A 115,202-nucleotide genomic window follows, 5' to 3' on the forward strand; every position below is an offset into this window, starting at 1 on the left:
AGCAAGCAACACCTCCATGATCACCTCCATGCTCACCTCCATATTCACCCTCACCAATGATTATGGCCCCATTAAGTGGCGCTGACAATTTAACATGACAGGATTATATCACCCGACACGCGGTAAGCCCTTAATAAGTGCTGGCTATAATCCTAACATGACCTTAGCAGGCCTCCAGCATGTTCCCAGGCTCAGAATTCCCCTGGTCCCTCATTACCAACGTCCCTTCCTCTGCTGACCAGGTGAATCAGGTGAGCATCCAGTTATTAATTTTTTTCTTTTATTGGGAGATAGCAGAGAGGGGTCACTCTGGATTGGAGCCCCTGACCTAAAAGATAAAGCCCCTGAAGGCACCTGGAGCTTCAATGGAGCAAGATATTCCTTTGGATTATGCCTTACCCTATCCATGCTTCTCTTTTTAATTAAAAAATGCCTGGAATCCAAATAACTCAGGAGGCCATCACAAGTTTGAGGCTAGGCTGGGCGACGTAGCCAAACCCTGTCTCAAAAAAAAAAAAAAAAAAAAAATTGAAAGTTCCCTACAAAGATGCCTCTATTAGTCACAAAGACCAAGAAAGGTGAATTCATCATCTATTTCCCCCCTGGATAGGAGGGCCTGGGGTCACTGGGGATGGGGGACATTCTTGTCATTACCTCCAGTTGGCTCCTGGGCTGGGCACTATAGACCAATCATCTTACCTATTCATCTGGCCATCCCTGTGTAATAGGTAAAATGATTTTCTGAATTTCACAGGTGAGAACACTGAGGCTCCCCAGGGTGCGTGACTTGCTTGGGGCCACAGAGCTAGATAGTTGGGGGGCCTGGGTGGAAACCAGGCAGTCCAAGGCTAACTCTTCTCTGTGGTTGGTATTTGTCCAACAAGCACCCCTTCCACTCCCAAATCCAGGCAGCTGCAGCTATTTCTCTGATTGACTAAGATCTATCCCAGTAGCCCCCTCATAAATGAACAAAAATTAATCATTCCACCGACACCGGCCCTCCTAATAAACACAGCCAGTCGTGTGTGTGACTGGTCATGACTAGCTGGTGGACAAGCCTTTGCTTTGGAATAGCTGGGGCCTGACCAAATAACTCTTGCTTTTAAAATGATCTATTTTTTTTTTATTTAAAAAAATTAAACCTTTTTAAAACAAAACAACTGAGGTTTAATTATATATATTCAAACATTCCCAGTTCTGAGAAGCACAGATGGATTTGTTTTGACAAATGCACTGTCACCACCATCCCAGGCACAATACATAGCCCAACGCCCCAGAAATTCCCTCCCACCTCTTCTCGCTGATCCCCAGGCCCACGGCCCCAGGGAAACCACTGTTCTGGTTTCCTAACACTTTCAGCTTGATTTTGCTTCTCCTAGAATTTCATATAAATGGATGCATTAGTAGATCCCGTGTAGACATATGCCTTTTTTTCACCTAATATAATGGCTTTTAAATTCACCCATTTCCCATATCTGTAACTTGTTCCCTGCTATTCCTGAATAGGATGCCATTGTCATGGGAAGAGAATGGTTTGTTTTCCATTTTCCTGTTGATGGTCATGTGGGTGTCATTAGTTTGGGGCAATGACGTCTAAAGCTTCTGTGAATATTCCTGTTCATCTTCTTGGACATACATTTTCAGTTATTTTGATGTGGGATTGAAAAGCCTGAATCGCCACGTAGGTATACACTTTACCTGCCAAACCGTCTCCCAAAGCAGAAGATGCAATCTGGCCAATTCATTTTAACTACACATGTGAGAAGCCAGGACTACCAACTGACCTCCTTACCAGACAGATGACCGTGTGACTAACTAGCTGGTTCTGGGGGCTGCAAAGGCTTCCAGAGACAGGCTGGGCAGTGACCAGAAGCAAGAAACGAGATCAGGGAAGGCTGCTCAGGCTCCCCTGGTGAGCTTCCGAAGCCAGAAGCCTTCTGAAGGGCCGGGGTCCCCAGACCCATGATGTAAAGGAAAATCCTGAGTTGTCTTGAATTTAATTACAAAGGCTAGAGAGTGGGGAGGGGAAGTTAATCAGCTAGCAGCTGCTGGGAAACCCACAGACCCTGCTGCAGGGTCCTGAATGTACGTGAAACCATGACCTAAGTCCACGGAGAACCAGGCGGCTGCGCCCTGTTTGCTCTGATGCAACCGCTGAGCCCGTAGCACGAAGCCACTCCTCATGGCCTGTCCCCAGCCCAGAGCTTGCCCTGCTTCACATGACCTGCCCCTCTTATCTGTCGTCAATGAAGTTTTGATGTAGACACCTTTTCCTCCCCATGTGTTATAGAAGTGCTCTCGGCTCCAGGTCTGGAGTCTTTTCCATCTGCTGCCTGGCCCTGCTCCTGGTCGATGTGGGAACTTGTCCTGGGACCTGGTCTTTTCCTTTTCTGATTGGCATTGCAATGGCTCAGTTGCAGAGACTCAGGTCCCTGGGTCTCCAGAGATGTGATTGACTAACCCTTAGGGGAGACCGCCAGCTAGGTGCTCCTTCAGCCCCTGGAGAAAGAACATGAGGATGTCCTGAGGCTTCGAGTGGCCAGGGGAGGTAGGAGGAGGATGCAGGTCCTCTCTGGTGCTAAGTCCTCTCTGGTGCGAGGGAGTCAGAGGTGGCTGTTTGATGTGTTGGTGGCATGTTTAGCAGACCTCCAGCCACCGTTGACAGTGTTCCCCATCCCACCCCCAAGGTGTGCCATCCATAGAGATTGTCCAGTGCCACCAGAGGACAAAGATCACCCCTGTGTTGAGAACCACTGGGTTAAAGGAAGTCTTAAGACGAACCCAGGTCCACAGGGAGGAGACCACAGAAGCACAGGGATACCTGGAAATTCTCTGTGGGCCACCAAGGGACCTTGCATCCATTCCAGATCATCTCCAGCTCACTTGGGATCCGCAGGACCCTTCTTTTGAGGTCAACTTCCCCACCCGATGAACTGAGCCCCACGTAGGTCAGAAGCTGCAACTCGAATCAAGTGCAGAGCGATCCTGTGACTCGGGGTACTTGGTCACATTTGCTGAGGATCTGAGCTGAAGGATTCAAACCCCCACGCAGCTCCTCCCCATACCAGGTAACAAGTGTGGGGACATGGTCTGAAACCAGACCATCTGCCTGGTGGTTTTGGGAGTCAAAATTTCTAAAGCAAAAACATGAGCACATAAGAGGCAGTCAGGGGCCCCCAAGAAACGAGAGTCCTTAAGGCAAAGGGAAATGACACAGGCAAGTTAGATCCCAGGCTCATGAGGTTCACAGACACCAGAAAACGAGGAATTAAAGAGCAGCCCGGTCTTCAAGGCTTTAGAATCAAGACAACGCGCCCGGAGACCAGAAGTGGGGAGTCAGCTCAGCCCTCTCGGACTCTGAGGTCAGCAGAGGTACCACCAAAAACAGGATCATTAAAATCAAACCCCCTGAAGCAGGGCAGCAGTCTGCCCAGCTCCAAACCCAATTGAGAACTTTCCCAGACCATGAGGAGCAAATTCCAGGTGATAGAAAACAAGAGCCAGGCGTAGGAGAGTCACTGGAGTAACCCACAGTTCCATTTATGTTATTCGCATAGTGAAATTCGCGCCCAAGGGTGGGGGACTTGAGATGGCAGTGAGACATCGGTGGCATGAAACAGCGTGATGAGAAAGAGTTCAGGCACAACTGGAACCCGACGCCAGAGACTGGGCACCCCCTCCCCTAGAGACGCAGGAACAGTTGCACACCTTTGTCCTTCATTTGAGTCAGCCTGGATTTCTGTCCGTCGGGTGATGCTTCCCTTGTACTTGAGCGTAAGAACAGAGAGCCCCGATTCAGTGGCAGTTGTGCTCCTATCCGATTCTTCGGATAGACAGCAGAAGAACTCATCACGCAGATGGCACAGGTGTCCAGGCTGAGCATGGCAAAAAGGACACTACCTCTAAAGGTGACATCGCAGAGGTACATTAACTCCTGTGAGTGATGGAGACTGAGTCCTGGAGAACGGGAGAGCCCTGGCCTCACCCAAACCCATGCTGGTGGCCCAGCCATGCCACACGCTTGGGGGAGCATGTTCACTCCACTTCCAAGAGAACCTGATGCGGTGACCTCAGAATAGCATGCTGCTGCCAGGGTCACGGGCACCTGTCTGCGTGGGGCTGAGCATGCCTGGGGAGGGCAGCTTGGCACTTGTCTGATTTCTTTCAAGCGACAGATCTCTGGATGCTGATTTTAAAGAGCAGCTTTTGGCTTGCTTGACTTTTTTTTTAACTGATGGACTCTCACACCCACACCTCTGTAGCCACTACTCAACAGAGGGCATTTTCATCACCCCTGAAGGTTCCTGGAGCCCCTTCTTCATCAGAACTCCACCCTCCTCCCCGCCCCAACCCCTGCTAACCGCCATTCTGACTTATCGCCATACACTGAGGCAACTTTGTATAAATGGACTTGTATACTGTATTCTTTCATGTCCGGCTTCCCTTTTATACATCTCATTTTAAAAGACTCACTCCTCAAGTTGTGCACATCAGTCATTTTTACTTTTTATGGGTGTGAACTATGATAAAAGTAAGTTTGATTTATGAAATGGTCCTAGGTTGGATACTGCTGTTTATGCCCTAGTGCCAGAACTTCCCCTCCCACCCACAGCGTCCCCTGCCCTTCTCCTTCCCCCAGAGCCCTGACCACCATCACCAACACCTGGAGGGAATGTCCTGCCATGGTCCAGCAGTCCCCCAGGGCTGACCTTGACTGTTCAGGCTCTGTGATGACATATTGACTTAAAAATTACTGGAGGAAGCCAGGCATGGTGACACACAATGGCAATCTAGCACCTTAGGAGGCAGAAGCAGGAGGATGGCAACTTTGAGGCCAGCCTCGGCAATTTAGTGAGGCCCTATGCAACTTACTGAGACACTGTCTCAAAATAAAAAGTGCTGGGGATGTGACTCAGTTGTAAAGTGTCCCTGGGTTCAATTCCTAGTACCAAAAATAATTTTTTAAATTAAAAGTTAAATTATCGGAAGAAGAGTTGCCTTTTCTAATTTGCACCCTGGCCCTGCCTGGCTAGCTGTGGCCATCAGAGCCCTGTCCACAACCTACAGCCCTTTAAGGGGTGCCTGGGTTTTGATGCCATCACTCCAGCTGAAATGGCACAGCTGGCTCAGCCAGGATGGGATGTATGCTCCCAGCTGTGTGGAGAGACCCCTCCTCAGCACAGAGGTTCTGCCGCTGGACTCTGGGTTCCTGGTCCTGCCCTCGGAGACCCCTGAACTCTGCCCCAACAGGCCCCTACACTGTTTCACTGCTGTCCCTTCCTCTCCCCCAGGGCTGCCTCCAGATTTTGGATGTCATTTGTGTTTTTGAAAAGGAGCCTGTCAGCTGGGGATGTGGCTCAAGCAGTAGCGCGCTCGCCTGGCATGCGTGCGGCCCGGGTTCGATCTTCAGCACCACATACAAACAAAGATGTTGTGTCCGCGGAAAACTGAAAAATAAATATTAAAATTAAAAAAAAAAAAAGAAAGAGAGAAAAGGAGCCTGTCTCTCTGGGGTTGTGGCTTGCGCACGGATAGCGTTTTCTGGTCAAGTAACGAGGAACAAAGTCAATCTGTAAATATCGGTCAGTGATTGGTGGAGCTATCAAAGTATAGGTGTGTCAGTCAGCTGTGCAGCGTGACAAGCTGTGCCCAAACTTTGTGAATTAATACAACTATTTATATTGCTCACACTTCTTAAGGGACTCTGTATTCATACATTTTTCATTAAGAAAATGCTTAAAGCAAGCTAACTTTATAAAGAGTTTATGTAGCTTGAAGTTTGGGAGGCTAAAGATCAGGCAGCCTTATTGACTTGGCCTCTGGTCAGGTGGCTCTTTGGCAAGAGCACATGGAGGAGTGAGTGTGAGGGGAGAGGTCGCATCCTTACACAGGAAGCCAGAGAGCTCTTCTGGGGTTGGGTGTACTCACAACATCTTATTTTATAAGAGGTCAGGGTCCCACGAGGGCAACCTTGTTGCCTTCCAAGGGCCGCTCCCACAGTGACCTATGGGCCTCCCTGGGCCTCCCTCCTAAAGGTCCCAAAACTTGACCATTGCCACCGGGGACCAGGCCTCCAACACATGAACCCCTGGAGGACAGAACACGTCAAAACCTCCTTCCTTCCAAAGCTTCTTTGGAAAACTCAGAATCATCTTGTGCACTGGTGTCCAGTACATGAGTCCCCTGCAGTGCCCCTAGTGGCCGTCTTCCCTCGGCTGGTTTATTACCAGTGATAGGGTGCGCTCACCTCCTGGCTGAGGGAGGTCAGTGGAGAGTACAGGCTCCGGGTTCTGATCCCAGCTCTGCCTTCCCCCACCAGAGTACCTGAACCAATCACTCCAGCTCTCCCAGCCTCAGTTTCCTCATCTGTAAAATGGAGGGGCTAATGTCCACACTATGGAGCTACTGCAAAGTGAAAAGAATAGCGCATTGATTGTGCGCTCACATGGTGCTGGGCTGTGTTCTAAGCACTTTACTCACATGGTAATAATCACCCTGGGAAAGAACACTAAGAAGGTTGCAGTTGGGAAGAGGCAGAGGCAGGATTCAAACCAGCAACCTGGCTTCAGAGCCCACGTGCTGAGCCACGCTGCTGCTGTTCTGCCCCTAGATGAAGGAAGCAAAGGGCCCAGCCCAGAGCTGACCATGGAATCATCCAGCAGGGGAAGCGGAGAGGGGCAGGAAAGGGGAGTGGGACCTCTGACAACAGAGAAATCGGCACAAAGAGAACAGTTTTGAGCTCTTTTAATTTCGGCAAACTTCCATTTTGCATTTTAGATTCTAGGGGTTTTTTTTTGAGTTACATAAGGGAGAGGCAGGTTTCCATGTGGCTTTGTCAGGCTTGTGGCCTCTAAAGGTCCTCTATGGCCTGCATCACCCAGCACAGCCAGATCCTCTGTGGGCCCATCAAAGATTAGGAAACTTCCCTTCTTGCTGCAAACCCTGCATCTGGCTCCCATAGTTCCCAGCCCCTTCGCTTTCTCTGCCCTGGAAGAGTCTGGCAAATCCTCCCCGATGGTAGTGGTCAGTGATCACAGGTCCCAGCAATGCCCACGGTTTCCCTGTGGTTCCAGCATGGTGTAGAACACCTCAAATGTAACATGGCAGGGGACTGGTTAAACCTCCTAGGGCACCAGGGACGAAGGCTGGAAGGGGAGGTACCAGCCAGGCTGGGTCCTGAGCCGCTGGAGGAGCCCGACTCCATCCAACCTTACCTGATGGTATCTCCAATCCCAGGCTCGGAAGCCACCTTCTTTGCCAGCCGTTCCAGGTTATTCTAAGATAGCCCTCCTGCGCTCCCTAAGCTCTAAGCAGTCTTCACCACCCCAAATCTACTTCATTTGATCCTCACACCTGCACCTCCTGGGAAGAAGGCCATGGACAGTCTCCTTGGCATAAGGGGAAACCAAGGCACAGAGAGGGAGGGAGGCCGGGGACACACACCAAGCCAGAGGGGGTGTTTGGGAGAGAACCAAGGCTCCTAAGGACCCGATCATTGAGCCTGAGTCTGCCGGTGGGTGAGGGACCCCATCCTGCTACCCACTTGCTGAGGCCACCCACTGAGAAAGAAGCTTAGTGGCAGGACTTGTTCCCAAGCAAGCTAGAGAACCATGTCCCTCCACACGCTGGTGAGACTTGGGGCAGGTCTCCTCTCCTCTGAGCCTCTGTGGAGATGGCATGGAGGTCCCCTGTGACTGAGACATGCTGAGACTATGTAGCTGGGGCCTAAGGTGATTCCACCTTTTTGGGGTTTGGGGATCCTCCATCAAAATGCAAGAGGGTGTGTGACAGGTATGGTGACAGTGCTGTGACCTGCTGACAATAAGGACGCCTGTCTCCCAGCTGCTCTCGACAGCTGGGTTATACGTAAGTGTCAATGTTGAATGTAACCCTCACTGTAACCCAGGGAGGTGGGCGGTGTTGTTACCCCCATTCTATTGATAAAATAGAGTACTGAGACTCTGAGAAGTGGAGAAAGTGAGCCAGGACTGGGATCCAAGGGTCTTCCTCCTCTAAGGGCAGGCTCTTGCTCTTGGATGTCTGCTTTAGAAACAGACTCCACTGTGCAAGGTCTATAGCCCCTGAGCTGCTCCTCCAGTACTGAAGCCCCTCATCGCCCCTCAAGAAGCATTACGGGAACTTTCCGAGCACATAAGCACCTAGACCAGCAGGACCAGCTTCCCCCACCTCTCCTTCACCAGTCCCTCATCCTGGCCCACATGCAGACACTGCAGCCGGGCCACGGAGCCTGTGAGCAGACACAAGTTTATTATTGCACAGCCTGTAGCACCTGAGCCCCCACCCCCACACCAGTTCCAACCAGGCCCCACAGCTCTGGCAGCACAGGCTCCTCCCCAGCACAGGGCCAGACCTAAAAACCCAGAGCAATGATCTTAGAGTTGAGGCCCGGAGCCTGTCAGCCCTGAGGAGCCTTACCCCACCCCCTCATTCCCTAGGAGTCCAGAAAAGCCCAGACACAGATGCAGAGTGGTGCCCACAGCTGGCTGGGACGGGAGCGTCTGCAGGCTCCTCTCTGCAGAAGGCACAGTTCAGGATTCCAGCCACGCTAGAGGCTCTGGTATTGGAAACGGGCAAGTGCAAAGCTAGAGGGGAAGGTTCCCAAGGATGAAGAAGGGGGAAGGGAAATTTGTTCCAAATGACCAAGTCCTGACCTGCCCTGGGGGGGAGCCTGGCACCACACGGAGGCTCCAAGGTCCAGAGAAACAGAATAGCAGCAGCACCTCCAGCTCAGCTCGGATGCTGTGGCCACATCCTTCCCCAGGAAGGGCTTGGGTGGGCCTGGGAGCTCTTTCCCTTCTTCCTGGAGCCAGGGAACCACAGCCCTTAGCCCCCAGGCCACCCCCCAGCAAGCCTGAGGGCCCAGACACAGGGTGGTGAGGACATCTTTAAGTGAGGTGCATGTGAGTGTCATTTGCCAAGCACATGGAAGGGGCTTTCTTGTGCAGACTGCACCAGGCTGATCTCCCAGCACCCGCCTGAGAGTCTGCCCAGGGAAATCTGCCTCCCTTTCATGTCATGCCTCCCTGAGCCCACAGTGGCCCTGGAGGGGGGAAGGGGACAAGCCAATTCATAGGGCACCATACGAGCTGTAGCTCACGGGCCCGAGAACTTCTGTACAGTGACCCCAAGGAAATCAGCAGCTCTAAATGCAACTCCAGCCTCAGACACACCCACAAACAGGGGCCACCACAACTGCACCTTACCCTTCCTCCCACCCCGCCCTGCTCCTGGGGTCAGTGGCTTCCTAGGCCAAGGCTCCCATTCCCCAGGTCTCCCCCTGTTCTACGGGGCCAGGAGGGAGGCCAAGTGTATTGGTGGGAGAAGGCGGAGCACTGCATGCTGGGATAGTCAGCTGAACTTGTCCATTTCCTCCACCATCATCCAGAACATCTGTAAGTCAGGGCCAGCTGTGTGCTGGGTACAACAACATGGTCCAAGGGATTTCAGCACCCCCTCAGCTTCCCAGGCAACCTTGGGCCACCAGCCAGGGGACTAAGTTAAAATGGGAGTGGGGTAGGAGCAAGAGGGAGAACATCATTGAACATCAACATCCTGCTTAAGTGACTTCTTCCAAAACACACAAAAGCTCAGGGATTGGGTGACAAGGGGCAAGGAGAAGGATTGGGTGAGGACAGGGGACAGGAGCAGATCAGGAAGCTCAGGAGACCAGGGGTCTCCCCTCAGGGCTTCCCTTGCCCCCGAGCAGAGCGCCCTTGGAGGGGTCCCAGACATTTTACTCCTCTGGCACCCAACCCACAGCATGGGCCCCGGGCAGGCCTCCTTAAGCGTCTGTGGTGTGGATGTGAGCTGGGCGCGGGGCTCCAGGAGCAGAGTCTTGTCCTCTTTGGCCACCTGTCTGGCATTGCAAAAAGATGGATCATGGTGTCCGCGGAACTCCTGGCTCTGCAAAGGGACAGCAACGAGGTGAGGTGAGGGAGGGAAGAAGAGTGCTCCAAGGCTGACCACCCAGTGGGATGCTGGGCGCAGGCCCCTTCCCCACTCCCCAGGGCAGCCCCGGCCCCTGGCTTTGGCACTCTGCAAGGCCTCCCCAGACCCTGACGCCTGCCTCTGCCTATTTGAACAGGCTGTTCCCTCTGCTATTCCACTCTTCTCTTCCTTCCCTCCCTCTCCCCCTCTGTCACTTGGCTCTCTCCCTTCCATCCTCTAAGCCATTGGTGCCTACAGGAAAGGCTCCAGAATCCCCATGAAACAGGCAGCCCACGAGCTCAGCATTTGCCCCCAGGTGGACCTGCCAGGCTAGTCTTGTCCCTGGCTAGCTACACAGTGATGGCACAGGGATTCCTTCCTTCCCCTGAGACTGACTACAAAACTCCAACACACTCTAAGCTAGATCAAAGAAGGGCTGTCTGGGTTGTTGTCTGTCTTGCAGGGGGAGGGAGCAGAGGACAGGGGCAATAGGCAGGAACTCTGAGAGCACTGCCAAGCACAGGATTCGCTGTAAAGGCCAGCCCTGGCAGGGGGAAGACTGTCACTCTGAGACCAGCTCAGCCCATCCTTTTTTACAGGATTGTGTCCAGTCCCCAGTTCCATCATGGAGAGAAAACTGGGATGGAGCCAATGGCAGAGGAAGGGCATGGGGTGGGAGGGACTGAGGTGGGGCAAGAGGGTGTGGTGCTCAGCCCTGCCCACCATCTCCGGTGGACTGTCAAGATGCAGGGATCTGGGGACAGCATCAAGAGCTGCTCAGCTTGATGTCTGAACTAGGAGATCTCCTCTCAGTGGGCTGTGAGGATTGGCTGTCACTCCTCAGGGCAGGAGTGAGTCTCTGCTGCCTCTACAGCTCCCCCTGGAGGCGCTGCTGAGCAAATGTTGGTCCAATGAACGAATGGATGGGTGAATAAAGCTTCGCAAGTGTGCAGCTAGGGACACCTAGGCGTGAGCAAATGGGGTGGGGAGCCCAAGATCCACCAAACCCAGGGCAGATGTGACTCCGCAGCAGAATGCTTGCTTAGCATGCACAAGGTCCTGGGTTCAAGCCCCAGCACGGTAGAAAAAAATAACAACAATAATTAGCCTCAGGATGGACGCCCAGTCCCGAGTGGGTTCCTTCTCCTGTCATCTTAACCCAGAATTCCTATGGGCTCCTCCCTTTTCCTGCTTCCCCTGCCGCACCTGGTAGACGAAGGTCAGGTCAGGAGATGGACAAAGAGGATGGCCAGGCCGATGTTGAGCAGGATCACCATGCAGATGAGGACAGTATTGGGTACCTGGAACAGTGGACAGAGGCTTCCTGAGTCCCAACAGCCTCTCCACAACCCCAGTCAGATTACAAGCCTGGCCAGAGGCGCAGGAACTTCTAGAAAGATCCTCCTAAGAGCACCCCCTGTGTGGTCACTGTGGACCCTGGGTGGCAGACTTTGGGAGCTAAAAAGATTCTTGGAAATAATTAACATAAGCCCTCAGGGTCCAGAAAGGGACATGAATATATCCCAAACCACAGAGCAGGAGAGACTCAGGCCTGGAACCCGGGTGGCAGGCCTGATGGACTGCTGATCCCTCCTGTGTGGCCTTCCTCAGCCCCTGAGAGCCCAGCTACACTCTGTTTCTGCAGTAGTGGCATCCAGCCTCCCATGGATAGAAAGGTCCAGAGTCCAGGACCTGCTGGGGTCTTCCTCCACCCACAGGAAGCCATCCCTGCTACACCCTGAGCAGATGAGCAAGCTGGGTCCCAGCACAAGTCTTCCCCACCAGCAGGTGGCCCATCCTCCCTTGGCTCGGGCTCCCTGCTGACCTTGTTCCTGAGACCTGCCTCTGTGGATAGGACACCAGGGGCAAAGATACTTACCCAGAGGTGAGGTGGGGATCTCTGCCTTGTCATTTGGGCTCTGAAGTCTTCTAGGCACCCGGACAAAGCTACACTCTAGTATTCCATCTTCCCCGCCCCCAAATGCCCTGCACCCCAATCCTGCCTCCTGTCCTGTGGACCTCAGATGTCTCTTCTGCCCATAGACTCACCTCTTCTACCTCCACCTCCGCCTCTGCCACCAGCGCCGCCTCCTTCCGAGCCTTCTTCTTGGCCCCAGCCTTGGTCAGCCCTCGGGCCTCCGTCTTGCGGGCCTTGGCCTTGGACTCGGCTTTGGGGACAATGGGCTTGGGCTCCATCTTGGAGGGGGCCTCGGACGCAGGCTCGCAGACTTGGACCGCAGGGGCCTGCACAGGGGCGGTGGCCGGGGACGGTGGCGCGGAGTCGGACCCAGAGGCTTCGGGCTCGGGCTCATCCTCGAAGGGCGGAGGCGCGGGCGGCCCGGTGCGCACGGCGTAGCTGTGGTAGCCGCGGTACAGCGCCACCTCGGGATCCCGCGACAGCGCGGGCGGCGCCTGCAGCGCCTCGATGGCCATGTGTTCGGTGGCGGGGCGCGCGGGGCTGCGGCGGCCCGCGCCCTCGGACGGCGTGACGGGCCGGCTGCCCTCGCCACCAGACTCGCCGTTCCAGGCCCCCGGGCCCAGCAGGCCGTCCTTGGACGTCCCCGGCCGGGGACGCTTGGGCTGCGGGGGAGTCCCGGCCGGAGACGGCGGGCCCCCTTCGGGCCGCGGGGTCTCGCGCTCGTGCAGCTGCGGGCTCTCGCGGGGCGGCTGCGGGACGCCTGTGGCGCCTGCGCCCCGCTCGGGGGGCTCCAGCAGGCTCTCCGAGTTCTCCAGGATCTCCTGCAGCAGCCGGCGCTTCTGATATTCCGGACCTGCGGGGCAACACAAGGAGGCTGCGTTCGAACCCCACCGCTGGATCATCCTGAGCCAGGCACGTCACCTCCTGAGCCTCGCTCATTTACTCAGCCAGCACTCAAGACATGAGCTGATACCAGGCCCTGCCTGGCCTGAGCAATTTCCTAATATGAACTCGTTCGTTTTGATAACCATATGAGATTGGTGCTATTGAAAACCTCCGATTTCCAGATGAAGAAAGAAAAGACCCAGAAAGGTTAAATCACTAACCCAATGTCACACAGCAAAGGGCAGATGTGATGCTTTTAATTAGGACACTGGTCTCTTTACATCCCCTTGCCTGAAAAATGGGCCTAGTAATACCTATTTCATAAATAGCAATGGAAGGATAAATTTAGAAAATGTGTGCAAAATGACAAGCTCAGACCCTGGCACAGTAACAGCCATGGCTACCACCACCCAAGGCAAGCTAGTGTCACTCTTCCTGGGCCAGCAGGGGGAGCACTGTGACCAGAAGGGACGTCTCTGGGGCACAGACTGCACTCCTGGGTCTTCTATCTAGTGTCACTTGGGCTCCCTTACTGCAGTGCAGTCTGTCAGAGCCATTGGTCCTCCTTACTCTGCAGTCTCGCTCCCCACCTCCCGCTGTGTGCCTCCCCATCTAACTGTTCCAAGCTCCTGTGCTTTTGGGCCTGCAGTTCTTTCCATTCAACTGTCCCACCCAGTACCACCTGGTGCAGTAGTTCTCAAAAGTGTGGCCCCAGACCAGCAACATTGGCCCTGCCTGGTCCTCTAGGCATGGGCTCCACCCCAGACCTACAATCAGGACCTGGGGGAGGGGTAGGCCCAGCAGTCTGTGTCAAGATCAATCTTGAAGGACCTGATCTGTCACACAGCACTCGTCATACTGCATGAAATTGAGGTTTACCAGTTGCCTTGCACGAAGTAGCACAGCTGGTGAGTAGCGGAGTCAGCATTTGAACACCTGCAGCCTGTGTGCCTCACCCCATGCTGTCTTTGAGTGGCCCTGGAGCCCAGCACAGACCTGACATTCAGGCAGTGCTCAATTAGTGCTTGACAAAGTATTGAGCAGGAGCAGGAAGCCCCGTTTGCCCCGGCATCCATCAGAGACTCACCACTTCTCTAAGATTCACCAGCCCCAACCAACAGGGACAGGCATGCAGGCAGAGATGTGTCTCCTCTGTGTCCTTTTTCATTGTCCCATACCTTGTCTGCATCATGCCTCACAGTTTCCAAAACTTACAAGCATTCGTGAGCCTACTGAAGTATCTCAGCTTCCCAGCAAGCAAAAAAAAGTGCCCATCGCCCAGTGGCCCTACCTGGCTGGTAGAAGTCCGGAGCCAGCTCCCTGGCCAGAGTGCGGGCAATGTTCGACTCCTGGTTGGCAGCCAGAGCAGCCTGTTCCGCTGCCTCAGCTTTGGCCCTGGCGTGGCTTGTCCTAAGGAGACAATAGGGCAGAACACTTAGGGTCCCACCAGAAAAACAGTTTTTGTTTCTTCTCCCCAACCCATGCAGAGACACCTGGACCTAGCATTCGCTCGCTCAGGCTGTCCATGGATATTGATCAAAGCCTGTGCCCAGAACATTTCCTCTACTTTGTGGGCACACGAGAGACCTCATGTCCCAGCCTCCCCTGCGGTTAGGTATGATGGGGTGACTCTCTGGCCCCTGCATTATGGGAAGCTCTGGTGTGTGCGCTGTCCAGGCCTGGCCATAAAACCTTTTCCCTGTTGCTGGCTGCATGCAGAAGAGGCCAACGTCCCACGACAGGGCGTTTAACACTTGTGTGTCACAGAGTCCTTTGGCAGTCTGGTGAAGCCTGTAGATCCATCTCGGAACAATGCTTTTAAAATGCACAAAATTCATGGGATTACAAAGGAAATCTGCAGTTATATCAACACACTGTCACCAAAATATTTAAAATAACAAATTTGCAATATAATAATGTATGTCCTTCTTTATTAACGCATTAAACAAAATGTCTATCAGGCCTACTAACTACCATAATTTTAAAGTATAAATTAGCATAAAGGATATTTCAAAGATATCTGCAACAGTAATGTGATATGAAAATATGTATGATTTCCATTAACAACAAAGTCACAAATACTGAGAATGGTACCATGGTTTATTGCCTACTTTTACAAATGAAGAAAATGCTGAATTTTAGTTAGAGGTTGGTAAAAAAAAAAAAATAACACTTTTCCCCACCTCTAGTAGATACTTTTGATGTCCAGCCCAGATCCCTTTACTGGGAAAATTGCACCTGCCCCCTAGCTGTCTGAGTGTGGGCTGCTAATGGCTCATTGCTACCAACAGAATTGCAACCAACAGAAACCACTGTGTTCCACAAGTTTAAAATGACACTCCCTCTACCCCTGCCCAGGCAGCCCACACCAGTGACTGGTTGACACCGATCAGCCCCCTCTTACCCCAAGAGCAACCCACTGCAACCCTGGGGCACAAATCCTTGCTCTAGAGGCCTCAGCTTCAGGCAGGGCTCCAAAAGAGACCACAGGCTTGCTCAGCTCCTTCCCCTCCCTCCTGATGCTCCCACCCCTCTTTCCTGGAAGCATGTCCTCAAAAAAAAAATCTCTGGATTAGGAGTCCCCATCTCATGCCATGTTTCTAGGGACTGGAACCTAAAACATCATTCAAGTTCATGGACCCTCCACATTCTACCCAGAGAATCCCTGGTGGACTCCAAATTAAGAAATGGAGTGGAAGGAGCCCAAGTGCATAATTGACAGCCCCTCCCACAGTCCTACACTGGAATGTTACAAGAGCAAATTCTAAACATGTATGAAGCACCTGAGATTTGAGAGATGTCTGTTTCAGCTGCCAGTCTAGCTACAGTAACAGCGGCCCGTTTACCAACAGGCCAGGCACGGCCCTCGGGCCCTCCGGCACTAAGGGAACCAGTAAGATCATCTGCCATGATATCATAACATCTGAGGAAGCTGGTGCTGTTGTTCACCCTCTTTACAAATGGAAACTGAGATACGGGCAGGTTAAGTAACTTGCCCAGGGTCACAGAGTCAGGAGTGCAGGAGTTGGGATGTTGAACCGTAACCTGGGTGCTCATGCTGCTCTTGAGCATGTGACAACTGTGGCCAAAAACTGAGGCTTGAGACTCCTGTGGACAAGAATATCCAGACCCCCTCACCACCATTAGGTCAAATATAATCAAATAAAAAGTATTTATTTATAACCATGAGATGTGCCAATTAGGAAGAGCATAGAAGACACTGGAGACACTGAACAGTGAGCCTTCCTAGAGACTGGCAGAGGGTGGGTTGGCCCAGGAGGTTTCCCTGAGGATGGGACATTCAAGCTGGGACCTGGAGACACACATCCATTAGGCCTAGCAGAGGTGGGGAAGGCTGTGAGCTGGGCAGAGAGGCGAGCAAGCTCTAAGGCCCTGGTTAACTCGATTACTGAATTTTTCGGCATCTGAGTGCCCCTCACACCGCACCCTAACCTCAGAAGAGGCAGAGCCAAAATCAGAATCCAGGGCTGCTGATCCCCGTTGTGCCCTCACCTGTTCCCAAGCCCCCCCACCCCGCCCCCGCGTGTGCGTGTGCGTGTGCGTGTGCGTGTGCGTGTGCGTGTGCCTGCGTGCGCGCTCCTGCGGCTGCGCTTTGGGTTCAGTGAACCCTAGCCTGGCAGGGTGGCATGGGGGAGAGGACAGCAGCCTGGACGTCTTCTGGCCTGGGTGTGAGATTCTACCCCCCTGCTCATTGCTGAGTGGAGCGGAGCCCGTGTCTAGGGCCCCTGCTGGACTTCCCTGGAGAACTCAAGGTGGAGTGAGAGCCAGCAGAGGGGTTAACTCCTGGGGGGCGGAGTGTCTCCAGCACTCACTGGGCCCACAGTAAAGGAGATGGATTCCCTGAAGCTCCTACTATATGCCAGGCCCTTTACCTTTGTCATCCCTTTCAGTCCTCACAACTGTCCATAGGAGGTTTTTGTCCATCCCTCCCCACCTCATGGGCAGGGAGACTGAAGCTCAGAGAGCCATCTCGCTCAAGGATGCAAAACAGTATCTCACATCGCGTGCCCAGGGCTCTACAGTAACCACCGTATTTCACCCCCAGTCCCGCAGCTCTAGGTGGTAGACGGATGCCTTCCTCCCTCCTCCCAGAGGACAAACCAGAGGGACAGTAGATGCTGGTAGATCACCAGTGCTCCCACAGCCAGGAAGCAGAAGCATGAGAATTCAAGCTGAGGCACCCAGGAAGCAGGGCCCCTGGACACAGGCTCCGCTCCACTCAGCAATGAGCAGTGGGCTAGAATCTCACACCCAGGCCAGCAGACATCCAAGCTGCTGTCCTCTTCCCCCATGCCACCCTGCCAGGCTAGGGTTCACTGAACCCAGAGCACAGCGGCAGGAGCGCGCACGCAGGCACACGCACAGGCACACGCACATGCACACGCGGGGGCGGGGGGGGGGGGGCTTGGGAACAGGTGAGGGCACATCAGGGATCAGCAGCCCTGGATTCTGAATTTGGCTCTGCCTCGTCTGGGGTTAGGGTGCAGATGCCGAAAACTTCAGTAATCGAGTTAAATCATATTTTCATATAATATTCAAAGTTAAAATTGAAATCCTGGGTAAGTAAATTATTTAGAAAATGTTTCACAGAGACTGATGGGATGCTGTGCCGGCGTCCCTCCCTTCCCCACCGCTCCCCAGCCCTGACCCCACTGGACCTTAGTTGCGTGGATTTCCTCTCCGTGCCTCAGTTTCCCAGTCTGTAAAGTGGAGGTGACAGCTCTCCCCTGGTGGAGCTGCTGTGAATGTGAAGGGGGTGGTGATGCTGGTGAGACAATAAGTGGTGGCGGTGGTACAGGAGGACAGGGTGACAATTGCAATATCGAAATTCAAGGTGGTACGTGCGGAGCGGCAGGCTCACGTTGGCCTGCGCGTGGGTTTGTGTGAGACAAAGTCCTAAACTCTTCAGAGCCACTTCCAGGGGAACCTGAAACCCCAGGTCAGTGGGGGAGGGAAAGCACAAGGCAGGCGAAACTTCCAGCTGAGAAGATGCCCTTTTTTGGTCATGTGAGCTGAATGACGCTCATTTCCTGATCTTTAGCGAAGCTGGGTTGCAGGACTCCAGGCTGGAACCAGGGCAGCCAGCACAGGAGTGGAGATGGGGGTGGCCACATAGCCCGAGACATGAGGGTTGCCGCATTGGAAGCAGGCATGCACGGGACCTCTGCCCACCTCCATCAGCCTGGCACTGGCCACAGAACCCCTTACTAGCCCTCTCCCCAACCCCCATCCTCTCTAACCTCAGGGTGGCTTCTCGGCTCCCAGCCTACAAGCCAGGAATCCCAGTATTCTCCCACACCCTCCTCCCCATCTCCTTCAACCCCAAAGCCAATCAGTCACCCACTCCTGCCTGTCCTGGCAAAGCCCCCCCCCCAGCCCCAGCCCACGCAGTACACAGGGGTTGTGCCTGCCCGTGCACATTCCCAGGCCTCACCTCTTGCTTCAGGTCTTTGCAAGCCCTCTTGCCGTGCTCAAAGCAAAGCCCAAACACTCTACGCGGCCTGCAGGGCTTCCCACCTCCTCTGCGTGAGGCAATCCTGATGGGGCATGCAAGGCAGCCCCCAGATGAAGGGCAGGCAGAGCTGCCGTCTCCCAGAGGCCACTGCTTCCAGTCGGGTGCCACTCACAGGGTGGCCCTACAAACCCTCCAACATCCTCACCAGCTTGTCAGTAATACAGGTTCTCAGGATCCACCCCAGACCTTCTGAATCTCAATCAGAGGGGGAGGAGCCCAGGAACCTGTGTTCCACAAGCCCTCCAGACACCCGCAGCTCACCAAAGACAGAGAAGCGTGACAGAGAGGGAGTCAGCCCGCCCGAGTCTGGGAGCCTCAAGTGCTTTCTTTAAGCACCATGAACTCTCCCTGGTCTAGGCCCTGCCAGGATGACACAGGGACCACCTCTTCTCTGACTACTGCCCACATCGAGGTTGATGCCTCTGGGCGAGGGTCTTCTAGGATGGCTCTGAGCCTGCTGGGAAGTGAGGGGAACAGTAACTGGGTCAGGGGGTGGGGCAGGGAGAAGCCACTCTTCTTGATGGCATTCAGATGGATTATCTTTCGTCAGCAGGGTTAAAAATAAGGCTGATGGTTCTGGGATGGGGCAGGGCTATCACTCAACAGAACCACTTTGGGGCGCATACACCACTACCTCCCCCATCCCATAGCTTCCTTTCCCATCCCCAGGCCCCTTGCTGCTTGGTTATAGCTGGTCTTGTTTCCCAGTTGTCTTCACCATGCATTGGTGGCTTCATGGGGCCAGAAGGGGACACTCACTGGACTCATCTTGACTCCAGGCCTTTGCTCAGGCTGTTCCCCCAACTTGGAATGTCCTTCTCCTCCCTCCATACTTACAACGTTAAAGGGCCAGCTAAAGACCCCTGACCGCTCATTGGTCCATTTATTCATACAATTTATAGAATGTCTACCATGAGCCACGCATGGTTCTGGGCGCTGTGTACTCGACAGGCATCTTTGTGAGCTCCCTCATGGAAATCACATTCTAATGCAGGACTCAGACAATGCCAGCAGCAGGCTGAATCCAGCTCCTGGTCTGTGTCTGACTGCCCTTGAACTAAGAACTCTTATTATATTTTTAAGGGGTTGGAAAAAAAAAAAAAAAGGAGTAATATATCGTGAAACATGAAAAGTATATGAAGTTCCAATTTCAGTATCCATATAAAGTTTTATTGGAACGCAGCCACACTCATCCGTTTATGTACTGTCTGGAGTTAGGTGGTTGCCATAGAGACTGCACGACAAGCAAAGCCAAAAATATTTCCCATCTGGGTCCTTTACAGAAAAAGCTTGCCACCCTCTGTTCTAACGCATTCCCTCCACAAATGTTTCTTCTACTATTAAAACTAATAGCATTGATTGGGGTTATTTGTTGAGCACGTTGTGCCCAGCTCTGTGCTATGGCCTTCTTCATAGCTGTGACCTAGAGACGTGTAATTATTTTACAGTATCCAGCTTAACAAGACTGTGGCCATCTTGGTTATAGCTGCCATCTTGCCCTCCAGGTGACCCTGGCACTCATCCCAAACCCTATAGGACAAACAAGTCATTAAGAGAGTCAACCAAGCATGTTGTGCCAGGCACTGATGCCTGAACTGTTTCTTAACTGACATTTGGCACGTTAATAGCTTTTGAGAAAGGTCAGGTAAATAGCGCTTGGCCGAAGCCCACCTTTGTTTTGCTTCACATATAAATTCCTTCCTCCTGCCTTGGAGTGAGGGGATTCTTTTGCCTTGCCACTGTCCTAGGCATACTTCTGTCTGCGGATCCTAAGAAATTGTGCTTTCTGTGATCCTTTGGACCCGTCTGTGTCTTTCTTTGGTCGCATGGCACCTTCCACCTTTGGTGACTGATGCTTCTACGGGAACTGAGTTTTTCCAAAACATACCTTTCTCATTGTCACACAGTTAGAAATTGAATGTGCCCAAGCTCTTACCCATTACTCCGATGAGCCACATCCCTCCAGGCTCCACACCAAAGTAGGTTGAGCCCTATTCTCCGTGCGCAGGGACCAAGCTTGGGGAAGAACAGGTCCCAGCAGCCACTTGGGGATCCTGCACCCTAACAACACAGCCCTGCCGGGCCCACTGGGCCTCATTGCTGGAAATCAGTAGTTAAACAGGAGCTCAGAGCAAAGCGTCTAAGTGACACCATGGCATGGCTAACAGGGACAGCTGGTCGGGCCAGATCCAGACTCTGCTCTCACAACCCTGAGAGGTTTGAGCCTTCCTGAGACCCAGTCTCCTCTCCCGCAAAGTGGGGATAGTAACAGCACCTAGCTCAGGGGAAAAGACAGAGGAGAAAGCACGTCAGCAAGCACTCACAGGGCTCTGGGACAGTGGTGGGCACACACGAAGTGCTGTGTAGATGCTTGTAAATAAAAATCAGTAAGAAGCACAGTTTGTTTGGAGAGGATTAAACCAAAAATCCTGAGTATACTAGATGTCACCCTTTTTTTCACTTTAGAATGAAAAAAAAAAAAATCCTCAGAACAAAGAGGTTTGGCAGACTGGGCAGATAATTGTTCCCAGCTCAGGCCTCTGCCAACGTTTCTGGCTGCGACAGAGGTGGTGATGGGGACAGTGCAGCCAAGTGTCTTCCTGAGGGAGAATGCTTCAGATGCCACAACCCGGCCTTCTCCCAAAATAGCTCCTCGCCCCCAGCTCTCACTGGACAGGCCTGTTTCCCTAGAATGACCAAGGCCAGCCTAATAGAATGGAGGACCCTGGCTCGGTGTCCAGTGGCTGGCCCAGAGAGCTCCCCAGGAGGAAGCCCCCTCCCTCAGGGATACAGCCAAGACGGAGTCCTGGACCCACAGACCCCTCCCTGCCACAGGGGGGCCACAGCAGGTGCTAGAGAGACAGTGGCCAATGAGCAGGCGGCACCACACCAGGAAGCCCCTCACCAGAGAGGCTAAGGGTGCCAACTCAAGCCCCGATCATAGCACCATGTCCCATTCTAAGATCTGACCTTGGCTCTTTGGCCTCAGTCCCTTCAGTGGTGAAATGGAGATGATAGTATTTATCTCATGGCTGGGCGTGGTGGCACACGCCTGTAATCCCAGAGGCTCTGGAGGCTGAGGCAGGAGGAGCGGGAGTTCAAAGCCAGCCTCAGCAAAAGCAAGGTTAGGAACTCAGTGAGACCCTGTCTCTGAATAAAATACAAAATGAGGCTGGGGATGTGGCTCGGTGGCTCAGTGGCCCTGAGTTCAATCCCTGGTACCCCCCCCGAAAAATTCACCTCATAAATCTGAAATGAGATAGCAAAAAAGTATTGAGCGTAAACTGAGCACTTACTAGTAGTTACCACTATTACTGTTTTTATTAGTATTGTCAAAATGCTTACCAGAATTCCCTTCCAAAATTCTATCTGCTGCCAACAAATGGAGACAGGCTGTCTCAAGGCTGTTCTGAGGTCCACCCACACTAGAGCACCCACCAGGACTTCATTCCTCTCTATTGCCAAATGATAGATCATTGTGTAGATAAGCTGAGTTTGTTCACATCAGTTGATGGAAATTGGGGTCGTTTCCACTTTGGGGTTATTGTGAATTCTGCTGCTTGGACATTTCTGTACAAATTTTTGAATGGAGGCATGTTGTCATTTCAAACTGCTGTGTTACATGGTACCTCTGTTTAACCTTCCACGCACCACCAGGTTATCTTGCTAAGTGGCTGCTCTATTTCAGTCTCCCAGCAACATCTGAGGGCTCCAATTCTTCCACATCTGTGCCAACACTTGTGATGTCCACCTTTTTAATTATGAGCATCCTGGGGTCTTGTGAAATGGTACCTCGTTGTGATTCTGAGTTATATTTCTCTAAGGACTAATGATTTTGAACATTTTATATAAGGCCATTTGTTTATCTTCTTAAAAGAAATGTCTGTTTAGATCCTTTGCCCACATTTTTTTATTATTATAATTGAGTTGTGAAAGTTCTTTATTTATTCTAGACACACGCCCCTTAGCAGATACATCATTTGCAGGTCTTTTTCCCATCCTTCTGGTTGACGTTTCACTTTTTTTGATAGTGCCCTTTGAAGTAAAAAAGTCTCAATTTGTTGTTGTTCATTTGTTTCAGAAGTACTATTGATTGAACAAAGGACCTCCTCACACATGCTAAGCAAGTGCTCTATCCCTGAGCCACCAGCCCCCCTTTATTTTATTTGGAGTCGGGGTCTCATGCAGTTGTCCAGGCTGGCCTGGAACTTGCAATCCGCTGCCTCAGCCTTCCAAACAACTGGGATCACAGGCGTGCACCATCACGCCCAGCAAAAGTTTCACATTTTAATGAAGTTCAAGTCATCTATTTTTTGTCTTTTGTCCTCTGGACATTTGGTGTCATACCTAAGATGGTTTTGCCTAACCCAGGGTCACAAAGAATTCCTCCTATCTTTTCTTCTATGAGTTTTACGGTTTTAATTCTCTCATTTATGTCTCTGAGCATCGATTCTCATAAGAAAAAATGACAGATATACTAAGGGTTCATACCACCTTACAAGGTAGATACCACCACCATTTTACAGATGGAGAAACGGAGGAACAGAGAAGTTGTGTCACTTACTCATGATTATTAAAGTGCAAGTTGAGCCATGGATGGCCCCTGCTATGGAAAGATAGAGTCTAGGAGGAGAGATACGACAGGTGAGAAGTCCTGAGAGTAGAACGAAAGAAGGTTAGTGGGCTCTGGAAGCTCATCTGGGGGTGCTGTTTTACTATTTGTATTTTATTTTTATAATACATATACAAAAAATGCATACACATATGTATTTTATTATTCCTATGTTGCATATTATAGAATGAATGTATCATATAAACATATGTACATGTATCAAAAATAATATGGCTTCCTTGTAGAAAATTTTGGAAAACAAGCAGAATTTTTTTTTTAATTGCTGTTTATTTTGGTGTTGTGAGGTGGTTAGGATGGTGGGTGACTTCCTGAAATCCTCCGGGCTTTTCCATCCGTTAAATGGGGGTATGAACAGCCTTGCCTCACAGAGTGGCTGGGATTGTAGAACAAATTCATACAGAAAACCCTAGAACAGGCCCTGGCACAGTGAGCCCCAGGCCAGTGTGCCCAGCAGCGGAAAGTGGTTTGCTCTAGTTGGAGGGGAGAAAGGGGTGGTGTTGGGGATTCGGGTTCTGAGTTGGGGTGGAGGCAGGAGCTGTGCTACCCTCCACTGCTCTATGCAGAAGTGACCCAGCCAAAACCCCCTGGCCACAAAGGTAGCCCTTGCAGATCATGTTTTATGGCAAATCTTGCTCCTTATGGAAGAACCTCCAGCCCCGTGAGAGAGGAGGCATGGCCCTCCCAGCCTAGATGGGGAGGCCAAGCCACAAGAGTGTATTTACCCCATGTTAAGTGTGTGCTCGTCACTTGATCTGAGTGGCTGGCTGAAAAATGGCCCCAAAGATATCCAACTCCTAATCCCGGACTCTGTGAATGTCACCTTATATGGTGATACAGCCTTGGCAGATGTGATTAAAATAAAGATCTTGAGATAGAGAGACACTCCTGCATCACAGGGCAGGCCCTGAATGGAATCGCAGCGTCCTGAGCGGGAAGCGAGGGAGATTAGGTAGAAAAGAGGAAGGAGCCCGGTGCCAGGGAAGCAAGATTGGGGTGAGGGGCTTAGAGTCTGAGGAAATGTCCTAACAAGGATCCCGGGACAGTGAGGGCCTGTAAAGCAAAGAACAGGCTCTCCTCTCAGAGGTCCTGCAGGAGCAACCCCGCTGACAGGCAACCCTACCTCCAGAGGGGAAGACGGGAACCTGATTTGTGGACACTTGTTACAGCAGCAGTAGGAGACTAGAACTACCTAGTGATCGCATGTCATCCTCGGAATGACCCACTTCCCTGGAGAAGGAACCCAGGCTGAGGAGATCATTTGCCTAGAACAGCAACTTGCACACTTTCACAGATAGAAAGTGCAGAGTTGGCCAAATGGGAACCCAAGTCCACCTGGGCTTTGCTGACCCCCCCGACTGCTCCAGGGTTTCAGTTCAGGGCACCTTCCACAATGGCTGAGTGCTGAGCAGCGGTGGAAGGTGGCCTGAACTGAAAGCCTCTCCCAGGGTGCTGTCCCAGGGCCTGTCAGAGAGGGCGCAGAGCTGGCGGTTATCAGTAGCGCTCCCCTCTCCTGCCCCAAGAGGGCTGTCTGGAGGAGGCTGGCAGCTCCAGGCTGACTGTGGGACTGAGGAGGACTGGGCTGCACTTCAGCAACTGGTGAAATGACAGGGAGGGGGCCTGGGGCCTGGCTCCTCCTTTCCACTGGGGACTGGGCCTGCCATCCAACCTGAGCCAGCTGCCCACAGCGGCCTTCATTGCATGAACTGGCAAAGGCTTCAAAGCAGATCAGCAGAATTTCCTTTCCAAAAAGTCACTCTTGATTTTAAAACGACATTTTACAAATTGTCAGAAGAGCACTATTAAAGCAACGCCACTCAGAAGTCACTCCACTAACATGACAGCTATTCTTCAACTTCCGAGGTGTCTTCTCTAGACTATGGGTACACTTACTTTTTTAACAGGGTGGTGGATGTGATAAAGACTGAATTTGGAGTCACTGTGGCTAAGAGCATGGAATCTGAAGTCATGCTCCCTGGGTTTGAATTCCTGACTCCAACACTTCCTAGCTGTGTGACCTGCACAAGTCACCTAACCTCTCTGTACACTCATTTTCTCTTCTGCAAAACAAAGTGGCAGGCAGATCTCTCAGATGGCTCCTGGGAGTCATACCCTTGTGTAATTCCCTCCCTTCAAGTGTGTACTAGACCTAGTGACACAGTTCTAATGTAGAGAGTATGGCATAAATGATGCCACGTCTTTCTATACTAGTTTATTAAAGAGTGTGACCTCTCTTACTAGCAGACTCTCTCTGGCTTTAAATAAAGCAAGCTGCTGTGCTGGGGAGCCCATGTGGCCCAGAACTGAGAGTGGCCTCCAGCTAACAGCCAGGGAGGAAATGAGGCTCGGAGGCCTACAAGACACAGAATCCTGATAACAGCCCTGTGTGTGAGCTGCCAATAGGGCCCTCCCCAGCTCAGCCTTCAGATGAGACCACGGCCCCAGCCAACACCTCGGCTGCAGCCTCATGAGACCCTGAGCCAGAGGACCCAGCTAGCCACGCCTGCCCCAGAAGCTGTAAGATAAAAAATGTGTGTTCTATTTTGTTTGTGGTGCTAGGGATTGAACTCAGAGCCTCACAAATACTAGACAAGAAGCCTATTCCCAGGCCCTTTTTATTCATTTACTTTTATTTTGAGACAGGGTCAAGCTAAGTCACTCAGGCGGGCCCTGAACATGTGATCCTCCTGCCTCAGTCTCTCAAATAGCTGGGATCACTGTGTATGCCACCATGCCCTGCAAGTGTGTTGTTTTAAGATGCTCTGTTGGGACAGGTGCAGGAGCGCACACCTACAATCCTAGCAGTTTGGGATGCTGAAGCTGGAGGGTTAGAAGTTTAAGGCCAGCCTTAGCCACTTAGTGAGAATTTGTCCCAAAATTAATAAAACATAAAATGGCCTGGGGATGTGGCTCAGTGGTTAAACACCCTGGATTCAATCCCTGGTACAAAAAAAAAAAAAAGTTTGGGAGCAATAAATAATAGCAGATACCTAATAGATAACTAATACTTGACAGATAACTAATACAACCAGAATAATAACGATGTCTACCTCGGAAGGTCATTATGACAATTTAAATGAGTTAACATTTAGAGAACAGTGTCCTATTACACGTTTTCAGTTTGAATAATTTTGCAAGTTTCCTTCCATACATTCAGAATTATCATTTCAAATTCGTCAATCTGTTTTCTTCTTTAGAAATTGAGCATCCACCTATTTTCATGCTGGTGATTCGCCTCCGGGAGGCTGGCCAGTAAATATGCTCTCATGGTGCAAAACGACACAGGTACAGGAGTGTTTGCTGCGACACTGTTTGTGACAGCAAATGACCGGAAGCAAAGCCCAAGCCCAAGCCAGGAACTGGTCAACGCATCACAGCACGGCCATCTGAAGGACTGTTAGGTAGCCAGGTCCAGGAAGAGAATCCATCTTTATACAGACATAGATAGGTTAAGCTCAAGACAGGTTAGGTTCAAAAGCAACTTGTAACGCTTCGGTAAACCAACCCGTTTGCTGTTCTCTATGAGGGGATATTTATGGAAGAATGGGTAAGAAACAGTAATGCCCAATGAGAAGGAGGCTCGGTGTCAGGGAATGAGGTGGAAGAAGGAAAGGAAGAAGAAAGCGAGGGAGCCCTACCCCACTCTCCACCCAGGGGCGACTGTCCACAGCCAGCGTCACCCAGCGCCCTTGCCCTCCCGTTCCCAGCTGGGTCCAGCCAGTCAGGGGCAGCGGCATAGCAAGCAGCTAGAGTGTAGAGGAGAGAGGATCTGGGTGCTGGCTGCCCTGTCCCTCCTCCACAGCTGAGCTCTCACCCACCAGCCCTAGTAACAATACCATGTCCACCCTTTGCCCCTTCAGAACTGGGGTACTAATGGCTTCCCATTGCACTAGTCCCAGACACCCTAACACTCCTGGTTAATGTTCTGGCTCATCTCTGCGAACACTGCCTTCATTAGATTCTTCATTAAACCCTTGGAATATGCCCTTTCCTGCCAGGATCCTGGCTGGCACGACCCTTTTAGGCCTGGATGTAAGTGTGATACACCCATTCCAAACACGCTGATAAATATATATCAAAATCTATCATCTTGGTGCCAGGACCTTTAGCAGTATGGTTTAATTTATTCCTTAAAACAACCCTTAGTGGTGGGGATTATCATATCCACTCAATAGACAGGAAAACCAGGCTCCGAGAGGCAGCCGTGACCTACGGGCGTAGCCTCACAGTCAGGAAGCCCTGGCACGGCTAGATCTGCAGGTCCCCGGGACCCTACGCCTGCGCTAAGCCTCGCTGCAGGGATCTCGGGCATCAGTGCAGGACGGCACTGGGGCTTCCTCTGGCTAACCTCCTTCCTGCCAGTGAGAAACCCGAGTTTCCTGGGCTGGTCCTGCTCCATCTGAGGTTCTCTAATTCCTTCTTGGAGCTAGAAGACTCCAATAGGGAGAGAAGCGATGTAAAACATACCTAGCAACTGGTATGGAAAGGGCGGGGATCGGTATGGAGGGCCCTGGCCATCCAGGTGGCTAGTCATTGAGCTGCCGGGTGCTGGACAAGACAATGTCCTGGGCAAGAGGCCAAGTAGACAGGATAGCAACAGGAGACAGGTGATCCTCGGGAGCTCAGAGCAGCTGCTAGTTACAAACCAAGACAGAATCCGCTGAACTTCAACAACTGGCATGATCCTGCTGGAGCACCAGCTGGACCCTGACCTGGAGGTGTGTGTTTTCCTTCCAGTTTCTCATCTGACCTCCAGAGACCACCTCCCCGCAAATCTGATCTTGGCCCTCCGCATATGACCCCACATTGCCCAAGGACAATGTGGAAGTCCTTTAATATAAATTTGTGACTTAGATGCGCCAACCTCTCCAGTCTGACTCCAAAGCTCAGCCCTCCAGACAGACAGAAGCTTCCAGTTCCTCGAAGGTGCTCTACCTGCTGTTTTCTCTCTGGGGTTGGACCAGGCTGTTCCCTCTCCTGGGCCTACTGCCCCCCACCCGCTATTCTCCACCTCATGATCTGCTCATCCTTCAGGACCCTTGCCCAGGAAAGCTTACCCTGACCAGATCTGTTTTTATGGTCCCCGTACTTGGCTGCCCAGCTACTTCATCTTCTTTCCGTTGGTCTGTGAGCCCCCAAGGGGCACAGAGAGCCTACCACCTGGCAGGCCTATCTATCTACCTCTTAATTAGGCTTAACACGTATCTTCCTGATGTGCCTCGCTCTACAGAGCACAGATATTTAACTGCAAGACTCACAGAACCGAAGGACCCTCAGGAAGCATCCCACCTCATCAAACACCCAAACAGTAGCAAGATGGGGACACCAAGGCCCAGAGGAGTCTGCATGATCGTTTTCAATTTTTCAAAACTGAAAGTGAGTCATTGTGTTTGCTACTCTGTTACAGACCTGTCGGAAGGGTCACTTACTATGTGACAAAGACTATTCTGAGCGCCTGCACATACTGCATCACTTAACCTGAACAATGACCTTAGGAGAGACGTACTGTTATAATTTGCAGTGTCCAGATGAGGGGGCTGGACTATGAGCACTTCAAGAACTTGCCCTGGGGCACACAGGCAGCAAGGGTTGGGGATGCACAAGGTCTGGGCCCAGCACCTGCATAGTGACCACAGGAACCCGGAGGAGGCAGCAGGCTCTTCTTCTTCCTCCTCTATGGAGACCAGCCTAGGCCTGGGCACACAGTAAGTGCTCACAGTAGCCTTGGGCTGACAGGAGCACGTGATCACATAGCAGGTGTTAAAAGGGTAAAACCTGAGACCTCTTCCAGCCTCTTGCCCTAGGAAGCAAGGCTTTCACCTAGGAGTTGAGATGGTCTCTTGGTAGAAAACTGGAGATAGGACCTAGCCCCTGCCAAGACCATGATTGTCTACATGTTCTGGGAGGCAACAGAGCCTGCTGGCCACAGGTCTTACCATTTGCCTGCTCTGATCCTTGGGTGCAACCCCCCAGGAGGGTGCTGAATCCCTGGGGCCTGTGACCACCACCACCACCATCATTAACAGGTGATACTTGCTGAGTACCTTCCATGCGCCAGGTGCTACGCCAAGACACCGTGCTTGTCTCACTTTATCCTTGCATATCCTCTAATGCAGGCATCACCGACAGTCCTCCTTTTACAGGGAGATGGCTTCATAACCAGTAAAGAGGGAAGCCAGGAATTCTACTGGGCTTATACCAAAATAAGAACATGGAAGCGGTGGTTAGCTCTGGGGTCAGACAAGCTTGGTTTCAAACTCCAGCTGCCCACTCCTAATTTGTGTTACCTTTGCCAAGTCATGAAACCTCTCTGAGTCTCAGTTTCCTCATCTATAAAATAGGTCAATACCAGCACTCACTACTACTAAAGTGACCTTGAGGTTTAAGTGAACTGTGGCATGTGAGGTGATGCTCCTTCAATTGTGACAAGCATTTACTAGGCACCTTCTGTGTACTGGATCCCAGCCAGATCTGGGTACAACAATAACGGAAGAGACATTTCTCAGAACCTCCAAGCCTGCTTAGCATGGTACCTGGTCCACAGGCTCCCCATGAGTGGCAGCTGTTCTTTGTTACTATTGCTTAGAGGCTAATTTTTCTCCCCACAATTTGACTTCCCACCCTGGTCTGTGGGCACTGCCTGCCCAAGAGTCTGCTGACCTAGCTCTGGGTGTGCCCTGCCCCTGCCCCTGTCCCATCCTGCCCCATGTGCCAGCCTATAGTGGCATCCCACAAGGCCCAAGTCAGCAGACATCTCCTGCCTAAATAAGGACAAGGCGTCCAGGAGAGCATTCTGTGAGCGAGGAATGTGACAGCTGAGTCCTCCTTGGGCGGTGCCACCCCCGCCTCCGGCCCCTCCCCAGGTGGGGCTCAGCTATAGCATTCCAGCTCTTCCCAGAACAGTCCCCAGGTCCCCCACAGGCCCTCACACCCCACCCCAGGATGACTGGAAACTGATAAGGAGCTGGGGAAGGAATTCCAGGCAGCTCCATCTGCTCCCTGGGGGCTGGTGTGTCCCTTCTGCCACAGAGACATGGCAGGAAGAAGCCCCACAGGACCAGGCCCAGCCCAGCCCTGGGAAATCACACCTCTTAGTTCCAAAGGCATTTCCAGGGATCATAACTGGCCCCAGGTCATACCAGCCCCCAGGGCTCCACAGGAGAGTCCCAGCACTACTGATTTCCTGTCATAAAAGCACCACGTAACAGTCACCAATGGGGTAGCCACACCTTCCAGGGCACTCAGAGCTGTGTGACCATCCTGGCCCTGACCACACCAAGGAGACCACTGAGGCCAGAGGTCAGTGATCATGTCTCTCTCATTTTTGTTACCTCTGCAGCAATGGACACAATAGTAGTTGCCCCTAGGGTGTGGAGGTTTTGCTTGGTTTAACAGATCTGCATGAATCTGAAGGCATTAAAACCAAGGCATTAGGGCTGGGGATGTGGCTCAAGCAGTAGCGCGCTGCCTGGCATGCGTGCGGCCCGGGATTCGATCCTCAGCACCACATACAAACAAAGATGTTGTGTCCGCCGAAAACTAAAAAATAAATATTAAAATTCTCTCTCTTAAAAAAAAAAAAATCCAAGGCATTAAAACCAAGACATGAGTTTTATGGAATTTGACATGTTGATTCAGAGACATTTATGGAGCTGGTGAGCCTATGCCTGGGCCTGGGGTGGTGGGGAAGGGAACAGCACAAGGAAGCAAAGGATTTCCTTCTTGGTGATCAAACATGATTGATCAAATAACAAGGAAGGATTTGATGACAAGGTGAGAGGCCAGCAGGAAGGGATTGGTTCTCAGGTGGCCTGTGGGATGTTTTCACAGAAGTAGATCAAAGGAGTAGAAGTAGATCAAGGGAGAGGGTACTTATGGGAGGATGAGGGAGCGATTTATGGGAGGTTGGGGGAGGGGATCACCTGGGCAAAGGGAAGGCGCAGGGCGGGGTATGGGTGATGCTAAAAACATAGGTCCTGGGGCCAGATGTCAAGGTAAGTCCCCTATTCACTCCATACACACTGGCGGACCCTGGGCAACTCACATGACACCACTTCCCACAGCAGTAAAACAGGTTGACCAGGGGTCCCCAAGATGACATTTGCAAAACTCCACTTGGTTCAAGCAGGTTGTGAAGGTAGATTGCAAAGGCCACAAGGAAGGGATATTTATCTGTTTTGTTCATTGATAAATACCCAGCAACGAGAGCAAGGTCTGGCTCAGAAAAGGTACTTAATAAAAAAAAAAAAATATATATATATATATATATATATATATATATATATATATATGCTGAACAAATAAACGGTAGCTATTACTATCATCACCATCATCATCATCAGTGATAGACTGGTCTGGCTACAGCAGAGGAAAATTTAAAAAAGAACTTTTACAGATAGGAAACAGGCCTAGACAGGTGAAGGGATTTGCCTGAGATCACACTGACAAAACATCACAGGAACTGGCCCCTGGCGGGTGCTCTTCAATCCCACCTCCTTTGTCCTTCATCCTGCTGCCTTCTGTAGTAGTTACCCGGTGTCCACCCATGTAGGCATCAGGCAAGGCAGCAGGGGTAGAGAGAAACTGAAAGCCCAAGTTCTGCCTGCAAGAGCTTGTAGACTAGTAGGGATGGTCATTAGAAAAAGAACCCAATTGAGAAATTTCAGCCTTCTAGAGAGCCCCTGCCCCCCCAAAAAAATGGGACCTGCAAAAGATTCTCTGAAGATGAGACCTTTGAGCTAAACATGCAACAGAGCAGACAAGAGGGGACCAGCCCTGTGCCAAGTGGCCAGCGGGAGGGGTGCTTGCAAGCTCCTGCCTATTCCCAGGACCAACTGCTCCCACCTCATCCAAGCCCTGAATCCAGAGACTGCTCACTGATAGCCTGAAATTGGTCATATTTACACCATGGAAATTAGTCCATTGTAGGAAGCAGGGCTTTTCCCATCCTGGGGAGCTAGTTGATCAGCATGCTACTTCTTAGAACAGACATTAATTAAGGAGGTGGGGGGAACTGTCTCAGCAAATTCAGACCCTTGTGATGCCCCTTTGAAAATCAGGTCACTAGCTCTCTTGATAAAAGCTCCTGAAGTGTGTCCTCTGTAATTGAAAGACGGCCCCTACCCTACTGGTCACCGGACAATTCCCAGAGTGGGCCTCAGGCCGTAGCCATGTGTAAGAAGCCTGTCATTTGCTCTGTGGGGGAGCTCAGGGATTGAAGAGGCCCCCCTGGGCTGTGCACAGGGCACTTCTCCCTGCATGCAATCCTTAGAAACTTTCAGAGTCTTATTTTAAATTCTGAGGTGTTGGTTTTGTTTTCCACAAGCCTACAAGCTGGTCAGTCAGAGAAGAGAGGAAAGGGTGTTTTAAATAGAAGGAACCAAGGTACAGGAAGGTGTTTTGCAGACACTTTCTCAAGTTTAAGAGACTTGAGAAAAGTTCACCGTGACTTGTCATGAGCCAAAGAAGAGCTAGCATGGGGCAGATGACAAAGGACCTTGATGCCATTTCACTGAGCGTGGCTGAGACCCTCAGCAGTTCACCAGCCAGTGTCCTCCAGAACCCGCCTCCCTTGCAGGAATGTGGCCACCAGCTCCGACCAATGGAATGTAAGAGGACAGGATGTGTAAGAGCCTCCCACGTGTCTTCTTCCTGTGTCTCCCTTTTCCCCAGCTTGACGCAGAAGAGCAGGACGGCCTTGGGCACTAAGGTGTGGAAGGCAGAGAGCCACAGGGTGGACGGAGCCTGGGCCTCCCAGTGTTCCCATGGAGGAGAGCTGCCCTCTGAGGAAGGGGCCCATTCTGGACCTCAGGTGAGCAGGAAACACACCTGTGCTGATCTCCTCTAGGTGTGTGCTGGTTCCCTACTTAGTACGACAAATAAAAGGATGAAGAAGATGAGGGAAAGATGGCAGGAGTGCTCCCGCCTGCCTCCCCTCCACTATGGGCTCTCATTCCAGGGCTCCAGCAGCAGGCTCAGCTGTGATCAAACCGCTGGCTCCGGGGGACACAGCGAGGAGGACAGATGCTCTTAGTGGATGAGACTCCAGAAGACACCTGTTTGTCTGACTATCCATTCTTCTTCCATAAGAGCCTCTTAGACTCATTAAGAATCAACCACTGATAAGCATTTAGTGAGTGCCTACTGTGTGCAAGGCCTGTGGGGGAGGGGCGCTCTTTTTACCCAAACCTCCCACAAGTCTACTTCCTGGAGAAAAGAAAAAGGAAGCATCATTAAATCATCTTTCAACTGCTCCATCCAAGCCCAGGCTCAGCATTGCTTGCTGCTGTGCTCGGTGCTCCAGAAGGAGCCCTGGGCCTGCGGGTGGAACTCAGGGGTAGAATGTATGTTGAGCACGCGTCAGGGTTTGGATTTGACTGCCAGCATTGAAAACGAATAAAGAAGTATAAGAGAGGAATTAAAGACATATGAGCATCAAATGAGGTGCTCGTTGATGCTGTCAGAATGGCTGACGTGGAACTATGATGGAACAGCGTTACTTAATGAACAGCCTGGTACCATTTATCATTTTTGGTACGACCAGTGGTAAATAATAGAGACACCAGCCTGTAAGACAGATTTCTCCTGTCTGTCTTCTTAGGGCCAGAGAGGGGGAGAGCCAGCCTTTGCAAGTGCTCTGCCCTGAGCCCCAGCCCCCTCTTTTTTTGATAACTTCTTTTAACCTATTATTAGATTTCTATTTTCTATTAGTGGTAATGACCTAAAGTTCTTTTATAAAAATAAATTTAGGCTTAAGAAAGTCAAATTATGGGCTGGGGATGTGGCTCTAGTGGTAGCGCGCTCGCCAGGCATGCGCGGGGTGCTGGGTTTGATCCTCAGCACCACATAAAAATAAAATAAAGATGTTGTGTCCACCGAAAACTAAAAAATAAGTATTAAAAAATTTTCTCTCTCTCTCTCTCTCTCTCTCTTAAAAAAAAAAAAGAAAGTCAAAATATTTTTTAAATAGGGAGTAAAAATCCGAATGGCATGTGGGTACGGTATGACTCTGGAAGGCTCATTGGTGGCTGGCACTGGGGACACCCTGCCTTTGCCCATACTGTCACACCTGTGGGCCTTCACCCAGGCTGGACCCTCTGTCTGCTTTTCCCTGATGACCTCACAGGGCTGCCCTGGGCTCCATCTGGGCTGAGTCACCTCCCAGTGAAGCCATAGTAACAATGGCTGCTCATGGCAGGGACTCAGAAAAGGCCAAGTCAGAGAACAAATCAGGGTGGCTTTTTCCCCCCAAGGACAAGCCAGGGATGGCTCAGTACTCCAGGAAATGGCTCCCCGCAGAGGGCAGGGACTTGCCCAAGGTCCTCGGCCTGTCGGTGGCAGAGACCTTCCCACCCTAAAACCAGGTGGACAGAAGATGAAATGGGTCGGTTCTGCGGAGAGGCCCAGATCCGGCAACTGCCCTGGGAGGATCTAGTCGGAGAGATACTGGCCTCGGATGAGATGATGAGCGCCGATGGCCTTCCCCAACCCAGCAAAGGTCTGGAAATCTCCCAAAAGGTCCACGCTCAACAACAGCCACCAATGGAATCAATCCTGGCACAGCTACTTCATGGACACCTGGGTAGGAGTTTAAAAAATCAGATAAAATTCTTCATCTGAAAAGATATGGGAATATCTCCAACTTACACACAGCAAAGAGAAGAAAGCACCGTGTGAAGTTGAAAACACCGTGTGCAATCTGCAGCTCCCAACAGGCATCTGTGATAGCAGGTGTTTCTGTGTGAAGCTGCCATTTTGTGGGTGGAACCTGGTCAGATACCAGCGATCTCACACACTCAGTTGATCTAGGCTAGTTGATCTGGGAGGAAAGAAACCCAGGTAATGCTGCCTGGGGGCGTGGACATGGCAATGAGACGGGGACAGGGAGAGGACATGAGACTCTACACTTTTATAAGGGGTGAGGGGCTGGGTCCAAATGAATGTTCATAATTTCTCAAAATTAAGGGGAAAAGATCCTGGGGGCCCCTTCGCACAGGTCTTCTTTGGCACGATGCTGTCTGCACACCCCCGAGCTAGGGAACTGGGGTGAGCAGGGGAGAACTCTCCTGGGCAGAGCTGGGGGGGCCACCCAGTTAGCTCCCACAAATCCCACTCTAGAGGACCCACTTGGTGCTATTTACCCCTCTACCCATGGGTCAGAGCCCCTGGGGCCCCACGCCCTTGGCCAGCTTCAGCATGGCCACAGTAAGCCCTGTGGGTTCCCACTTGACACTGGTTTGCTGACCTTGGAGCCTCCTCCCAGATGGAGATGCGGGAAGCCGAATCTGGTGGGAAGGAAGTTTCCACCGTCCTGCGACAGGACCATCCCCGCGGCAACACTCCCACCCCCTCCTGTCTGTGGTCCCACCCTACCCCCCACGGACACTTTAGGAGGCAGGGTCTCCCTGGGTGGCCCCTGGGATAACAGACACAGGGAGTGAGCCCTGCCCAGACCTCATTCTCCACCTCCTCAGTCAGTGACACCAGGAAGAATCACTGGAGTAAAGTGACAGGAGTTGACAAAAATGGCAACTGCCCCCAGGAGTGGTGGCGCATGCCTATAATCCCAGGGACTTGGGAGGCTGAGACAGGAGGATCACAAGTTCAAGGCCAGCCTCAGCAAGTTAGGGAGTTCCTGTTTTGAAATTTTAAAAAAAGTGGGGGTAGTGGCTGAGAATGTGGCTCAGTGGTAAAACGGCCCTGGGATAAATCTCAGTTAAAAAAAAAAGACAACTGGTAACCGCTGTACCAGGTATGGTGGTCAGTGGCTTGTCCAAGGAAAAAGTGCCATCCAACCCCAAACCTGTGCTTCCAAGCACAGCTGAGGTCTGGGCTTCTGCTTCTCCATCTGGAAGTTGGGGGACAGGAGGGGACTTGAAAACACACATGCTGTGAAGCCACTAAAGATTCTCTGATGAGAGCAGGCTGGGGTGTGAGAGCACAGCTTTACATCTCGGTAGGGACATGGGGACAGGCATCGCTCATCCCTTCTTCCACACGAACAGAAAGCTGCTGAAAGACCCATGTGTCTGGCTAGAAATACCCACCTTCCCAGACTCCTCTGCACCAGGGACGGTTAAGTCTCGGGGACGGGCCTCCGGTCCCCATGAAGAGAAGCTGGGCATTGTGACCTCTGCCCTTCCTCTTCTTCCTCCTGGCATGCAGGGGTGAATGAAGCAGGGTAGAGGGGGTACAGAGGCCACCTCTTCCATAGTTGGAGGAAGACAGCCACTCTCTAAGCACCCAGGAAGGCGGGTCCCTGAGGGCATCCGGAGCTCCACAGCAGCCCAGAAGGGTCTGGTCTTGCCCAGTGGGTTAGGCCCCCAGGCAGCTTCTGTGGCCTGCCAGCCAGGCACAGCCCTCAAGGGCACCACTGAGGTCCACGGGCAGAAGTGACAGAGAAGCCCAAAGCCCTCCTGCTTTAGCAAATCCTACCTCAGGGCTGTCCAAGGTTGCCTGGACCATCAAGAGTTGGTGTGCGCCCTATGCCTGAGTCTGTAGACGGTGACGGAATGACCGCCTGGCAAAGGCATCTTGACTTTGGCTGGGGTTGGACAGGCCTTCCTGCTTCAGTCATGCCCACTTGGGGAGGTGAGGAAAGACCCCATGACACGGGCCCAGTTGTATATGGGCGAAGGCGCGTGGCCTGCGATGATTGCAGGGCCTCACAAAGCGCCACCCAACTGGACTTCGAGCAATGGGGAGAACATGCCCTAGAGTGGTGTGCCAGTACCACCTACAGCATTTGCAAGGTGGCTGCCAAAATAGAGGAATGGAACTTTTAATCTACTTAATTTAAACTAATTTCAATTTAAACTGCCATAGGCTGCCAGGGCTCCTCCACTGGACAACAGAGTGACCTGCTTCCGTCCCCCCACCCTGTCTCTGGTCCCCTCTCCTACTCTCATTCCCCCGCTCCCTCCACATCGGCCACAATGGTGTCCCGGCTGTCCCTATAGCACCTGGACTTTCCCTGGCTCTTCTCTCTCCTGTGGCTCTTCTCAGATCGCCCCCAGCTAACTCTGCCAACTCCTCCTCCGTGTCCCCGCTGGACGTCAATGAGGCCCACGCTGGCGTGTCTCCCCAGTTAGGATGGAGCGTCAGGAGGGCCAGGATCCTTCTGCTTCCTTCCCTGAGCCTAGAGCACTACCTGGCCCACAGTTAACTCTCCGTAAACATCCGTGGAATGTGTTTGAAGAATTAAATGAGTAGAACCGAGGATGTCTCCCTCTGAGCTACAGGTTTTCTCCCTTAGAAGATGGTTGACAGTTAACACTGTCCATCAACCTCCTTCCCGAGCCTCACATAGGCTGGATACTATGCCAGGAGCTGGCACCTGGATTAAGGTGCCAGGAACACATAAAACAGGGCACCCAGACTAGACCTGAGCTCAGTGCTTCCCTGAGGAGGAAACATCTGAGCTAAGTGAGGCAGGATGAGTGAGCTGGTGTTATCAGTGAGGTCACAGTGAGGGACAAGCATTAGGGCACACGGAACAGCCTATGCAAAGGTCCATCGGCAGGGAAGAGAGTGACCCTTGAAGGAACAGTGGCTGAAGGTGAGTGACAGGGAGACTGGTATGAGGTGGGGCTGGTGGGGTGAGCTGAAGCCAGACAGGAAGGGTCCTGTGGGCTAAAGGAAGAATCTGGAATTTGTCCTACAGCAGACACCCGGTGCCTCTGTCACATCTCCTCTGTCCATTCCTAATTTCACCCTCACTGTGGAGGACAGGGCAGCCTCTCCAGCATTTTCAGGATCATACAAGCACAGCTGTCTGTGACCTGCCCAAAGCCTGCTCAGATGCTGCAGGAGACCCTCACCCCGACCCAGACCCAGGCACAACCCACAGTGGGGGAATGTATACCCCAGGGGAGATTCTCAGTAAATAAGGGACTGGAGCCAGGGCGGGGAATCCTGGGGGTATTGGGGTGGTCTGAAGCTTGTCCTCCTCCCTGTCCCCCTTACCCGACTCCCTGCCTCTCACCTCCTTCCGGGCATCTCCTCTCAAATAAAGCACTTGTTCCAAGCCTTGTCTGGCTCCGATTTCAAGGGAATTCAAACTCAGGGTCCCGGGAAAGTCCGCCCAGCAGAGTGGCAAGGCTGACAGTCTTCAGGCTGCTGTGTGGGGAGCCCAGGGCAGGAAGAGGAGGGAGGAGCTGGGAGGGACCCTTGCAGTGGGCCAGGACAGGGGTTGGTGGTGGTGACAAGAGAGAGAAGGGGCTGGAGACATACAGGGGCGCCTGGTTCCCCTCAGGCCCAGAGACTCTGGGGGCAGGTGGGGTGACACGGAGGCCCGCCCGGGCCACGCCCCGCTGGGGGAGGCAGCCTTGCCCAGCTCCATCCCTCGCACCCGCCTGGCGCAGGAGACCTGTTGCAAGGGGCTATTTTTAGGGAGCTGGGTGTTTACTTGACAGATTTGAGGCCTGGCTTTATTTTTATCTCCCCTCCTGATGGCAGGGCCTCGCTGGTGTGGTCTTGGGAAGGCAAGCGGAAGCTGGAAACCCAACCGAGCCAGGCAGTGCTGGGGAAGGAGGGTCACGCTGGCTCCACCGTGCCCACTCACCCTGTGCCAGGGGGGCAGAATGATGGTGACATTGGCCCCGGCCCCCACGGATCTGCCGAGCACCCCCAGAGCACCATGGCCAGGCAGATCCTTCTACACACCCACTTCAGGGATCTTGGGGTAACCCCAGGAGGCAGGGCTGTTACTGTCCCTATTCTACAGACAGGAAGGTGAGGCTCAGAGAGGACACAGGATGGGCAAGGACGGTGCAGGATTCGAGTCTCGGTTCCTCGGTCTGCCCAGCCTGTGCGCTCGGCCGCTCTGACAGAGAAAAGCACGGCCAGGCACCAAGTACCAGGCGGGTAGGACAGGAGCCTGGGCCCTGGGGGCTGAAGGCTTTCTCCTCCCAGGGCTCAGAAGGCTGAGTCTGGGCCAGAGAATGGGAGGCCTGGCCACGCCCGTTGTTTTGTGGAGTTCAGACTCACTTCCTCATCTGTGAAATGGGGGAATCTAAGGGGCAGCTCTTGGCTCATGAGGATTAGTGAGATGGAGCCATAAACCCCTCAGCCTGGGGCCTGGCAGGCGGTGGTGAGAAGGCACGGTGGGGTGCCTGTCCCCGTCCTGCACCAGGCTCTCTCCCAACACTGCACGTTTAAGGGCATCCTGGATCTTCTCTCAAGGTCTGCATCTCAGAGACGACACACGGGGGGATGAGAGGCTTGGGGGGAGGCACCTGCCCAAGGCCGCATGACCAGTGAGTGGTTAGGCCTGAAGCCCAGGCCGCCCGACCTTGACCCTGCCCCTGACCTTGAGCTCTCAGACACTCTCTTATCCTAGGGCTCCTGTGTCAGCACCCTTCCAGGCTTGACCCCTGAGTCCCCGGCACTCAGCTCAGGGAAGTGAGGAAAGTCTCACCTTTGGGGCTGAGGGGCCCTCTTCTCTCCAGGGTGCAAGCTGTCCCCCGTCTGTTCTCTGACTCTGCTACCTGGGCTAAAAAATAAGGTGGGAAGACCCTGCGGCTGGGTCATAGGGGTGAGGATGACAAAAACCTCCTCTCCACCTCACCGAGCCCCGGCCTCTTCCTGCTGGATCTGGGATCAAGGACCAGAAGCCGACTGAGGCCTCAGCCCCCCACTCCCCTCCGCCCTCACTGGGGTTCTGCCCCTTCCTGCCTCAGTTTCTTCATCGTGACATGAGCCCATGAGGCCACTTCCTGCCTGAGGTGACTTCCAGCCGCCTCCTTTTTCTGAGGACTGTCTGGGAGCGCACGGCTTCTCCGCTCTCCACGCTCAGGGGCGTCCCCCTCCCCCAAACACACTGCCCCCCACCCCACCCCTGTCTAACGCCTCCCCCTGCCAAGGACACAGGCGAGCGCTTCTCCCCCTTCTGGCCTCTCTGCCTTGGCGTCACAGCTGCCTCGTGTATGTCACCAGAATCCCGCCCGATAACTCAGGAAATTCCACTGACCTCAGTCTTGGGTCTCTGGGCGCTGGGGATTTTGTCCATCTGGCGACTTGGGAAAGAAGGACGTGAGGGAGGGCAGGAGTTCCAGGCTGGGGGTCCTTTCTGTCCTTCTGAATACACTTAACGGAACCTCAGGAGGCAAGCCAGAGAGGACAAGGACACACGGGCAGTGGTCCAGAGGGTGCTGACAGTCGTCACTGGATTCATGGCTCACCTGAGTACCCTCAAACAACTTGTCACAGCGTGGCAGCCGGGGCTGAGGGAAACCAAACCACACTCGTCCGTTGTGGAGGAGGGGATCTATCTGGAGCAACCCTTTGGGAGGCCAGTGGGGATCCTCGTCATAATTACATAGCTCTGGGGATGTGGCACTCACCTGTAATCCCAGCAACTGGGAGGCTAAGGCAGGAGGATCACAAATTCAAGGCCAACCTCAGCAACTTAGCAAGGCCCTTTGCAATTTAGCAAGATCTTGACTCAAAAAAATTAAGAAGGGCTGGGATGTGGCTCAGTGCTAAATTACCCCTGGGTTCAAGTCTCAGTACCAAAATAAATAAATACATAAAATCCTTTTTCCACCCAGAAAATCCACCTCTCGGAATTTAACCCGTACATGTACCCCTGTCTTCCTTGCAACGATTATTTAAATCTTTGTTAACTGTATATGGGAGGATGGCGTGGGAAGCTGGACGGGGTGGTTTGGAATTTTGCTTTTCGTTTGTGTTAATCCACTCAAAGATAACCGTGGACCCTGTGGGGAGAGTCCACTGAGGGCATATGATGGTGAACATCAGGCGACAGTCCCCTGCGGAGTCACCCAGGTGAGCTGACATCACCCCGAAGGCCTTGCTTATCTGCAGTTTCGCTTTCCAGCTTCAGTTACCCAAGGTCAACCCTGGTCCAAAAATATTAAATGGAAAATTCCAAAAAGAACAATTCATAAGTTTAAAATAACTTCTAGGCTCGTAGAGTGTTATAGTTGTTTTATTTTGGTATTGTTGCTAACTCTTACTGTGCCTAACTTACAAATCAAACTTTATCAGAGGAATGCGTGCATAGCAAAACACAGTCTAAGGAAAGTACTGTCCTCGGTTCCACGTACCCACTGAGGGTCTTGGGAAGTCACCCTGTGGAGAAGGGGACTTCTGTATTTCCCATGTATGCCAATGGTGCCTGAATGTCCCTGACAGGATAAGTCGCCTGGTTGTCCCTTTAATCTGTTCTGTGAGCAGGATATGGGTCCTTGGATGCTCACTGCAGCCTCATTTGGGATCAAGAAAAGATAAAATGGCTTCGTTTTTCCACCCAGAGAGATTGGCTGAATAAATCATGGTGCCCCAAACTTTGAGATATTCTATGACCACCAAAAAGAGTAAGGCAGACCCATGTGCATAAGATAAAAAGGCCTCAAGACACTGAGTCCAAAAGGCAAGCTGCAGTTCTATTTATGAAAAACACAAACAAAAGAAGAAAAGGTCAATGGGGGGATTCTTTAGGTGAGCTGTTAATAAAAGTCACTTGGAAAGTACAACCAGGGCAGAAGTAGGACAGGGATTTTATCACTTTTTTTTTTTTTTTTTTTTTTTTTTATGATTTGGATCTTCCTTGAATCTTAACAAGGATGTTGTTCAGAACAGTGATAAAAGAGCAAAAGAAGAAGAGAGAGAGAGAAATTCACCACTTTAAGTAACAGACCAGTGTTGTGGCTAAACAACTGCATTTAGAACAGCAGCAAATAAAGCAAACTCTGGGGTCAGAATCAGCCCTGTCCCTTACCAGCTCTCGACTCTGGGCATGTTTCAAAAAATCCCTACGTGCATCAGTTAAAGGAGTTGACTCAACCTGACATATACCAAGTCCTCAATTAAAGCCACACAATGCTAGCCATTATCCCCAGGCCTTCGTGTGGGGCTGAGGTTAACTGCAAGTGTTGCTGAGGCCCGGGGTCTCCTGACTCATGTCCCAGGGCTCCTGCTCCACTGACCTGTTTCTGCCTCAGTGACCTCCCCCTAGCAGAAGAGTAGGAAAGGTGGAAAGGGACTGGGGTGAGAAAGCAAGGACGTGAAGGATTCTTGGTCTCTATCTCAACTCTGACAATGTCCCGGGGCAACCTGGGGTTCACCACTGCAGGCCTCTGTGTGACTCCTCCCATGCCCTTCCCTGCCCCCGCCCACCCCACCCCCAATCTAAGGTGCATGTGCCAGGCAGAGTGCCACCTCATCCCTCTCCTTCCTTCAATAAAAAAATAAAACAATGAGAACAGAAGGAGGAGAATAATTTGATGCTTCTGGAACCCCAAGCCCTGGTTAGCCTCCTGCTGATGTCACCAGCCCCCTCCTCCCTCTCCAATGCCCTGCCACATGTACAAGAGCAGCAAAAAGAACAAAAACACTGAGGAATAAATTTAACAGGAGAATAAAAATTGTACCATGAAAACTACAAGACCTCACTGAAAGAAATTGAACTGAATCGTTCATAGATTGGAAGACTTAAAATTGTTCAAATCACAACACTTCCCAAACTCATCTACAGATTCAACTAAATCCCTACTAAAATCTCAATTGCCTCTCCCCCCGGACCCTTTGGCAGAAATTGACAATCTGATGCTAAAATATACGTAGAAATGCAAAAGACTGAAGATCTCCTAGATAATCCTGGAAAAGAACAAAGTCGGAGGATTCACACTTCCCAGCTTCAAAACTCAGTTCAAAGATGTAGTAACTGGCAGAAGGACAGATACAGAGATCAATGGAATGGAACCGAGATCCCGGAAATAAATCCTCACAGTTATGATGGATTGATTTTTGATGAGGTAGCCAAGAAAAAAAATGAGTGAAAGAATAGTCTTGTCAACAAACAGTACAACTGCATATCCACAAGCAAAAGAATGAAATCAGACTCCACCCCACACCATATACAGATATCACCTCGAATCACAGGGTTCAACATAGAAGCCAAAACTATAAAATACTTAGAAAAAAACTTACAGAAGAAGATTTTGGATTAAACAATATTTTCCTCAGACATGACAACAAAAGCATAGGTATCACAAGAAATATAGGTTAAACTGTACTTCATCAAATAAAAACGTTAGTACTTCAAAAGACACCATCAAGAAAGTACAAAGATAATCCACAGAATGAGAAAACATAATTGCAAATCACATAGCTGATAAAGAGCCTTTGTATTCGTAATTGATAAAGAAGTCTTACAACTCGGTAACAAAAAAGACAGCCCGATTTTAAGATGGGCAGAAGGTTTGAGTAGACACTTCTCCAAGAAGATAGATGAATGGCCAGTAAGCTCAAGGTAAGAAAGTCAACATGAGTCACTAGGGAATGCAAATCAAAACCACAAGGAGACGATTTCCCATTTGAACAAACCAGATATGAAATATATTAGATAAAAATTGAGAAAGCCAGACTCAGTGGCGCACGCCTGTAATCCCAACAGCTCAGGAGGCTGAGGCAGGAGGTTTGCTAGTTCAAAGACAGCCTCAGCAGCTTAGTGAGGCCTTAAGCAACTTATCAAGACCTTGTCTCAAAATAATTTTTAAAGGGCTGGGGATGTGGCTCAGTGGTAAAGAACCTCTGTGTTCCAAAAAAAAAAAAAAAAAAAATTGGTACCAAAAAAAATTTTTTTGAGAAAGAAATAATTTATATGGAATTATTGTTGATCTATTCGGTGGAATTATGTTTTAGAGGTGCATCTTAAAGTGCTTTGAGGTGAATTCTTTCATGATATCTAGAGTTTACTTTATAATTATAATGTTATAATTTGGAAATGAAATATTCCCTAAAAGCTCCTGTGTTAATGTTCAGAAGTGAAATGACTAGATTATGAGACTGTAACCTGATCAGTGGGTTAATCCATTTAATGGATTAATAATTTGAAAGGACTACTGTACTAGGTAATTGTAGGCAGGTGGGGTGTAGCTGGAAAAGGTGGTCACGGGGGGTGTGCCCTTGGGGATTATATCCTGTCCCTGGTTCTGCCCCCTCTCTCTCTCTCTGCTTCCTGGGTGCCACAGGGGACAGTGATCCCCATCATGACTTCTGCCATGATGTACCACCTCACCACCAGCCCAGAGCGGCAGAGTCAGCAAACCATGGACGGAACCTCTGAAACCGGGAGCCCAAAATACATCTTCCTCCCTTTAAATTGTTCTGTTTCCTCTTCCAGCTCCTGTGTGAGGAGGAAACTAAGCCCCAGAGAGGTGCAGACTTGCCTGGGGTCACACAGCTTCCAAAAGGCTGAACCCAGAGTCAACACTGGGCCGTCCAATGCCTTAGCCCAGGTATTTGGGTCACAGCAACAAAAACACAAGACTAACAAACACAAGACTATTTCAGAAAATATGTGAATAATTGTGATCCTGCAGGTGGTCATTTGCCACAACTAGGAAATAGCAGGCCCTCCCCAGGGACTGGAGGAGGCCAGGTCCCTTGTCCTACCATCTCTAGCAAGTGTCTGCACCCTCCTTATAAAACACAGCCCCCCTCCTTCACTATGTATTTTAGTTGGTACTATCAGGCCCCTGCTCCTTCTCCTGCCCTGGAAACTGACCAGCCTTGCCACCAGGCCGGCCTCGTATCAACTGTCCCCTCCCCTCCAGCACTCTCAGTGACTCAGGCTCCCAAAATACACTGCACACTTTCCGCCTCCCTGCCGCGCACATCCTGGTGCCTCTACCTGGAAGGACCCTTCCCTCCTCCCTACTGATGAACCCCAACCAGAGGTGGCTGCTGCAGGGACTCTCCCCCACCACCCGGGGCGACAGGCTGCTCTTGGCTTTGGGATCCCACTTTCAGCTCCTTCCTCCCTTTATTCCGCCACCGACTATTTCCAATCCCTGTCTGTCGACACCTCGAGGCTGTGAGTCCCTGGAGGCCGGTGGCCCTGATGATCCACTCTGTGTGCCCAGGGCCTCAGCACAGGCCCTGCACTGAGCAAGGGCTAATCAGAGCTTGTGTCAGGAGACCCAGCTGAGGTCAGGAGGCAGAGAAGAACATTCCTTCCCCGCCCACCTGACTTCGACTCCCAGCTTGGCCATGGCGTGGCCATGTGTGACTATTTTGAGACACTTAACCTGTCTGTGCCTCAGCTTCCATCTGTAAAATGGGAATAATGAGACCTTCTTCATAGGACTGTTGAAGGATTACATAATATAACAATGTATTACTTAGACCTTAGACTGGCTCTCAGAAATAAGAACTGTATTGCACTTCATAAATAAAAATTTTAAAAGCAGGCTCAAACACGGGCAATCACCAAGACCCTCCCTCGGACCTCATCCAGGGCCAAGCCCTCTTCCTGGGGTAGCCTGTGTTCCTGGTGTAGAAAGAAATGGGTGTGGACAGTGTGAAGTCACAGCTTGAATGGCATCAAATCCATTTGGGGGGGCATGGGGGTTGTGGGGATTGAACCCAGAGGTGCTTTACCACTGAGCCACATCCCCAGCCATTTTTAGTTTTTATTTTCAGACAAGGTCTCATTAAATTGCTTAGGGCCTCACTAAGTTGCTAAGGCTGGCTTTGAACTTGCGATCCTCCTGGCTCAGCCCTCAGAGCTGCTATTACAGGCCGGTGCTACCATGCCCTGCGGTTCCATTCTTCTTACTAGTTGAGGAGAAAGTCCTGCTCCTGTGGCTACAGATCTTTCAAACCTCCAATCTCTTGCCAATGTCTCTTTTCAGCAAAAAAAAAAAAAAAAAAAAAAAAAGTCCAGTCTTCAGACTCAGCGCAATCAGCCATCCACAGCATGGCCTTGGATTTGAATGACGTTGTTCTGTTTTCAGAACTCCCCAGGATATTGGTTTTCCATTTACAAGGGTGATTAGAAAGCCCTCCTGTTCAATAAGCATACTTAGGTAATCTTAAGTAAATTGACTGCAAGATGAAGATCCCGGAGGTAAGTAAATGGGCAGGGTGGTGGTGGATGTAACCAAAATTGGGAGTGTGGCTTGCAGGAGGTAAAAGTTTGGAAAACACATTGTATGGACTGAGAGAAGAGGAGGAGGCTGTCCCCCAGGTGGCTTCAATCTCGGGGGAGACTCCAAGGTCCTTGCAGAATGAGGCCTCATTCATAGTCACAGCCTCTACCTCCGTTTTGAAGAGGAAAATAAGCCCCAGAGAGGTGCAAACTTGCCTGAGGTCACACAGCTTCCAAAAGGCTGAACCCAGATTCAATGCCAGGCCGGCCAATGCCTTAGCCCAAACTCTTGGCCACTCTGCCACCCGGCCTCCCACACACAAGAAAAATTCTGTCCCCAGCAAATTGCAAAGCCAACTCTAGCTCTGCACTCAACTTGGGAGTTCTCAGGGCCGGCCAAGGGAGGAGTTACAGGAGAGGAAGGGATGGTGGGGACAGAAGACAGAGCAGTTCAGTGACGTCACCCAGTACAAACCCTGAGACATTCCTAACGTTAGACCCTGGAGTAGCTGAGAACTCTCCAAGGATATCTCTCGCCAGCACCACAAGGGACACAACAAGAATACCAGCCAATGACAATAGCCCTTGACATTGATTGAGGGCCTCCTGCTTGCTGCCCTGCACAGAGAGCTTCCCATGCAGCCTCTGCTTTGGCCCTGAAGACACTTCAAGGTCATTACCATTTTTCTCCTTTTAAAAATGAGGAAACTGAGGGCCTTGGGCTTAGCCATCTACTCTGCTCTTTCCAGAAAGAAGTCATTTAGCAGGGTGTTAGTGTGACAACCAGAACAGTTCAGGCACCTCTCCAAATGTCCCAGCTTTACTCCACAGCCCAACACCCAGGACCTTAAAAGGCATTACCAAAAGAGTCCTTCCTCGCAAAATCAGAAGGCAAGGATCCCGTTTCCCTCCACCACCTAGTAGCCGTGGCTATGTCTCCATCCTTTTCTGGGCCTCAGTTTCCCCACCTGGTTAGTGGAGGGGCTGGACTATCTCCAAGGACCTGAATGGATCTAGAGCAACACTGATCAATAAAAATGCAATGTAAGTCTCGGGGGTAATGAAAATGTTTTTCTAGTAACCACATTCAAAAAAGTAATAAGAAACAGATGAAATTAATTTCAATAATATATCTTCTCTAATTCAATATGTCTAGAGTGTAATCATTTCAGCATATTCATAGAATTACATTCTTTTCATACTAAATCTTGGAAATCCAGTGTGTGTCTCAAACTCAGAGTGTCTCAACTCCAACCAGCCACATTTCGAGTACTCCACAGACACAGGTGGCCCGTGGCTGGGACCCTGGAAGATGCAGGTCTAGAATCTTTTTCCATCTCTGGTCCATTTCAAGGATGAGATGTGACTGTTTGCTCCCTTCTCCTGGGAAAAGTGTCCTGATTGTAGACTGAGCTGGACACACAAGCCCAGGGCCAAGCCTGGAGGCCAGGATGGAGAGAATCCCAGGCCCAGCCGGCTCCAGGAGGCTGCTGGGGAGTTTCCTGTCCCTCTGTGGCCAAGTCACTCACCCAAGCCCCAGGGAGGGGGAAGAGGCGCAATCCTGCATTTCCTCTTCACCAAAGACTCCCTTAACTGGGCCACCAACACACACACAGGACTCCAGCCCCAGGGCATAGGGACTGGTTCCCCACACACAGGAGGACAGCAGACCTTCCCTGCCCACCGCTCACAGCAGCTCCCAAGGCAAGAGCCTGTTCACTCACTCAAAAGGCTCTTCTCAGCAGGGAGAGCTCAACACCTCCACATTCAAGGGTGCAGGCATGGGCAGGAAGGAGAAGGAAGGCAGGGGAAGTAAGGGGGCAGAGAGGGCAAGATGTTGCCCCAGTAGAAATAGGAAGGGGAATGCTTCCCTCTTTCCAGCCTTCTATTTCCTGGCCTTTAAAATCAAACACAGGAGATCTTAACAATGGTTGCTTTACGGCTGGCTGCTCAGTGCTGGGCACCACAGGCATCAGCTCATTTCCTCCTCCTAATTATCTATCATATGGGGAAAGAGGACCCCAGCAACAGAGTGGTGAATCAGCTTGGGCAGGATCACACAGCTGGTCAGTAGAAGAGTCAGCATGCTCTTCTGAATCCAGAGACAAAACTCTTTCCTGTTCCTCTCTCCCGTGTCTCAGGGTCCAGGACAATCCTGGCTTCTACTTGTCATAAGCATATCTGTCAACAAATTCACTGAATGATGACGATGACTAGAAATCCTAACTGAACGGTGCTTGGTCCAGCACCATAGTGGATACTCTGAAGTGCCATCCAGATTCCCCTTGAAGACTGAAGGGTGAAGACGGGCATGGTAGCCACACCTGTAATCCCGGCAGCTCGGGAGGCTGAGTCAGGAGGATCACGAGTTCAAAGCCAGCCTTAGCAATGGCAAGGCACTTAGCAACTCAGTGAGACACTGTCTCTAAATAAAATACAAAATAGGGCTGGAGATATGGCTCATTGGTTGGGTGCCCCTGAGTTCAATCCTCAGGACAAAAAAAAAAAAAAAAAAAAAAAAAAATTGAAGAGTGATTTCTCCCACCCCAGCTTCTCAGAGAACTGCCAGCTGTCTGACCTCTCTAGTATGCTCCTGGCTCAAGAGAGCTGTCCAGACCTAGTCTTGCTCTTTTTTATTTGAGGATCACCTGCATCAGTGCTAAGGGTGTGACCTCCCAGCTCTGTCGCCCCAACTTGGGACATCTTTGAAGGTCATCTCCACTGCAGAGCGCCCCCTGTGGTTGGACAGGCCTTTGTGGAGCTCTCATGACTGCCCAGGGTCTCCCTCTACCCTATTCTGCTTCCTTCCCTCCCCCTCAGGTGTTGATCCCGAGAATGTTCCCCATGAACATGGTGCCCACTAATCTTCATCTCAGAATCTACTTCCAGAGGAACTCGCCCACGACAGGACTGAGAACTACTGGACTTCACTAGCTGCAGCTCACTCCAAAGTACCTAAGTGGGCAGCAGGAGGAAAGGAGCAATCCAGGCAGAGAAACCAAGCCCTTCAGCAGGAGGGACTGGAAAAAATTAACAAAAGACCCGAGTGACCAGCACAAGGGGAAAAAGCCCAGCCCCAGGAGGAGAATGCTAGAAAATGACGCTGGACAGGAGGGTGGAGCCAGGTGACAGAAGGCCACTCTCTAACTGGGTGATTTTGGAGAAGTCACCTTCTAAATGAGCTCTCTGACCTCACTGAGCTCACCTGTAAAATAGCAATAAAATGGCATCTCTCTTATAAGGTTGTTAAGAGGGCTGAAGGAGTCAATATTTGTAAATCACTTAAAATAGCCATCACATAGTAGGTGCCATCAATGTCTGGAGACAGTATTAAAAGATAATCTGAAGTAGAAGGAGAAGATGTAGAGGAATTTGAATGTGAATAGGGTGGGTGCTCAGGGATGGCAGACAGGGTGGGTGGGTGCGTGGTTGGGTGGACAGCCGGGTGAACCTGGGTGAGTGGGTGGAAGTATAATGGATTGTTGTATGGAAACATGGTGAAGGAGGTGGGTGACTGGCTGATGGCAAGGTGGCTGGGTGAGGGGGTAGGAGGGGTACTATTTCAGTGGATGGAAGTGCAATGGGGATGAATGGGAGTAGCTGGGTGACTGCAGGTGGTTGGGCAAATCAATCCGTGGTTGGATGTTAGGCTGCGTGGCTGGGAGCAACTGAGTGAATGTGGGTGACAGGTGGATGAGGGACAGATACAGGGCTGCACGGAGGTCTGGGCAGTTGCATGGGTGGTTGGGTAGATAAATGGGTGGAGACTTGAATTGTTGGATGAATAAAAGGATAAACAGTTGGGTGTGTGGGGGAGGGTGGATGAGTAAAGGGTTGCCTGGTGGTAGCTCAGGTGCAGGTTAGAGAGGTCAGTGGCTGGAGGTAGTTGGGTGGATAGAAGGGTTAGGTAGACAGAGGGGTTGCTCAGGTGGGTGTTAAAGAAGGTACAATGAATGAAGGGCTTGGATGAATGCCTGGATGGTTGACTGTCAGTGTGGGTGCATGGATGGTTGAGTGGGGAGATGGTTGGGTGAATGTAAGAGTTAAATCAGCCAGGGTATGGGTGATTGCAGAAGCTTGGGGGATGTATGAGAGTATGGATGAGGTGGACAGGATGGATAGATGGTTGATGGGACAGAACACCGAGGCAGGTGACACCAGCTACTAGAACCCCTCCAATTAACCTCATAAAGGTTATGAGGGAACCCCTTATGGTAAAGAAGCAGAAACAGGCTTGGAGACCATCTGCTAGGCTGGCCTGCTCCAGGACCCATCCCAACAGGCCCGTCCCATGTGGCTCCAGCTAGGCCTACCTGGAGGCGGCGATCTCGGCCTTCTGGCGCGCGATGGCGGCGGCGCGCTGGGCACCCTCCACACTGTGCTCCACCTTCTGACGGACCTTGTTGCTCTTGAGCGGCAGCACCCGGCGCTTGGTGCCCTTGACCAGCACGTTGTGGCGGTACTTGCCCTCCTCGCGGTGGCCGTCGGGCAGCGTGGTGCAGCCGTAGCCGTGGCGCAGGTTGTCCAGCCACTCGCCCTCGTAGCGCAGGCCACTGGAGCGCTCGCTCACGCCGAAGCCCGAGCGCTTGTCATTCTTCCACTCGCCCATGTACGTCTCGGTGGTGGTGGCGTCGATGTCCGCCTCAAAAGGCGCGGCGTCGTCGGCGCCCTCGGCGCCCTCGCCCAGGCTGGCGGTGGAGGCTGCGTCGCTGGCCCCGGAGCTCAGGTCGCTCTTCAGGAAGCTGACGCGACTGCGCTGGCTGCCCAGGGACGTGCGTGACTCCGTGCGCCGCAGCTTGCCCAGCAGCGCGCCCCGCTGGAAGAGGCCACCCCGGGGCGCGCGCGCCGCCTCGCCGCTGGCCAGCAGGCTGAGAGCGAAGCCACCGCGGGGGATGGCCGGCGAGGGCAGCGTCGGGCCGTCGGAGGCTGGTGAGGTGGGCGAGTCCGGGGCCACTGTGCCATTGCTGTGCTCGCTGCGCAGAGATGACAGCGACGTGCGCAGCGGCGAGCGCACCACCACGGCCATCCCGTAGGGCACGCTCTGGCGCACCCCATAGCCATGGCGCATGCCGTTGGTAAACTGGCCTTGGTAAGTCCCTGTGGGCGAGGAGAGCTCACATCAGTAAGTGACACAATGCGCCCTGCGCGTGCACAGTGTCTGGGTGTGCAAGGACCAGGACTGGGCAAGGCAGGTGACTCTGAGTGAGGAGCTCGGCCATCTGAGGGGCAATCAGTGCAAGTTACTGAATGTGAGGTTGTACGTGGGCCAGCAACAGGGTCTGCCCAATGGTGTGTTTCTGATGGCGGGAGCATGGCAAGTTCACAGACGTGCAAGATGGGCAAGTTGTGTGGGTCAGGGTGTCATTGTGTTAAGTTGTGTGTGCAACTGAGGCCCTGAGAGTGGGTGAGATTCTAGGAGTGTGCATTCACGCAGAGGGAACAAGCCAGAAGGAATTTGCAGGGTGGTGTGAATATTTCCATTGGTGGGAACATGCTAAGGTCACAAGTATGCAAGACAGGGGGAGGTGTGTGGGCCCGTTTAAGCAGGCAAGTGGGGCTCTGATGATGTGAATTTGAATGAGTGTGCACGAATTTTTGATCACACACTGGAGAATGTGCAAGAGCACTGATGTGCAGAACAGTGGGTTTGTGAGGTAGCATGACTGCATTTGTGGGAGTGTGCTAGGCAGTGTGCACACAGAGTGAGATCATGTGAGTGAGACATGATGGGACATGACATAAGGTTAGGAGAGCATGGGAGGTCTTCACGCAAGGAAAGGCAGAGTCAAATGAGAGGGCAAGACCATTGGAGGTCAAAAAGCACCCAGCTGAGGCCGGGCACCGTGGCTCATGCCTGTAATCCCAGCGGCTCAGGAGGCTGAGGCAGGAGGAACATGAGTTCAAAGCCAGCCCCAGCACGAGCAAGGCGCTAAACAACTCAGTGAGACCCTGTCTCTAATAAAAATACAAAATTGGGCTGGGGTTGTGGCTCAGTGGTTGAGTGCCCCTGAGTTCAATCCCTGGTACAAAAAAAAAAAAAATTAATAAAAGTGCCAAGTTGGGTGACTAGTCAAGTCCTCTTGGTAACAAGGTAAATGCACATGCACAGCCAACCTAGCATCTAAGGTCACGTGCATATTCAAGGTCATGAAAAATAGGACAGTTTAGTAGTATGAATGTTAGAAAGCATAATATTTTGAATATGCATTTGTGCAAGATTAAGTGTCCAAGAGACTCTTGTGGAGTTGGGTGCCCTGGCATACACCAGTAATCCCAGTGACTTGGAAGGCTGAGGCAGGAGGTTTGTAAATTCAAGACCAGCTTCAGCAACTTAGCAAGACCCTAAGTCATTTAGACCCTGTCTCAGAAACCAAAAATAGAAAGCAGCAGGGGAGGGTGCTGGGGACATGGCTCAGTGGTAAATGCCCCTAGGTTGGAGGCTGAGAGTGTGCAGCTTTGGCACCAGTGAAACTGAGACCATGGAGGACCATCTGAGCAGGATAGTGACACGTCCACGGAGACGTCAGCAGATACGGCCCTGCGTGGACAGAGTGCATGAGCTTCCAGGAACAGGACAGTGAGGTTAGTTAGGGGGCTGCTCAAGTCTTCCATGAGCAGAGGCAACAGAGAGAGGAGCACAGGCTCCAAGCACGGCCTCTGCCCTCTCTAGCTGTGTGACCCTGGGCAACTGAGTGCAACTCTCTGTGCCTCAGCTTCCTTGTCTGTCAGAGATAAGAATTACCTCTTACTGAAGCGTTGCTTAAGGTTTAAATGAGTTAATACCTCTGAAAAACTGAAAGAAGACTGATTCTGCAAAGCTGGACTAGAGTGGGCGGTCACCTGAGCTGTAGAGACCAGCTGACCCAAAGTGGCCAAAGTGACTTCACACTGCACCCGCATCCTATTGTGAGGTTCTCCCCAAAGGTCCATCCCCAACCGTGTCCCTCCTCCCTGGATGCCATATATGTCCTGCTGAGCCCCCCATACACATTCCTGACTTCTTCCCCACCCCTCTGCCTCTCAGATGTCAGCCCGCAGGGGCATGTCCCCTAGATGTTGCACAGCTGCCTCCAGCTCATCACCATCGACACACAGGGCCTGTGCCACGCGCTGTCTTCGTCTCCCACAGTGGCACTGGTACCCGGACGGTCTCCATTTAAAACCACAGTCTGGCTGCCTGCCCCCCACCCCCGTCACTTGCCCCGCTCCCTGGTCCACATTTATCTTTCCCCACAGTATTTACTGATGTACCATAGGATTTGTTTATTACCTTCTCTGTTTTCCTTCCCCAGCTAGACTGGAAGCTCGGTGAGGGCAGGGTCTTTTCTGCTCTGTGCTCTGGGTACCACCAGAACCTGGAACAGTGCCTGAAACCCAGAGGCGCCCCCTTGACCAGCTGACCTGTCTGCAAACTCCATCAGGCCGCGTGACCTCGGGCAGCGCCTTCCTTTCCCTTGGTCTCATTGCCCCACCAGTTGAGTGGGCTTCGACCTGAGACACTGGGCTGCTGGGCACGGGGGCCCCGTGACTTTGGAGGTGTCCAGGGCCCTCTCACTGCCTGCTTCCTCCTAGAGCAGGCTGCTGCTGTTGAGGGCCCCTCTGCTTCCTGCTTGGCCCTTTCTTCATTAAGAGCCCCATAAGGACGGAGGACCAGGGAGGGCTCACAGACCCCAGCAGCCCTGTGAGGCTGGTCCCTGGTTTGGCTCATTTCCAGGACAAGCTGGAGGTCTGAGACGTTACGCAACTTAACCAAGGAGGCAGGATCCAAACTCAAGTCTACCTTCCGCAGAGGCTCACGGTTGGAGCCCTGGCTGTTAATCCTGGTGCCCATTTGAAGCACCAGGAAACTTTTAGAAAACCAACTGATCCCTGGGCTTTACCACCGGAAATCCAGCTTTAATCTGATGGGAAGATCCTTAGTGTTCCCAGCTCCTCTGCCCAGCAGGCAGGAGCAGCTAGGGCTGAGACACCTCAGTCCTCCCCTCCCCTCCCCTCCCGCCACAGAAAACCACGGCCATAGTCATGGACTCTCAGCTCTACCCAGGCCAAAGAGAAACTGAGAGAGACAGAGAGGAGAGCATGGATGGGATCTCAAGACGAAGGTGTAAATATGACCTCTGTTTCTTAGATGGATGTGCAGAGAGGTTGTGTGACCTACCCCAAGTCACACAGCAAGAAAGCAAAAGTGGGATTTGAACTCAGGTCTAACTCTGGCTGAGGAAGTGGGAGAAAGTGGTTGTGTGGCAGGTGCAATGAGCAGAGAGATGAGAGATTGGAGCGACGGACAGATGGAGAATAGGCTGCACTTCCCAAGCTCATTCACACATGAGCCACTAGACAGGAGGCAGAGGGACACCAGTACGTGAACCTCCAAGCTGTGGAAGTTCTGCTCATTCCTTCTTCAGATTCTCAACTTCCTCATCTGAAAAATGGGAAATGAATACCCACCTTCCCGGGTTTTCTTGAAGACTGACAGTGGAACACCCAACATCCTGGGATACGGTGAGCTATCATGCCACCTCACGACAGAGTGCCACTCGTCCAGCAAGGGAGGTGACCCGTGGCTCAGCAGGAGCGGGCCTCGAGGCCAGGCCACGCAAGGGAGCCAGAGACCGAACAGCACAAGTGTTTGGTTCCAGTTACATGAACGTCTAGAAGAACTGACCAGAGTGGCAAAGCGGGTCTGTGGTCGCCCGAGCTGGGGGAGGGGGAGGGGTCAGCCGCAAGGGGCACAGGAAACCGCAGAGGACGGTGTCTCTTGACGGAGCCGGTGTCTGCACAGGTGTGCATGTTTGCCAAGACTGACCACTTAAAACGCATTTTGTGGAAATGGAAATCATGCCTCTGTACAGCTGATTCTTGAAAATGTAGATAGGTAGATGAAAGAGAAGGAGAAAGTAGGAAGGAGAGAAAGGAAGGAAAATGAACTTTTATGAAGGCAAAGTACACAGATAGATAGTATTCTGGAACTATCTATCAGGACATCTTGCAGCCCTACTTTCCAAGTGGATCTAGAATCTGGGTACTTGTCAGTCCTCTTGGACTAAGTAGTGAGCGGAGCCCCTGTTCTCTCACCTGGACTTCAGCAGGAGGCCACACTGGTCTCCGGCTCCTGCCCTTGCCCCCTCTACCTAACCAACACAGCAGTTAGAGGGATCTGTTCATATATGCAGCAAATCAGATCACACTGCTCTGCCCCTTCTCCCTCAGAAGAAAAGCTGAAGTCCCTAGCGACCCACAAGACTCTACCTAATCTCATCCCCACAACCCGTCTGTTCTCAACTCCTCCCATTCTTCCCTTTCCCTAACTCTAGTCACAGAGCCTCTTGCCCCCGCCCCCATGTAGGTCCTGCCTCAGGACCTTTGCAGCTGCCAGTCCCTCTGCCTGGAATGCTCTTCTATATATATACATATATGTATCTGCCTGGCTCACCACTTGCCATAGTCAAAGCTTTATTTATCTCGTCAATGAACTTCCCCCATCACACTATTTAAAATCATGACCCCCAATGTCTTTTGTCTCCCTTCTTTGCTGTGCTCTCATAGCATATCTGAAATGACATTTTGCTTTTCCTCTTTCTCCTGCCATCTCCGTCACTGGCGTGAGTACCCTCAGCGCCCGGAACATGCCCACAGGGGCCTGATACATGAACAGCAGGCTCCCGCCATCCATTCTCTCCCTGCCTCTTCCATCTGAAAGCGGCCCCGTGAAGGCGCCTGGTGGGGGGTTCCAGGGGTCCATGTTACAGAAGAGGGAAGCCTAAGTCCCAGCGAGGATGAAGGGCCGGCCCAAGATGACCAGTCAAGGTGCCAGAGCCCGTGCTCACCTGCCTGCCGGGCTCTGCCCATCCCGCTGCAGCTCAGAAGGAAGCAGAAGAAGAGGAAAGGGCATGAAGACGGCAGCAGAGGAGGGGACCTGGGGAGGACAGAGGCAGCGCTCACTGGGTTGGATGGAGGCTTGTGCAGTCAGATCAACCAACCTCCTGGGAGGGTGTGGGGTGGGCTGACGTGGCCCCTTTAAGCCCAGGAAAACCTGAGGTCGCAGCAGAGCGGCTTTGGGCACCAGGGGAGGAGGAACAGCAGGCTCTATTAGGAAACCTGGGAGCAAGTGGCAGGAGGCACCGACAGGGGAGGCTGAGAGCTGGGCCTTGGGAAGGGAAAGAAGCCAAGTGAGGTCTGTCTCCCAAAGCCTCTAAGACAGTTCTCCCTGGGGACAGGAGAGCACTTGGGAAGGCGGAGAGAAGAGAGAGCCTGTCACAGTATCTGACTGGGAAGGGCCTCTGTGCAAGGAGTGTCTCCTCCCACAGCTGCTGAGTGGCCCCTCACTTGGTCTTGTTGTCCCTTCAGGGCATCCCGGTGTCCTCAAAAGAAGGGCCAAGATCCCTAGCAGCTCACACAGCCTAGTACACCTCTCCTTTCTCGTCCTGAGCTATTCTCTGGTCTTAATGACTTCCAAACCTCAGGACCTTTGCACACCCTTTCTGCTTTTCTTGGTGCACTCTCCTTCTCCGTCTTCCCCTTGCTGACTTTGATTGACAGTTCAAGCTTCAATTTAAATGTGACTCCATCCAGGAAGATTTCTCAAACCCCTCCCCCAAGTTCTGCCAGAAATGGCTACATGCTGTCATGTCACCTTACTAGCACTTTCCAGGTGCTGCTGAATCATGATTATGATTCTGAATTCATTGTAAGGCTTTCCTTCCTGTCTTTGGCTTCCAAGAGGGAGGCTTCTTTCTGTTATGGCCCCAGCATCTAGCACGGTTCCCAAGGCCAAGGAAGCCCTCAGAAAGCGTCTGATGATGGTTGCAACTGTCTTTTCCGGGGGACACCTTTGTCATCTCTTCTCCCTCATGACTCAGCTCAGCAGTGGAGGGCAGTGGCTGCCAGGGGGGTCAGCAGTAGATCCAGCATGGTAGGTTCAGTCCTGTGCCCGAGACGGGGCTCTTGAACACGGCCTCCCTGCAGGGACTTTTCCGGGATATTACAGAACACTGTGCATTTGAACCTTAACCCTGACCTCAAATGCTCCTGGGTGACAATATGTGCATCCTTGCATCTGACAGGCATTTGCTATGGACCATGCATTCCTCAGGCCAGGTACTGGGGAGACCACGGTGAATGGAATGGACGTGGTCTCTGCTCCCAAGGCGTCTGGAATCTGGCGCCAATGAGACTGAAGTTACCCATCGCACACGCACACACACACCTGACCGCCACACAGTGGTCCAGATGACAGGTGGCGTGGGGTACGGAGAGGTGGCCGACTGCAGATGAAACGAACTAAACTACAGGGGAGGCAGCTGGAGCCCAGGAAGTGCTCCCTGAAGGCTAGGTTTTGTTTCTTTTTCTTTTTCATTTTCATTTTGGAGCTGGGGAGGAGCCCAGGGCCCTGTGCCTGCCAGGTGAGTCTGCTCCGCGGAGCCGCACCCCCAGCCCCCAAAGGCTGACTTTTTGGCAGGTCAGAGTCTTTGCTCAGAAAAGCTGACCCAGAAAGGATTAACCATAAAGATGAAAAGAAGCCAGGAGGACAGGGGACTCGCAGGGAGAGGAGGTGACCTGTCCAACTTGCCACCTCGGCGTGGGGCTTGTGGGAAATCCCTCGGTGCCCAGGAGGCCTGAGTTATTCTGCGGCCTCGACTCAGGGAGAGCTTCAGAGCTTCTGCCCTTGGGGGGAAGGAAATGTTTAACTCTGCCCATCTGTCTCCATGTCCCCAGTGAGTGGTTTCTGGGAGCCACTTTTATCGGACGAGATCCCTTCCTGGCCTGAAATGGTGATCTAGCTGATCTGGAGATGGGAGGCTTAAAGCACACCCTTGCTTCCAGTTTGGTTGGTGTCCTCCAGGAGTCCATTGTGACTAAAGGCGTGGTCCCCACCCCCCACCCCCGCCGTGGGACCCTGTTGGGACAGAGTGGAAACTTTGAGGGGTGGAGGTCCTTAGGTCATCGGGGACATGCCCCTAGGAAGGGACTCTGGGACCCCAGTCTGACTTCTACTTGGCAATGTAAGCTCTTACACACACACACACACACACACACACACACACACACCTCTGTCCTGCCTTGATGTGGTACCCTCTGCTGTCCTCCCTAAAGGCCAAATCAATGCCCTCCGTCTGCCCGATCTTGGACTTTGAGCCTCTAAAACTGCAAGCGAAATAAACCTTTGTTTTCCTTGTAAGTAGCCTGTCGAGGATTTTGTTATAGTGTTGAAAAGCTGACTAATAGGACCAAGATGTAGCTCAGTGGTAGAGAACCTGCCCAGAAAGCAGAAGGTCTGGGTTCCATCCCTAGCACTCCAAAAAGTACCAATTAACACAAGCACCTCGATGATTCTCGTGTGCAACCTGGGTTGAGAGCAGTAAAACCTCTCCTCTGGCCTCCAGTTAACCAGCCTGCTCCATTCCTGTTCTATACTGTGCCAGGGATTCCCTTCACACACGGATGCTCCCGTGGGTAGACCAGGTGAAATATTGACTTCATATCTCTCAAGGAAAATCTCAATAATTATATATTGATTCTACATAGAAATGGTAGTATTTTGGATAACGGGCTCAATAACATGTATCATTAAAACTAATGTCACCATTTTAAATGTGTCTACTAGAAAAATGTAAATTACACACAGAGCTCACGTTAGGTTTCTGTTGAAAACTTTTGGTTTCAATCATTTGGAGTTGGAGTCCCCAGTTACCTGCAGAGGTCAATGCCATCATTTTAATTTTAGAAATGGAAAAACAGATGTCAGAATTTAAAGGACCTTCTCCTGATGACATGGTGTGGCTGTCATAGGCCACCACAGGCAAGCGTCCCTGACCAGCGCTTGCCCCACTGAAAATCGGAGAATCTCCCTTCCAAATTAAAGATCGGTACATTCTCAGCCAAACCTCGTCTCCAAGCAGGTGTGGTCAGGTCAGAGACTGGGGAAGGCCGGAAGACCTAGAACCCACCAGGGACAGGGAGGAGACCCAGGGACAGACCTGGGACTCTGCTTCCTGCTGCAGAATGGCCACAGAACACCCCCTCCTGGCCAGGGACACCTTCCTATCTCTAGGACACTGTCTGAGGTGGGATGGTCACTGTCCCTGGGAGCTGGCCAGAGCTGGAGAGAAGGGCACTAGGACAAGCTCCTTCCAGGGTCCCCACGGCTCTGGAGTCCTCGCCTGGCTGTCTGGCGCCTCCGTGAGCAGTTCCAGGTCACCTTCAGCCTCATGCCCACACCCCGACTGCCCCCCTGGGCGCTACCTCCTGGGAGGCCGTGTCCCTTCTTGGCTTCCCCTCGTCTCCCCTTTGTGTCTCCTCTGTGCTTTTTGACAGCCAGCCCTGATCCTTCTCCAGGGTCCTCCACGCAGCACCCAAAGTTAGCACAAGACCTTAGACCACCCACGGAAGGGTCTTCAACAGATACAGGCGGGGTTCAAGATGGAGCCTGGCAGGGTGAGCACCAGAGAGCCCAGGGGACACCAAGGTCAGCTCAGGCACGGACGTTGTCATGAGTATGCGTGCCCATGCCAGAGGCCCCATCTAGATGTTTCCCTACGTAGGGGCCCCTGTAGTCTCGGCTCTGACCCATCTTTATAAAGATCATGGACCCAGCCTCCCAGAGAAGCCACTCAGGGCTCACCTATCCTTGGGGACAGCAAGAGTGATGGAATCGGTGCAGCTTTGGAAACAGAGAGACCTGCTCAGCAGCCTGTTGATTGGTCCATGATCCTTGATCTCTTCCCCACCTCCACCCCTTCTAGACCCAGCCACATCCGGTCCCTCTGGTTGACTATAGCAGCGCCCCCTGGTCCCCACCTCAGTTGACCTACTGCTGCTGTTGGCTGCCAGCGTCGTCTTTTTAAGACGCAGATCTCAACAGGTACCTTCTCTTAAGCTCCTGAGATGGCCTTGGGCCAGGATCCCTAGAGAATCCTCAGATTCTGAGCCCGAGATGGCACATGGGGGGCGGGGAGGGGGGATGTCCTGGGAAGAACACGCATCAGGAAGGAGACAGGGGTCCCGGGTCTGCAGCAGAAGGTGGTGGACATGACCACAGAGCCCGCCACTGATCCTATGGGGTCTTGGGAGCTGGTGTGGCCCTCAGCATCGTCCAATCAGAGCAAGGGGGCCAGGCAGCTGCCCTGGACGGGAAGCACCGCCCAGCTGGGCGCCACCACAGGCTCCTGGCAGTTGGGGAAATGAGGGCCCCTCCTGAGGGGTGCTCAAGGGCGCCCCCAGAGTCATAAGGATGAAGTCCAAAAGGCTCAGGGCGGCCCACACAGCCTCAGGAGCTGGGCTCTGCCCACATTCCCAGCCTCCTCGTCCCTCCCCCAGCAGTCTCTGACCGATCTTTTCTGGAACACAATGTGCTCTGATCCACCCCGAAGCCCTTGCACTGGCCGGTCCCCTCTGCCTGCCACAGCAGGGTGTCCCTGGCACCCCGTTAACCCCTGCGCATCCTGCAGCTCTCAGCTCAAACATGGGTGCCCGGAGGAAGCCTTCTCTGATGTCCCAGGCCAGCCCAGCCCTCCCATCGCCACTTCCTGGCTCTTCTACCTTCCCTTTCAGTGACACGTCACATTTGTGATAAAGTCACTCCTAGCTGCACGGCCCCGCTGCTCGAATCCATGCTCCTGCACACCAGGGCCAAACTGAGAAGGTTGCTCACCCTAAATTTGGGTGAGAAGGGCATTTCATATTAGCACGCTATTCGGTGCATGCTGGCAACCAGCTCTTCAGGAAAAACAAACAAACCTTGGTTTGTAGGGTGAGCCAATTTCCACCGAGAGAATGCTCCACCCCGGCTGGTCCAGATGCTGAGGGCGGAACGGCCAGTATGAAAAACTCATGAAAATTCAACAGTGGGTTTTCATGGGCCAACAGGAGACGGCCCCGGTACCCTGTATTTAGTCTGGACTCTTATGTTCCTGGTGTTTGTGAATGTGCTACACAGTCATGACACCCCGACTCTGGGAGATGGGATACTCTCTCAGTCCTAAGGACACAGCTGGAGTGGAGCTTGGAGACCAAATAGTCCACAGTAACAAGTAATCGGTCACATGGGCCACCTCTTCCCTACCCTGTGTCCACAACAGACATTGCTAATCAATCATGATGCTGAATCCTAACGTGGCCTGGCAGTCTCCCCTCACCACTTCTCCAGGTAGCCACAGCCAACAGGTCAGTGCTGCATATGAGAGAAAATTCACTTACCTTTAAGGGTAAGTATGGTCCAGCCCCCTCCTAATGCAGAGGAGAACTTTAGGCTCAGAGAGGTAGAGGGACCTGCCCAAGGTCACACAGCAAGGCGGTAGCTCAGCTGGGACTAGGGAACAGATTTCTCGCCTCACTTCCTCTTTCCATCCAGCTCTACCTTAAAAAACTGAGTGTCCCAGAGTAGAGTGGAACAAGGAGGGAGGACTATTTGGGATTCTGGGCCTAGAGTCTGGGAAACTCCCCCAAAGTCTTTTTTTGTGCTTTGAGGGCTTCTTATCATGTCTGTGTACAGGCACTGTTTCTGTGTTGGGGAGGGGCACTTTTTAAAAATCACAAAAGTCACATATACTCATTGCAAAAAACTTCAGACAGATGAGAATATAAAACAAAAGCCCACCACGGTGTCTCCCCAGGGGTTAGCCACTGTTCAGAACTTGGGTCCCTCCAGGCCTTCCACTCATCAGGGTAGAGATATAACAAGGAAGCTGAAAGGACAGCCGGCCACAGCTCTGCCACTCACCACCCCCGTCCCTGAGAACTAGCACATAGTAGGTACTCAATTAACAGTCCTCCAACAGCTTCTGTTCACTTAAAGTGCCTCGGATTCCTCCTGCCTCTGCCCTACTCATCACAGTGCTCAGAGCTGATTTAGGGCGCCCTGCGGTGAGTGTTTGATTCGGTTTCCTTGTAACAATCCCAGCCCTCGCTCTCTGGCTCGCCTTCAAGGCTGGCACCAAAGTCCCTTCCCATGGCTTCCAAATGCTGCCGTCCATCAAAGCTCCGCAGTGTCTGGTTTCCCGGGATCACTGACTGACAACCCAAAGCAGAGGGGCTGGCAGGGTTTGTGACAGCAGACTTGGGTTGCAGCGGGTGGATGACAAGTCCCCTTAGCCTGCAGGCTCCGCCACCCCCACACCATGAGGCTGCTGCCCCGATGACACCCCACAGCTCACACAAGAAACAGAGGATTAACTGGGCGGCCTCGCTGACAGCCGGGGGCCGGGGCCTGTGGGAGCCCCTTTGCCAGGTCCTGGGTCAGCGAGGCCGGCCAAGGGCCCTGGAAACCAGAACTGACTGGATGTGGGGGAGGCAAAGGGGTCAAGGGGAGAGCGTGGAGGTTCAGAAGGAGGCCCCCCGCACCCACGGTGTTCAATGCCAACCCCAGGACTGCCCTCCTCGAACCCGCACCCCATCTCAGCTCAGAGCGTCGCCGTTCTTCTGTGTTTAGGCAAAAACCTGAAACCATCCTGACTCCTCCCTCCCTTCTCCTCCTGTCCAACCAGTCGGCAAAATCTATCAGCTCCTCCTGCTCACCACGGTGGCTGCCACAAGGTGGGGGTCCCAGCCGCCATGGTCTCTCGTCTGGATTATTCGCATTTAGTGCAGTAGGGTCTCAACACTGACGCAGACCGTGTCTTCTCCACCCGGAGCTAAAGGAATCCCATGAGACCAGTCAGGCCCTGTCACCTGTGCAGTCCCCATTTTCCTCAGAGTAAAAGCCAAATTCCTACAATGGCCCACACAGCCTTGCGCCAAACACCCATCCCTTCCTGGCAGGGCATCATCTAGATAATGGTGCTTCCCCTGTGAGTCCCATCCAGGGCACACACTGCCCATTTGTCCTGTTACTAAGATGTCACATTTGGTCCCATGGTTAAGAAGGTATTCGCTAAGGATTCCAGCTTAATTAAAAATAAAAGTAGGAAGAACATGGCGCCGGCCAAATGGGGTTTTCAGCAGGCCGCGCTCACCCCTGGCCCGGGCGTGGCGCCTTCCACATGCCCTGCAGCCGAGGTTGGCCCTTAAAGACCTGAACACCTGCAGCACAAGGTGCTCCCGACAAGCCAGCGGGGAAAGTGCCGGAGGCCCTGCTGCCCTGGGTTGCTCTGGGGACTCTGCAGGGCTCACCTCTGGGCGGTCATCTCTCACCGCCACCCTGAAGTGGGAGCACAAGTTGCACAGGAGCCAGGAGGGCCACACCTCATTGCCCACCTGCTCTGTGGCTGGGCTTGGGGAGGGACAGGAGGGAACAGGGACAGCCCTCTGGTCCAGGGCAGGAAGCAAACCTGCCCCCCTCACCCTTCACTCTCAGCCAAGGCCCCAGAAAATGAGACTCCACATTCCTCCCAAGGGTGTGGCGGGCAAGGGCCAGTCCTGGGAACAGCTGCTGGAGGCACGGGATTAGTGGGCCCTGGAAACAAGAGGCTGCGTGAATCCCAAAGGCCTGCCTTGGACAGGGCCTCCGCAGAGCTGTGGTCAGCTGGACACATGAACCACAGGAACAAGGCCACAGAGAGGAAGAGCTGTGTCCGCTCCTGTCTTGCTGAGGGGCCCCTCTGCTCCCCTGGGGCCTGTAGATACAGCCAAGAAGCTAGCAAGACAGCAACTCAGCCGGCTGTCACCCTGACCCCTGGCTGTGAGCTGGGACATGAGATTTTCAAGATGAGGTTAAATTATGCTGATTCTACATTCGAAATGGAATCACGCCTGGCGTGGGCTCCATGGGCCCTGGCCAGACACGACGCAGAACCATGCAGAGCCTTGTCTTGGCCTGTTAGCTGCTCCAAAGGCAAAGCTAGTTTTTGTGCTCAAATTTTGTTCCAAAGACAAGACAAGGTGTGGCTCAGGACATTCTGAGTTAATTTGTCCTTAGGGATGTTGAAGGACATAGAGGAAGGAAACATATATTTTGGCATTTTCTCTGTATCAAGCATTATGCTAAGTGTTTTGCATGTATTATCTCAAGTCAATGTCTCAATCATATTTGATGGAAAGTTCAATACTATTGTGAGAAAAAGGATGTGGAAGTGCAGAGACGAGGCCCCAAGTGCTTAAGTACCATGTTTCTCCCTTTAATAACAATGGATTCTCTTAGGACCTTTGTACTTCATTTTTAATAATAATCAAGAAATTTTTGTAACCGATGTGATTCTGCAACTTGTATTTGGGGTAAAAATGGGAGTTCATAACCCACTTGAATCAAATGTATGGAAGATGATATGTCATGAGCTTTGTAATGTTTTAAACAACCAATAAAAAATAAAATAAAATAATAAAAAAGAAAAAAAAGAAATTTTAAATTAAAAATACTCCTTAGAAATCTGAAAAAAAAAATCAATCCCCCACACACATTAGAACTAAGTAATTAATTGGGCAAGATAAAAGGCTTCAAAGTCAATATACAAAAATAATTGTATTTCTATAAACTAGCAAAGAATGATTGGAAAAAAATCAAATTTAAGAAAAAAAAATCATAAAAAATAAAATACCTAGGCATAAAATTAGCAAAGATATGCAAGTCATTGCTGAGTGAAATTTAAGAAGGCCTAAATAAATAATGATACATACCATGTTCATGGATTGGAAGACTCACTGCTTCTAAAATGTCCATTCTCTCAAGCTGACCTATAGATCCAAAGCTACTGTAATCAAAACCCCAGGCTGGATTTCTTTCTTAAAAAAGAAACTGACAAATCTGGTTTTATAATGTCTATGGAGATGGAAGTAACCTAGAATATGAGAATGTTGACCAAGAAGAACAGAGTCAGAGGATTCATTTATTTGACCTCAAGACTCACTATAAAACTAGGGTAATGAGGGCACAGTGATATGGGCACAAAGGTAGACAAATAGATCAACAGAAAAGATATTCCTGTGGGGAGAAAATAAGTAACTGTGGAGGTTAAGTTTGTTCAAGTTCAACTCTGCAAGGAACACCTATCAAAGGCTCAGAAAATGTGACACCAGGTACTACTCAGTCCCCTTTCCTGGCACATTCACTAAGTTCCTGTGTTCAGAGTCCACAGGGTTAAAATTAGCTTAAGTCATTAACTCTGACCAGGAGAAAGTAAACTGGATCCAGAGTGGGCTTTGGGCCCAGTTGTAAGAAATAAACATAAAAATCTCATGTTTTCTGTGCATAATAATAACAACAAAGCTCTAACACAGGGGCTGGGGATGTGGCTCAAGTGGTAACGCGCTCGCCTGGCATGCGTGCGGCCCGGGTTCGATCCTCAACACCACATACAAACAAAGATGTTGTGTCCGCCGAAAACTAAAAATAAATAAATAAATAAAAGCTCTAACACAGGCCACGCTCTGTTCAAAGAGCTTTATGTATATCAGAGCATTATTATTATTATTATTATTATTATTATTATTATTAATTCTGTTTTCCGATGTTGCTGATGTGTGCAGACACAGAATTACAATGTGCAATACATTACAGCAGTATTGCAACTACCAAAGTTTGAAAGCCATTAGTAGTAGATGAGATGATTTTAAGAAGCCTAAATAATATAAAGCTTATAAGAGTCTTAGCACAGAGTCTGGTGCATAATAAAGACTCAATAAATAGTAGTTGCAGTTGTTAACTAAGGTCAAGGTGAGCTTGGATGCCTAGGACCTGGCACTTGGTTTAATGCTCTGAAATTCTTGAAATTCTTTAACAATTTGAAGAAGAGTCCATATTTTCACTTGTGCTGGGTCCCACGCATTATGTATCCTATCCTGACATTTTGTATTATTGTGTATCATTTATTAAAACATTTATAATATGAATTATTTAATTATTACTAGTTATTATCAAGTTCCTCTCTGCCTCTTACTAATCAGAAGACCTTGAATGAGCATAACATACATGATCTGTCTCTGTTTCCTCATATGTAAAATAGGGATAGAAACAATATTTCTCCATAAAATTACTGTGAAGATTTAAATCATATGACCAGTTAGGTGCCAAGAACAGTACCTAGTGCACAGTAAGCACTTCAAAAATATTAACTACTGCCAGGTATGATGGCTACGCCTGTAATCCACAAGTTCAAAGCTAGCCTCAACAACATAGTGACCCTTAAGCAACTTAGTGAGACCCTGTCTCGAAAAGAAAATTAAGAAAAAACAGGATGGGCATGTGGCACAGTGGTAAAGTGCCCCTGGGTTCAATCCCTGGTACCCAAAGAAAAAAAGTTAACTATTATTATTATTATTATTATTATTAGCTTTATTTTAAAAAGTCAGTCTTGGGCTTGGTTTTTCCACAGCACATTTTTTAAAAGTTTATTTAGTTGTAGATGAACACACAGTATATTTATATTTATGTGGCGCTGAGGACTGAACCCAGTGCCTCACACATACGAGGCAAGCATTTTACCACCGAGCTACATCCCCAGCCCCATCCACAGCACATTTTGGTTATTGGACTAAGCAATGGTTGTGGAATTTATCTGAGCATGGGGTTACTTTAAGAAACCAACAACTATCTGCAAAAATATCTCCCAGAAAAACACAGATAACACAGATGATTGATGCACATATGGACACATCTTGACTGCAGCTTTGGGACATCTCTGGACATCCTGAGGCCACTGCAGAGGCCCCAGGTCAAGACCACTGGGAAGCCAGGATCAGAGCAGCCTTCAGGGCTGGAGTGTGTGACCCTGGGGGTGGGAACAGTCAGGCAGCGACTGCACACTGAGACTCCAGGGGTATGTGTGTGCCGCTTTAAGTCAGCAGCTATTTTTAGCTTTGCTTTATATGGCCAGGGGAGGAATGAGGGCCATGGGGGGGGGGGAGGGGTGCCAAGTGGCCTGCAGCAGGGTTTGGGAGGCTGGAGCCCATGTTCCTTCCCCACCTGCGGCTTCCCATGCCAGAGTTGAAGAGCTTAACCTGCAACCAAAGCAATGGCTGGAGGAGAGGGAGGATTCACCGAGGTAGGATGACAGGGGCTTCATAGAGGCCAATCAAGACTTTAGGACAAACTTTTTGACCATGATCTGCAGAAAGAACTGAATTTATAACACACACACACACACACACACACACACACACCAAATATTTCAGGAAATAATACTTTATCTTATTTTCTATGACATACAGAAATTTCATAATCTCTATTCTATTCTTTCATTTTGAAAAGCTTAGTTCCTGACCCCTAAATCAATTTCACCTCCTGCCTCTTCAGTCTGGCAAGCTGCTGTTTCCCCAGGTTTTGAGCAGGCACTGACCTGTAGTAGTGCTGACTGCAAGGGAAGGTGGGGAGCAAGGAACCTTTCACAGTGCTGGGGATGAGATGCCCAGTCAAAGCTCAGCACGGTGGTGCCTTCCTGTAATCCCAGCAACTTGGAGGCCAAGGCAGGAGGCCAGCCTCAGCAACTTAGTGAGACCCTGTCTCAAAATTTTAAAAAATAAAAAGGGCTGGAATGTGGCTCTGTGGTGAAGTCCCTCTGGTCCAATACCTGGTACCAAAAATAAATAATAAATAAATAAGGTCATTTGGCTTTATCTCCTGGCTGAGCAGCAGCCTCTTGGCTTTGGCGGACCCCTCCTTCCACCTGGGGTTGTCAGACTTGCTCCCACACATACTTCAGGGCTCGGCTTGCCGCCTACTCCAGGAAGCCTCCCTGGATGGCTAAGTCGGGGAGTTCCCCACTAGGGCCCTCTTAGTCCCCTGTCTGCCCCTGCATCTCGTGCCCAGCATTGCACTTCAGCACCATGTCCCGTTAGGTCCTGGGTGAAGGCAGAGCCTGTCCACGTAGGTCACTTGTGCACCTCCCAATGTAGACTAGAGCTGGCTTCCTAGTAATTATGCCATCTATATTAATTGAATAAATGAACAACTAGTAGTAATAAGCAAAACTAGCATTTACTGAGTGTTCTCCATCATTTCATCTCTTGAGAAATTTCATGAGCAGTTAGGACAGGTCCCTTACGCCTGAGGAAATTAGGGCTCAAAGACGGAGTAACCCAGAGGCAGCCAATGACCCCGGGCTGCCTGACTCCCAACTGATCCTGACCACGGGATCTCATTTGTCCACATTCCCCTCAGCGCTCCCCAGGATAGGGCAGAGGGCAGGTCCTTAACAAACCCTCAGGGGACTGATGACAGGTTGATTAAAGAGATTTTCCGAAGCAGTGGCCACGTCTAATTTTGGGCAGTTACACCTCGTGTGCAGCTTGGGAGAGAGAATCTGTGAGGTTTCCAGGGACCCTGCCTGTGCAGCCATCTCATTCCAGAGAAGTCTGGGCCCCTGACAAACCAGAGCGGCAGGTCTCCAGTTACAGCCTCAAGAGCTCCTGGGCACACCTGGGACATACCAGGTCTGCAAAGCCTGGGAGAGCTGGCCCACACCCACAGTCCCAACTAGCACTCCTCCCTGGACCCCCACGCTCAGGGCTCCTTCCCCGCCACCCCGGAGTTCTTGCTGTGCCTCAAACAGGCCATGCCCAGAGTTGCCCCAGGTGACCTTTGCATGGCAGTAGCCTCTGATGGAGGCTGCCTCCTCTCTAGCCTCCCCATCCTGCTTCTGAGGCCACCTTGTCCCAAAACACTCACTGTCTTCCCTCTGCTGCATTTTGTGTGTGTGTGTGTGCCCCTAGTAACTTCTGGAAATCACACAGGTGGTTGTTTTCTGGCTTATTTCCGTCTGCTCCACTAGACTCGGCTCCTGGAGGACCCTAGAACTTGCTGTGGGGCAGAGCCTGGCACAGAGCAGAGCCCAGCGACACGGAGAGCACAAGGGAACGAATGGAGGGGTTTCTTTCTGCCATTTAAACATTTTGGAAGATCAGCCTATTGTTTCTCACGCTCATCTCGACCCAGCAACGTGTGTCCCTGGGACTCACACCCAGATCCACACTCTTACTCTCTCCTTGGTTTGGAGAGAGCAAAGAGGGAAGGGAGGGGACACTGGGCGCATGCCTACAATGCACCTTTGCATGGGTGACAGACACCTAGCGAGCGCTCAAGAATTTTCTCCATTTTGCAGCTAGAGACACTGAGGCTGGCTCTCTGCTGTGTCTTCGAAGCCAAGACAGCTCCTGGCGGGCACCTCAGGTGAGCTGAGTTGCCCTTAGTTGGAGAGAGTCAGCAAATGGTTCAAGGTCACCAACTAGCAAGTGGTGGAGCCAGAATCTGTCCTTAGTCTTGTCCAGTTCCAGTCAGGGTTTTAAAGCTGCCAGATGTGCACATCCACAAAGACCCCCAATGTCGTCTCCCATTAACATGCAGAATCCTACCGGGGTGTTCCTCATGGGTCCTCGCTCAGACAAACCCACCCTCAGCCCAGGCTGCGCTCAGAGTGCCCACTGGCCTCGGCTTCAGCCTTGCAGCCACCCCTCCAGCACCCCCCACGCTCCCAGAATGCCCACTTCCTGTCTTCTGTCATCAAGCGGGTGCACTGGTGACAAATATAATTTCCTGCAAATGCCTTCTGGTGCCGATGTGATTGTTTTCTAATTAGCCGCAGTTTTGAGCTGCGCAGCAGCTGGGAAGATGGCACAGAGGACACAGGGCGTATGTACGGGACCAGAAGGACCATCACCAGCAGGCGCCAAGGAACTTTTGCTATGAGGAGTCATAACAAGAGGCAAAACCGAGGACGCTGTGCAGCACTTCCATGTAACTTTAATATGTCCCAAAATATTGTTCTTTGATTTTTTTTCCCCAAATAACTAATATGTAAAACTGCTCTCAGCCCACATGCTACACCAAACAGGCAGTGGGCCAGCTTGGCCTGGGATCTATAGTCTGTGAGGCCCTGGTTTAAACCAATACTTTTTCTTTTCCTTTTTTTTTTTTTTTTTTTTTAAATTGAGACGTGGTCTTGCTATGTTGCCAGGAATGGACTCAAACTCCTTGACTCAAGCACTCTGCCTGCCTCAGTCTCCATAGGAGCTGGGACATAGGCAGGTGCCTTGCACCCATAAAGCAATACTTTAAAAACCTTAACATGCTTAAAATTTGCCTGGTGAGCTTGTTAAACCAGCTTTCTCCACCCTTGCTCAGATTCTGGTTCAGAAGATCTGCAAGGAGCCCTGAGCGGGCATCTGCACCTGGGGGACAGGTGATGCCCATGCTGCCTGTCCCCTGACCACCATTTTAGCAGTACTGATGTTCTAAAGAACCCCTTGTTATGAACGAGGACACTGAGGCTCAGATAAGCGATAGGTTTCAGGTCACACCCAGCAGATGAGGTAATGATATCTGCCCTGCCACTTCCGGGGGCTGTTGTGCCACAGAGGACTCTATTTTCTGAACCCACTATTCCTCTCATGCTCCTGGTCCTTGATTCAGACTCCTCTTTCTGCTGGGATGGTCCCCAACTGCCACTCCACAGTCACTCCTTTCCCATTACACTGCAGTCAGGAGCCACATACTCTAAAGTGTCCCCTGCCCTCCTCAACCCTAACTGTTCTGTTCTGCCACAGCTCTCTGTGGGTGTTGGTGTATAATTGTTTCTGAAGCCAGACACTGTATCTTGTTCTCATATCCAATCCTTTGCACTAATACCTGGCAAATAGGAAGTACCCCAGGAACATGCATTAAATGAAAAAAAACACATGGAGGCTGAGGCAGGAGGATTGCACATTCAAGACCAGCCTCAGCAACTGAGAGAGACCTTTAGCAACTTAGCAAGACCCTGTCTCAAAATAAAAAGGACTAGGGATGTAGTTCATTGGTATAGCACTCCTGGGTTCAATTCCCAGCACTAAAAAGGAAGGAAGGAAGGAAGGAAGGAAGAAGGAAAGAATGGGTGAGTGTGTGGGTGGATGATAGATAGATGGGTGGGTGGCTAAGTGACTGAGTGGATGTGCAGGGGGCTGGGTGAGTGAATGAATAAATACACACATCTCATAATCTATTACTTGAAAATAATTTTCATGGCAAAGTTGAGACCAGACCCCAATTCTGCTAGAACCAAAGCTACAGTCTATTCCACAATTGCTTATAAACCTAGCATGCCAAGAGCAGTACTTGCATTTTAGTGATTGTGCGTTACGTATATATTTATATGATAGGCCTTGTATCTGCCAATCTTTACAATAATCCCTTTATTGGCCCCACCTTTACTAATAAGGAAATGGATGCTCAGAGAGGTAGAGCAGCTTGCCCAAGGTCACACAGCAAATCCCATCCTACCCACCTGATTCTGTGCCAACTGCCCTCACCCTTCTCACCCTCCTCCAGTGTTCCTTACCCTCTGTCCCAACCCCAGCTCTGCAGGCCCCAGGGTGGGCTCACCTCCATCTGCATAGGTCTCAGTGCCGTAGCCATCCTGCAGGCCATTGTTCCAGGTGCCCTCGTACTTGGCACCGCTGCTGGTGCTCTGCCGGGTTCCGTAGCGCCCCTTGAAGCCATGTGTCCACTCACCCTTGTAGAGCCAGCGCCCCTTGGTCTCTATGCCCAGCCCATGCCGCTTGCCCTGGCTCCAGTATCCCTCGAAGGTATTTCCACTGGGCCAGGTGTAGACGCCCGCCACTTCGAAGCCAAAGTTCCAGGAGCCTGAGTATTCGCCCTGGCCCTTGGGGCCAGTGCACAGTCCATGCCCGTGGGCCTTCCCCCCCTCCCAGCCCCCACAGTACGCCCCGCCATCATCAAAGTCGAAGCGGCCCCCACTCATCTCATCCTCGCCCCCAACGCCCTCCCCGTCCTCCAGCTTGGGTGCAGGGGGTGACACTCTCCAGGCACCCTCAGGGCTGGGCCCCCAGACTCACCACCATGCCCCAGGAGGGGGGGAAGCAAGACGCCAGCAGAGGCTGAAAGAGCCCAAGAGCCAGGTCAGCACTGGGGACACTGGGCAGTGCCATGCCTGGGAGCCTCCTCAGTCAGCCCCAGGAAGGAAGGCTGCCTCTTGCAGAGGAAACAGGAAGGAAAGACTCCAAGTCCCCACAAAACGTCCCAAGTCTGGCTTCCATGAAATCCAAGGAAAAACGGTGAGATCCCTTTAAGAAGCACAGGGAAAGGGGTGGGGGTAGAGGGGACCCACTGATTCAAAGAGGGGCAATCCCCTGGGTGGCAGCCCCAGCCGAGGCCGCTGGCCCCCTTCTCCTCCACCCGGTGGGTGTGCGGGCTGCGATCGTCCCGCCGCGCGCCCCGCCCCTTCCCCAGCCCTGCCCTCCCCCGGGACAGAAAGGTCAGTGTTGCCCTAACAAGGCCATTGGATCTCAGAAGCTGCTCCCAAAATAACCCCCTGGCCAACCCGGCCTCCTTCTAGGCTGGAGGGAGGGGTGTTTCAAACCGAGCTGGTGGCTGCAGACCCAGGTGGTGGCCGGAGGGCTGAGGAAGGCAGCTGAGGACTAAGAGTAGAAGCCCAGGCCCCTTGGTGTCCTGTGTCCCCAGGGGTAAGAGCTCCCTCCACCCTGTCCCAGCAGGGAGCGGAGACGGGGACCTGCCAATGCCGAGCCCTGGGACACTTCAACTTCTCCAGAGCTCAGAGGTTCGCCAGCCTCGCCACCACCCAACTCGTTTGCCCTAACAGGACCTGGGGCTGCGGCGCCACTGCCAACCCCATCCAGGAATCCGGTGACCTAAAGCCAAAGGAACGGGGACGGGATCACTTATGCTTTTGACAGCACAGAGGAGCTCAGAAGGAGAGGTGGGGTTCTGGTGACAGACGGCGGATTCAGCAACTCTGAGTCCAGGGCTGCAGCCCACACCCAACCCCCTGCCGCCTGGGAGCGGGGAGAGCCGGGGCAACCCCCTGCCCAGCCGCCTCTCCGCTAGAAGGGCAAGCCCCGCCCTGCGGGACGCCCCGCCCCTCTCCGCTCAGTCGCTGGGGTGGGGTTTGTGATGGGACGAGGTCCCCTCCGAAACACCAAAGGACGGTGACTTTTACAAAGTTTCCCTTTCCAAGCTCTCTTTTGCTCTAGGGTCCTCGGAGCCTGTGGGGCCACACTTCGGAAAGCTCTTGGGGCAGGGTCAAGAGCCCAGGGCCTGGGTGGCTTCCCAGCGCTCAGGCTCCCACCAAACTCCAGAAAAAAGAACGAATGCATTTCCGTGTCTAGAAGCTAAGGCTGGGGTTAGTGGTGGTGAACTCCACTGGAGTCCAGGGTTAATGGGAGGGGACAGTCGTCCTGGGAAGGATAAGAGCGGGGGCGGGGGGAGGTAGAAATCATCAAAAACAGCGAAGGGACTGGAAAGCATTAAATTATTACCTGACTTCAAACATATCTGACAGATTTCCAAATCCCATGATGACTCACGCCACATAAAGTCACTGCAGAGTCGTCCGTGTTTCAGAAATGGGTAGGAAATGTTCTCTCCTTCCCACCCAGCTGATGGGCCACCCTCATGACTGGACTCCTCCATGTACCAGTGCAGAGCTTTGGTGTTCACATTTCACCACCAGGTAGAGACACCAGCTTCCCTCATAGCAAATGGCAGTGGATAAAAACTGTCACCTGGGCAGGTGGACAGACAGCCTGCTCCTAGGACATGCACTGCCTCCTAGTAGCTCTGCTTCCTCCACTTCTCTCCGAGGGTTTGAGAACCACAGGTTTCTTTTCAGCTCTGCTATCAAGGGAAGAGGAATGAATGGGCGCGTCAAATTGAAAGGAGTGTACTGCAAGTTCCATGCCCCCTGTCATTAAGTGCAGGTCAACAACACACTGTGATGCTGTTGTAAGGTGAGGTGCGCCTGGCAAGCTGTTCCATCACATACAAGAAGCCACTTTTCATGCCCAGTAGCCCCCTGTGATGGATCTCCCCAGGGGGAGCACACAAGAGAATCACCTGAAGAACTTCAAACCAGATTCCAGAGTTCACCCTAGACCTAAGGAATTAGTAGATCCTGGGAGAGGACTTGGGTAATTGTATTCTTTTTAAAGCTCCCTAGATAAATCTGACCCTCATCTGTGGTTAAAAACAAATGGCAAAACGATACATTCATGACTCCTACAGGCTGCATAGGGTAGGTAGTTTTGGAGTTAGATGTTAGATGTATATTCCAATCCATACTCCTGAGCTGTATGGCTGGAACAATTGTTCACTTTCTTTTTTTTTTTTTTTTCAATTTTTTTTTTCAATTTTTTTTTTTTTTTTTTTTTTTTTTTAGTGAGAGAGGAGAGAGAGGGAGAGAGAGAGAGAGAGAGAGAGAATTTTTTTGATATTTATTTTTTAGTTATTGGCGGACACAACATCTTTGTTTGTACGTGGTGCTGAGAATCGAACCCGGGCCGCACGCATGCCAGGCAAGCGCGCTACCACTTGAGCCACATCCCCAGCCCAAATTGTTCACTTTCTGTAAGCCATAATTCCTTTATGTGTAGAAGCATCTACCTCAAAAGATCATTGGTAACAAGGTTAATTGTATCTATCTTATGTGGCTAAGTGAAGATCATATGAGTTGTCACTATAAAAAGACAGGATAGCCCGGTGTGGTGCACACACCTACAATCCCAGCGGTTCTGGAGGCTGAAGCAGGAGGATCACAAATTGAAAGCCAGCCTCATCAATGGCGAGGTGCTAAGTAATTCAGTGAGACCCTGAGTTAGCAAGGTCCTAAGCAACTTAGCAAGACCCTGACTCAAAATACAAAATAAAAAGGGCTAGGGAGTCGTGCACGGTGGCACACGCCTGTAATCCCAGAAGCTCGGGAGGCTGAGACCGAGGATGGCGAATTCAAAGCCAGCCTCAGCAAAGGCGAGGCACTAAGTAACTCAGTGAGACCATGTCTCTAAATAAAATACAAAAAGGGCTACGGGGGCTGGGGCTGTAACTCAGTGGTAGAGCACCTGCCTTGCACATTGAGGCACTGGGTTGGATCCTCAGCACCACATAAAAATAAATAAAGATATTGTGTTCATCTACAATTAAAAAACATATATTTTTAAAAAGGGTTGAGGATGTGACTCAGTGGTTAAGCAACCCTGGGTTCAATGCCTGGTGTCAAAAAAAAAAAAAGTCTTAGGATGCACTAGATACCTAAGAAATGTGCACCTAATAATAATAGCTAGCAAACAATAGTCATTACTCTGTTATTCTCATAACAAATTCCTTTTCAGACCATCATGTTTAATAAAATAGTTGCCAAAGAGGGACGATTTAATTTTTTTTTTTTTTTTTTTTTGTACTGGGGATGGAACCCCAGCGTGCTTTGCCGCTGAGCTACATCCTCAGCCCTTTTTATCTTTTATTTTAAGACAAGGTCTCACTAAGGTGCTGATCAAAGAGGAACTAAACATTAAACTCCTAGATTTTAAAGCATTCTCCTCCCACTACATGTTCACTCCACATTACCCTATGGTTTCTTGTTTTTTTAAACTGCGAAACCAAGTCACTAGTAAAGGGACACTTTGACTTTGCAAAAGTTTAGGTAAAATTCAGATTGCCAAATTTGGCACTGGCTGTTACCTGCCAGAGGTTTCCAGCCAGGTCATCAAGTTTTGGTCCTTCCCTTCAATCCTGTGCATTTCAGGGAAGAGGGACCCCTTGTGGCCATACGTGTGTTACACAGATTTTCCTTAGGAAAGCACTTCACACTAAACAGAATTTACTAAACTTAAATGAATTGTTAACTGTTTTTAAAGACAGCTTTCACACTCTTTCTTCCTCCCCATCCTTTGTTCTTTCCCAGCTCTGTTTGCTCAGAGGCAGTCATCTCCTTCCGGTTTCCTTCTCTACTTCTCAAGCTGGGCTGTTTCCCAAGGGGCCTGTGAAGAGGGGAGGGCAAATCCAGAGTAGGAAGGGGGATTAAGTTTGGAGGCACTGAGGGCCCAGCCAAGGGAGCCTCCCTTCCCATGAACCTTTCCTGGCTGGGTCAGCAGCGCTTCCTACAAGTGAAGCCAGAATTAGACAGGCAGTCAGTGTAGATAGGTAAATTGAGTCAGGTCGGGTCAAGGAGACCAATTTTGAGTGAGTCTGGGAAGTTGGAGGCTGTCCCCTGAGGGATCTTATCAAGAACCTGCCCCTGCACCACCCTGTTGCCAAGGTAACACGTCCCAGGAATTTCCCCTCCCCACGGGAGCTATAAGGTTGTTAAAGTGTCCTGGCCTACTCCACCCTGCCCTTCCCCCTTCAGCCCACCTATTTCCCACCTTTGGGCCACACCACTGAGCATTCCTGGGCCTAGTCACGTACACAGGAAGGAGAAAGATAAGGGGGGAAAGGCAGGAGAACAAAGAAATCCTAGGACATATAAAAAGGGCAGCAAACCCCTGCATATCCTGCACTGCCTAATGTCCAACCATCAAAAAGCCATTGTCTAATTCATGGTAGCCTCCTGATTGCCCTCTAGGACCTTCCCACACTCAACAGCTGATGGTTTTAAAAGGTGAGTATCCATAACAGCTCTCTTCTCCACTCACCCTCCATCTCATTTATACTAGGAGCTAAAGCCTTTAAAGTGGCTACCAGGCCCTCCATGACCTGGCCCCACCTGCTCAAGCTACATTAATATTCTCATGGTTCCTTCTGCCAAAAATGTTCCTCTCCCAAATGTGTCCCTGTACTAAAATGTCACATTATCATTAGAAGTTTCTCTGATGACCACAAATAAAGTTGGAATCCCAACCTCCCACCTCAGACTTTCCTATGTCCTAATCCTTCTTTCCTCCATAGCAGTTACATGTGCATCAGCTTTCCTCTGCTGGGCAGAGGAAAAGTTCTCCCTGCACCTAGTAAAATGGGCCTGATGTGTTGCAGACACTTAAACTTATTTGGGTGAATGAATGACTGAAGAATGGTGAAATAAAAGCATGTGGAAATCAGGGTGCCATTCTGCAGAGTAATTTAAACAATCCCTCAATTCACAAACCAAATCCATTTTCCAGGCTGCATCAGAGAAAGTAAATAAGGTTGGTAAACAGTATCCACAAAACAAAGCCAGTACTGACATTGGCCCAATTGGGTCTGAGCAGAGTAATGCTCAACTTCAAGATTTGTGTTTTGAGAGTTCGACTGAGATAAAATGTATTCCCACAAACCTGGAATATCTAAATTTTCATTCAAATTGGACTTCAGCAGTTTTCCAAGGTCAATATTGTCCTTTTCTGTCCCTTTCACACTACCCAATATTCTTAATTCTCTGGTGATTGCTGTATTTATAGCATGAAGAAAATACAAAAACAAAACAAAACAAAAAAAACAGACCCCTGGTTTGAAAAGCAAACCAAAAGGACTTAATTCCTTTTACTTCAAGTAGTGAGCTACTTAATTACATTTTAATGGTCATATTATCCACATAGATGTAAGCTTGCAACTGAGACCCTGTCTGTAAATAAAATACAAAAAAGGCTGGGGACACTGTCAGGAGCTGCCACATAGGAGTGAGCTCGGACCCTTAGGGTATGAGACTGTGTTTCTGCTGTAGGTGGAAACAAGTGGACCTCACCTCCAATCTGTAGGGGAAGGAAGCTCTGGGAGTGGGCGTCACCCAATGAAACTGGGCTACACCCCATGAAACCCAATCCCTTGTCTCATTTGGGTGCCTTCCCCTCAATAAATAGGGTCTCAGGATTGCTCTCGCACATCCCTGATTCCTGCAAGCAAAAGGTATTTCTGTGTTGCATGCTACTTTAGCTGTTTTCTTAAGCTATTGGTGCAGCCAGCTCTTGTGAACTCAGCTGAGGTCGCCAGCCTGGCTATTGGCAATAGGAGATGGCTCAGTGGTTGAGTGCTTCTGAGTCCAATCCCCTACTCTCCAGTAAAAAAAAATAAGGTGAGAAAAAATTACTTATGGGTGGGGTAGTACTTTTACAACCAGCTTACATGGTCTCTTTGAATGGTTCTCAAATCATGATCTGGGAACCCCTGGACATCTTGAGACCATTTTAAGGAACCTGACAGGCCAAATAGTTTTTGTGGCACTAAGACATTCTCTCACGAGTATACAGTGGAGTTTACTGGAGATAAAATAATGTGATATCCCAAGAAACTGAATGCAGGAGCAGACATGAGAATTTTTCTTCTATGAAGCCAAACAAAAGATTTGCAAAAATGTAAGGTGGTGTACGCCTGTAATCCCCACAGCTGTGGAGGCTGACAGGAGGATCAAAGCCAGCCTCAGCAATAGGGAGGCACCAAGCAACTCCTAAAATAAAAAAAGGTTGGGGATGTAGTTCAGTGGTTGAGTGCCTCTGAGTTCAAATCCCGATATACCCTCCACCAAAAAAAATTGTTTTGTTAAAGCTATTTTGAATTCTAAAATGATATTTATGTTAGTTTGTAATGTCTTCATTATTTTTAAGCAATATTTAAAATTTTTATTAGTTTTAATTTCTGATAAATATTAAGCTGTAATCCACAATCTCTATAGGGTCCCAAATCTTTAAGTGTAAAGGAGAACGAAAAGTTGGAGAATTGCTGCCTTATATGTACAAAGTAGTGCATGCCTTCTGTCACCATTAAGAAATGTCAAAGCATTTAGTGCTGTCATGGCGTTTTGCTTCTTTGCTCTAATCGCAGCTTCCACACTGAAATAGAAACTAGCAGGGGTCTTCCACAAGTTCAGAGCTTTTCTAGTACTACCCCCAAGTACAAATCACCCATTTGTGAAGCCCTGACCCCACTGTCAAGAATCAACTGTACAACCAGTGGGATGTTTTAGTAAGCGGTGAAAGATTATTTTGAAATCTAAAAGTAAAAGAAATTTCTTAATGTTAACATGGCTAGAATTTTCACTAAAATTTGGCAACTATGCTTAAGATGCTGTGAATTAAAATATAAACTATGAGTATATACAAAACCCATCGTGGAAACATCTGAAAAAGATAAGGATTTGTCCTTCTGTTGAAACTGAGATTTTAAAATTATTTTTATTTTATACCAAAGTTTGGAGAGGAATGTAGGGTGGTTGACCAGAAATGTATTAAATACAGCATGTACAAAATTCTCTTTTGGGTTGCTGGCTGAGAGGACAGTTCAGAGATAATAAACATCTAGACCATTTGAAACTGAGGAATGAGACTCTACACTAAAACTGATGGCAAGAAACATGCCACATAAAAACATTAGACAGAGAAGATGCACACAAGTGTCAAATACTACATCCCCTCCCTCCAAATGAAGCAGCCCACTCCAAGCAGCTTCTTACTTGAAAAACTTCACATAGCATATTTCAGGATGAGTAAACACTAGAGGTTTATTTAGTGATGGTTACTGACTCTAAACAATATAAGGCAGACTGGCTAGTTTATTCATATTGAACCTAAACCTTAGACCTCTGGCTCAACAAAAACATAAGAAACCTGTAATGGCACATATCCTACATTAAATCAGATATGGTTTAAATCAGTCTTGTAACTTCTAATACTGCAGGCTGGCACGACAACATGACAAGTGTTTAGTTCAGTTACAAAACTGACTTTCCTTGGCTATCCAATAAAAAATAAAAAATGCTGTTTTACAAAAGGTTTTCTCATACACCCATTACTACCAGTCTCAAGAAATTACGGTTTTTTCATTCCCCATGAACACTCTAGAGGAGGGGGACTTTCTTTGATCTGTTTACCTTGATGGGTACGAAAAAACTAGAGTAAGTTTAAAGAATGAAGATTAACTGAGATGCCAAGAAAAGTTTTTATTGCAAGCACAGTGAGCAGAAAGATGTCTTCTCACACAAAGTGGCCACAAGGTCTGCCATTAACTAAATCTCTTTGACAACCCTTCATTGGTTTAAAGCATGTGAATTAGCTTCTTACTATCAGGTGTACATCATTTCTGCCATGTGGGACATTTTCTTGGGAATATACAAGTAATATTCCATGTAGCCTGATAGGTCCTCAATGGTCACATCATCCACATAGACTCGAGCTTGCTCAGAACAGGAACGGGGAGAGCCAGACAGAGTTCTGGTGTGCAGCGACTGAGAGTAGTCCTCAAGTGTGGATCTTCGTTCTGGGGCCAAGGGAGGAACATTCTGCAGGCCTGAAAAGGAATACACTTCCATATCATGCCATCTCTTACACTGGCACTCCTTGCCTATGCATGCACATGGCTTGCCCTGGTTTAGCTTGGAAACAGATTGAAAGTCAGAGAGATCGCTGGCCTTGAGACTTGTGTGGGAGACTTGGGTAGCATCACAGGAGTCTTCTGTCTTACTCTCTGATGAGAGCCTTGGAACTGAAGTTCCCAAAGGCTCAACAACTCCCCCTGTGTGATTGGCATCGAGTGAAGCAGAGCTTTCTCCTGCACTGAACTCTTTAGGAGTTGATATTCCCAGCCCACTGCTGCCATCAGGGGGGTCAGTCTGGCTTCTGTGCTTGAGCTGGCTGCTGGAAGGAGATGTTATTGTACTGCAATGTATGAACTTTGGAGGATGAAGGACAGGAGACTTAGAACGTCGACGACGCTGGGTTCTCACTGCTCCTCGTGAAGACTTCCTTGTAGACCTAAGAGAAAAATATAGAAAATGTTGGGGATACAGAACCCCCCCCACTGATTCTTTGTGACAGCTGGAAATTTACCGCCTCCCAGGTTGAATAAGTATAAAGTTATAAATTTCCCCCGAAGAAGTGTGCCTCCCTCCATTTTCAAGCTGCCTAAGTATTTGTATCTCAAAAGCCACATCATCCCCTTGTTAGTAAGCTATAGAAACAGGAGAGAAAACTGAATTATTTAGAACAAACATGTGGTGTGGAATACCTACCTTGTCTCCACCTATGTTTGTGAATCTCTGACCAAGGGGAATGGGGAAGCACCCTGCACAAATTGATGCCGAAAAGCCTAAATGTTGTGCCCTAAGCCTGAATTCAGTGCCATTTCAAGGCTAATGCTACAAATGGCCAAATAGCCATTATGCCAGTATAGTAAACAAAGCCTCAGATTTATGACTCATATCTATAATTGGTAACAACCAACAAAAAAAATAAACAAAAGGATTTAGATTCTGATGTTCTCAGATACTGGGAGAATTCTCAGACACCCTATATAAGTTAATTACTTGTACAATATTTAAAGAAAAGAACTGAGTAAAGAAAAGATGATGTGATACTGGGAAGCAAATTAGAAAAAAGAACCAAATGGGGCTTTAAAGAAATAAAAATTATATTTGGAATTAAGCTAAATGAACAGGCTAAATAATATACATAGCTAAGGAAAGAATTATTGAACTGGAAGAAAAACAGTTGTTTTTAACAGGGACCAGCAAGTTATAGCCTGTGAGTCAATTCCAGCCCCCATCTTGGTTTGTTTGGTGCTGGAAACTGAATTGAGGCCACATGCATTAAGCATGTGTTTTATCACTGAGTGACACCTCCATACCTGTTTCTGTACAGCCCATGAACACTTCTCCAGTAGGCTAACACTATGAAACATGGAGACTAGAGTACAGCGGCCCCTTAACCCCTCTATTCCCTATTGCCTGCTAGTGGGCATGTTGCAGCACTGTCCAGGGCCCACATGGGTTATCATCTACATACTGGCACTGGCTAGGCATCACAGCTCAATAATGTGACCAATGCCAGGATCTCTGTAGGAGAGATGGGCATGCTGGGATCTGGGTATCACTGAGAAAGAAAGTAAAACCAAATCTGGTGCTTCTCCCTATCCATCTGTTCCACCAGGCCCTCCTTGTCAGGCTATTCATTTCATCCTGAGACTGTCTCAACAAATGAGCACAAAGTATGTCCATGAGGCAGAATGGCCCACCCTAGGCAATAGCATGGGGCAGGAATTTTCTCTCTTAAATAAGTACCTATAGAATATCCTTGAATTTTTGTCTATTGGTCTCCAAAGCCTAATATATTTACTATAAAACCTTTAACAAAAAAAGTGTATCAGCTCCTAATCTAAAAGGTATACAGACAGATGGATATGGAAAAAATGAAAAAGTCACAAGAAATGGAAAACAAAATAAGCCTGTAGTCTCTGAAGTAAAGAAATCAGAGGATAAGTGATTTGTAAAGAGGTAATGGCTGAGATATGTTTTTAAACTGATAAAAGAAAAAAATCTATAGATATAGGAAGATTAGAAAAATAATCCATATCTAGACTCTGTAGCAAAACTGTAGAACAACAAAAACAACAGAAAGATCTTAAAAGGAGGCAGAAACAAGTCAGATTGTTTCAAAGAGAACAACAATTAGATTGAAAGAAGACTTAATGTCAACACAATGAAGCCAGAAAACTGTGAATAGTATCTTCAGGTGCCAAGAGAAAGTAAATACTTTGTGCTCATTTGCTGAGACAGTCTCAGGATGAAATGAATAGCCTGAAAGGGAGAGCCTGGTGGAACAGGTGGGTAGGGAGAAGCACCAGATTAGGTTTTACTCTCTGTCTCAATGACACTCAGATCCCAGCATGCCCATCTCTCCTATCAGGTATATCACATCTACTTTACAAAAACAAGGATGAAAAGGATATTTTCAGGAAAACCAAAGTACATTTACCAACAGCATATCATGTTATATAACCCAGGAGGCTCCGATCATAAATATCTGTCTGCATATTTATGTAGTGCTGGAAATGGAACCCAAGACTTTGTACATGGTAGGCAAGTGCTCTACCACTGAGCTATATCCTCAGCTCAGGGGGCTCTAATCAAATGCATTTTCTGTGGGGTTATGCAATCCAAGGGGCCTTTTGCTGAAGAACGGATTTTCACTAAAGGAACTACCTTACGAAGAAAGGGATCCTGTATGGAAGGTCTCAGATACAAAAAAGCAAGCAAAAAAACTATAAACATGTAGATAAACATAAACACATGTTGTCATTTTAAATAACAGTAACAAAACATAAGATTAAAATATTGAGCAGCTAAACCATGAAAGTGAGGCAATAAGAGAAAAAGAGTTCTAAAGAAGAGATTTATAGCATTAACTTTTTCGTCTTTGTTAAAAACATGCAAGATGATTAAAATTTCAAGGCTAATTACTAAAATAATAAAAACAATATATAATTTTCAAACCAGTAGATGGGTAAGTGACAGAGCGAAAAAAACAAATAAAACCCTTTATTTTTTGGAAGGTGGGAAGAGGCAAACAACATAAAGTAAAATGTCAGAAACACGTTCAAATCCACCAATAATCAAAATAAGTGTAAATGCATTAAATTCAGAAGCCAAAAAAAAAAAAAAAACCCTGTTGACAGGACTGAATACTTATGTGAAACACACCCCAAATCTGAAAGTACGAAATGATTAAAAGAATGGGAAAAGGTGGTATGCAAACACTAAAAGAAAATGGGAGCGGGGCACAGTGGCACATGCCTGTAATCCCAGCCACTCAGGAGGCTGAAGCAGGAAGATTGCAAGTTCAAAGACAGCCTGAGCAACTTGGCAAGACTCTGTCTCAATATTTTAAAAAAGTGCTGGAGATGTGGCTTAGTGGTTAAATGCTCCTGAGTTCAATCCCTGATAGGGAATAAAACAAAAACAAAACACAGGGCTAGTTAAATTAATTCCGGGCAATACGGACTTTAAGACAAAAGTCATTATTAAAACTACATAAAAGTTTCAATTCACCAGTGAAGAAAAAACTCTAAAACTTGAATGGACCTAGGTTCCATGTACCTAATAATTCCAAAACAAAGAAAGCAAAAACATAGAACTTAAGGGAAAAACAGATAAATTTACTCCAATGAGGGAGATTTCAACATACCTCTTGATAGGTCAAACTGAACAAAAAAATTGAAAAAGACTACAGTAATACATTTAAAGCCTAATTTAATGGACATAGAATTAAAAAAAAAAAAATGGAGAAAACTCATTCTTCTCAAACATACATAAAACATTTATAAAAATTGACCCTGATCAGGCCAAACAGAAAATCTTGACAAATTTACAACTAAGGTGTTTCTCTAGTCTAATTGCTGGGTGGTGGATTCTATATTGTGGCATTTCTTTTTCTGGACACTCAGGAAGGAAAGTCCCATAGTACTTTAAGGGACTGGGATAAAAATCACCTCAATAAGAAGCTCTTACCCATGCCAACTGTCTTTAGATGCACATGAGGTTTTAGGTTTGGTATCATCTGCTGCTGTTCTGACTGATGCTCTGACACTCGTGCCTTCTCCAACAGACAGCGATACTATGGACCTGAAGACAAGAACAAAGTTTACTGCTGTAGAAAACCTACAATGAGAACTTACTGCCGTCACCAACCCAAACACAACTTTTATCAATATCATTATTTTTTCTAAGTTTATGTTTCTCAAAAGTTGAGGTTGCGGCTCAGTGATAGAGTACTTGCCTAACATGTGTGAGGCACTGTGTTCGATTCTCAGCATTGCATATAAATAATGAATAAAATAAAGGTCCACTGACATAAAAAATTGGATTTGTTCTTCATTAAAAAAAAATTGCTTGGCTTTTAATATAAAGCTTTCTTCAAAACCACATTTAGAGGATCTTCAAAAGCCCATAGTTGCAAAATCATAAGCCAAGGAATGATCCTTAAGTGTAACCAACAGCAGGATATAAATAGACTTTTAGGCTGTTTATCTGGGGCAGATCAGGCCTTACATTCAGAGAGAATACTAATGACAATGGCCACTCATTTTTTGCAGGCAAACCAGAGCCCATAACTAGGTTTAGCAGCAAAATTTTTAAAAGACTCAATTTAACTTGAAAATGAACACATTTAAATGCCATAAAATTTTTAGAAAAATATTATAATTTTCATAATAAAATATTTCTCTGCGTTAAATCTTTATTTTAAAAGTATACAGGTTGGGGCTGGGACTAGGGCTCAGTGGTAGATCTCTTGCCTAGAATGTGTGAGGCGCTGGGTTCAATTTTCAGCACCGCATATAAAGAAATAAAGGTCCATCATAACTAAAATATATTTTTAAAATAAATAAAATTAAAAAAATAAAAGTGTACAGGTAACATAATAGGTTCCTAGTAAAGAAATGTAAAAGAGAAAAAAGGAGAACCATCCATAACTTCATGATCTAGAGACTACCAATACTAACATTTTTGGTATAGGTCCTTCCAGATTTAATATACACACTCAAAACATAAAACACACAAACACGCATAGCTTTTACTAAATATGCTATGGATAATAAAAATTCTTTAGAAAGAGACATTAATGTACTAAACTAAAAGGTATTCACTAAAGCATAATTTTATTTTATTTGTTTTTTACTTTTATTTTTAATTTTATTTTTCCTTGTTTTTATGCGGTGCCAGAAATTGAACCCAGTGCTTCATGCATGCTGGGCAAGCGCTCTACCAATGAGCCACAACCCTGGCCCCTAAAGCATAATTTTAAAAAAGTAACTTGGGAATAACCTAAACATTCAACAAGAGAAAAATACTGTACTATATAAATTATGGCAAAACTATACAATGAAACATTAGGAATTCATTAAAAATATACAAAGAACTGTTAATGAAATGAAAGCATATTTATATTAGAAGAAAACACGGCTAACACTTCTATACACATTATGATCTCAACTATGCAAAACACGTATATGGTATTAAGCACAGATGGTCTAGATGGTAAAATTATGATAAATTGTGACTGTTCCTTCCTTCCTTTATTAATTTTTTGTAAATTTTTCTTTAACAAACATGTTACTATTTTATACTTAGATAGAAAGGATTATGTTGTTTTGTAAAAAACATATAGACATGTGTCCTGATAAGACAAACACCATTAGGAATTGAAACCTGTTGAACAGGATCATGCTAAATTCCTGGCAAGGCCAGGTTACCTTATGAGTCAGTCTCTAAGAAGTTCCCCTTGTAAATCAGCAACAATATGAAATAACTAAAAATGTATGCTGAACTATACAAGTCTTATTCTGCTTAGTCATGCTAATGAATCACTGTTTGTTTTCTCAAGTGTTCATTGCTCCTCTTCCGATAATTTTTCTCAAGGCAGATCACATGCTACAAATACCATAATTTTCAAGCATATATTATACAGATTCTTTGCAAGATATTTTATAATGAACCAAGTAATTTTTAGCAACACTAAAATGACTCAATTTCACATTCCAATTTCTTAAAACATTAGGAAGTAAGTCTGGGCATCAAGAGATTACCTTAAAGTTTGCACATGAAGGGAATTATATATCTGTTTGTCTGTGGGTGTTTGTGTTTTCCCAGAATCTTCTTGATTTTAAAAAATTATTTCTGTACCAGCAATCACAAAGCAATACACTACAACCACAATCTAGAACTATCTGTTTTTGTGCTTTATTTCCATTTCCCAAAATGGCTTATCAAAGTATTGATACAAAATGGCAAGATGAAGTATCAGAAAAACAAGGAGAAACTTTCTTGAAGTATCACAGAAGCAAATTCGAGCACCTTATCATTTGTGGTGCAAATCTATTAGCATAAATCTCCTCATTTGGTAGGCCAAAAATAGTGCTAGCAGTAGGCAGATACCTATAATGACAAACGTTAATTTAATTTTTACTTTATGCTATTACTACATGCATTTCTTCATATTATCTTTATTTAATGTACTATACAAAGAAATGGTTAAGAGCACAAGTTCAAAGTCAGACTGTCTGGGTTCAAATCCTGGCTCCATGTGACTAGTAGAAAGTGACTTTATTTATATGAGTCTCATCAATGACATTGGTATCTAATTTTCTAAGGTGGTAATGAGGATTAAATTATGAGCATGAAGTACTTAACCCAGTGTTTTGGGGAGAGTTAAGTATTAACTATTTGTGGTGGAGTGTTCTATTCTGGTTTTTATTCATAAAAAGAAAAATTCTCATTTCCATTAAAATTTTAAGATTTCTTCTGGCTTTGGGAAAATAACTGGAGTGAAAGGTGACTTGCACAGAACATTTTGCAAAGGGTCAAATATTAACATTCAGAGAGCAGCTGGTCTGCAGGTGCTCTAATTAGTTTGGCCAAAGGGTCCAAGATTATTGATCTCAGTGACAGAACCCTACTGAATAGAGGTTTCCATAGTGATAGAGTCAGCAATCAAAGACCATGAAATCAACAATGTCTTCATAGATTACGATTGAGCCAATTACATTTAGTGAAAAATACTGTGATTCCCTTGAGATGTATCCCTGATATAATCTCTTATGGGATCTGCTTGATAAAGGGGGCCTCCTCAAAGTTAAAGAAAATCAAAACACTCAATGCTAAAGCACAAATGAGCTGATATTTTTCATATTTAACATAAGATTCTTTACTTTAGAAGTAAAACAATACTGTGCGGAATTTGGTAGAATGTTATACTATTACTACCGATTTATTCTATAAATAATAATGAATGTTGGAAAAGGAAAAGCTCTTTAAAGGGAGAGGACTATTTAAATCTAGTAAATAATTCTAATTTAAATTTAGTAAATTTAAATCTAGTAAATAATATATTAGGTTTAATTACCCTGATGCATCCACTCTTAATTTCTTGAAAGCAGTTTGTAGACTCTCCTCCTCTCCATCCTTGGCTTCGGATTTCATCGTGAAAGTTTTTGCACTACTATGGATGTTCCCGTTAATACTAAAAAAAGAAAATAAAAATAAGATGAGCAAAGTAAAAGTGGTGGGATCAAAAGGATCCCTTTTCTATCTTTGGTTGGGGACATAGCTCAGTGGTAAAACATTTGTCTAGCATGCTTGAGGCCCCAGGTTTAATGCCCAACACTGAGGGGTGTGGGGGGAGACACACACATACATATGTAAGCACACCCACACCCACACTGCTGATACCATAACTTTGGGAGAACAAAAATTATTTCTAAAAGGAAGTTTCAGTGTAAATGGATCAGGAAACTGTGGGTTCTATTTCTTAAGAAGAAACCAAATGAAATAATACATAAAATATGTATGTATTATGACAATTTAAACTGTCCAAATACTTGATGCCCAAATCCTATTAACCAGTTTTAGAAACTAGATTATCTCAGATATGTTTCAGTACACTTTTTAAAAGGGGAGAATAATCTCTCCAGTTGTAGATTCCTAGAAACCTGTAACACACTGACCTTACATCAAAAAGGCTCAAACTATAGCACTGATTCTTTAAAATGCTACTGGGCATTCATCTGGTCTAACCCTAACAATTCTAGTTAAATAAAACTTCATGGCACTTGATCGTATTTTTTTCTAAAACAATCCTTAGCCAGGTATCCACATGCATCATGAGGAAATGTCTGAGAGATATTTGTTAAAACAGGATTAGAAACTTGTTGTTGCCATTGTTAAAACAGGATTAGAAACTTATTTCAATGATTATTGATTATTCCATACTCAACTTCTTTTTCTTTAAAAATAGCTTTGAATAATGAAATCATGAAACAAGAAACAAATGAATTAGCAACTCAAAAAAAATAAGGAAAAGAACTCCTCTTAAGTTGAGAAAAAATGGGAAGTAAAACACAAATTGCTGTTCTATAGATGTGCAAAAAAGACTTCTTTTTAATCAACTAGTTTGATTAACCAAAGTTCTCCATTTCTTTTCCCTGAATTTTATATTTAAACAAAGGGGATGAAGAATTAACCAAAGCAACAAGAAACACAACAGAGACTCTGTTAATAAATTAATCTAGTGTCTAAATTAGTTTTTCACCCAGGATGAAAATTAGTACCAAATCCTGACCAAAAATTAAGCAAACCAGTATCCAGATAGAAAGAAAGGGGGGCATGGTGGGGGGGAGGGCAGCCAGCACTGACAGTATGTGCCTGTAATTCCAGCTACTCAGGAAGCAGAGATAGGAGAATCTCTGCTTCCTGAGTAGCTGGATTGGAGTTTGAGGCCAACCAGGGCAATTCAATTAGACTCTATCTCAAAATAAAATTTTTTTTTAAAGAGCTGGGGATACATTCAGTGGAAGGACACCTCTGGGTTGAATCCCCAGTTACCATAAAAACAAAAACAGAAAAAAAGTAAAACAAAAAAATTGAGAATTTCTGAAGCAAAGAATGTACTTCACCTCTTTATTTCTAATCTGGTATCCCTGACCCCATCCCCCCACCCCCCACCCCCCCCTCACCCCAGACACTCTCAGAAGGAGTAGTGTCCTCCCTATGGATCCTTGAGTCTTCTGTGATCCCATATCTGCTCATTTCTCAGGGGTGAGTTTGATGTTATTATGAGACCTCTAATATTCCAAAGGTCAAGGTGTCATAATGTTTGATAATAACATAACCATGTAGTATCAGGAGCAGAATAAAGCAGCAAGGTATCATGATTTACTATTTATTTATGTGTAGAAGTTGAACTATTTTAGGCAGATGTCTTTGAGGAAAATTGAAAACAGTCTCAGAAGAATTAGCTAGCTTTCACTGCAACTTCTTAAGACTGAAAATGTAAATATGATCTTTACACATATTTGGCTGACTTATTAAATCAATACATAAACACAAGGAAACACTGTCAATACAATTTCACATTTCACTGGTCTCTAATTCATCTTCATTTAGAGGAGAGTCCCCATAAATAGATAACAAAGTCCTAAATATCTAGGGATAGGGCTAAGCAAAGATCACATATTCTAAAATATGTGAAACTCTACAGCATCTAAAAAGATGCTATAGTAGATTGTAAACAAATTTTTTTTCTGATGCCAGAACTAAATTAAAATTTGATTTACAGTTCTCCTGGATTACTTTATGACCAAAAGCTTTGTCTATAAGCATGCACATAGTTAATAAATCATCTGAACCCAGTCTCCCCCACCAGAAGATTCCCACACAAACAATCTTGGGGTTCCTATGGAAATAAATCAGTCTAAATAAATAAATAAATAAGTACACATCACGTGTAAGTATACACTGCTGGATTCTACAGACAGAAATTCATTCCTCCCACCAATATTTCCAAAATTCCTACCATGTATGTGCTTGGCACAGGACTGGAAGGCTAGGGATAGAAGGGTCCCTGGGAACTCCATTTCTGAAAGACTAGAATCTCATTCCTGCCCTCCAGAAACTTAAAAATAAATCACTGCCTGAGCAGCTTTGCACCCAGATACGTAACTTTTAATTATAGAGTGCTGACTTAATAGCAAGGCAGGTGACCACTCTAGGTGTTAACACAAATTTAGTTAATATTCTTGTTGACATACTAAAAAAAAAATCTATTATCTAAAAACCAAAATAGGCCAAAATAAAATTTCGGTTACAGACTAAAACTTCAAGAATGAAATATTGTCTAAACTATGTTCAGACTTCCAGTATTTCAATTACTTATGTTTATTTTCTCATTTATTTTAACCCAGAGCAAAGGTGAATCTCAGGAATGACCATAAGAGAGAGATCAGAGCCTGCTTGTAATCACAAAAGGCTTACTCTGTGCTCCTCTGTATTCCTAGGTTTCCATTCACTCAAAGCCAAAAGTTGTACAACTAATTTTAGACAACAAATATAATTGGTTTGCCCATCTTCATTAATATCAAATTTATGAGAGACTATTTTCACTGCAGACTGCTGTATTTTCTTGAAGCTGAACAATCCCCAAAGAGATCAAACTTGTAAAGAAAGGCCTATCAAAAGTCATTTTGCATTTCCAGCGACTCAGAAGGACAAGACAGGAGGATCATAAATTGGTGGCCCTAAGCCACCAATTTTATTTTGAGACCCCGTCTCAAAATAAAAAATAAAGGGCTGAGGATGTAGTTCAGTGGTAAAGGGCCCCTAGGTTCAATACCAAGTACCAAAATAAAATAAAATAAAAATTTAAAAAATAATTTTGCATTGTTTTAAGCCAAATCACACCACAATTTAATTCTGCTAGAGTTCCCCCAATCTTTCAAAAATGACAAAGAAAATTCTTGTGTAAGTTCTTCCATCAAAAGAGAAAATTCCTGATTTTCTCTTTCGACGAACAGCATGCACATGATCTATTTCCATCTTTACGTTTTAACCAAGACCTCCTTAAACTTCAAGCCTAATTCTCCATTTCTAGGACCCTGAGAAGACCTGAGAACAATTAAAAAGGGATCCGCACGTAAGCGTGTCATCACAATGTTAAAAGACTTCGAAACTTTTCCTGACCACCATGGAGCCTAACTGTTCAGCAACCCTCATAGATGCAAACAACGGGTTGAAACAATCGACCCCAAAGACAAAAATCACACATCTCTCTCTGCACGACCACTCAACCCAACAATCGCAGGACTACAGCCAAAACACCACGTTAATTCGTTCCAACTAGAATCTGGGCCTGTCGCGGTTAAACAGAATCAGGAAAAGGCCACGACCTGAGGCTGGGGTCTCGGAGAAGTGTCTCGGAAAGCTGCCCCCTCGTAAGAATTCCAGGGCCGGAACCGGAGCCGAGGCGCTAGGGATGCGGGAGAAGACGGAAGCGGACCCGAGGGGCGCAGCCGACGAGAACCGGGCTCGGAGGAGAGCGGGAAAAGGCGGGAAGGGGCAAAGGGCGGCCCAGGAGGGCGAAAAGGGGAAGCTAAGGGTAGGCGGGAGACCGCGATGGAGCGGGGCGGGGACGGCGAGAGGGCAGAAAGGCGGGAAGCGGCGAGAGCGCGGAGCTCCGGCAGATCCAGACCGCCGCGGAATAGCCGGCGCCGAGAGGCGCAGGCTCAGGCCCGGCCCAAGTAGTCGGCGCCGGGAGAAGACGCTACGAGAGGTGAGCGAACCCAGAGGAAACTGCCCGCGCCCGGGCAGGACCTGGAGGCCGACACGCCGTCCCTTGGCCCCTCCCCGTCACGTCACGGCACTTACCTCCTCGCAGCTGGGGCGCTCCGGTGAACCGGTCCCGTCAGTTCAGATCGTCTCTCCCCGACCGCCGCGCCTGACTGACCCGGATCCAAACCCGCGGCAGGGGCGGCCCGCGCCTCCGGAGTCGCATTGCGCCTGCGTCATTCGGCACGCGCCCCGCCTCCTGCTCATGCCCCTCCCACCCCAGTGACTCGGCAGCGCAGTAGGCATGGCCGCGCAGGCGCGCAGTGGAGGACGCGTCTCTCCATGCCCCGCCCCGCCCCTCTCAGAAGCACGTGCGCTCGCGTCATTTCCTGTTATTCTTTTCGCTCCCACTCAGGTGCTGTGGGTTTGCTGGGGACCGACTCTTGGGGCGTGTCTGCTTCCTCTTTTCTGTCAGGTGAGTGAGTAGGCGTAACTCTTCCTAGTGGCCAAGCCGTCTTCACTTCCCGGGGGACTCTTTGTGCTTCGTCCTTCACTAGGAGTCGCCAAGGCAACGGGATTCCTCGAGGGTGAGGTCCGCGTGCGGGAGCCTTCGTGCAGACAGAGACCCTTCTGAGAGTTTGGCCAAGTCCCCTCAATGCCGGGGAATGGATCGCCTGCGAAGTCTTGGGCTCGGGCCGCAACCCTTGCCTCCTGGGATCTTTTCAGGGCCTTCTGAGAAGCGAGGAGGTATCGGTCATAGTTGTGACCAGGAATGCGAGGCCAGAATTAAAACCGAAATGCCTTCGCTTCTGATGCCTCTGTTTGATTCCAGGCAACTGCTTATTCCTCTCTGAGCCTCAGTTTCTTCGTCTAGTAAATGAGGAAGTTGGACGATATCTGTATGTGTTCTTTTTTCAGGGACTCCTTTGAGAATCTGGTGAGAACTATAGACCCTTTCGCCAGAGAAATGCACATACACACCAAAGTTTTCCACAAAGTTTAGGCAGGCCACCTACGTCGGTGATTTTTTTAGGGATCGCTAAATATTTATGATTCTGATGGTTACTCACTCAGCAGACAAGGGGGTGAGCTCTGCATCAGCTGCTGCCTCCTCCATCACCAGGACTGGTTTTGCCAATCTAGCTATGCCTCTCCTCACCTGCCTTTGCCTAGCTCCACTTCTCAAAGCTTCGTGGGAAAAGATGACTGTCCTCAAATCTGATACTTTTGACCCAATGTCACAATGGCAAAAGGTGTGACTTTTGCAGTCGAGGGGAAGAAATAAAGAATGTCCACGCTTATGCCTTTGTCAATGCTTTATTCACTCAAATCACTCAATATAATTTCACTCTATTGGTTCTTTTTTTTTTTTAATATGTGGGGGGTTTTTTAGTTGTAGGTGGACACAATAACCTTTATTTTTATGTGATGTTGAGTTTTCAAGCCAGTGCCTCACGTGAGCTAGGCAAGCGCTCTACCACTGAGCCACAACCCCAGCCCCTTTGTAGGTTCTTAATCAAGAAAATGACAATACTTAGTGCTAGACACTGAAATAGATGTAATTCACAGCAAACGATTATACATTAATTCTAAGCGCTGCAAACACACTTAATCATGACAAGCTCATGACAGACATTCCCTCTGCATGCTAAGCTCAAGTGTGAGATCAAAAGTCTCAAGCCTTAGGCTCTAAGTCTAGCAGATGCACACTCAGACTGTGGTGATCAGATCAGGAACCAAGGCAGGCTTCTCCTGGGGTGGAGCTGATGGCTGGCTAAGGAAGTGGTCATAGGGAGAAGTCTTTTTCTCACCAGAGTCAAGTGGCTGTTGTAGAGTATGAGAGCGGAGAGAATAACACAGAGGATCAGGCAGATGAGAAGAGTTGGGATGTCAGTCTAGGTCCTCACGAGGCTCTCAGACTTGTGTGCATCAGTGTCGACTGGCTGAATGTCTGTTCATTTGCTCCTTCATTTATACTAAATTTTGGGGCTTTGACTACCCTTTCAGTCCCTATCAGCTGCCACTGGGTCTCTCAGTGATGTCTTTACCCTGGGGTTAAAGCACTGGGTCAGTTGGTTCCCACCCTGATTTTCTTGCCTTTCCCCCTTATGGGGCAAGAACAACATGCTAGAGACTTCACTCTGGGATTGTCAGGGTGGGGAAAAGTGACTTGTTTGTGCCTAAGCACCATACTGTTAGGCATGCCTGGTGAGACTGCAGATTTCAAACTGGAGTTTTAAGATGGAATTGATTAGGCTCAGGCCTAAGGCCATCCTTACTCCCAGCCCTAGAGTGAGGGAGTAACCCTGAACCCAAACTGGCTCCCTCACCCCTATTCTCCAGTCCTACTAGCTGAATAGGCTTTTGAAGACAGTTCACCTGTATCAGCTTAACTACACCCTTGGAATGCTTGACTCTGGGAATGAATTAAAATTCATTGTACAGACAATCCCCCAACTGCTGATGGTTTGAATTAGGATTTTTTGACTTCACGGTGGTGTGAAAACATATTGCATTTAGTAATAACCGGGCTTCAGATTTTGAATTTTGATTTTTTTCCCCAGCTTGAAATATACCCTCTTAGGATGCTGGGCTTAGGCGGGGAGCTGCAACTCCCACTGTCAGGCAGTCACCTAGTTAGGAGGGTAAACCACAGAGACCCTACAGTGTACTGTTGCCAGGCTTTGATGTTCAGTAAGTTATGTATATCAAATGCATCTTTGTTTTTTTTTTTAAGAGAGAGAGCGAGAGAGAGAGAGAGAGCGAGAAAGAGAGAGAGAGAGAGAGAGAGAGAATTTTTTAATATTTATTTATTTTAGTTCTCGGCGGACACAACATCTTTGTTTGTATGTGGTGCTGAGGATCAAACCTGGGCCGCACGCATGCCAGGCGAGCGCGCTACCGCTTGAGCCACATCCCCAGCCCCTCAAATGCATCTTTGGTTTAAGATATTTTCAGTTTATGATGACTTTATCTTGGTGTAACCCCATCATAAGTGGAAGAGTATTAGTATAAGTTTGCTAAAGCATGTTGTAGGCATAGGTAAAACATTTTAGATTCTCCTTGTATATATCAGTGGCTCAATAACTGACAGGGGAAGAAAGAAAACTGTAGTTATAATATGATGCTAATAAATAATGGCTTTCTTTTTCTGAGTATCAATTATGTACATATGCTCATTTACTATTCCTGTGATTTTATACATTCTGCAGGTGAGGATGAGTGGGACTCAGAAAGATTAGGTAACTTGTTCTAACTCCCATGGTCCTGTGTCACATAGTAATTCAGGATTTAAACTGTCTCAAAGCCTATTGATTCTCAGCTGCTCTTCTTGACAACTTCTGGAAAAGAAGAGGGAAATTGACATTTTTTTTCTCAGAAGTTTCTAAGTGTTGCATCAATACCAAATATGTATTTTTTTTAGCTGCCATTTCAAAATATACCTTGAGTTAAAATCTCACACCTCTTTTGAGTGTGAGGACTGTGTCTAGATCATTGTTGAATTCCCAGAGCTTAACACAAAGCCTGGGAGGTAACTGCTCAATACAGTTTGGGTGAATTCTCATTTTACTTTACTTTTACCTATTAAGACATTAAATACTAAAAACTAAAAAAGAAAAAGTTCCTTTTTTGTAAGCCTCTCCATCATAAAGTTAGATATTGTTTGAGATGTGAATCATTAAGAGGACTGAAAGGTGAGAACTTCTTGGGAACACTGAAGTCTATTAACTCACACTTGATGCAGCTTTAACTTTCAAGTCATTATATAGAGGACTGACTCACTGTGTAGGACATCATGACTTGGAATGAGATGGAGAAGCTACAAAATATGCTCTCTGGTAATTCTAGCTACTCAGAAGGCTGAAGCAAGAGGATGGCAAGTTCAAGGCTGGCCACAGCAATTTAGAGAGACAATAAAATGTATCAAAATAAAATGGAAAAAAGGGTGAGGTGCTGGGATATAGCTCAGTGGGATATAGCATTTGCTTAGCATATGCAAGACCCTGGATTTAAGCCCCAGTTAAAAAAAAAAAAAAAAGAACACCCCCATCTTGCTAAATAAAAACCCAAACCTGAATGAACAAAAAGCTAGACTTGGGCCCTGTACCAACAGTATCTTTTTAGCCTTCAAAAAACTCTGAACAGCTGGGTACCGTGACCCACACCTATAGTTCCAGTGGCCCAGGAGGTATAAGCAGGAGGATCACAAGTTCAAATTTGGCCAGCCTCAGCAACAGCAAGGCACTAAGCAACTCAGTGAGACCATCTCTAAGTAAAATACTATATATGGCTGGGAATGTGGCTCAGTTGTTGAATACCCCTGAGTTCAATCCCCAGTACCAAAAAAAATCTCTGAACTTTGTGGATCTTATGTTCAGGAAATTAACCAGGTATTGACTTAATGCACATAGAGATGCTGTTTAATTAAAAGGCTGTGCTAGTTATAAGATTCCTGTTAATAGTGACAGATGTTTTGGAAGTGGTTCTTCTAACCTTCTTGTGATAGGTATCCTATAAGTGATTGAACATGGAGGACTTAATTCCATCAAATTAATGCTGCAAAAACAGTCAGCTTATTTAGGATGATCTTTTATTTTTCTACATTTTTAGGATAATTTTTTTTAATCTTAAATATAACTTTGGAGAAGGCAAGTTCAAAGACTTTTTTTTTTATTTCTCCCCACAGTTCCAGGGATCAAACCCAGGGCCTCATGTATACTAGGCAGGTGCTCTAACACTCAACTACACCTGTAGCCCAAGTTCAATCTTAAACAATTTTATTTCCCTAATGAAATGGTTTCCATCGTAACAGTGGTAATCTAGAAAAGTAGTCTTTTGTTTTAAGGGTCAAATAAGTCAATTTATTCCTTACCTTGGTATACTTTTTGTTTATTTTTATGTGGTGCTGAGGATTGAACCCAGGGCTTTGCATGTTAGAGGCAAGCGCTCCACCGCTGAGCCACAACCCCAGCCCCACCTTGGTATACTTTTTAAAATGACTAGGGTAGAAAATAGTGGTGATCTCATTTGTGTCTTAATTACAAGTGTGGTCTCTTAATCTTCCTAACTAACTTGTGAAACAGGTCCTTTTACTATGTCCATCTTACAGCGAGAAGCTAAGGCTCACACAGTTAGATAGTTTGTCCAAGGTTACACAGCTTGTTAGTAGCAGAATGAGGATTCAAATCTAGACGGGCTGACTCTCTACCTCCCTCCAGATTGCCCTCACATTGCTTTTCCTAGCCTCCCACACCCCCTGACTAGACCAGGGATCCCTGCTTTCACCTGTGCTTGAGGAAGCTGTCTGTTCAGCTCAAGGACTGTGTTCCAAGAACACTTGCCTTGTATGTCCTTGAGCCCACTAGACATCACCCTCTCAGATCTTTTGCATTTCTGGGAACATTGTTTACTCATGGCTCGTCTCTCCACTCAAATCTCTGCTCCTATCAGTTCCTCAGAGGGATCCTCCCTGGATACCCCCAGAAGTCTCCTTCACCCTGTATCCCTTTCCTTGTTTTCTTTTTCCTTTCAGAGCTTGTCATAATCTGTCGATGTGTATTTATCATCGTGCCCTAGAATCGAAGCTACCTGAAGACAGGCTTTTCTTTTTCACTGCTTGTTTAAATTGACTCTTAGATGCACATTTCCCCACAATCTAGCCCTCTGCAAATCTGGATGTGTCTTATAATTGGCCGTGTGACCTGGTTTAATTAGTTGTATTTGGTGGTTTTTTGTTTTGTTTTATTCTGAAACAGGGTCTTGCTAAGTTGCCAAGGCTGGCTTGAATTTTCCATCCTCTTGCCTCAGTCTTCCCAGGAGCTGTGACTATAGGTATGTGCCACCATGCCTGGCTATTTTCTTTTTTAATCATACCTGCAGTAAATGTGAGTCTTTAAAATGACAATGTCAGGCTGGGAGTGTAGCTCGGTGACAGCATTTGCCTAGGTTGTATGATCCCCAGCACTGCAAAAATATTTAAAATAAATGATGATGCCTTAAGAGTTTAGGAAAATATGTTTATCATCAGGGCCTAAATTCTTGGTAGCACATAGTTGGCACTCAGTAATTGCTGATCAAAGAAAGGCATTGAACTGTGTGCCAAAACTACTAAAATATTTTTCACTCCCACAATTATCCTTTTATGAAATGCTTCCTGTTACCAAGACAGTCTGGTAGTGAGAATTGAATGCATGTTGATCATTTTGAAAGGCTTCAGGAGCCCAGAGACCTGTGTCCATTCTGCTTTCTCTGCTGTGGGACCTCAGCATGTCAGGGTGCCTCTCATATGCTCAGTTCTATCCTTCTTTTCACAGACCTTAATGCTGCTTGCCCAGTGCTGTGCAGACGGCCTTGAGAAGTTCCTGGGCTCATTCAAGAGTCACAGAATCAGCAGATGTACAATGTGCTGTGTGGACATTCAGAAGGGTTGCCTGGCCCACTGTGAGGTGCAGGAAGGTGTCTCAGGGAAGGCTTGCTGAGGGAGGGTTTGAAAATCAGGCATTGCCTGGGCAGTAGGAAGGGGTAGGACGAGACTGAAGGGTGGGCCAGGCCAGCGCTACGGGAGAACTGCATTGAGGAGTTTAGATCTTGTCCTGAAGGTCATGAAGTATTTTCATGATGGTGATGTGCCAGTCAGCAGACGCTGTTGCTCTGGAAGTCTCTTGGAAAGTAGCGGGGAGATGGGAGAGTAGGTGAGGCCAGTTAGAGACGCTTAAAATGATCTGGGAAAGGCCAGAACGAAACCACAGCTGAAGGGCAGTGAGGAGGACATGGCTTCCAGGGAGACGAGGGACTTAGACCAAGCTGGGCAGAGGTGTCCAGCTCAGTGAAGCCAGTAGGTGACCCATTTACTAAGGGAGCAGATCCAGGGAGACAAGGCTTGGGGAGTGGGGGGAGAGTTTGTTTTGGGGCATAGGGAGGTTGAAATGCAGATGAAAACAGGTATCAAGTGATGAGGGGTCTTAAAGGCCACGGCAAGGGGTTTATCTTCAGATTTCTCCTAAGAAACATGGGAGTTATGAAAGAGAAGCAGCCGGATAATTTTAGAATGATTACACTGGCTTCAGGGTAGGCTGGCACGGTGCACCAGGCCTGAGAAGGCAGTGATCTAGAGCAGTCCCCTAGGTATGGAGAGCAAATTGTGTAGATCAGGCTTCAGCATGAGATTCATGTAAACCAGAGGGGCAGGTAGAGAAAATCCACAGTGACATTTGGCTGTCTAGTTTGACAGCTGAATGGATATTATTGCCCATCTGCTGAAGTCAGTTAACAGGGAGCAGAAGAAAAATAATATTTAATTGAGGATAATAATAGCAACTAATACTTATATAGCTCTTGTTTTGTATCATATTTTTAATTTCTTATTTTAGTTCTCACAACAATCCTATAAGGCTATCATTATCCTCTTCATTTTTCAGATGAGGACATTAAAGAGCAATTAAGCAATTGCTTGAGGTTACACAGCAAGCCCATGGTGGAGCTAGAATCTGAACCTGGGAGTCTGTGCCCTCCCTGCCTGCTTGTGAACCTGGAATATCAGCGGGTACCATGGGGCAGTGTCCAAGGGCAAGAGGACGTGTGGGTCTGAGGCTCAAGTAGGAGATGGGGACTGGAACTAGGGATTATGGAGTCAGCATACCAGTGGCCATGGAAGCTCCAGGAGCCGGCAAGGACCCCATGAGGGTGCAGGAATAATAGGTAAAAGAAGCAAGGGAAACCCGGGAAGGCAAGCGCAAGCATTTATAGGGAGGAAACATCCATCAGCAAGTTCGTTGCCATTGGTTTACAGATACCAGTCAGCACTTAGAAAGTCCACCCCCTGAGTCTGATCAGCTCTGGGTATCCTGACAAAGTAGAGTTCTGGACCCAGGACTCTAAGGACCTACCTGGGATGGGGTGATCCTACTCTCCTCCACCATGAGATTCTACTTGGTGGCTTCACTGAACATCTGGGTTGTCCCTCACCACTATAGCTGCAAAGCCTCCAGCCCTTCTGCTTGCCATGTGCCAGCTTCCTTGAGGCAACACCCCCACCCCATGTAGGTTCAGTCCCCACACTGTGTGCCCCACGGCACTTCATACTTACCCCAACAGAGTCATGCTGCATCTTGTACCCCAGCAGCTGACACAGGGTCTGCCACAGTGTACTGATCAGGGTGAACAGTGAGTCCACCTGTAAGTCATCAGTCGTCTCACTCTGCATGATTCCAGAGACCCACTGGCTTTTGAAAGCCACAGCTGGGGAATACTGCTTCCTTCAGCTGTGGCTTTGAGCAGCAGAGCCTTTCTCCACAATCTGGTTTGGGGCAGGTAGGAATTGTCTCTCTCTCCTGTCATTCTCTCTTAGCCTCAATGCTATTGTAGTTTGCTAGTATTTAATTTTTTTTTTTTAGTTGTCGATGAACTAAATATTTTTTATTCATTTTTTTTAATGTGGTGCTGAGGATCAAACCCAGCGCCTCACATGTGTGAGGCAGACGCTCTACCACTGAGCCCCAGTCCCAGCCCTGTAATCTGTTATTTTGATAGTTACTCTCCTGAAATGTTAGGAAGCAGAAAAGGAAGTGAAGGAAGATCTTGGAATGTACCAGTGAATGTTCTGGCCTTTCGCTTCTGTGCTGGTTCCCAGTAAGGCCACTGCAACTTGGATTCCAAGACTCCAGTTAATCCTCAAAGGTTCGAGGGAGCTTTGTTGCCACTGATTACCAGCAGAGGGCGCCATAGGATTGCAGCTTCTTGCTTAATTGAGATACAGCAGAACTGTTGAAGGTTATCGGATGGCTTGCCTTCTCAAATTTTCGTTCATTTGAACTTTACAGTTTAAACAGTAAAGTAGTATATGTGTGTTTTTTCTGTGTGTATATTTAAACTCCAATAAAAAGTTTGAAAACCTTAAGAAAATAAAAATAACCTCCATATGTATGCCATAAGATAGTATTGGGTTAGAGTGAGCTGGTCTTTTTTCTTTACAATTCTTGATCGTATCTGAGCTATGAGACCCCTCATCTCAAGAAAGCCATAAATCCCAGGTTAAGAACTTTTGCAGCAACAGAAAAGAAAATGAGCAAAGGACATGAACAGATGGTTCACAGAAAAAGAAATGGAAATGGCCCTTAATGAAGAGATACTCAGCCTCAATCTTCAAAGACAAATGCTTCTTGGAAGATCACTGATATACCATTTTAACCTATCAGACTGACATAAATCCCAAAGTTTGATGGCACTCTGGCTGGGGTTGAAAGAGGGGTCAGGCAATGGACAGCAGCTTCTTCATGCATTGCTGGTGGGATTGTGAAATGGACAATCCTGTTGATTTGGCAGTACCTATCAAAGTGGTGAGCCTAGCAGTCTCCCCTGTGGATGACATCTGTACACATAGGTAATGACTTATGTAAAAGGTTAACCATGCAGCAGTGAAGGTGGAGTCAGGTGGCCCTCTGTAGAGAGCTGGAAAAAGTTCAAGGAAGCTCTTTTTAGACTGGGAAAAGAGCTCTAGAGCCAGTGAGATGAGCCTTTAGGCATCCATGCTTAATAACTGCCCAGTTCAGAATGGCTGAGTTTGTTTTTTTAAGTTGAATTGAGCTGAAGTGAGAGTCTTCAACTGATTTTTTTCAAGCATTTCTTCATTCTCTGCTTGTATGTTCATAAGCATCTATTTCTTTCAGAGAGGAAATGTAAAGTTTTCACCAGAAAGGTGTGCTGTGACCTGGGAGCCCTGAGCTGGGAGATCTTGCTCTGTGTTCTCTTCTCTGCCTGTCTCCACATCTCTCCCCCTCCTGTCCTGAGGCCAGTTCCCCCCAACATCACTTGGGTTTCCTCTCCCATCTTTTCCTCTCCCATCTTCACACTGTTTCTTCTGTGTGTGCAGACACACATCTTCTCCTTGTTCTCCTCCTCCTCTCCCCAGCCATTAGTTTTAGTTTCAGAGGTCTTAATGAGCTTTATTTGTGATACTAGAATTGGTCAGCATTGTAGACCCAAAATAGTTCAGAATGCCCAGCTCTGCCAATTAGGCAAGTTTTATTTATAGCCGGAGAGCTTCTCTCATCTTTGAAAGACAGAAAGCGAAACCCAAACCCACAAAGCCCCCTTCTACTCAGGTTCTCCCTAAAGTTCTTGTCCTTCTCCCTTTCTTCCCATTCATCCCCCATCCTGTCTCCTACTGCAACCAGACTTCCATTCCCACTGAAGCATTTCTTGTCAAGGTCATCGATAACCTTATTGCTGAATCTGAAGGCCGCCATCTTGGCTCTTCTGTTGCTTGGGCACCAAACACTATCTGATACAGCCTCCTCCTAACTTAATCCCAGCCTGTGTGTCACTGCTATCAGGCACAGCCGGTGGCCTCTCCTTTTTTCAGTCTCCCCTGCAGGCTCCCTTTCCGCTGCCTGCCTGCTGATCCCCAGAGGCCTCACCCTGACTTCCTGAATGGTTCAGTGTCAGAGAATATAGAAGGCCACTCTGACTTGAGTGAATAAAGGAATATACTGTAAGGATATCAGGAAGCACACTCAACAAAAGGAAGAGCTAAACAGGCTTTATCAGCCTGGGAACCGAAGCCCTGCTCAGGTGCCCGGAATCCCAGAGCTTAGCAGTCAGAGTTAATTCTGGTCCTCACATTTTTGATGCTGATGTACCCCTCTGTATAGGATTCAGATTCCCGGGAGAGAAGCTCTGATTGGAAGAATCTGTAACATGGTCAGAGTTTACCGCCAGAGGGTGGAAACAATGCAGCTTCCTCTGCTTTGTTGCCAGGTCTCATCTTCCTCTCAAACTTGGATTCTTCCAACTGGGGCATTTCAGCCCTTCTAATTTCCAGCACTCTGTCTTCTGTACCTGTTCACTGTGCCAAGGTTTCTCCTCCCTCCCTCCTTTCTCTCTGCTTTCTTCCAGAATGGCATCTGGGCATAAGGGGGTGGCATATGAGCTATATGGTTTAGATGCTGTCCCCTACCTTTTGCTGGTCTTCACTGACATGTGGCTACTCCAGACTTTTCCCAGGGCATTATGGATTATGACTGAGCCCACCAGGACAGGACTGGCCTGGATTAGGTCCTGAGCAGCACACTGACCAACTTTGAATTCTGAAACTTGCCAGTGTTTCCAGTCCTGAAGTCCTCATGTGCCATGGCCTCACAGCTGGCCTCTCTTCATCCCTCTACTAGCATACCACTGGGCCATATGGACAACTCCAGATCACCCACATGGCACTCGCAGACCAAGGGGAAGTGTGGAGTTGCTACTGCCCACCATACCATCTCTCAGAGCTCTCTTACAGCTTCTGTGTCAGCTTGGCTGTGTGGCATATCAGGGGACAGCCCCTCCAAGAGGCCAGTGCCCTCCCTGGTCTGTGTTGGGGGAAGTAGCCACAGTGCCCTCCAAGCCTGTGTCTTCATCACCAACCAGGATTTGACCTGTGAAGAGGGGGACTGCAACACTTGCTTCTGAACTCTCGTCTTGCCTTTTCCTTCTCAACAGCATTCCCTTTTCACTTCCTGCTGCATGGGATCTTGTCCTTGGTCTTACACCATGTCATCTTCACCCTGTGGTTTATAGAAACCTATCCTCTCATCCCCAAATTGTGTTCTTGATCTGCAGAAGAAAGATTTCTGAAATTAGGAAATTTTCTCCAACAAAGCCAGATATTAAAATGTGTCTCACCATGGACTCAAGAAAACAGAATTCCAGTCTCAGGACTGAGCAATGATGGCCTGAGTGACAGAGGCCATTGATGGAGATCTACTAGCTTAGGATCTGCATGCTAACTAAGAATCCAAAATTATTAGCAACCAAGTTCACTTGGGGGATGGGGGGTTGGGGCTGTAGCTCAGTAGCAGGGCACTTGCCTAGCATGTTGAGGCACTGGGTTCGATCCCTAGAACCACATTAAAAAAATAAATAAAGGCATTCTGTCCATCCATAACTACAAAAAAAAATTTTTGATGCATTGTTTTTTTAAAATATTTTTTAGTTGTAAAATGGATGCAACACCTTTACTTATTTATTTTTATGTGGTGCTGAGGATCGAACCCAGTGCCTCACCCATGCTAGTCGAGTGCTCTCCCACTGAGCCCCAGCCCCAGCCCAGCATTGTTTTTTTAATCTCAGGAAATGTTCTCCTTTGTACCTGTCTTGGAAGATGTGCACGTTGGGGTTGCAGGACAGTTTGGCATCTCACCAGGACTATGTGGCAAGGGTGGGTGAAGAGGGGGTGCTGAAAACCAAAGGAAGGGGGAGGGGAGAAAGAGGAAGAGTAAAGGTCTCCCATGGATTAGGGAGTCTCTTGCTGCTATGGACACCACATCTATACCTCCAGCCCCTGTCATCTGCTTCTGCCTGGTGGTGCTGGTAATCTGTTGCTTTTTCTTGTACCCTGTTCTTCCTGCCCTAGGATGTTTAGCATTGTGGCATCTCACTGGTGACAGTAGGTCCCAAAGCCCAGTATAGGTTCTAAAGAAGCCTAACTCAGGTGAGTAGGAGCTGGGGCAAGCTAAGCCATTTCTGAACTCTGTAGCCTTTCCCATGTAGATGGCCGATACTCTATGTATGTCAACTTCCAATTTCCCCAATATCCTCTCACTTTCACTTACCCTGCTAGTGTTATTCTAACTTCCCAAAAAGAGAGCTAGAGTTTTTCATTTGTAAAAAAATAGAATCAACTAAAATTGTGATTTGCTTTGTATTTTACAAAACTCATTTGCGCGTGTGCCTGCGTGGATCCTCAGAACACTGGAGTTAGGTGTGCCTCCCTCGGTGTCGAAAGCTGACTGTGGAGCCCAGAGCAGCAGGATCTGTCTAAGTGCCTGGTCTTCCTAAAGGACGTTGCCTTCAGAAAAGAAGCGCAGCCAGGATGTGCATTGCTTGGGAGAGGAGAACACCAGCTATCTTTGAAGGAATATAGCTGAAGTTAAAGGCGTAGAGACCCAAGGCCTTGAACTAAGGGGATAGTGCTGGAACTGTGGTTTCAAGAATCTTGCTCCTGTTACCTGCAGGGTGGCAGAAGGAATGGCAGCCCAGGACTCCAGGGATGGGGCTTCCCCTTTCTTTCCTCCAGAGTTTCCATTTCTTGTGGGATCCTGGGCCACACACTATACTGACTCTCAGTTTATCCATTTGCAAAATGGAAATAGCTGTCCCACTTTGCCAATTTAGATGAATTGCTTTGAGGGGGTCTTACAAAGTAGCCTACATGATGCTGCCTCAGGGATTTTAAAAGTGTGAGCACAAGGAACCCCTTAAGCTGGATCTCTGCACTTAGGGTCAGGGGGACACTCTAGCAAGTGTTCTGTTCTTTCCTTCCTTTTATCCTTTATACCTCTTATTTTTATCTTTACTTTTGTCCTTGGAAGGTGACAATGGTGCTGGAATATTTAAAATAGATATAAAAAATCCTGTGTGCCTCTCCCTGTAAGCAGCCTGGGGTGATCTGTGAAAATGGTCTGCTACTCTCTTGACCCAGAAAACCCTACAAAATCATGCAAATCAAGCGGTTCAAATCTTCGTGTTCACTTTTAAGAACACCCATGAAACTGCGCAGGCCATCAAGAGTATGCATATCCGAAAAGCCACCAAGTACCTGAAAGATGTCACTTTAAAGAAGTAGTGGGTGCTATTCCGGCATTACAATGGTGGAGTTGGGAGGTGTGCCCAGGCCAAAGAGTGGGCTGCACACAGGGCCGGTGGCCCAAAAACAGTGCTGAATTATTGCTGCACATGCTTAAAAATTCAGAGAGTAATGCTGAACTTAAGGGTTTAAACATAGATTCTTTGGTCATTGAACACATCCAGGTGAACAAAGCACCCAAGGTGGGCCGCCCGCCGTACTTACAGAGCTCATGGTAGGATTAGCCCATACATGAGTTTGTTCCTAAACCAGAAGAGGAGGCTGCACAGAAGAAAAAGATATCCCAGAAGATGCTAAAGAAACAAAAACTTATGGCATGGGAATAAATTCAGCAAAAAATAAATGCAAATAAAAGACAAAAAAAATCCTGTGTGCTCCCTGCATCCCACCATCTTACTCTGCAGAGAGAGTGAGCACTCTGTGGTTAGTACACCTTCCAGGCTTTGGAAACCCAAAGCCCGTTCATATTTTGGTATATTCACATTCTCACATTCACATGCACTTGTTCATATAATTTTGTAAAATGCTTCCACACTGCACCTTGCTTTTCCTCCTTAATAAACGCACCCTGCAGACCTCTTTACATCAGAACTTGTCTGTGTCTCCATATTGAATGAATTACCTACTAATGTCACTCATTTTTGAAACTAAAATATTACCAATGGTGCATTAAAAGACTTCTCGAAGAAGTTTATATATTGTAAATGTATTTTGAAGTGAAGTTGCTGTGGCCCAAGTTTTAATATCTGATGGAAATGCCACACTACTGACCCCACCCCACCAGGGCTGTTGGGGGCTGTACACCTCCAGTGCTCACAGCTGGAGGAAATTTTGCCCCCAGGGAGTATTTGTGAATGCCTGGAGACAGTTTGATTGTCATCTACCTGGGGGATGGCAGTGGAGGTGCTGCTGGCATCTAGAGGACGGAGGCCAGGGCACTGCTCAGCCTGATGCACAGGACAGCCCCACAGCGGGGACTTACGTCAAAGGGCCAAGGCTGAAAAGTTCCAGCCTAAACCCTTGTTGCGTATTGCTATTAATTTTAATCTTGCCAATCTGGTAATTTGGAAAATGATGCATAATTTAATTTTGTGCCTCTTTAGGATAATGGAATTGTTTTTATTTGCTTATTATTTGAATTGGCTACAATGAGCATGTATTCTTTTTGTGATTTAATTTTTCCCTGGTGCAGGGCCTCATGAATGCTTGGCAAGTGCTCAGCCACTGAGTTACACCCCAGCCTTTTGTTGTTGTTGTTGTAATTTTAGACAAGGTCTTGATAAATTGCCAAGGATGGCCTCAAACTTGTAATCCTCCTGTCTAAGCCTCCCAAGTAGCTGGGATCCAGGCATGCACCGTTGTACTTGGCTTCTTTCTGTAATTCTTTGAAAAGCCATTAAAGATTTTCTTTTAAGAATCTGCATCTCTTTGACTCTTAGCATGCAATCTGTTCTTAAGATTTAATCATGTTAGTGCCTGTCTGTTTTCCCTGGTGAGGTTTAGAAAGAAGTCCTCAGTGTTGGCCTTGAGACCCCAACAAATCTTCAGGTTCAAGTCTCCTTCTGACCTTCAGAATTTCTCTATTGCTTTTTTAAAGCACTTTCTCCTAGTGTGCACCCAGACCCAGAAGCCATCTCCCAGCCTTATCTTAGTCCAGAGAAATTCCTCACCATAGACCAGAGCTCCAAAGCAGAATGTCTCCTGCAGCTGACCTAGGGGGCCTCACCACACCCACTATGGATTCATCTTCCCAGATACCAGAAAGAAAAAAAAAATCCTCACGCTCATTTCTCAGCTTTGAAACCAGAGATCCATTCACACAGTGAGCTTCCAGGACTGTCACAGCTGAGCCAAGCCCCTGTTGCCTGTGTGGAGCCTGGAGCTGCTGGCACAGGCCCTGATGGAGCTTGGACATGTTTGCATTTCCTCACCTCCATTAGGTCCCATCAGTGTGGAAATGGAGAGGAGCCCAGTGTCACTCCTGCCCAGCATGGCAGGGACTCTTGGAGCAGCGCCCCAATCTCAGAGCAAGTCAGAGCCTGCCTGGAGGAAGTGTCCTGGGAGGACTTGTGGATGTGATCTGGATATTCCCAAGAAAATGTCCACATGTAGAAATGACACAGACTTGCCTGCAGCCTTTGTGGATGGCATGAAGCAGAATCACCCAACCTCAGATTTTCAACACTTGCCTTGTGGGCAGAGAGCTCCTGGCCCTGGTGCAGGTGATAGGACTTCCACCAGCAGCTCTGAGTGTTTGATCTGCAGTCCAGAGGGCTTTCCCAGCAGAGCCGAGTCGGGTGGCTCTCCCCACTCTCTCTCTCCACACCAATCAGGCCAGTGGAATGGAGCTGTGAGGCCAGGGAGTCTGAGGCCCCCAGCATTGCTGACTTAGTGAGAGAGCAAGCAGCAAGTAACTCCTGGGGGCGGGATGTGAGGGAAAGGGCCTGAGTTCTGGTCCTGTCCTGCTGCCCACCCCAGGCCATCAGACCCTTCTTGGGCCTCACTAACTGGTCATTGGAAGCATTTGCTATTTTTCAATCTGCTTTTTCTTCTCAAAATAGTGCCAATTAGATAAAGCTGGCTACACAAATTAGTGATTTAAAGTAGAATTTGAAATCAATCCAGTTCCTGTTTGTTAGTTTTTCTTGCCTGTCAGTAATAAATCCTCAGAACTTCAGGGAGGGGGAGAAGACACAGCTAAGCAAGAGGCAGTTCTTAAAGAACACCCATAATCCCACCCACACAGACACTGTGCCGCTGGCATGTTGGATGGATCCTTCCAGAAAGGTAGTCAACCTAGATTGGTGGATGGGATTTGGGGGAAGAGAATCCCTAACCCACTAAAACTAGGGGCTTGAGTTGGAGTTTCCAGTTCTCATTCGGTGTGCACAGAGTTTCCTGACTCTCCTCCAACCAATCAGCACTGTCTCAGGGATTTCCTAGGCTTACATATTAAATAGTTTTAATGGTTCTTACCATAAGGTGACTTTGCACTTGAGCCCTTTTCTGTCTTTATTTCTCTCTCTCTCAACAGGGGATTGAACCCCGGGAGGCTTTACCCCTGAGCTGCATCACTAGTTCTTTTTTATTGAGACAGGGCCTCACTCTGCTGACAAGGCTGGCCTCAAACTTGCAATCTTCCTATCCCAGCCTCCCAGGTCACTGGGATTACAGTCATGTGCCATCACACCCAGCTATAGGGGTTTTTCTTAATACTTTTTGACAACTTCTGCTCCATTGCTTAGCTAAGCTTGACTTAACAACCTGCCTTTCAGGCCATTTAGGATATTTTAGTCATTTTGCTGCTATAAGGACAGTAATGCAGATACAAAAATATGGATGGAAAATAATATAACAAGAAAACAAGAAGAAAAACACAGAAAATGTGAACCCCTCAACAACAACAACAACAACAACAAAAAAAAAACTTTAAAAGGATGTCAGATTACACTGCAGAGCACAAGAATTACCAACCAGCAAGAGATGAATAAGATACCAATACTCATTTTCAACCAATTACATTTAAATCAACAAATATGTACCGGGCAGCTGCTGTTATATGCCATACCCGACGCCAGATGCTGTAGACTCAAGAGGTGACCCAGTCACAACCTTACAAATGAGGAGAGACCAGCTCAGAGATGATTTCCTACACCATTACAGCCCAGCATTACCTCATTCTCCATGCTGTTCTTGCTGGTGACTGGCCTCCCTACCTTTGGGGAGGCTGTGTGCTTCAGCCTTGGGTGGAGGCCTGTCCCAGGTTCCAGCCAGCCCAGAGGGTAGCCCTGACTGAAGGCCATTCAACTTCTGCTTGTTCTCTTCTGGGAACAGAAGGGAGCGGGGAGGCAAGAAGGAGAAGGAGAAGGCAGGAGGGGAGGGGGGACTGGCAAGACTACAAGGGCACGCCCCCAGGACTCTCCCTTCCACCAGCTCCCAGCTCTGAGCAGCTCCATTCACCTATGAATCCATCAATGGATCCATCCACTGATGAGATCAGAACTCTCATGATCTAATCACTTCCCAAAGGGCTCACTCTGAACATTGCTGCTTTGGGGACCAAGCCTTCAACACATGAGCCTTTGGGGAACATTCCAGAGCCAAACCATAACACCAGCTGCACCATAATTGCCCAGATCCCAAGGGAAACACAAGACAATTCCCTTTGAAAGAAATTAAAATGGCTTTTAAACATTTGAAAGGATGGTCAATTTCACTCATATTTAATGAAATTCAAGTAAAGAATGCACACTGAGAAGTGCAGATGAAAGGGCAAAATCAGAAAATCCTCATTTTACGACCCTGCTAATTGACTCACTTGAAACCATAAATGGATGAGTGGATCCAACGCTGGCCGGAAGAGGAGAAATGGACCCTTACCATGGAGGGCTGTGGTCGCCACCTTAACCTGTGACCACATTCAGCATCATAGTGGGACAACATGACATTGTAACTACTGATACAGGCACAATGAAGCAGGCAGCACCTCCAGGAAGTATTGATTAAATCCTTGCCCCCAAAATGTCTAACCTAATTCTAATCCATCCTTTGGGGTCCAGATGCTACTTTGTAGAAATGCAGGGGACAGTACAAGAAACTAAAGGACACGGCAATGAGACAATCAGAAAACTACCAGGGTGGGACATTGCACAGGGTGTCTGGCCCAGTCCCTTTGGGGAGTGCCCTGGGAAAGGGAGCAGGGACCACTCCAGACTAAGACACCTAAGAGAGGCAGCCACGGACTTTGGTGTGGGGTCCATGACGGGCTCCTGCTTGGAACTGACTGTAAAGACACTTCTGGCAAAACTGGTGAATTTCAATTATGAACTAGAGTGTTAGGGGCTTGTTAAATTTTTAAGGGTGAAATTTGTATTTTTGAATAAGAAAATGACCTATGTTAAATATAAAGTCTTTAATACTTTATGTAGTACCTAGGACGGTAGTTGGAGAAATATCATGATGCATATAATTTGTTTCCAAATACTCCACCCCCAATTAAACAAATATGGTAATTTTTAAACAATGATTATTTCTAAGTGTTGTTCATTGAGCTATTTGATTTTTCATGTTTGAAAAGTAAAAACAAAAAAAAGTAAATTGAAATACCAAAGACAAGATTCCATTTTTCACTTGTAAATTCAGAAAAAAAATGTTTAAAAATATGGTGCCAGCAAGAGTTAAAAACAAGAATCAACAAATGGGACTTACTCAAACTAAAAAGTTTTTTCTCAGCAAGAGAAACAATAAGAGAGGTAAATAGGGAGCCTACATCCTGGGAACAAATCTTTACTCCTCACACTTCAGATAGAGCCCTAATATCCAGAGTATACAAAGAACTCAAAAAATTAAGCAATAAGAAAACAAATAACCCAATCAACAAATGGGCCAAGGACCTTAACAGACACTTCTCAGAGGAGGACATACAATCAATCAACAAGTACATGAAAAAAATGCTCACCATCTCTAGCAGTCAGAGAAATGCAAATCAAAACCACCCTAAGATACCATCTCACTCCAGTAAGATTGGCAGCCATTATGAAGTCAAACAACAACAAGTGCTGACAAGGATGTGGGGAAAAGGGTACACTTGTACATTGCTGGTGGGACTGCAAATTGGTGCGGCCAATTTGGAAAGCAGTATGGAGATTCCTGGGAAAGCTGGGAATGGAACCACCATTTGACCCAGCTATTGCCCTTCTTGGACTATTCCCTGAAAACCTTAAAAGAGCGTACTATAGGGATATTGCTACATCGATGTTCATAGCAGCTCAATTCACAATAGCTAGACTGTGGAACCAACTTAGATGCCCTTCAATAGATGAATGGATTAAAAAATGTGGCATTTATACACAATGGAGTATTACTCAGCACTAAAAAATGACAAAATCATGGATTTTGCAGGGAAATGGATGGCATTAGAGCAGATTATGCTAAGTGAAGCTAGCCAATCCCTAAAAAACAAATGCCAAATATCTTCTTTGATATAAGGAGAGCAACTAAAAACAGAACAGGGAGGAAGAGCATGAGAAAAAGATTAACATTAAACAGGGACGAGAGGTGGGAGGGAAAGGGAGAGAGAAGGGAAATCGCATGGAAATGGAAGGAGACCCTCATTGTTATACAAAATTACATATAAGAGGATGTGAGGGGAAAGGGAAAAAAATCAAGGGAGAGAAATGAATTATAGTAGATGGGGTAGAGAGAGAAGATGGGAGGGGAGGGGAGGGGGGATAGTAGAGGATAGGAAAGATAGCAGAATACAACAGTCACTAGTATGGCAATATGTAAAAACGTGGATGTGTAACCGATGTGATTCTGCAATCTGTATACGGGGTAAAAATGGGAGTTCATAACCCACTTGAATCAAATGTATGAAATATGATATGTCAAGAGCTTTGTAATGTTTTGAACAACCAAAAAAAAAAATATGGTGCCAGGAACAGTGGCCCTTGTCTGTAGTCCCAGCTGCTCGGAGGGCTCAGGAAAGTCCAAGGCCAGTCTCGGCAATTTAGTGAGACCCTGAGCTAAAGTGAAAAATAAAAAGAACTCAGATGTAGGGCTGAGGATGTGGCTCAAGTGGTAGGGCGCTCGCCTGGCATGCATGCGGCCCGGGTTTGATCCTCAGCACCACATACAAACCAAGATGTTGTGTCTGCTGAAAATTAAAAAAATAAATATTAAAAAAAAAGAACTCAGATATAGCTCTGTGATAAAGTGCCCCTGGTTTCGATCCCTAGCATCAAAAACAGAAATGGAAATTTCCCTCACTCTCTCACTCTCTCTCGATATATCATTCATATATATGTGTGTGTGTGTGTGTGTGTGTGTGTGTGTGTATATATATATATATATATATATATATATATATATATATATATGGTTAGCAGGAGGATAGGGAAATGGGAACTGTCCTAGATTGTTAATGAGGAGTATAAATTGGGACCTTTACTAAAGACATGTCCTTTGACAGTCATGCTACTTCTAGGAATTTAACATGTAGTGTACACTTAGGTGTGTACAATGTATATGAATAAATTATTGCAACTCTTTCTTTTTATTTTATTTTATTTTATTTTCAGTACTGAGGATTGAACCCAGAGATGCTTACCATGAGGCTATATCTCCAACCTTTTGAAAAATGTTTTAAAATTTTGAGACAGGGTCTTATTAAGTTGCTGAGGCTAGCCTCAAACTTGTGATCTTCCCTCCTCAGCCTCCTGAGTAGTTGGAATTATAGATGTGGGCCACCATGCCCACTCTGCAACTTTATTTTTTATAACAAAAGATTAGAAACATTATATATGTCCATCAATAGAAGTTGTCAAATTTTTTATGGTCTGACCATGTAGTAGAAAGTGTCATAAAGTATGAGTTAGACCTTTTGTGCTGTTAGATGTATTGCTGAGTGTGTAATGCAAAGGTCAGGGCAGACTCTTATTCATTACTATATGTCTGGGGCCTAGTAAGGTGTCTGGCACACATGGGTCCTTAGTAATATTAGTAGAGGGACTAAATACATCTCTGAACAGCTGTGAACCAGCCTGTCTGGATGGATGTGATCAATTTTAAGACATAGAAAGGGGCCAGATTTTCTAACTCCCTTAAATATCTTCCTTGAATTCACAGATATTTGAATTTCCCTCAAAATGCACCATATCTTTCTTTGAAAAATCAGTGAACAAAACACTCAAAGGAGGAAAAAGAAAATTATCATAAAAGAGTGACAATGAAATTGCTGAAGGTAGGGGTGGGGGGAGCTAAGGTAACAATTGGAATTAATAGAGAATGTAGCTTCAAGCTTCCTGACAGCCAGGGCAAAAAGAGAAACCCTCGGGCCACAGAATTTTTGTTACATGGTAGAAGGAAGGACACTGACTTCTATGAGCCATGCTTATAGTAGGGGAGGAGTCCTCAGTAGCAAACTGAGAAGCTTACCTCTCTAGGTAATTTACAGCCATGCACTGCCTAAGAACATAGGTCAACCTCGGACCACATATGGGATGGAAATCCCATAAGATTATGTCACCTAGTGATATTCTAGTCATCCTAGTTCTTATAAATACATTGGGATGTTTGCACAATAACAATGTGTCAGCTTGTTCCCCTTGTTAAGAGCTAGGTGAATATATTTGTGTCTTATTGTCATTGTCTCGAGATCTGTTCTGTATTTGCTCGATGGTAAAACCAATGAAGAAAAGCGTGAACTTTATGTAAACTTCCTATGAATGTTTAGGATAACTGTTGGCAAAATGATCTCCTCTACTTAAGTCTCATTTTCCTGGGTGGAGGTGTGACCTTGGATCAGTGGCATCTCTGAGCCTCACCTTCCTCATCTGGGGAAAATGATTATTGTGCAAATAAAATGAGATGCTGCATGGGAAGTGCCTGCATTGATAAATGCTTGCTGTGCTGCTTACATTATCATCATATCAGGATTTTCTGGCTGACAGCACTGACTGCCTGGATTTGAATCTCAGCTCCACCACTTAGTGACAAAGTGACCTTCGGCAAGGTCACTTAGCCTCTCTGTGCCTTAGTTTCCCCTCCATAAAGCGAGGCCAACAGGATTATCAAGGCGCTAAATTGGTTGATGGCTAAGTGCCGGTGTTTATTAAATAACTCACTGGTTCCCTTCTGCTCTTTCAGGCCCTTCAGGGAAAAAGTTCGAAAATAGCTAAGAGAGATAAGCTCTCTCCTGACGCTAATTTGAAAAAGGAACGGATCTCTATGATGCCAGTTATCCTAAGAGGCATTTCCTTCGTGGAAGATTAAGAGGCGTAAATGCGTTTATAATGGTGGAGCCTTCGGCAGGTGCCTGGCCAGATTGGAGCTATCTGGGGGGCACGGTCCCCACCCCTCGGCTGCTCGCGCCCTTCCAGGGAGCCCACGCGGACCGGCGGCTTTTCCGCGCCGGCCAGGGGCGGGCCACCGGGAGGAGACGGAGCTCCCGGGATCCCCGCCCCTCCCCCCGCCCGGTGAGTAATGCCATTCGCGGGGAAGGAGGGGGAGGGAGGCGAGGAGAGGGGCCGGCTCGGCGAGGCCATGTGATGCTGGGCGAGAGAGCCGCCGCCGCCGGAGCCGCCTTCTTTCCTCCTCGGATCCCGGGCCGCCATGGCGACCCCCAACAACCTGACCCCCACCAACTGCAGCTGGTGGCCCATCTCGGCGCTGGAGAGCGATGCGGCCAAGCCGGCCGAGGCCCCCGACGCGCCCGAGGCGGCCAGCCCCGCCCATTGGCCCCGGGAGAGCCTGGTCCTGTACCACTGGACGCAGTCCTTCAGCTCGCAGAAGGTAGACGGACCGCGGGCGCCGGGCGCGGCGGGCGCGGGGAGCGGCCGGAGCTGGGGGAGGGCAGGCGACGGCCCCCAGGGCAAGCCGCATCGTGCTGCCTCTCCTTCCCGGAAAGACCCAGTGCTGGGGGCGCTGGGAAGAGAGACAAAGGCCCGGGGAAGGGACCGGGCGGCGGGGAGGCGGCCTGCGGAGGGCTGCAGCGGGGACCCGCCGCCCCGGGCTGAGCCAGGCAGCCCTCCCTCTGCCCTGCCGCCCCGGACACTGCAGGCCCCAGGTCGCAGCTCCGCCGCCCTCTGTGCCGGCGGGGGCCTTCCCAGGCTGGCTTCGGAAGGCCGGTCCCCAGGCACTACCCCTGCTCTGGAGCTGAGAAGGAGGGAGCCCTCCAACCAGCCCTGCGGCCCTAGAGGTCTGTTTTGCTCTTAGACACAGACTGGCTCCAACCCCTTAGACCCTTCTCAGACCCGTGGGTTTGCGGGTAGTTGGAAATCCAGCCTGGTTCTGAGTTATCAAGGATCCCCCTTCTTCCGGAAACTGCACCCCTGTGACCCAGGAGCCTCCAGGGCACGCAATCCCCCACCCCGGGGGGCCGTCCTTTCTCTCAGGCATGGGTTCAGCACCATGGCCAGAGCCCAGAGACCGGTCCTACTGGGGCCTAAGCGGCACCGCGTCTGACCCTGACTCTTCCTCTCCTTGGGAGAATCTTTTGTTCCTTTCATTCATTTCCCACATGGAAAAACAGATTTCGTGAAGGAGAGGGGCTTTCAAACCCAAAGACTTGGCTCTGAGTCTTGGTTCAGGCTGGGGTTCATTGTCTGGAAAATGGGATAATGATAATAATAGCTGCCTCTAGTTCCAGCCCCTTCCCAGGGAGGCCGCCAGGGCTGTTGAAGGGGTGGCATAACTTAGCACTCTAGACAGGCACTCCTCATGCTGCCAAAGAGCCACAGGGTGTCAGGGTAAGACATGGCCTGCCAGATTCTGCCCCAGAGGTTCTGGTTCAGTTCAGTAGGGGGCCCAGGCACTGCATTTCCAATAGATTCCCAGGTGCTGC

The 115,202-nt window shown here is 48.5% G+C and overlaps 3 protein-coding genes and 1 long non-coding RNA gene across 5 annotated transcripts in view; 2 read left to right on the forward strand and 2 right to left on the reverse strand.

Annotated features, from left to right (window-relative positions):
• Positions 1 to 6,727: 6,727 nt before the first annotated feature.
• Jph2 (junctophilin 2) lies at positions 6,728 to 71,871 on the reverse strand. Its single transcript, XM_076851874.1, has 6 exons — positions 71,034 to 71,871; positions 50,128 to 50,911; positions 14,043 to 14,161; positions 11,998 to 12,719; positions 11,155 to 11,249; positions 6,728 to 9,924 (listed from the first exon to the last, which is right to left on the reverse strand). Exons 1-5 carry the CDS (start codon positions 71,410 to 71,412, stop codon positions 11,169 to 11,171), a joined length of 2,085 nt encoding a protein of 694 aa, XP_076707989.1. The 5' UTR covers positions 71,413 to 71,871; the 3' UTR covers positions 6,728 to 9,924; positions 11,155 to 11,168.
• A 7,417-nt stretch (positions 71,872 to 79,288) lies between these two features.
• On the reverse strand, positions 79,289 to 91,456 carry Oser1 (oxidative stress responsive serine rich 1). The gene is made up of 4 exons (XM_076849116.1): positions 91,336 to 91,456; positions 87,041 to 87,157; positions 83,650 to 83,763; positions 79,289 to 80,119 (listed from the first exon to the last, which is right to left on the reverse strand). The coding sequence occupies exons 2-4, from the start codon at positions 87,115 to 87,117 to the stop codon at positions 79,432 to 79,434; spliced, it is 879 nt and encodes a 292-aa protein (XP_076705231.1). The 5' UTR covers positions 87,118 to 87,157; positions 91,336 to 91,456; the 3' UTR covers positions 79,289 to 79,431.
• A 167-nt stretch (positions 91,457 to 91,623) lies between these two features.
• On the forward strand, positions 91,624 to 92,537 carry LOC143394464 (uncharacterized). Its single transcript, XR_013090702.1, has 2 exons — positions 91,624 to 91,711; positions 91,794 to 92,537. It is a non-coding gene; the product is annotated as an uncharacterized LOC143394464 (long non-coding RNA).
• A 21,273-nt stretch (positions 92,538 to 113,810) lies between these two features.
• Gdap1l1 (ganglioside induced differentiation associated protein 1 like 1) overlaps positions 113,811 to 115,202 on the forward strand; it is a 20,785-nt gene continuing 19,393 nt past the window's right edge. Inside the window, exon 1 of one of the 2 annotated variants that reach the window (XM_076849118.1) lies at positions 113,811 to 113,835. Coding sequence is in view for 1 of the 2 variants with exons in the window: in XM_076849117.1 (XP_076705232.1) it covers positions 113,972 to 114,151 (180 nt within the window). In the remaining variant the exon portion in view is untranslated. Of the gene's footprint in view, positions 113,836 to 113,889; positions 114,152 to 115,202 lie in introns of those variants that run through there. The other variant, XM_076849117.1, reaches the window with a different exon arrangement.

The sequence above is a fragment of the Callospermophilus lateralis genome, chromosome 3 (genome assembly GCF_048772815.1).
Source record: "Callospermophilus lateralis isolate mCalLat2 chromosome 3, mCalLat2.hap1, whole genome shotgun sequence".
In the NCBI taxonomy this organism is placed as follows: Eukaryota; Metazoa; Chordata; class Mammalia; order Rodentia; family Sciuridae; genus Callospermophilus; species Callospermophilus lateralis.

Bases quoted from the DNA above. Each gene is read 5' to 3' on its own strand.
- Oser1 (XM_076849116.1), bottom strand. From the start codon at position 87,117: ATGAAATCCGAAGCCAAGGATGGAGAGGAGGAGAGTCTACAAACTGCT. The intron at 83,764-87,040 runs GTAATTAAACCT...TCTTGTCTTCAG, and splicing joins TTAAGAGTGGATGCATCAGG to GTCCATAGTATCGCTGTCTG. The intron at 80,120-83,649 runs GTAAGAGCTTCT...TTTTTCTCTTAG, and splicing joins TCTAAAGACAGTTGGCATGG to GTCTACAAGGAAGTCTTCAC.
- Jph2 (XM_076851874.1), bottom strand. From the start codon at position 71,412: ATGAGTGGGGGCCGCTTCGACTTTGATGATGGCGGGGCGTACTGTGGG. The intron at 50,912-71,033 runs GTGAGCCCACCC...CCTCGCCCACAG, and splicing joins TGAGACCTATGCAGATGGAG to GGACTTACCAAGGCCAGTTT. The intron at 11,250-11,997 runs GTGAGTCTATGG...CCACTGTTCCAG, and splicing joins CGGAGGTGGAGGTAGAAGAG to GTACCCAATACTGTCCTCAT.